This window comes from Kogia breviceps, chromosome 18 (assembly GCF_026419965.1).
Source record: "Kogia breviceps isolate mKogBre1 chromosome 18, mKogBre1 haplotype 1, whole genome shotgun sequence".
Classification (NCBI taxonomy): domain Eukaryota; kingdom Metazoa; phylum Chordata; class Mammalia; order Artiodactyla; family Physeteridae; genus Kogia; species Kogia breviceps.
Genome location: NC_081327.1, coordinates 8,123,343 through 8,262,131, shown reverse-complemented (window position 1 = coordinate 8,262,131; position 138,789 = coordinate 8,123,343). Strand labels below are relative to the sequence as shown.

Here is a 138,789-nt window from a genome sequence, read left to right as displayed (position 1 = left end):
CGGAGCACAGGCTCCGGACGCGCAGGCTCAGCGGCCATGGCTCACGGGCTTAGTTGCTCCGCGGCATGTGGGATCTTCCCGGACCGGGGCGCGAACCCGTGTCTCCTGCATCGGCAGGCGGATTCTCAGCCACTGCGCCACCAGGGAAGCCCTGTGGCATATTTTAAGAAGGAATAATAACGCATTGATATTGTTAATACATGCATACAGATATATTTGTTTCAGGAAGGTACAGGTACTTTTTAAAGTAGTGATTGCCCTTAGAGTGAGGGATGGGGTAGAGGGCAGGTGGAAGGGGTGCAAGGGGGGGGGACCTTCAGGGTTTATTTTGGTTTCCTGTGCTTTGTCAGTTTCTAACCATACAATCATATTGAGTGTCTTTTTTTCTTTCTTTTTTGGCCGCTCTGTGGCACGCGGGATCTTAGTTCCCTGACCAGGGTTCAAACCTGTGCACCCTGCAGTGGAAACGCAGGAGTCTTTAACCACTGCACCGCCAGGGAAGTCCCGTATTAGGTGTTTTTTTTTCAGTAGTCAATATTCAGCCATAAAATGGCATGAAGTGCTGATACATGCTACATGTGGCTGAACCTCGAAAACATTAAGCTGAGTGAAAGAAGCCAGGCACAAAAGGCCACACGTTGTATGATCTGTATGTATGAAATGTCCAGAATTGGGAAATCCGTAGAGACAGAAAGTGGATTAGTGGTCGTCAGGGGATGGGGGAGGGTGAATGGGCTTCGACTGCTTAGTGAGTACAGGTTTCTTTTTGGGGTGATGAAAAGGTCTTGGGTCTAGATAGAGATGGTGGTTCCACTACATTGTGATCTACTAAATGCCACTGAATTGTGCATTTTAAAATGGCTAATTTTATGTCATGTGAATTTCAATGCAATGTTTTTAAGTAGTAAAAAAAATCTGGCATCTGGATCCTGGACCTTTTTTGAGGGGGGTACGGTAGAGGTTCTTCTTTAGACTTTATCTTGAATTTAAAAAGCCACAAAGCCAAACGCCTGTGTTGGCTCTGGCTGCTGGGGAAAGTAGCTCTGCTGCAGATCTCGGAAGAAAGCTTTTGCTGTCCTCTTTAGATGTGTATTTGAGTTTTTTCAATCAACATGTTTTTGGTTGGAAAATTGTTGTTGTTGTTTTGTCGTACGCGGGCCTCTCACTGCTGTGGCCTCTCCCGTTGCGGAGCACAGGCTCCGGACGCGCAGGCGCAGCGGCCACGGCTCACGGGCCCAGCCGCTCTGCGGCACGTGGGATCTTCCCGGACCGGGGCACGAACCCGTGTCCCCTGCATCGGCAGGCGGATGGTTGGAAAGTTTTTAGCGTTCCAAGGGTCAGTTTTTAAAATTCCAGACTGGGCTCTTCCATTCTCGCAAAACTGGAAAAGCAAGAGGGCTTGCAGAGAGTACAAGTGTGGTCATGCTCAAGTAAAGCGAAGCCACGTGGCCCCCTGCCTCAGTCGGAACGTTCTGAAACAAGCGTGAATGTGTAGCTAATGTCAACGATTACAGCCCACTTTCATGCTCCAGGCGTGTTCCGGGCATTTCCCCCTATGACTTTCACACTTCGATAAGAAATGCGAGCATTTACAGAACGTTCAAGGGCAAAGCGCTGACGTAACAATTCCCTCCCGCTTCTGCTTTTCCGTGATCCTGTATGCACTTAACTGAAGCATTTCCTATGAGGGCAGGCTGAGCTGTCTTAAAAACTGTCAGCATGTAGGAATAGGGAGGGAAACATCCGAAATATACAACCGGAAAACAGAGAGATGGGTCAGTCACGCAAGGGGATTGGCTCGGATAAATATGAAACTGTATGATGCGCCTGCAATAATTAAAACAGTCCAGTACAGACGGAAGACAGGGAGAAACAGAGCAGCTTAAATCTACGAAGAGTGTCTACAAATATAGGTGGGGTTTCAAATCGGCACGGGAACGGCGAATTGTTCAAAGAGTGGTCTTGGGAAAACAAGCTAACAGGGGAAAAACAGCCCACTCCTTACATCAAAATTAATTCCAAACGGATCCAAGTGTATAAAACGAAATTGTAAGAGTTGCAGAGGGAAAGATGGGTGGATGGTTGATCATCTGGGAGGGGAGGAAGCTTGTCTCTCTTTTATTTTTAATTCTTTTAAATTGAAGTGTAGTTGATTTGCAAAGTTGTGTTAATTTCTGCTGTACAAAGTGATGGAGTTTTATATATAGAGACACATATATAAAAATATATACATTCTTTTTAAAATATTCTTTTCATTGTGGATAATCATAGGATACTGAATATAGTTCTCTGTGCTGTACAGTAGGACCTTGTTTATCCATCCAATCTCTAAGAGTTTGCACCTGCTAACCCCAGACTCCCACTGCATCCCTCCCCCAGGCCCCTCCCCCTTGGCAACCACAAGTCTATTCTCTAAGGTCCCTGATTCTGTTTCATAGATAGGCTTTTTTGTGTCATACTTTAGATTACACATATGAGTGATATCATATGGTATTCGTCTTTCTCTTACTTACTTCATTTAGTATGCTAAGCTCTAGTTGCATCCATGTTGCTGCAAATGGCATTATTCTGTTCTTTTTTATGCCTGAGTAGTATTCCGTCATGTATATGGACCATATCTTTATCCATTCATTTGTCAGTGGACACGTAGGTGGTTTCCATGTCTTGGCTATTGTAAATAGTGTTGCTATGAACATAGGAGTGCGTGTATCTTTTTGAATTATAGTTCTGTCTGGATATATACCCAGGAGTGGGATTGCTGGATCTCACGGCAACTCCGTTTTTAGTTTTTTGAGGCACCTTCACACTGTTCTCCATAGTGGCTTCACCAGTTTACATTCCCACCAGCAGTGTAGGAGGATTCCCTTTTCTCCACATCTTCTGGAGGGGAGGAAGCTTTTCAAAGCTCAGTGGACCCGCAGAGTTCAAAGATCTTAACGCAAATGTAGGCACAGCCGGGACCCAGCGAGGGGTTCCAGTCTCATGTAACCTGAAACCATCAAAGAAAACCGGCTTCTTAGCCACTGTGATTAACAGAAAAGTTAAAATTTTTATACAAGAAAAAAATAACAAAATCAAAAAGTAGTGACAAACTGGGGAAAAATAGAGGTTTCATGCCTCCCTTTACAAAAAACTCACGTAAATGATCAAGAGAAAGAGGAACAGCTGAGAAAAATGGGCAAGAGGGCTTCCCTGGTGGCGCAGTGGTTGAGAGTCCGCCTGCCGATGCGGGGGACGTGGGTTCGTGCCCCGGTCCGGGAGGATCCCACACACCGCGGAGTGGCTGGGCCCATGAGCCATGGCCGCTGAGCCTGCGCGTCCGGAGCCTGTGCTCCGCAACCGGAGAGACCACAGCAGTGTGAGGCCCGCGTACAGCAAAAAAAAAAAAAAAGGCAAGAGACACGGATTGGAAGCTTACCGAAAAACAAGCGTCCACAGCTAGTAAACACATAAAAAGATGCTCAGCGTCACACTTAAAGAAAAGCAGAGCAGAAACAGTCACAAGATAAGGATGGACTTAGAGATCAGGGGAATGGAGCCGAGAGCCTAGAAAACAACCAGGAGATACCATTGTCCACGTATGTGATTGGCAAAAGTTCTAAAAGTTGTGTGATAGCCAGTGTTCACCAGGATGTGATGAAACAGTGTCACTCATTATTATTGGGAGTGTGAACTGGTCCAAAGGCCATTTGGCAATAGCTGTCAATTTTTCAAAAGACTTTTGTTTTGGGTCCCAGGGAACCTGCTGCTAGCAGTTTTTTCTCCTGCCACATAGTCTCAAATATATGCCATAGCTCTCAAGAGCTATTAAAGGGGAGGGTTTGTAAGAGTGGAAAATGAAAGTGATCCAAGGGTCCATCGGTATGGAACTGATTAAATGAACTGGGGTACAACCCTGGGAGGATGGGACACTCTATAGACATTAAAAAGAAATGCTTAGGACTTCCCTGGCGGCGCAGTGCTTAAGAATCCACCTGCCAATTCAGGGGACACGGGTTCGATCCCTGGTCCCGGAAGATCCCACGTGGCGCGGAGCAACTAAGCCCGTGAGCCATCAACTACTGAGCTTGCGCTCTAGAGCCTGTGAGCCACAACTACTGAGCCCGCGCGCCACAACTACTGAAGCCTGTGTGCCTACAGCCCGTGCTCCGCAACAAGAGAAGCCACCGCAACGAGAAGCCCACACCCCGCAAGGAAGACTAGCCCCCGCTCGCCGCAACTAAAGAAAGCCGGCGCACAGCAACAAAGACCCAATGCCTCCAAAAATAAATAAACTTTTTTAAAAAAAGAAATGCTTAGATGTCTATCACTGATGTATTATAGAACTTGGTAAATATTTTTTTAATTAATTAATTTTATTTATTTATTTATGGCAGCATTGGGTCTTTGTTGCTGCGCGCGGGCTTTCTCTAGTTGTGGCAAGCGGGGGCTACTCTTTGTTGCAGTGTGCGGGCTTCTCATTGCGGTGGCTTCTCTTGTTGCGGAGCACGGGCTGTAGGCACACAGGCTTCAGTAGTTGTGGCATGCGGGCTCAGTAGTTGTGGCTCGCAGACTCTAGAGCGCAAGCTCAGTAGTATTTGAAAGCATTATTTTTTAGAATGCCGACATGGCGAGATAGTAAGACGTTTTTCATTTTCTCTGTATCTCTTTGCATTAAAAAATGACACTGTACTTTAAAAAAAAAAAAATGAAATTACCCGCACATTCACAGATATTGCTAAGTTACCCAGATTTTTCAGCTCTTCTCGGCAGTGTTTCCTGTCGTTTCTGTACAAATATGTGCTTCTTATAAAGTATCTTTGTCTTGGAAGGTGTATCCCTTTGGACGCTGGTTAGTTTTTAAACATTTTTGGTCTGGGCAGGTCCGTGCCTGAAAAACTCCACCAAAGCAAAGCACATGCCTTGTCACACTCAAAGTAATGACAAGTAAACCTTGGGCACTGCTGTCGTGGAGAAAGTTCCAATCCCTGAGTAATAGTTCTATAAAAGCCAGTGAATGTGTAACAACTGGGGCGTGATCACATGCTGTGGGGGACACGGGTTGGGTGCCTCCCCGTGACTTTGACATTCAGGCTAAGAAGTGCGAACAGCTGAGATTCTGATTAACTTAACTCTAAAATGAAAATCCCCCGCTACCTGTTTGTCTACCTCCTGGAAACTGACATATGCTTGCAGGGTAAGCTGCTGAAAAATTATTACCATATGTGAATAATGGAGAAACTTTGCAGGTAGGGGCAAGAGAAAGCCCTATCAGACAGCAAAATGCATCCTGTTTGGTGCCCCCAGGTACAAGATTTTTGGTTTGTTTTTTTTTTTTTTTTTTTCTGCGGTACGCGGGCCTCTCACTGTTGTGGCCTCTCCCGTTGCGGAGCACAGGCTCCGGACGCGCAGGCTCAGCCGCTCCGCGGCATGTGGGATCTTCCCAGACCGGGGCATGAACTCGCGTCCCCTGCATCGGCAGGCGGACTCTCAACCACTGCGCCACCAGGGAAGCCCAAGATTTTTGGTTTTGATGAAGGCAGAGTGCTGCTATTCAGCAGACAAGATGAGGAGCAAGCAGTCAAACCTTTCTTTGGAGAGTGAGGGGACAAAAGCTGGATTTCTATGTTCCTTTCACTGAAATCCAGATGGATCCGAAAGTTAAATGCAAACCATGAAGCCATCAAGCACTCCAAAAAAAAAAACTGGTGAATTAATATATGCACTTAGAAGTGGGGGAAATATTTTTCTAAGTGGAAAAACAGAACTCAGAAGCTATGAGCAGCAAGCTTGATACATTTGAATTTGAAAGCTTGTATGCGATCAAAGAATTGTAAAGTCTAAAAAACCGACAAACTGAATGCCTGTATTTGAAACCTATTCCATTGATGTTTTCTTTTTTTTTCTCCATTTCCAAAACCTTTTAACTGATGTTTTTTGGTTTTTGTTTTTTACCATTTTAATGGTTGTTAAATGAGCTGTTCTCAACTTTCTTTTCAGCAATGTCCCAGCTCTGGTAACAATTTTTAAACAGCTGTCAGTTCTAATCTTGGTTACACAAATCCAAAAGGATTCCAAGTGGTGCAATGAGGAAGTTGTGGGTTTTTTAAAAAAATTTTTGATCAAATTGTGAAATTCTTGTAATTTCTAATCTTGGTTATGCAGGTCCAGAAGGAATCAAAGTGGTGCAGTGGGGGAATTTTTTTTTTTTTCATATCTGAATGGAATTGCGAAACTCTTTGTCATTTCTTACCACGAATGAGAAAGTCACAAGGGAAATACCCTGATTTGGCCAGCATGAAGCCATCTAGAATAGCAAACCCTTGTATTCAAACTTGTTACACAGTCATTTGTTATAAAGCTGTTATGTCACAAGGCTGAATAAATCCTCAGCAGATGCTCTTGTCATTTTTTGGAGCCTGAGGAATGTGAGGGGTGGCAACTGCTGGCTTAAACCATCTCACTGGTGAGGACGTGCCAGGGCCGGACTATTCAGATGCGGCTGTAAGTGTTTTATTCAGTGACAGATTTACAAGAGCAATCAGAGCTGCAGAAAAAGGAAGGGGGAAGAAAAAGAAAGAAAGAAAAAAGAATCACTGTGGTTGCTGCCAATAATGTGGTCTTGGCTTCCAACAGATTTTATTTTTAGGTTGTGGTGGCTTGGTTTTTATTTAATGAGGACCCATATAAAGAAGAAAACAAGAAGTGACCCGTTAACCTACTGCCAAAATAGCCCCTGCGGACATTTAAAAATACGGTATGCACAGTGTTAGACATTGAGGCAGTGCAAGACTGAAAATAGAAAGCACCAAAGGAAAAAAAAAGAAAGAAAGCGCCATCCCATTTCTCCTCTGCCTCCCCTAAAGCCAATGGCCATAGCACGTTCACATTTTTCCTTCTAAAAGAGAAACAATGTTTATGTATATACTGGCGCACATCTCTCTATGTGTGTGTGTATGCATGTATTTGTGTGTATATGTGTCTTGTGTACATGTGTGTAAACGTATGTATATGTTTGTATGTGTATATAGACGCATATGTATTTATATCTGTATACAAGGTTGGATATGTACACACGTATATGTGTGCATGTGTGTGTATAAATGTATGCATATATGTTGGTGTGTATGTATGTATGTATGTAATTTTGTATATGTGTCTGTGATAACAGCAGAAGTAGTCGCTTATATATCACACAGGATCTATTTTTTTAATTAATTAATTAATTTTTAAATTTTTACATTTTTGGCTGCATTGGGTCTTCGTTGCTGCATGCGGGCCTTTCTCTAGTTGCAGCGAGTGGGGGCTACTCTTACGTTGTGGTTCGTGGGCTTATTGCTGTGACTTCTCTTGTTGCAGAGCATGGGCTTTAGGTGCGCGGGCTTCAGTAGCTGTGGCTCGCGGGCTCTAGAGCGCAGGCTCAGTAGTTGTGGCGCACAGGCTTAGTTGCTCCGCAGCCTGTGGGATCTTCCCGGACCAGGGCTCGAACCGTGTCTCCTGCATTGGCAGCAGGCGGATTCTTAAACCACTGCGCCACCAGGGAAGCCCCACACAGGATCATTAAGGAATATCATCAGCTCTCCTTTCCGGATGGACCCGGAATCCATCCACTTTTTACCCTGGATTGGTCTCCATCTCCTCCCACCTCCCTGCCTGCTGCCAGGGTTACCATATAAGCCCAATGAAATTAGATTTCAGATAAACGATTTTGTTTGGTATAAGTATATCCCAAATATTGTATAGGACATGCTTATAACTAAAATAATATTCATTGTTTCTCTGAAATTAAAATTTCACTGGACAACCTACCTTTTAATTTATTATATCCAGCAACCTCTAGCCCCTTTATATAAGATTCCTCACACGCAGCCAGAGGGCTCCTGTTAGCCCCTACGTCAGATCATGTCCCTCTCTGCTCAGAACCCTGGCTCCTATATCCCTCAGAGTCAAAGCCCAAGATCTCATCATGGCCCTACTAACTTTACCTTCTACTTACTTCTTTGCCTTCATCTCCCTCCACTCTCTCCCTTGTTTACTCTGCTCCAGCTGAGACAGGCTGGGACCTGGGACCCTTTGCTGCAGTGCAAAGAACATACCTCTCCTCCAGCAACAGAATACAAGGAAACTGTACGGGACTAAAAATAACTGCGTGCATGTGCACTTGGGGCAAATTCTGGACAAAAGATACAAAGAAACCAAAAAATCCAACTGCCACTTTTGAAGAGCCTGGAGCAAAAGGGGGGGGGGGGCGGAATGGGAGGGGATCGGGTGGGGGTGGGGTCAGGAGCAAAAACAGGGTACTGCGCTCGCCCCCTGCACACAACACCACCTAAGGGGTGGGCAAACCACCTAAGCCACGCTCCAGCCATAGCCCTGGACACACCCCTACCCTCACCCCATGTAAGGAACAAGCTCGCCCCCCAACCCCCTGGCCCCAGGGAGCGAGCCAGCAAGGGAGGCTGTTCTTTGTTCTCGCTCCCCGCCTGCTGCCGCAGGGGCCCCAATAAAGCCTTGCCTGAATTTCTTGTCTGGCCTCTGATCAATTTCTATTGATTAAGGAGTCCAAGAACCCTGGTCGGTAACACAGCTACCCTGCTCTTCCTTGATCACAATACACATAGTCCTGCCTCAGGGCCTTTGCACTGGCTGTTCTGTCTGCCTGAACTGCTGTTGCTCCAGATAGTTCCATGACTTACTCTCTCATTTCCTTTAAGTCTTTGTTCAAATGGCAACTTTTCAATGACACACGCTCTGACCACTCTACCAAAAAATGCCTCCCTCCTCCCCACCTTTCCTAGCTTTAGAGCTTATCACTTCCTCATTACTGTTTTATTTATTTATTTACCTATTATTTGTCTCCACCTACTAGAATATAATCTCCATGAGGGCAGGAATTTTCTTTTTTTTCTTTCTTTCTTTTTGGCTGCGTTGGGTCTTCGTTGCTGCGCACGGGCTTTCTCTAGTTGCAGCAAGCGAGGGCTACTCTTCATTGCGGTGCGTGGGCTTCTCATTGCAGTGGCTTCTCTTGTTGCGGAGCACAGGCTCTAGGCGCACGGGCTCAGTAGTTGTGGCACATGGGCTTAGTTGCTCCGCGGCACGTGGGATCTTCCCGGACTGGGGCACGAACCCGCGTCCCCTGCATCGGCAGGCGGACTCTCAACCACTGCGCCACCAGGGAAGCCGTATTTTTTTTTTATTTATTTATTTATGGCTGTGTTGGGTCTTCGTTGCTGTGTGCGGGCTTTCTCTAGTTGTGGCAAGCGGGGGCCACTCTTCATCGCGGTGCGCGGGCGTCTCACTATCGCGGCCTCTCTCGTTGTGGAGCACAGGCTCCAGACGCACAGGCTCAGTAGTTGTGGCTCACGGGCCCAGTTGCTCCACGGCATGTGGGATCTTCCCAGGCCAGGGCTCGAACCCGTGTCCCCTGCATCAGCAGGCAGACTCTCAACCACTGAGCCACCAGGGAAGCCCTGGGGGACATTATTTATCAGAAAATAACCACAGCGCTGAAATTCAAACTCGCACCTGGCTGGCTGCAGAGCCCCCGGTCTATCCTACTCACCATGACTGCGGGAGGAGACCCGTCACAGCCCCCACCTTTCTCTGGGGTACAAAGAGAAGCTTCCCGTGCCGTCTTGGAGGCCCTCCAAACTCTGGGCGCTGCGTTCCCTCCTTCCCCCCAGCTCCCCAGCCCCTGCCACTGGGCTCCTGCTCCTGGAATGCAACTTGTTTCCTTTGGACTTTGGCCTGTGAACAACCTTCCAGGCCCTTCCCTCCCCCTCAGGCGGGTTGGAAGGACCGAGGGTCCAGCTGGCGCCAGATTCTGGGCCCGGAGCACAGGGAGGATTTGCAGATGGGCTGGGGAAGGGGCCCCACTTTTCGTGCAAGAACCATGCCCTGCCACGATGCAGGGAAGACTCAAACATCCAGCCTCCTGGATTTCACAGAAAACCCAGAACCACAAACCTCAAATGCGTAACCCTCCTGTTTTTCTAGTAAGTTTTCCTCACCAAGCCTGTGGCTGGTGATTCTCCTCTCTCCTCAAACCTCCAAGTGCCCCCACCCTTCCTGCATCCCTAACTGCTGATCGCGCATCTTCCTTTATTAAGAACAGAGGCGAGACAGGCAGAGCTATTATGGGATAGAATTTGAGTGTGGATTCTGCAGCCCAACTGCCCAACTTCACAAAGACTTGCCTCTTACCAGCTGTGTGACCCTGGGGAAGGCCCTTCCCCTCTGTGGGCCTCAGTGTTCTCATCTGTAAGATGGGGATGAAATCGTAACAGTACCTACCTCTGAGGATTTTGCAAAGTGCTTAGAACAGGGTCTGGTATGTAAGTACTATATAAGTTTTTGTTAAAAAAGAAAATTAAATTAAAATTTGCCTCTTTAGCTTCCCACGGTGAAATCCACCTTTGCCAACATACGCTTGCTTTTCTCTTCCGTCCTTGGAGGAAATGGCCATGCTCCCACCAAAAGCCAGTCTCTTCTCTGCACTGGGGTCTCACCTTCCTTACTGGGGGAAGGCTTCATCTCTCTCTCTAACCTGTTTCACAGTCTCTCTTGCATCATTTCTTGGTTTTTAGAAGCCCTCTTTGACCCCATCTCCAGCTACCACCCCCTTTCCTCTTTATAGCAAAACACTTTGAAAGAACTGCTACCCTTGGGTTTCGACGAACACACCTTCCGTTCACTCTTCCAACCCCCTGTGCTTTGATTTTGGTTCCCACCTCTCAAAAAGTACAGGGGCCTCCGTTTTGTAAAGCCAACCATACAGCCGCTTCTCTGCCCTCATCTGACTGCAACCCCTTCCCTGAAGCCCTCTCCTCTCTGCGCTGTTAAATTCTTATTTTGAAATAATTTCAAACTTACGGCTGAGTTGCAAACTAGGACCAAGAACTCCTGCATCTCTGTAACATTCTGGCAGGTATGTGTCATCAGTCCATCTCTCTCTCTGTTTCTCCCCAGCCCTCCCCCTTTCTCCCTCTGTTATGAGCTGTGTCCCTCCCCCCAAAATGATATGTTGAAGTCTTAACCCCCAGTAGCTCAGAATGTGACCTTATTTGGAAAGAGAGTGGTTGCAGACGTAATCAATAAAGATGAGGTCCTACTAGAGTAGAATGGGCTCTGAATCCCATGTGACTGGTGTCCAGTAAGAAGACAGCCACGTGAGTGAAGACAGAGGCACAGAGACGTGACACGTGACAGAGGCAGAAATGAGAGTTGCGCAGCTGTAAGCCGAGGAGAGCCAAGGCTTGGCACCAAACCACCGGAAGCTAGGAAGAGACAAGGATGGATTCCCCTGGACATTGCAGAAGAAGCCTGACCCTATTGATTTCAGACTTCCGGCCTCAGAACAGTGAGTGAATAAATTTCTGTTGTTTGAAGCCACCCTGATTGTGGCATTTTGATATGGCAGCCCTAGGAAAGTGATACACCCCATCCACCACTCTCTCTCTCTATATGCATATTTTTTTTCCTGAACCTTTTGAGAGTAAGTTGCACACATCATGCTTCTTTACCTCTAAATATGTCAGCGTTCACTTCCTAAAAATTAGAAGGACCTTCTCTCACACAACCACGGTAGTTACCAAAATTAGGAAATTCAGCACTGACACCACACATTTATTCACCCCGAAGTCCATATTCAATTGCATCAATCAGCTCAATCACGTCTTTTTCAGCAGATGTATTTTTCAGCCCGGGATGTAATGTGAGATCAGAAGTTGCATTCCGTTTTCTCCTTCTCATCTCCTTCACTCTGGAGCCGTTTCCCATTTTTCCTTGACTTTTGTGACCCTGACACTTTGAAGAGTACAGGCCAGTTATTTTGCAGAATGCCCCTTGGTGTGGGCTTGTCTGGTGTCTCCTGGAGGTTGGATTCAGGGATGCACTTTTGGCGGGAACTCCCCAGAAGGGATGCTGTGTCCTCCTCGGTATATTATAGCGGGGGCGCCTGATTTCAGTATGTCCCACCACGGGGGATGTTTGCTTTGATCACTTAATTATTAAGTGGAGTCTGCCAGGCTGCTCTGGCATGAATCACTACCTTTCCCTTTGTAACTCCTCTTTTTGCTTTAAACACACACACACACACACACACACACACACACACACACACACACACACACACACACACCTCCCTTCATTTTGTAAGCAATACCTCTTGAGGATTTCAGTTTCCTAGAAAGGGAATCCTTTGATACCTGCACAGAGAGAACGCCCTCCTGCTTTTCTTTTACGTGTGCAATTGTCCCATTATATGGATGCACCATGATTTGCTAAACCGCGCTCTATAAACCGATACTTGGGCCAATTCCAATATCTTGCTATTCTTCTTTGCTCTCCAAGCACACGCTCTGGGGGTTCTCTGCCCCACCCACTCCTGCGCACTCCGTTTTCTTTATTCTTCCTCTTCTTCCCGACGTTGATCCACCCCAGGGCCATTTTCTCTCCTTTCTCCACACCCTCTCTCTAGGTGATCTCATCCTGCCTCTCAGCTTAAAATACCTCCATGTGCCAATGTCTTCTATATTTATATATCCACCCCGTCTCTCCCCAGAACTCCAGGCGCGTATGTCTAACTCTGTTTGGATGTCTGATAGGCATATCACATTTAAGACCTCCCCAAAAGGAATTCCTGATCTCCCAGCTCATTTCTCCCTAATGGTGCCCCATCATGGTGAATAGACCCACCATCATTCTAAACATCCGAGCCAAAAATGGAGTCATTAAAATTTTTTAACTGAGGTGCAATTCATGTAATATAAAATTAGGGCTTCCCTGGTGGCGCAGTGGTTGGGAGTCCTCCTGCCGATGCAGGGGGCGCGGGTTCGTGCCCCGGTCCGGGAAGATCCCACGTGCCGCGGAGCGGCTGGGCCCGTGAGCCATGGCCGCTGAGCCTGCGCGTCCGGAGCCTGTGCTCCGCAACGGGAGGGGCCACAACAGTGAGAGGCCTGCGTACCACAAAAAAAAAAAAAAAAAAAAAAAAAAAAAATTAACCATTTTAAAGTGTACACAAGTGGCATTTAGCGCCTTCACAATGTTGTGCGATCATCACCTCTATCTAGTCCAGGAATTTTCATCACCCCCCAAAGGAAATCCGATACTCATTAAGCAGTCACCCCGCATGCCCCCCTCCCTCAATACCTGGCAACCACTAATTTTATATCCCTGCGGCTTCACCTATTTGGGAGATTTTATATACGTGGAGTCGTACAGTATGTGGTGTTTTGTGTCTGACTTCTTTGACTTAACATGATGTTTGCAAGCCTCATGGATGTTGTAGCATGTATCAGAATTTCACTCCTTTCTGTGGCTGAATCTGTTCCTTGGTATGGCTACACCACACTTTGTTTACCCACGCATCCATCCATCAATGGATGGATCCAGGTCTGTATGAAGGTACGTGGATCGAGGTAGGACGCTACAACATCCTTTCTTTAACAGCGTATCAGTTTGATTTATAACACTTAAATAGTTAACTATATACAACTTAACAACAAAAACAACACAAAGCAATTCAAAATGGGGAAAGGACTTGAATAGACGTTTCTCCAAAGAAGATATACAAATGGCAACAAGCATATAAAAAGACGCTGGACATCATTAGTCATTAGGGACATGCAAATCAAAACCACGGCGAGATACCCCTTAACGTCCACGAGGATGGTTATTATTTTAAAAAGAAAAACAACGTGACACTGTTGGCAAGGATGTGGAGACACGGGAACACTTGTGCGTTGCCGGTGGGAATGTAAAATGGTGCAGCAGCTGTGGAAAACAGTATGGTGGTTTCTCAGAAAAATTAAATGCAGAATTGCCATATGATCCAACAATTCCACTCTTAGGTATATACTCAAGATAATTGAAAGCAGAGACTCAGAGAGTCCATGTACACCAATGTTCACAGCAACATTAACAGTAGTCAAAAGATTAGAACAACCCAAGTGTCCATCAACAGATGAATGGACAAAATGTGGAATATCCATACCTGGAATATCACTCAGTCATAAAAAGGAATACGGCACTGGCTCATGCTACGACATGGATGGACCTTGGAAACTTTATCCTAAATGAAAAAAGCCAGACACAAAAACCATACAAATACCGTGTGACTCCCCTTGTATGAGGAGACAAATGCATAGAAACAAAGTAGAATAAAAGTTACCAGGAGCTGGGGTAGGGAGAGAATGGGGAGGTTTTGTTCAACAGGTATAGTTTGTTTGGGATGATGAGAAAGTTCTGGAAATAGTTGTGATGGGTACGTAACATTGTGAACGTAGTTAATGTCACTGAATTGTATTTTTTTAATGGTTAAAGTAGTAAATGTTGTGTTATGTATATTTTACCACAAATTTTTTAAAAGCCACAAAAGAGGGAACTATAAAAATATACATTCATCTATTTAGTAAATGGGCCAACATGTGTACTCATGGCCCAGCCCCGCAAATGCTCAAGACACACCATTTCCTCTATGCCCCTTCTGTAGCTGCCAGCCAGAGAAAAAGTCCCAAGTCCCCATCCTCAAAGTCCTGCCATCACCTCCCCTCTCCTGCCACCTGCTTTTTCTTCAATTTTCTCCTTAATTCTCCCTTGTTCTCTCTGCCCCAGTCACACTGGTGTCTTTGCTATTTCTCAAACACACCAGGCAGGCTCCAGCCTCAGGGCCTTTGCACTGGCTGCTCTTTCTGCTTGGAACAATATTCTCTCAAATATTCACATGGTCACTCCTTCATCCCTTCAGGTCTTGGCTCAAATGTAACCTCAGCACATTGTAAAAAATTACAGCGTCCCCCCATACATGTGTGTTACACATGCACACACTTTTTCTCTTTGTCCCTCTCTCCTGCTTTATTTTTTCCCAAAACCACTCATTATCACCCTGTGACATATTCTATATCTTTCTTATTTATTTTGTCTCTGCTCTGTCTGCCCAACAGAGTGCCAGCTCTCAAAGGGCAGGGAATTTTGTCTGTCTTGTTCACTGCTCTATCCCCACTGTCTAGAATCCAACTCATACGTGGTGCAAATGATATACTATTTTCCTTTATTTGTAAAGCTTTCCTAATCCTCAGCAAAAAAAAAAAAAAAAAAAAAAAAAAGAACCTCAATTTTTTTTGTGTGTGTGTGGTACGCGGGCCTCTCACTGTTGTGGCCTCTCCCCCATTGCGGAGCACAGGCTCCGGATGCACAGACCCAGTGGCCATGGCTTACGGGCCCAGCCACTCCGCGGCATGTGGGGTCCCCCCGGACCAAGGCACAAACCCGTGTCCCCCGCATCAGCAGGCGGACTCTCAACCACTGCGCCACCAGGGAAGCCCTCAAATATTTTTTTAAAAGAGTAAAGATATGAACAGAAAATTTAGAAAAAAATTAAATTAAAAATTAAAAAATTAATTAGCTGTGTGGCCCTAGGTAAGTGATTTACCCTCTCTGATCCTTTCCCTGACTATAAAATACAGGAGCTGCTAAATAAATACTTGTTGAATAAATGAGCAACTAAATTAGTAACACAATATATAACTCATAAACTGTCGTAAAAATTAAATGACTTACTGAAAAAGAATATATATATATAGAAAAAGAATACGTATGTGTATATGTATATAATCAAATCACTTTGCTGTACACCTAACACAACATTGTAAATCAACTATACTTCAATTTTTTTAAATGGTTTAAAAAAATTAAATGACTTAGTACAGATGCAGGGCTTATAATGTTGTCTGGCACACAGCATGCCCTATGTAAGTGATAGTGATGACTCCTTTTAAAACTAGTATTATTGTTGTGGTTATTATATGCATCCTTCAAGATCCCTTCCAGTGTCACCTCCTCCAGGAAGCCTTCCCAGATGAGACCAGACAGGATCAGCTGCTCAGGGTCCCCAAAGCACTTTATGTAGTTTTCTCTTTAAACTTCAGCAAGACACGTCCCAATTAGTATACTCTGTATTCTATGCCCCGCACCAAGGATCAGAACACATTTTCGTGATAATTATAGGGCTTTTCTCCCTGGCTGTAAACAGGCCTGCCTGGCCTGTCATAACCAGTGGACTCTAAGCTCCTAAAAGTAGAGCTTATTTCATTCACTCAAGTATGCCTAACACGTCGCCCAGACCCTGGAACAAGGAAACTTCTCAAGCAATCTTGGTGGATCCAATAAATGCACCATTCTGTCGCCTGCCTCTCAATATGTAATGTGCATAAACCCATATGCAGTGGTGCCCCAAGGATTCATAAATCCATGGAAAATTTTTTTTTTGCCAGGAGCTTGTTAGAAACATCTCTATTACAAGTCTTCTTTCCCTAGTTTTATTGAAAAATAATTGACATACATCACTGAATAAATTTAAGGCATATGGTATCATGGTTTGATTTACCTATATTGTGAAATGATTACCACAGTAAGTTCAGCCAATATCCACCTTCTCATAGAAATACAATAAAAAGATAAGAAAGAAGGAAAGGAAGAAGGAAAAATTTTTTCTCCTTGTGTTGAGAACTCTTAGTACTCTTTTTTTTTCTTTTTTACACTCTCATATTTATTTATCAGGTGAACAATATGTTTAAAAATCATCATTGCCAAGAACTCTTGGTATTCTTTTTTTAAAAAAATTAATTACTTTATTTAGTCTGCGTTGGGTTTTCATTGCTGGGTGCGGGCTTTCTCTAGTTGAGGTGAGCCGGGGCTACTCTTTGTTGCGGTGCATGGGCTTCTCATTGCTGTGACTTCTCTTGTTGCGGAGCACAGGCTCTAGGTGCGCAGGTTTCAGTAGTTGTGACACGTGGGCTTCAGTAGTTGTGGCTCGCGGGCTCTAGGGCACAGGCTCAGTAGTTGTGACGTGTGGGCTTAGTTGTTCTGCGGCATGTGGGATCTTCCCGGACCAGGACTCGAACCTGTGTCCCCTGCGTTGGCAGGCAGATTTTTAACCACTGCGCCACCGGGGAAGTCCCTCTTGGTATTCTTTTAACAACTTTCCCATATCTTGTGCAGCAGTGTTAACTAAATTCCTCATGTTGTACATTACATCCTTATTATTTATTTTATTACTCAAAGTTTGTACCTTTTGACCACCTTCACCCATTTTTTTCCACGCTTGACCCCCTGTCTCTGGCCACCACCAATCTGTTTGCTGTATATATGAGTTTGGGTTTGTGGGTTTTTTTAAAGATTCCACATATATTTGAGATGATATGGTATTTGTCTTTCTGTATCTGACTTATTTCACTTAGCTTTATATCCTCAAGGTCCATCCATGTTGTCATAAATAGCAGGTTTTCCTTCTTTTTAGTGGCTGAACGGTGTTCTTGTGTGTGTGTGTGTGACATTTTCTTTATCCATTCATTCATTGATGGGCACTTACGTTGTTTCTATATCTTGGCTATTATAAATAATGCTTCCGTGAACATGGGTGTGCAGATATCTTTTAGTGTTTTCCTTTCCTTCATATAAATACCCAGAAGTGGAAATGTTGGATCATGTGGTTGATGTGTTTTTCATTTTCTGAGGAACCTCCCTACTGTTTTTCATAGCAGCTGCACCAAGTTACATTCCCCATTGCAAATATTTATGACCTTCCCACCATAATAGCTATTGCTTCACTTCCGTTATCTAAATCTCATGCAAATTTCCTTTTAGACAACTCTAACCCAGAGCCTCCAGGGGAAAGGTGTTCTAAGATACATAGGCCCAACTTAGCTAAGTTGGACAGAACTAAATTGCCACACAGCCCAGAGAGGGAGAGCAGCCTACCCAAGGTCACACAGCAACTGTATGATGGACCAGGAACCAAGCCAGGTGACACAATAGGGCACTTTCTTCTCAGGGAACAGCATAGTGTTATATGAGGTTAAATGTTTAGGCCCAGGAGTCAGGGTGCCCGAGGAAGGAAGTCTAGCTTTGTCATTCATTAGCTATGTGGCCTTAGGTAACTGAATCAACCTCTCTGATCCTCAGTTTTCTTGCCTATAAAATTGGGGACATTAATAATACCCCTTCATAGGGTGATTGTAAAATGAAATGTGTGTGCAGAGTTTAGCATGGTGCCGGGCACATTATGAGAGCTTGTGGCAGGCGTGACTGTGTACACTGTTATTTCCAATTCCCCTGCACTTCTAGGTGCATGGGTGACTGTACTTCCCCACCTCCCGGAAGTTAGGTGTGGTCATGTGACTTGCTTTGGCCAATGAAATATGAGCAGAAGTCACATGTAGCTTCCTGGCAGAAGTATTCAAATGCTGGGGCATGACTCCCTCTGCTCTCTATTCCCTTGCTGTGGTAGTCATGGGAGCACACAACGACTTGGAAATAAAAAAGCAGCCTGCATCACTGAACCACAGCATGAAGGGGGTTGCCCTGAGAGGTCTCTGTGATTCTCTCAGCTCTACCTTCCTCTGGATGTAGAATTCATCCTCAAGATGCATTCTCTTGTGTTTCCCAGATGGCTTCCTGCAGCTCCCGTATTTATTCTTTCACATCTAGGGGGAAAGAGAGGGTATTCTTCCCCACAACTAGTCACAAAACTCCTGAGCGTCTTTCTAATTGGACTAAGTCCACGTATCCAGCCCTTAACCAATCTCCATGACCAGGGAGATAGAATGCACTGATTGGCTTAGGCCTGGCTTACCTGGGTGACCACTTCTGGACCAATCACTGTGGCAAGGGGGTGGGATTATGCTGATTAGTTCAAACCCTTCAGTGCCCATCCCTGGAGTTGGGAGTTTGGAGGGTGTCAGTCTGATTCAAACTTATGGCTTTTATTACTGGGGTGGTAAGAGGAGAAATGGCCATTGTGAAGGTGAACACGTGTGCAGGACATTTCTTTTTCCTTTTAAAAAATATATTTGAGGGCTTCCCTGGTGGCGCAGTGGTTGAGAGTCCGCCTGCCGATGCAGGGGACACAGGTTCGTGCCCCGGTCCGGGAAGATCCCACGTGCCGCAGAGCGGCTGGGCCTGTGAGCCATGGCCGCTGAGCCTGCGCGTCCGGAGCCTGCGCTCCACAACGGGAGAGGCCACAACAGTGAGAGGCCCGCGTACCACACACACACAAATATATATATATATATATATATATATATATATATATATATATATATATATGAAACAGTCACAAACTTATAGGAAAGTTGCATGTATGGTACAAAGAACTTCCCCCCACCAACGGTTTTGAGAGTAAATTGCAAATCTGGTGCCCTATCATCCCTGAATATTGTAGCGGGTGTGTCCTACAAACAAGGACATTCCACGGTAAAGATATTTTTGTTCCCTTTGATTCATACATTTTATACGAGACAACATAACAGCCCACATTCCTGCACCAAACTTTCCATTTATCCGTTTACTTATATCCACATAGATTCATGGATTTCTTGTTTTATTTAAGGGGTTGTGATCTGTTGCGCTCATTTTTAATGTTGAGCTCAAAGTGTCCCGCATTTGGCCAGTGGGAGCCCTTCAAGCTGGCTCTGTGCCCTTCCACCTGTTCTCATCATTCTTTGAGCATTTCCTTACTTTCTGACCCCCAAAATGTTCCAGGCTCCTCTTGTATCTTCCCTGTCCCCCGACCCCTAGAATCAGCCATTTTCTCGAGGGAGAAGGGAGGGTACTTCTGAAGGCGGGTGGCTGACCCCTCACCCCTGAATGACTCCCCTCGGACTCCGATTTAAATGCGGCCGGGCCGGGCCAATGGCAGAGGCAATGCTCTAGCAGTTGCCATGGAGACCGCTGAGCTGCAGAGCGGAAGGAGACGGTGATGTCATTGTGGGAGCAAGTGCAACGGCCACATCCTTGTCTTAGCCAGGCCACAGGGCAGTGAGGGTAGCCTCTGGGCCAGCGGCAAGGAACGAGCCGCCCTGCCTGATAGGCACCCTCGCAGGACACCCCGGTGGCAGCAGCCCCAGGTCGATCAGCCGTCCCAGATCTGCTGAGACTGACAGGGCCTGCGAGACCTTTGAGGACCACCGCCAGAAAGAGGGACCAGCATCTTCATACTCTCTCTGGGGCGGCCTTGCCTGGGACTCAGGATCCACGAGCTAGCCAGCAGACACCCACCCCTGCTCCACACTCTGTAAGTCCCTAGGAATTCCCAAGAGCCCCCTGGGAGGAAGGTGACGGAAAGGTGGACACTGTGCCGCCCTGTGGGCAGGGCCTGGGGCATCTTCGGCTGAGGTGGACCAACTAGGCCCCGTGAGGCCTCTCTCTTTGCCTTGGGAAGGGGTCGTGGCATCCTGGGTAACTTTTTGGCTTCCCGGGGCAGCTCAGGTGTGTACCATCGGGCATACTGCTGCCTCAGAGAGCTGGGCAAGATGCTTTTCGGTGTCAAGGACACATGGGTGCAAGGCTCTTGGGGTGGATAGTTACAAATCTCTGATGATCCTGGGTATCCCGGAAAACTGTAACCATGAGGAATTCGAAGAGATCGAACAGGCCTCCCTAAAACCTCTGGGTAAGTTCGAAGTGGCTGGGAAGGCCTTTGTGGAAGAAGAGAGATCCAAGGCCGCCATCATTAGTCTGGCAGAGGACATCAATTATGCCGTGATCCCCAGGGAGATCAAGGGCAAGGGCGGCACGTGGGGAGTGGTCTACATGCCCCGGAAGCAGGATATTGAAGTCCTGACCAAGCTGAACCTCTTCCTGTAGAGCCAGGGCAGGATGGCGGAAGATGTGGCCCGGGGTCCTAAGGCAGGAACTGTGCCCGATGGTGACGGGCCCCAGAGAGCTTCCTGCCAGAAACTGCTATGAGCCCGGGCCAGGGGAGAAACCGGGGCCTGGGGCCACTGCTGCGGTGGACGGGGTGCCACCTCTGGACTCCACGAAGGACAGCAAGGCGGGAGATGGCTAGAAAGGCAAGCGGAAGCACAAGCAAAACCGTCGACGACACCATGCATCCGACAGGAAGCTGTGAGGTGACCTGGGGCGGGCATGGGTGCGGCTGAATGAGGGTGGGCGTCAGCTGAGTGGGTGTGGGTGGCGACTTGGCAAGGCTGGTGCCCTCTGAGTAAGTTCGGGGGATGAGAGTGAATGTGGATAAATGCGAGTGAGGATGAGTTACCCAGTCACGGGAGTGGGTAACTTTCCAGTAAGAATGGGTAACATCTGACTAGTGTGAGCGAAGGTGGGTATTTTTATCTGAGTTAACTTGCCGGTGACATCTGAGTGGGTGTGGTTAAGACTTAGTTGAGTGTGAGTCACTCATCCATTCATTCATTCATTCATTCTACAGATGTGCATTGCACACCTACTATGTCCCAGGCACTGTTCTAGGAGCTGGGGATACAGAATGGAGCAAATCCAACGCAACTTTCTGCCTTCACGGCACTCACAGTGAGGGGGTAGCTTTTGAGTTACTTGGGTACATCTGAGTGCGAGTAGGTACCATTTGAGCAGAGTGGATAATATCTGGTTGAGTATGGATCGTTCATTCATTCAACAAATATTTCCTGGGCACCTGCAGTGTACCAGACACTATTCCAGGCACTGGGAATACAGCAGGGAACAAAACGGACCCAAACCTTGCCCTCGCGGCGCTCATATTAAATATCTGAGTAGGTGCGGGTAACATCTCAGTTGTGTTTTGAATACTTCAATACATATGAGTGAGCGTGGGTACCATTTGATATGTGGGTAGCATGACGTCACTTGAGTATATAAGCTCAAGTGGGTAATATTTGAGTAGCTGTGCGCAACACTTAAGAGTGTGGGAGTGACACCTGAGTATGCGTGTGGGTATTATTTGAGTGGGTGAGGGTAACTTCTGAATGAGGAAGAGTTTCAAAGATCGGCATACGAAGTCTAACAAGCCGGAGGCGCCGCGGGACCAGCTGCGCAGTCGCAGTCGGAGCCGAGCAGCGAGTCAGATTGTTGCCATGGAGACCGCGGGCCGCTTGCGGCGACTGCGTCAACACGAGTTTGCGGGAAATGGAAAAGGAGAAATGGGGCTCGGAATTTCAAGGTTTTGCAGAAGGTCTCTTACCAGAGTTGAGGAACAGCCAAGCAGGAAGAACATGTCAGGGAGATCTGTTCTGTGCTCGGGAGAGGCCACTATCCCCTTCGCCATGCCCGGCGGCCTGATGTCGGGGACGAACCCTCTTGCTGGGTGTGTATTGCGGGGATGAGGCCCAGACCCCTCCAGCTTTGGGCTCTGCTGGAAATCCTGTCATCGCAAAGTTTAGACCTGTTTTTGTCTTTTATAAGGATGTATCTCGAATGTGCCTCTGGCATAAACGTGTCCGGCGTGGGCTACTCTTTTGCACGAGGCAAGCAGAAACCATGACTGAGAAAGTGAGCTGTCTCCGCGCCACGTCTGAGGACCTCACTGCTTTTGTGTGTGACTCTGAAAAAAAGCTGTCACTGTCCTCTACATGCTGGGTCTCCCTTACAGGAATGGTCAGACATGGGACATTTCTGCTCTGATTGGTTGGTGCCTGGGGTGAGGGTATGAGTCTCCCCGAATTAAATCTCAGAAGCTCTAACTTGTGCTCAACTCTCTAAAGAACAGAAGGCAAGACTTCCAGGGAATGGTCAAAAGGAGGTAATAATTAAGAGGTCACCTTCAACAATGATCAATGTACAACACTAACGTATAGTCCCCAAGTCTGTAAGCTGAGTCCCCCAGAATGGTGAGGAAAAACCACAACAAAAAAACAATCAAGTAAAATCCAAGTGTCTGTGGGTACACAGAACACCTGCTCAGGATGTCTGACCTGTGAGTTTGCAAACTTCCATTAGTTCAGGGATTTGCAAAGGTTTGAGCTGAACTTCTTATTTATTTATTTATCTTTTAAAATTATTTATTTATGGCTGCATTGGGTCTTTGTTGCTGTGCACGGGCTTTCTCTAGTTGCGGCGAGCGGGGGTTTCTCTTTGTTGCGGTGCACGGGCTTCTCATTGCAGTGGCTTCTCGTTGCGGAGCCTGGGCTCCAGGTGCACGGGCCTCAGCATTCGTGGCTCGCAGGCTTAGTTGTGGCTCACGGGCTCTCGAGCGCAGGCTCAGTAGTTGTGGCACACGGGCTTAGCTGCTCCGCGGCACGTGGGATCTTCCGGACCAGGGCTCGAACCCATGTCCCGTGCATTGGCAGGCAGATTCTTAATCACTGCGCCACCAGGGAAGCCCTGAACTTCTTTTTTAAAATGCAACTTACACACAGAGAGACAGGCTCAGATTCTACAGATCCCAAGGAAAGGGGACATGTCACACCACGGTTGGGGGGGAGGGCACACGAGGAGGCTCCGGGATTGGTCAGGAGGCAGAGGGAGAGGGAGAGGGGGAACCGTGGACAAGAACTTTATGATGGTTTCTTCAGGGAAGGAATGGGTGAGGCAGGGAAGGCAGGCTCAGGATTGGCTAGTCTCAATAACTTCAGCAGGCTCTGGGGTAAAGGGGCTGTCCCTGGGTGTCTGGGACCTGGCCCTGGAGTGAATAGGGCAGGTGGCTGGTGGCCCAGAGTGTGAGGGCTTAATAAAGAAGGTAGTTGGGGGCATGGGCTCTGGATTGGTCGGTTGGTTTGCATTTGAAGAACACGTTCAAGGACAAGCATTGTTCCCTTTCTCTAGGAATTGCCTAACCCCGGGAAGGGCAGTCCCTCAAGGGTCAGCAAGACCCCAGATGTCAAAGCGTCAAGAGTACAGAAAATAAAAGACATGGTTAACACAGTGATAAACATACAACATAGATAACTATCTCTGTAAGTTCATAGTGGAACTAAATTCCTCTAATCAGCTTGCTCATTAGGCAACCTGCCAGTTAAGGCAGCAGAAGCCTCCGTCTGGTGTTTGGAGGTTGGAGGCAAGGAGTCGTGTTGGACGGACGGCCTGGGCACGAGTCCGGGCTCCTCCACTTCCCAGAGCGTGAGCCTGGGCAAGCGTCTTAACCCCCTGTGCCTTGGGTTGCTTATCTGTAAAATGGGGCTAGTAGTAACCTATCTCACCAGGTTTGGGGGAGGGGTAAATCTGTTCAGACATATAAAGGACTTAGCCCAGTGGCTGAGAGGGGGAAGCTGTTAAATGTTGGCTATTGGGACCTGGATCCAGTGACAGTTGCGTTTTGCGTTGACAAGGAACACATCAGTCCGGTTTTAGAGCTCAGATTCCCGAACTTGATAAAAGTGTACCCAGCTCCCACAGCAGACTGTGTGTTCTCTGCGTGCTGACAAAAGGCTGCTTCAGAATGGGATGCCGAAAGGCAGACTGGTGAATCCACCAAGGTCATGACCTTCGGAAGACAGTACCCACTGTTCCCTGGCATCAACGGGGCACACAATGGAAGGAGTGTCAAAGGATTTGGAGCTACAGAGGCCTGGGTTCAATTCTTGACTCTGCTACCTGTTTAGCCATGTGTCTTCAGGGAGCCGACTTCACCTCACCGGGCCTTAGTTTCTTTATCTGTAAAGTGGGGCGAATGCTACCCATGCTGCAGATTCTTTGCAACAGAGAGGGTATACAGCTTGCAGTGAAAAACATAGGCTCTGAAATATTCATAGGAGCTTTAGTCGTAAAGCTGCTAGAACCCAGATCTCCACTGAGAAGTGAATGGATAAATCGTGGAGTATTCACTCAATGAATGATTACACAGCAACTAAAAGGAATGAACTACAGATACAGCAACACAGATGAATCCCTAAATCATGATGCTGAGTGAAAGAAGCCAAACAAAAAGGACACATTGTATGATTCTTTTGATATAAAACTCTTAAAAAAGGCAACACTTCTAGGACAGAAATCAGATCAGTGGTTGGGGGTAGGCAGAGGTGACTGCCATACATGGTACAAGGGGAGTTTGGGGGCTGATGGAAGGGTCCTATATCTTGATGGTGGTGATGGTGATTCTAAAACTTACCACAATGAACATTTAAAAAGGGTACAACAAAAAAAACAATCAAGTAAAATCCAAGTGTCTGTGGGTTGTATAAGATATAAGGTATACTTTCAATAAAACTGACTCAATGAAATAAAGAGTGGGGCCGTCTGGAGGTGGGCTGCCTGGGTAAAGTACTTCATTTTCGTGCCTCAATTTCCTCATCTGTGAAATGGGTTGATAGTAAGCGTACCTATTGCTGAGGGTGATCATGAAGACTCGAAAAGATGCTATCTGAAGATCAAGTGCTCAGTAAGGGGGAGGCGATTTTACAGGAAAGTTCAGCGTGAGATATGTGAATGCCCAAAGCTTCATGGACGCCTAAGAGAAGGGAGGTCTAACCATTGGATCGCCCTCGTGTGAGGCTGGCGACGAGGGGCAGGCAGCTGACAGAAGCTCGCTCCGCAGGCTGGGGCGAGGGGCATTTTAAAACATTTCCAAGGTTCCCATCAGCCAAGACTGACTCCAGGGGATCAGGACACCGCACAAGAATTCTTTCACCTCAGGAACAATTATCCTCGAGAGACAAGGTCAAGGACTAAAACTCGAATGCTTTAATTTGGAGGTTTCTTCAGTCCTGCCAGAGAGCAGTCCAACATCAAGGTGCCGGCAAGGCTGAGCTCCTTAGGGAAGAAGACTTCCTTGCCTCTTCTGATGCCTCTAGGTGTTCGTGGGCTCGAGGCGCCATCACTCCGGTCTCCGTCGTCACCATCTTCATTCACATGGCCTCCTCCGATTCTGTACCTCTTTTCTGTGTCTCTGTCATCTGCTTCCTCTGCTTCTCTCTTATAAGGACATTCCTGATGGCAGTTTTTGGGTCCACCCAGAGAATCCATGGCAATCTCATCTCAAATCTTCACTTACATCTGCAACGACCCTTTTTCCAGACAAAGCACCATTTTCCAATTCCAGGGATGAGGACCTGAAATCTTTGCGTAGATATTATTCGACCCGAGAGCCCCCCACGCCCTTTAAAGGGCTCCTCTATGTTGCTAACGTTAGACAAACTGTAATTTCCCATCTGGCTCTTCGCTGGTGTTGTGGTACTTCCAGCTGGTGAAGCTCCTCTGGGGACATTCAGTTCCTCACCTACTTCTGTCCATTCTTACCAGCTATCACCTCTGTCAGAGCCATTTGGGAAGATTTGTGTGTGTGTGTGTGTGTGTGTGTGTGTGTGTGTGTGTGATATGCGGGCCTCTCACTGTTGTGGCCTCTCCCGTTGCGGAGCGCAGGCTCCGGACGCGCAGGCGCAGCGGCCACGGCTCACGGGTCCAGCCGCTCCGCGGCACGTGGGATCTTCCCGGACCGGGGCACGAACCCGTGTCCCCTGCATCGGCAGGCGGACTCTCAACCGCTGCGCCACCAGGGAAGCCCTGGGAAGATTTTTAAATGCAGTACCCCACCCCCACCCTAAGAGATTCTGATCCAGCAGGTTGGACTCAGGAAACTGGGATTTCTGAAACTCTTCCCAGTGATTCTAACGTGCGACCAGATTTGAGAATCACTACTTTAGAGAAATGTGCCACATGAATAAATGAATGAATGAATGATTCTTTAAATATATGGCTGCTCTAGCTGCCAGCTTGGCTTCCATACTCACCAAAAGCCTTCAGATTTAGGATTGGGGAGGGTGGGAGGGGAGAGCCACCCAGTTATGTGATTGGAGTGTGGGCCTCAAGGCTGCTTCCTGCTGTGTGTGTTGCGGACCCACTATGTGCTGTCACTTAACCCAGTAATATCTGGTTCAAAAGTGTGGATCATTTATATCCTGTTCATTCTAGATAGGGATCCGATTTGGGGACATTTAGGACAAATCTGGTGACTGTGCCAGAGTTACAAATGTCACCCGGGGAGGAGTCTTTGGGGACTGCCCGCCAACCTTGTTCCCTACCCACAACCACCACAGGCAACAGGGCAAATAAAGGAGGCTTAAGAGAATGGGGCTAGAGGGACTTCCCTGGCGGTCCAGTGGTTAAGATTCTGCACTCCCACTGCAGGGGGCACAGGTTCGACCCCTGGTCAGGGAACTAAGATCCCACACTATTTAAAAAGAGTATGGGGTGGGACTTCCTTGGTGGTCCAGTGGTTAAGCCTTCCCCTTCCAAGGCAGGGGGTGTGGATTCGATCCCTGGTGGGGGAGCTGAGATCCCACATGCCTGCAACCAAGGAACCGAAACATAAAACAGAAGCAATATTGTAACAATTTCGATAAAGACTTAAAGAAAGTAGGAGGCTGGAATCTAAGAATCCTGAGTGAGTCAAAGTTCTGCCACTTCTTAGCTGTGTGGCTGCCTTTGGCCTCAGTTTTTCTCATCTGAAAAATGGGAATAATACTTGTTTAGGAGGGGTTGTGGGATTTAAAGAGAAAATGCACTGGATTGGGGGTAAAATAGGGGCTCAAGAAAAATGAACTATTATCAGTATCATTACATTCCAAGCTTAAGGGCTTCTGCAGAGATGAAAGCTGTTGAGAAAAAAGAAAACTGAGATTGATCTGCTTGTACTGATACGGAAAGACTTCAAGACATGCTATGAAGTTAAAAAAGCAAGTTTTATAGCACTCGATCTAGGCCAATCCCCTCATTCATTCATTCAACAAATATTTTGAGCTCCGATCAGCACTGTTCTGGATTCTGCAAATTCAGCAGCGAACGAACCAAATATCCCTACTCTCATGGGGCTAGTATTCTAATAGGGTGAGACAATAAATAAATAAGAAAATACGAGGGAAAAAAAAAAAGAAAATACGGGGAAGTGGTAAATGATGTGATGAAAATAATTCAGGATGATGTTAAAAATCCTCATGGGTTAAATTCTAAAATTACCCATGCAAGCATTTTTAAGAAAAAAAAGTACAGAGGCATTTAACTGTGGTTACTTTGGGGGGAAAGGCTGGAGGCTTGGGACTGGGGGAGGGAGACTTGTTTTTCATTTTAGCCTTTCTGTAACTTCAGCATTTTCTTAAGTGTGTGTGTCACTTTCATAAATTTTTTTAAAAGTGGCAACCAAGTGTAGCTGGGTAGAGAGAGTTGAGCCATGTTTTGTTTTCTTCCTCCATTCTTTTTGGATTTTTCATTTCTTTTAAACAAGTATAGAAGTGGGAGCTATAATTATCGTTTTTTTCTGGGGCGGCTGGAGAATCTCGCCTGCCAGAGAGCTGGGTAATCTACATCACCCACAGCGGAACTGCTCAGGGGTTGGCAATTTTTGTAACAATGTTGAACATTTGAGGGTTTTATTTCTAGGATAATCCTCCACCCCCCTCCAAACACAATTGTTACCGGTTACAAAACCCAATGCCTCATCTGCGAGGCCATTCCCACGTGGAAGCCTTGACTTATCAGAGTTGGATTCTTAAGCCAACATTCCTCAACCAGAGGTGTCGTAGAAATTTTTCGTTTCGGACCTCTACAAAGCAGCTTCTCAGGGAAGCTGATTTGTGGGATCGGGCCGAGGGAAGTAATAAGAGGCTTGAGAGGAGGGGTTGCCCTGCTCCACCCTCCGCCTCCGCCCACCCTCTCAGAGCGGACCATCTGGAAGGAGTGCATCTCCTCGTTGCCATGGAGAACGCTGGGAGGCGGGGAGAGAAATTGTGCAAAAGGGAGGGGCGCAGTGGTGGGAGGCCCGGTGAAGGGGTGACCCCGGCGGCTGGGATGGAGCTTGTGAGAAGGAGGAGGAGAAAATCCAGCGAAGCCTAACGACCCGGCTCTGCAAAAGCAAAAACAACCCGAATGAGCCAATAACTGTGAAAAGGTCTCAGCGAGACCTTAACCATCCCCCGCCCCTCAAGCATCTTTCTTCCTTCCTTCTTTCCCTAAACTTCTGCCTGGTTCCTTCAAGAGTGAAGTAAAATCACACGTGCAGGGTTAAAGTTACACATGTTCATTTTTATACTTTATATTAAAGTCATTAGTTGACAGGTTTTGTTGTTGCGATTTTTTCTTCTAACAGTTCTAGTTCGTTATAATTGGGCTCCTTTGTAATCCCATGGATGCAATTCCATGCATTGAAAAACTATCCTGAAAAGGGTCTATGGCACAGAAAGGGTTAAGGATTCCTGGACTCGGGGGCCCAGAAGAGGGTAGAGGCCAACTAGTAGTTTGAGGGTGGCGGGCAGTATGACCTTTCTAAAATGATGACCTTTGAGCTGTAGGAGATTGCCAAGAGGAGGTGGGAGCAGAACATTTTGGGTGTTGGGAACAGCAAGTGCAAAGGCCCTGAGGTGGCAGTAAGCCTGTGTGTTGGATGAACTGTAAGGAGGCAGGTGTGGCAGGAGTGGAGTGAGGCAGAGAGGAAGAGAGAGGGAAGTGGGGAGATTTAACAGGGCTTCGTGGGCCTCAGAGTTACCTGGGAAGCTTTGCAAATCCTGGTCAACACATCCCGGGGATCCTGACACACTATGTCTGTGGCCGAGTCTGAGGACCTTCGATTTAATTTAACTTACTTTAATGAACATTTCTTTTCTTTTTTGGCCCCGCCACAGGGTTTGTGGGATCTTAATTCCCCGACCAGGGATTGAACCCGGGCCCTTGGCAGTGAAAGCGCGGACTCCCAACCACTGGACCTCCACGGAATTCCCTTAATGAACATTTTCGATTGCTAAAAATCTAAGGAATCCCAAAGGATATAGAGGGGAAAGTACATGTCTCTGCCACCTCTGGGGGTCCCTAGTCCCCCTCCCTAGACACAGCCATTTGGGGCAGTACTTATATATGTGATGAGTAAACATACACACCTAGACCCTTTGGCCTTCGCATGCGCACCCGCTCTCTCTCTCTCTCTCACACACACACACACACACACACACACACACACACACACGTCAGACTCTTTCAGATTCAAATCCAGGTTCCAATACTTCCTGGCCTTGTGACCTTGAGCAAGTGATTTTATTTCCTCAGCTAGAAAATGGGAATGATCATCATATTACCTGTCTCATAATGTTTTGGTGAGTTAATTTCATGAGTTAATTCGTAGAGAGCACTTAGAATGATGCCCAGTACGTAGGAAGTGCTCTATAAAAGGTGACTATCTCAGTCACTTTTTTTTTCATAGCTTCCTAGTAGGTCACTATAAGGACAGAGCTGTACGGTTTAGTCCATTCCTACCAATGAACAATTGGGTTCACTTGAGACAGGCTGGGACCTGGGACCCTTTGCTGCGGTGCTACCACGCTTGCACCTGGACACACGTCTCCTCCAGCAACAGAATACAAGGAAACTATATGGGACTAAAAATAACGGCATGCATGCGCAGTTGGGGCAAATGCTGGACAAAAGATACCAAAAAATCCAATTGCCACTTTCGAAGGGCCCAGAACAAAAGCAGGGGGTCGGGAGCAAAAGCAGGGTACCGCGCTCGCCCCCTGCACACAACATCACCTAAGGGGTGGGCAAACCACCTAAGCCGCCGCTCCAGCCGTAGCCCTGGACACACCCCTACCCTCCCCCCACCCCGCCACCGCCCCCGGCCCCACGGAGCTAGCCAGCAAGGGAGGCTGTTGTTCGTTCTCGCTCCCCGCCTGCTGCCGCAGGGGCCCCCATAAAGCCTTGCCTGAATTTCTTGTCTGGCCTCTGATCAATTTCTGTTGATTAAGGAGGTCAAGAACCCTGGTCAGTGACACATTCATTCACTCAAAGATACTTCTTGGGCACCTACTGTGTGCCAAGCCCCACGGTGCGGTTGGTGCAGAAAGACCCTGGTACCAAGGTCTCCACCCACGCCACCCACACATCTCGGTATATAGGTAGGAGTTGCTGGTACCACAAATAACGCGATTTTGAAACGGTAGTATACAGTGCCAGTGGCTTTCAAAGGGACTGTCCCATTAGCACGCCCACCTTCCGGGCTTGGCTGGAACCCGCACGTTTAGGATGGCAGGTTTGGGAACTGCTGCCTTTCCGGGGGGAAAGGTGCTGACGTGGGCTTGGGCTTTGGCGCGGGCGTTCAGCTTGAAGATGGGGCCCCTGAGAGGCCCGGGGCGCGGCCACACCCCTGTGGGGGAGGGGAGCGAAGGCGTCCCGAAGGGAGTGGACGGCCCCCTTGTCAGTCTTCCCGAGTCCCGGAGTGTAAGATGAGAAGGGGGAAGGTGGGCCTCATCCTGGGGGAAGGCGAGGAGGAGCTTCCTGCGCGCGCGCGCTTCTCGGCATTGAGCGCTCGGGCTGGGAGGCGGGAGGTACGTCAAGGTCAGCCCGGACCGAGGTGGCAGCCTGCCTAGGGGCGGGAGACCCTCCTGGGGAGCTGGGCTGCGGCCTCCACGCGCCTCGGCCATATTGAATAGCCACGGCTGAGCCTTCTTTGTCTGCGAAGTTCTCTCCCAAGTTCCAGGCACGTCCCTGGAACAGGAAGAGCCACCGGGCAGCCCCTGTATCGCAGCTGCAGCCGGGACACCCGTTTGCAGTTTGCGGTGGGCTTGGAGCCTCAGGACTGACCTCATCCCGCCTCACGTAAGCATCCTGGAAATTGATTCCCACCGGTCCTTGAGGGGAGCGGGACTTGATCAAGACCAGAATCGTTGCAGGCAGAGAAATTGGGAGGTGAGACTCTCCCGGCGGCGGTGCGGAGCCCCCACCCTCACCCCCAAGACTCGGGGCTGCGAGTAGTTTGGGCTCATTGCCCCCACCCCAGATTTCACCCTGGAGATTTTAAAGACCCTCGAGAAAAGCCATGTGGGGGGCTGGTTCCCCTGGGGCTTCCTCCCATCCCCCGACTGCCTGATCCTCTGGAGCGTCCCCGACGTCTGCAAAGATGTCGATCTGGACGTCCTCGTGGAAGCCTTGAAGCCTGTGGGGACCTTTAAGAAGATCGGCAAGGTGTTCCGCCGGGAGGAGGACTCCACAGTGGGGATGCTGCAGATCGGGGAGGACGTCGACTATCTGCTCATCCCCCGCGAAGTCAGGCTGGCGGGGGGCGTCTGGAGGGTCATCTCCAAGCCCGCCACCAAGGAGGCGGAATTTCGGGAGCGGCTGATACAGTTTCTGGAGGAAGAAGGCCGCACCCTGGAGGATGTGGCCCGCATCATCGAGAAGAGCACTCCGCATCCACCCCAACCCCCCAAAAAACCCAAGGGGCCCCGGATGAGGAGGGTCCAGCAGATGGTGACCCCACCTCCCCGGCTGGTCGTGGGCACTTACGACAGCAGCAACGCCAGTGACAGCGAGTTCAGCGACTTCGAGACCTCCAGAGACAAGGGTGACAAGGGCCACAGGGGCACGGGGCGTGGCAGGAAGGTGCGCAAAATGCCTGTCAGTTACCTGGGCAGCAAGTTCCTCGGGAGCGACGTGGAGAGCGAGGATGATGAGGAGCTGGTGGAGGCCTTCCTCCGGCGAGGGGAGAAGCAGCCCAGCGTGCCGCCAGCCCGCCGCCGCCTGAACCTGCCAGTGCCCGTGTTTGAGGACCCCCCAGTGCCCCCGCTGTCCAAAGCGGACAGGTGGCGGGAGTACGTCAGCCAGGTGTCCTGGGGGAAGCTGAAGCGGAGGGTGAAGGGCTGGGCACCGAGGTCCAGCCCAGGGGCGGGCGAAGCCTGGCAGGCCTCTACCAGCTTGGAGAGGGATGGCGCGTCAGTGCCACGCAGCGCCAGCCTGGGGGATAATGCGGGCAATGCAGGGGATGGGCAGGTGCCTGAGGGCCCCCCGAGACGGTGGAGGCCTAAGATCAACTGGGCCTCATTCCGGCGTCGCAGGACAGAGGAAGCAGCAGCCAGAGCTCAGGGGGCAGAGGCTGTAGATGAGCAGAGAGTGGAGGCTGTAGATAATCAAAGAGCAGGGGCCATAGCTGTCCAGAGGGCAGAGGCCATGGCCGTCCAGGGGGCAGAGGCTCTGGATAATCAGAGGGCAGAGGCCCCAGCTGTCCAGAGGGTAGAGGCACCAGATGTCCAGGGAGCAGAGGCTGTATCTGATGGGGCAGAGGCCGTATCTGACCAGAGGGCAGAAGCTGCAAATAATCAGAGGGCAGAGACCCCAGCTGTCCAGGGAGTTGAATCCTCAGCTGCTGGGAGGGCGCCAGGGGTCACCCCAGGATCTAGGACCCGGAAACAGGTCAAGACAGTGAGGTTCCAGACCCCTGGACGCTTTTCATGGTTTCGAAAGCGCCGGAGAGCCTTCTGGCACACTCCCCGGTTGCCTACCCTGCCCAAGAGAGTCCCCAGGGCAGGCGGGGCTAGGAGCCTAAGGGTCCTGAGGGCTGAGGCCAGAGCAGAGGCAGGGCTCGGAGAGCAGGAAGACCAGCTGTGAGGAGAGGGCAGGGGGGCCACGGAGGACCTCGCCACCTGCCACAGTATGGGCCACTCAGGGTGTGTCCCTAACTCCGACACTTGGACAGAGATGCTATCTCCACACTTGAAAATGGAGGTACAGCAAGGGCCTGGCAGTGCCCCGCACATCTCCATCTAATATCCCTCTTTCTTTTCTTGTTAAAATTGTGTCTCTCATGCATTGATTTCATTTTTTTTCACGTGGCTTGTGGGAGCTTAATTCCTGGACCAGGGATTGAACCTGGGCCCGGCAGTGAAAGTGCCAAATCCTAACCACTGGACCACCAGGGAATTCCCCATGCATTGATTTTTAAAATATAGACTCTTTATAGTAACCCCAGGAAAGTAAATAAAGAAACCCATACAACGGGTTCGCATCACCCATGATTTTAACTTCTTCATATGCAATTCTAGGTGCTCTGCTTGAAAGAGGGAGACAGGTGGGGGAGAAATTGCTTCCTCTTCGTTTTCTTCACCCTTTTGCCTGCACACGTAAACTCACTGCCTCTTGGAACTTAAAAAGAGAGCGCAGGTCAACATGCAAATAAAAGTGTTTACAAACTTATTTCTTGGCTGTGGACTCGGCAACTGAAGAATGCTCCAGGGTGATTTTGTCAGACCCTCGTGTCCCCTCCCCTCCCACCCTCCATGCTGGCGACTTGTGTTTAAGTCACTTTGCGTGCCCTGCCCACACTCCTGGGTTCTGAAGGCTTGGTGGGTCCAGGGCCTGCAGTTTACATGCTTCGTCACATCTTGGCTACCAAGTACAGAATCATCATCTGGGAAACGTTGCCAAAACGCGGGTTCTGGAGCCCTCTGTGCCAGAGCTGTGAATTGCTGGTGCAGGCCGTGCGGCCCAGAAATCCGTTTTGATCAAGCCCCACAAACATCTCCTGGGGCAGCTTGGCTCCTGGACACGTTGAAAAAAGTTCGTTGTGATAGGAACAGGGCAAAAGGTGGGTTGCGGTGTGGTAGTAAGCGGTATACTGTGACTGACCCTTATAATCGAGAGACATCAGGTTGCTACATGCTGTGGGAGCTGGGGGACATTTCTCTGTGTTCTTTTGTGTCCCCTCACCCAACCTGACTGGGGGAAAAACACAGCAAATGACCCTGCCCCAACCTCGACACAGGCAGGAGAAAAGGGAATTCTTGGAGGGAGGTCAGAAGGTCACCTGGGTCCTCCTGAGGCTGCAGTCCTGGCCTGAGCTTCTTAGACCTGACTCAGTAGGGCTGGAGTGGGGTGGGGCAGGGGGCGAGGATATGCATTCCTCAGAAGTTCCCAGGAGACGTGGATGCAAGCTGGTTTCAGGACCTTATTTTGAGAACTGCTGGCTTCCAGGAAAGTCGGCTTTAGGCAGCCGGGCTCAAAGTTCAAACAACAGGCGGAGCTTTGAAGTTTCAAGGCAGTGGACCAGTGAGCCCGTACCTTTAGTGCTCAAGGAGGGCCGTCGTCCCCTTGATTTTAACCATCTGTCCCGGAGCGCCTCCTGTTTGGGACCGTGGGCGCGCCCTGAGAGCCACCACGGCGCGATTTTAACCATCGGTCTTGGAGCGCCACCTGGTGGATAAACGGGCCACGGCAACTCGGCTGAGTTAACGCTACCTCCTCGGGCCTAGTAGTAGCGGGGCGGAGCGTCCTGTCTTGGGGCGGGGCCTGCAATGAGGAAGGCGGGGCCTCGTGGGCAACAGGCTTTGAGGAACCGAATAGAGGGAAAGGCTTGTTGGCTTCTGTTTCTGGAGCCCTGGCTTCTCCCTCCAGGCCGTTCTAGGACCAGGTCACATCCCCGGGAGTCTCAGGGGGCCCCTGTCTCCGTTTGAGCAGACCGAGGGGTGGGACAGCTTCCTCCTAGAGGTCCCAGGAAGGGGAGGGGGCCACGCTCCGGGCCTGTCTGTCCACCCGACCCCAGGGACCTCTGCACGCTCACAATCGAAACTCCAGTTACGTGGAATCCAAATAGCCACCCCCTCGTGAAGGCAGGTGGCCTGTTTTGGAGACACGGTCTCCCCTACGCTTAGCAGGGAATCCTGGCACCTGAGCGGTCAAGGGTTACACACGAATAAACAAACCCCAATCACCACAGCCCTGGCTCGGGGCTTTTGCTCGGGCTGTTCCTGCCTCCTGAGAGCTCTTCCTTCGGGTATCCTCCGGCCGTACCCCTCCCCTCCAGCGCTGAGGGGAGTCAGCCCACGGGAGGTGGGGTGCGAGACAGTTGGTGGGACGTCCAGGGAGAGCCACGGGCCCGTCGAAGGAGCACGGCCTGGTACTGCAGAGAAAATCCAACACTCTGTACATGAATTGTCCCAAACTGAAAATGTTGCAAATAATTCCCACTCTTTGAAAACACCGTGCAGGCTGAGTGACAGATTCAGTTTTGGGGCACCAGCAGGTGGTCTTAGCCTTGAGGAGCTGGTGTATTTCTACCAGCTACACTTCAGATGGGCAGGGCAGGTGTGGGTCTCTCTTCCTTCCCCCTCCTTCCTTGGTCCTGGTCACCAGAGCCCCGCCCCTCCCTTTCCCTCCCCCACCTCTTTTCCCCTCCCCCAGGAGCAACCCCTCTGCCTCTCAGGCTTCTCTTCCTGGAATCATCTCCTCCCCCAGCAGGGAGGTTCAGCCTTCCTGCCTGAAGGCTCAGCTACCTCCTGACACCCCCGCGCGGCTGGGTGGCCGAGCCTCCATCACAGAGCCCGGCCCCCATCAGAGTGGGGTGGAGGACAGGGGCACAGAGGCGCCGGCCGGAAGCATGAGTCTGCAAGGGATCGGGGCTCTACGAACAGCCAGAAAGAACTCACTGGCACTGCTGGCCTCCCCCGGTGCCCCGTGTCCACGGACACGCTCACCCCTGTGCTAACGCGGGAGGCCCTGAGACAATCCCGCTGGGGGCCCTGAGACCCCGTCCCATCACCTAGCGCTGCTGCCTCCGCGGGCTCCCGTTACACTCTTCCTTCTTCCACGGGGCTCGCTCGGGCCACCTGCAAAGGAGGGACTGAAAGGACCGGGGAGCGAGCGGTGGGCGGGCGCGCACTTTAGAGCTCAGAGCCCACGGTTCAGCGGTTGCCGCCTCCGCGGCGGGGAGGGCCGAGGAGCGGAGCCGGGGCCCCACCGGCAGCTGCAGCCTCGCCGTGGCCTTAGCGGCACTTGGGGGGCAGCCTCTTGCCCCGACCAGCCTTCTTCCCACGCGCGGACTTGGAGCCGGCGGGCGGCCGAGCCCTGGGCTGGCCGCCCTTGGCCTGCGCCCCAGCGGCCGCGCGCCCCTTCCAACTCTTGCTTCCCGCCGCCTCGTCCTGGGCTTCCGTCTCGGGAAGGATGCCCAGCCCACCGGGGCCGCCGCCTCCCCCTCGGGTTTTGCGGGTCCCCGACGGGGCGGGAGCCGCCGCCCAGCCCGCCCGATCCGGGGCCCTGCACGCGGTGCGGGCCCGCTTGGCCCGGGGCTTCCTGGACGCGCGGTCCTCCGGCTCCGACTCCCTGTTCCCGCGGGCCGCCAGCAGCGCCAAGACCTCCCCCAGGTTGCCTTTGGCGCATTGGACTCTCCCGCCCTGCCAGGCCTTTTCCTTTTCTTCCTATCACCTCAGCCACGTCCTGGGCATCCAGGAGCGCCACTAGATCCAGGAGGCCGCCCTCATCTTCCTCGTCCTCGCGCCCCAGCCCGCCAGCGGGCCACCGGGAGCCTTCTTCCCTTTGGAGGGGGTCTGAGGCTGAGCCACGGTGGAGATGCATCCCAGCAAGTGACCGCCGTCTTTGGCCTTCCTCAGGACCACGGCGTCCACCTGGAGGCCCGCCTCCTCCACCTTCACTCGGGTTCCGGAAGTGTCCTTGGCCATCACGGACAAGACCTCGGGCAGGGCGGCTTTCTTGTCGCTCCAGCCCAGCAACTCGATCAATGAAGCGATTTTCAAACATCTCGTCGCGGGCGGAGTGGTCTGCGGGGTCTGTACAAGCCACAATGGCCACAAACTCGGGAATGTCCACACCCTCTCTTTCTTTCTTTCTTTTTTTTTTTTTGGTACGCGGGCCTCTCACTGTTGTGGCCTCTCCCGTTGCGGCTCCGGGCGCGCAGGCTCAGCGGCCATGGCTCAAGGGCCCAGCCGCTCCGCGGCACGTGGGATCTTCCCGGACCGGGGCACGAACCCGTGTCCCCTGCATCGGCAGGCGGACTCTCAACCACTGCGCCACCAGGGAAGCCCCCCTTCTCTTTCTTGATCCCCGTTTTCCTGAGACTCGCTTTGGGACGCGTCGCTGCCCATGGTCTCATTGTCCGACGCGTCTCTCCCTGCGAGTAGGGCCACTAAGTCTGGAATTTCGCTCCGGTCTTCTTTGATGTTCAGGCTGATCGACTCAGCCCCAGGAGGATCTTTCTCCCTCTTCCTCTTCTTGGCTTTGTCCGTCACCGTTGCCAGGGCCAAGAACCCGCCGGGACCGTTCCATCATCTCCTTCCCTCTGGAGGGCCCACTTCCTATCAAGCTCCTTCGCGGTGCGCTGGAGGGTGGCGTACAGCGCGCTCTGTTCAACATCCCCGCTCAAGTCCTCCTCCTTGTCCATCTTCTCAATCATGATACCCAGACTCTAGTCGGAAGAGTCTTGGGACTCCCGCTCCCCGACGTGGATGGCCGCCCTCCACGCCCCACTTCTTGCTCTTCTGGTCAACCTGCTGCCTCTGGTTCTGTTTCTGCGACCCCGACGGCCCCTCCTAGCATCTTTGGCTGCACCAGGAGGGGGGCCAGTCTCCCTGACCGCCGGCTCCGACCCCAGAGCCAGGGTCTCCGAAGCGGGAGTGGTGGGCGTGTCCCCGGGGGCCCTGGCCACTGCGGCCTGTGGGGGCCTTTTATCCAGCAGCAAGCGTTTCATCTGCCTCAGGACTCTCGTGCTCTCCGCGCTGTCCTTGCACAGAACCCTCCAGACGCCGCCCTTGCCCGGGATCTCCTTGGGGATGGCACCGTGATTAATGCCCTTCACAGACTCCATCAGGGAGGCAGGCCTTGGCCTTCTCGTCCCTCATGGCCCGCGTGTTCCACAGCCTGAACTTGCCCAGGGGCAGCAAGGCCGGCTTCAGGACGGCTTCGATGGCTGTCTGCTCCAGGTCCTCCGGGATGCCGGTGACCAGCAGGGCCCTGTGCACGTCCACGGCCAGCCCCCTGCACCAGTCCCCCAAAAGGCTCAGCCGCCGCTGGCGCTGATTGCGGAGCAGGAGGGAGCCCGAGGCGGACGTGGGCTGCGGTCCCCTGTGCAAATGCCACTCTGGAACAGCGCCACAGGGCTTGGAGTTCAGGTTCACGTGAATGCGGCAAAGCTCGGGCTCCAGCTGCCCCTGGGCGGCTGACGCAGCGTCCTTTCCCGAGGCCCCTCCCCACAGGGGTCCTAGCATCCGCAGAAAGCTTACGAGTCAAACCCACAGGTGCCACCGGCCCGGCCCCTCCGCCCTTTGTTCCTGACAGAGGCTGAGTGACACCGCGGCGCCCGGGACAGGTGCTGGGGAGGGCGGCGCCGTGGGCACCCGGAGCGGCGCGGGGAGGGGCGCCACGCTCGCCTGCCTGTGGCCGGGTCTGGCCTTGCACCCTCTGCTCAATCTCAGAAGTTCCGGGAGACGGGTCTGCTCCGCCCTGCGCCTGTGCACACGGGCTAGCCCCGCCTCCCAGCTGCACCCTGTCTCCATGGCAACACTGCGGCTGGAGCAGGGGTCGGAGTTGGTGGGGTCTGAGGAGCTGGCTCTGGACGAGCCTGAGGGGGTGGGAATCACCATTAGTGATGAGCCCCAAAAGGCCATATTCACAGGGGGTGAGACAGCAGTCAGGGGGACCAGAGCTCCTTCAGGGGATAGAGGCCTCCCTTCGGTAGAGGACCGGCTTCCTGCAGGGTTGTAATTACCCTCCACAGTGTAGGTGGAGTTCAGGATACAGAGCCGTAAATCAAGAGCTATGGGGGAAAAAAAGTGGTGGGGGGGAATTCCCTGGCGGTCCAGTGCTTAGGACTTCTCGCTTCCACAGCACGCGACACGGGTTCGATCCCTGGTCTGGGAACTAAGATCCCGCAAGCAGAGCAGCATGGACAAACAAAAAAAGCCTATGGCCTCCCACGGTGGAACCAGGCCTCACTCAGTGGGGATGGGCTTCAGGAAGGGCACACAGGCCTCAGCTGTGAGGGGCGGGCATCCTTTGGGGTCCACAGGCCTCACTGATGGGGTACGGGCCTCGTTCAATGAGGCCTCGCTCTTGCAGGTGTTTCTGTAGCCATAGCGATGCACGTACAATTCACCGTGTGTTTTTGTACACAGTTTCTGTACGTGTATGCTCCTCAGTGAGATCAGACGTGAATTCTGCAAGAAGGCATTTCCGCCGACTGGGTCCACTGGCTGGGACAGGTGAATATCATTGCCACTCTAAATACACATCTGCATCACCATCCTTTGTAAACCTCCCCCACCCGCAACTCTATGTAAATCAGGCGCTGTGGCCCAGCTATTGAGTTACTACTGCTGCTTGCTGCCCTCGCAGTGACTCTGGGAAGGTCCCTGGGCTTCTCTGCGCCTCGGTTTGCTCCTCTGTGAAATGGCGATAACCATTAACCCTACCTCATAGGATCCTTAGGGGGATTAAAGGTGATGATCCGTGAAAGCCCTTGGAACAGAGGTTGGCTCAGAGTTGATGCTCCGTGAAAGATGGCTGTGGGACTTCTTTCTTGAGAACTTGTCATGATATAATCATTTAACATAAATATATTAATTTAATTGTTAAATAAATAAGTATATAAATAAAGAAGGAACCCAAACACTTCCTTTTTTTTTAACGTAGGAAGAGTTTATTGCAAGGTTACCATGGCAACTGGGCCTAGGGCAAACCAAACGGCACACTCACTCTCCTACCCACGCCCTTGCAGCTCTTATTTTCCCTGCTTTCTTCTTTTCCTTTCGCCCTCCTGGTCCCCAAATGGATGTTATCCTTCTCTCTAGAGCAGCGTTGCCCGACAGAAATATAATGCAAGCCCCCAAGGCAAGCCACATGCAAAATGTTAAGTTTGCTAACGTCCACCTTCAATAAATAAAAAACAGGTGAAATGAATGTTAAGAATAGATTTCATTTTTTATATAAATTTGTTTATTTATTTTTGGCCGTGTTGGGTCTTCGTTGCTGTGTGCGGGCTTTCTCTAGTTGCGGCGCCACAGGCTTAGCTGCTCTGCGGTACGTGGGATCTTCCCAGACCAGGGTTTGAACCTGTGTCCGCTGCATTGGAAGGCAGATTCTTAACCACTGCGCCACCAGGGAAGTCCTGGCTACAAGTTCTTTGACCGCCATCTGGAAGCGGCGTCCACATACCCCTTTCTTGAATCGGAACCTGGACATGCTGTGACTGCCTCGAAAAGTAGGGCAAAAGTGATGCTGTGTGTCTTCCAAGGCCAGTTAGAAAAGCCTTTTGCCCACTTCTCTTGGACTATTTGCTCTCGAGACCTCCCTCCCAGGACATTCCTGCTTGAAACTTAACCTCCATGCTGTGAGGAAGCCCATCTCACATTGAGAGACCAATGGAGGTGCTCAAGTCAACATCTCCAGCTAAGCCCAGTGGTTTTTTTTTGTTTTGCTTTTGCTTTTGTTTTTTGTTTTTTTGCGGTACGCGGGCCTCTTACTGTTGTGGCCTCTCCCGTTGCGGAGCACAGGCTCCGGACGCGCAGGCTCAGCGGCCATGGCCCACGGGCCCAGCCTCTCTGCGGCATGTGGGATCTTCCCAGATTGGAGCACGAACCCATGTCCCCTGCATCGGCAGGCGGACTCTCAACCACTGCGCCACCAGGGAAGCCCTAAGCCCAGTTTTCAAGTCATCTCAGACCAGGCACCAGACATGACTGACGAAGCTTCCAAATGATTCCAGACCTTAGCCATTGGAGTCACCCCAGCTAAGGCACCAGACGTTGTGGAACTGAAAAAAAAGCCATTCCCCATTATTCCCTTTCATTATGCTGACCTACAGACTCCATAAACATAATAAAACATTTTTGTTTTATGCCAGTGAGTTTAGGCTGGTTGTTATGCAGCAAAAATAACCAGCACACACCCATCCCATCCTTACTGCTTTGGACAGGTAACTAACCTCTCCGTGCCTCCATTTACATCCCTGAAAATGGGGATCACGTTCTCTTAGCGTCGTCAGGAAGATAGGAGAGGTTGTGGCGTGCTCGCGCCCAGCGAACCCCCGCAGCACTGAGCAAGTCCTATTGAGGTTATGAAACAGCGGCCAGTGGTTTCCAGATCACGCACAGCTGACCATGACCCCAATGGGGGCAGCTTGCGTACAGACCACTGCGAGCCCCAAGACCGTGTACCGCCCCCATCCCGGTGCCTCAGGCCCCTAATGACCTGCCCCAGCTCACCCCGGCCTCTCCCCGTCCCTCGCTCCTCCACACCCAGTTTTCCTCTCCCTTCCCCTCCCCCCAGAGTTTGCGGAGACGGCAAGGAAAGGGTCCGCTCACAGACCCTGGAGTCACACGGACGTGACTTGAGTCAAGCCAGATCGCCTGGGTTCAGACTCCAGCTCTGTGTGACTCTGACAAGTCATCTGACGTCTGTGAATTTGTAAAATGTGCACAGTAAGAGCACCTAAACTTGCGTTTAAATCATCAGAGCGCACGTATTAAGAGATATATAATATATATATACTATAATAGCTATTGTTGTTCTTGCTGTTAGTGTTGAACCCCAGCACCCCACTTCAGAGCTGAATCAACTTAAGCAAATTATTTCGCCCGCGCACTTGAGCGCTGGGGAAGCGCCTTCGCAGGTGCGTCTTTAAGTAGCGGCCCTGGAGCGCCGCCTGGTGGTCAATGCGGGCGCCGCAGAACTTCATCTACTGCGCGCGGAGCCCCCCATTATTCCCTCCCCGCGGTTCTGGGACCTGGTACATCCCTGAGATGGGGGAGAGTGTTGAGGGAGGGGGTCCCAGGTTCGGGCATCGAATCTATCTCCCCGCCCCGCCCCCCCCATACTGAAGGGGCTGGTGTTGGAGGTTTGCTAGATTCAAGGTGTGGCATCAGGCTCGTGTCAGCCCGTACCACAATCACACTAACACACACAAAACACACACTGGCTCACACACACTCGCCTGCATTCACACAAAGTGACACTGACACACACTTGGGCGGAGCTACTCTATTCCCTCCTACAAACGTACACACACACAATTTGCACACACCCAGTGACATACACAGAAACCCATTCACTGACACCCCGAGACTCGCCCCACCTACATCCACGGACAGACACACACAGCCCTAACAAATGAAACGCACAGATACACTACACATGCCTCAGCCCGAAACAGAAACACCCACATCCTCATCTACGACACGTGAACAAAACCTCCAACTGCACAAGGAGGCCGCCAGAGAGCGTGCAGGGACCAAGCGACGCCTCACCCCTCGCCCACCCTCGCCCCGCTGTCGGAGCCGGGAAGGTTGCTCCTGCCTATGAAGGGGCAGACCCCGCCCGGAGGGACCCGCCGGATTCTCCTTCAGGCTCGCCAAGGCCAACCGAACCTGCCCTGGGGCGCACGGAGCTTGGACCTGCGCGCTGACGGGGCGCCACCGCCCCCCGGAGCTCTGTGTGTGGACACTGGCCTGGAGACTTGGGCCAGGTCCGTGGGTGTGTGTCGGGGAGCCGCCATCAGACTGCCAGGCTGGGGAAGACTCCGAGGGAGGGCGAGAGTCTGATCCAGCCCCCTCCCGCCCTTCCCATTCGTCCTCCACGTGACGTCACAAACTTGACCCCGTCTGTCCTCTCCTCTAAACCTCTCTATGGCTCCCCAGTGCGCCGGGAGAAAGCACAGGCTCCCCGCCTTGGCCTGTGAGGCCCTGCATACTGCGGTCCCGCCCTCCTCCCGGCTCTCTTTCCAGCCCAAAGTATCCGGCTTCCGTGTTAAGCTCTACTCAGGAGGGTCCTATATGACCGGCACCCCTCCGCACCCCCACACACTAGGCTGTGAATCCCGGGAGGGCAGGGCCTGGGCTGTCGCAGTCACCGCTGGGTCTCCAGATAGGCGGAAGCAGGTCCTGGGGGGATGTGTGTGGGAGGAAGGAAAGACGACAGGGAGAACGGAACGGAGGGAGAGAGGGAAGAAAGGTCTTTAAAATTTAAACCTTTGGTCCATCTTTCTTCTCTGAGCCACGTCTTCCTGTGCCCACTAGAGGACGCTCTGACCCAGCAAATTCCCTAAAGCAGCGACTCAGCCCGCTCTTCGTACACAAAGGAATTACGATACTGAAGAGGATTAGTACCAATAACCGCTACCGGAAGCCCTACTGCACCCCAGGACGTGTGGTAAACCCTCCACGTGCCTAAGCCAACACAGCAGCTCAAAGTATCTTGCAAAGGAGGAAAGTGAGGCTCAGAGATGTTGTTTAACTCTCCCAGTGTCACACAGCACCTAAACTGGAGAGAAGCTTCCCGCTCTGGCGTTGGAGACCCAACCGCCCTTTGCTCCTTAGCCACATCCCTGGTGTAACCAACTCACAATTCCCCGTGGACCTGGCCTTGCCTTTTCCCCCACTCGGCCACACCTCAGTCCCCTCAGCTCTTCAGGTCTCCTGTCCTCCATCCAGCCACTGGGGTCTTCATACACCAACCCCCTTGAAAACACTTCTTCCCTTTCCCTACTTCACAGAGGGTCACCTCCTCCCTTCAGACTCAGCTCAGTGTCACCTGTTTCGGGAGGCTGGCCCCAATCCAGAATCAGCTCCAGCTCTTCTGACCCCTCTCCCCTGAGAATGCAGGCGTTTCCCTCCTAGCACCCGCTAGGAGAAGAGAGAACCAGAGAGGTAGCAGCATGAGAAGGACATGGCCTGATGTTCCTGGCTTTGAGGATAGAAGAAGGGGCCGCAAGCCAAGGAAAGCACGTGGTTTCTAGAAACTGGAAAAGGCAAGGAAAGAGATAACAGATTCTCTACTAAAGCCCCGCCACCACAAAAGGAATACAGACCTGCTGACACCTTGATTTTAGCTCATTAAGACCCATTTTGGACGTCTGACCTTTCGAACCGTCAGAGAATAAATGTGTGTTGTTTCAAGCCAGTAAATTTGCGATCATCTGTCACAGAAGCCATAGGAAACCAATACAGGCCCCAAATGTCAATAGATTTGGTGTCAAGAGAGTCTAGCCTTGAACAGCACCTGGCATGCAGTAGCTGCTCAAAAGATACTTCTTGGGGCTTCCCTGGTGGCGCAGTGGTTGAGAGTCCGCCTGCCGATGCAGGGGACACGGGTTCGTGCCCCGGTCCGGGAAGATCCCACGTGCCGCGGAGCGGCTGGGCCCGTGAGCCATGGCCGCTGAGCCTGCGCGTCCGGAGCCTGTGCTCCGCAACGGAAGAGACCACAGCAGTGAGAGGCCCGCGTACAGCAAAAAAAAAAAAAAAAAAAAAAAAATGTTGCTTTTTGCCTGTCATGTCAACCAAGGAGATTCATTCAGAATCAGCTCCTTAAAATGCAAGTTCTCAACTATTAGCCAATGCAGTTTGAAAAAGTGATTTTAACTTTTTAATAAAAATAACGTAAAAAAGAGGGACTTCTCTGGCGGTCCAGTGGTTAAGACTCTGCGCTTTCAATGCAGGGGGTGCGGGTTCGATCCCTGGTCAAGGAACTATGATCACAAACATGCCGCGTGGCAAAAAAAAAAAAAAAGTAAAAGAGGTGAAGATGTTCTCTCTTCCCTGCAGCTACACACAGAGATACTGTTTTGCATAATAAAGCCCATCTAAAGAATCTGCCCCATAAGGAAACAAACTGAGAACACCCATCTGCTTTTCCTGTGCAATCTGGAGGCTTGAGTTCCTGTCGCCAACCTGTTCTGTTCATTTAAGACTGTCTTTGAAGGATAATTTGAACAAAAGAGTCTCTGAGAATCTCCTTGAAACTGTTGCCATATCTTGAGAAAAATAACCTCCGAGAGAAATCTGCAATTCTGATTGGTTTTCTTCCTTGATCATTTGTTGCCATAGTGATAACATCATCTCTATGTTAAAAGGAATAAATGTCGGTTTTCTCTCTCTCTCAATCTGAAGAGGATCGTTGGCACTTTTCTCCCACAGACATAATGGAAATAAAAGCCTGTGATTCTGCTAGATTTCTTACTTTTAAGGAAGGCATTGAGAATCCTGACTCATTTATGTAAACCGAAGCGCTCAGCCCCTATGTGCACAAATGGCGGTAACTATGGTTACCGCGATGGCGGTGAGTTGCAATCCTAACTTCACCAGAGCGCCCGCTGGTGGGAGATGAGAGAACAACAGGTCTGGCCCTGCTAGGAGACCCCCCTCCCCTCCTTTCCTCTTTGGAGCGCTCACCACCACCAGCCACCGGGTCAGGCTCTCGGTGGAGGACAGAGCGAGGACAGAGATCCCTGCAGATTCTGCAGAGGATGGAGGAATAGCTTCTCCCTCTCTCAGCACACGCTATGGATACCTACTGTGTGCCAGGCATTGTGTTATGCCTTGCACACTATCCAACCGCATTGCAACCCCTTAAGGAGGAAATATGACCCTCCCGCTTTCTGCAGATGAGGACTCCAAAAACAGAGAGGTTAAGTCTCTTGACCAAGGTCACACAGCCAGAAACTGGAGGAGCCATGACTTATTTAAACCCAGGTCTCTCTGACTCTAGGCAGAGAAATTCAGCACAGAGGAAGTGTGGTGAGATCCAGAAGGCTCCCAATCTACCTTCAAGAGAGATTATCCAGCAAAGGGGCTTTCAACACCCAACCATATAATTGTCCTGGTAAATCGTGGCTAACGGTTATTGAGCACTTGTTATGTGCTATGTTCTTGGCTAAGCACTTGAGATACATAATCTCACTAAATCCTCCTGATAGATTTAGGGAGAAAAATTATTGTGCCTATTTCATAGAAGAGGAGACTGAGGTTCAGAGAGGCCCATTAAATTGCCCAAGATTACACAACTGGGAAGTATTGGGATCAGGATTATGAACGCATGTCTGCCTGGCTCTGAGGCGTCTGCTCTTCTGGACTACACTATTTAGGAAGAGAGACAGGATTTGGATTTGAGTGTGGCCCTGACTCAGTGCAAAAAGTGCTTTCTGGAGGCGACAACTGTGACATTTTCTGATTATAGTCCTTCTGTATCCAGGGGTTCCCCATCCACGGAATCAACTAACCTCGGATCACAAATATTTGAAAAAAAATTCCAGATAGTTCCAAAAAGCAAAACTTGAATTTGTTATCCTCCAGCAACTATTTACATAGCAAATACACTGTATTAGGTATTATGAGTAATCTAGAGATGGTTTAAAGTACACGCGAGGATGTGCGTACGTTATATGCACGTACTATGCCATGTTATGTAAGGGACTTGAGCATCTCAGGATTTTGGTACCCATGGCAGTGTGTGTGTTTGCGGGGGGGGGGGTTATGGAACCAATCCCCTGTGGAGACTGAGAGACAACTGGTAGTGGCTTAGTTTTATTGTCTCGGTTATCTATTGCTGTATAACAAATCACCCCCAAAACCTGGTGGCTTAAAAAAACAATTATTTATTTTGCTCACAAACCTGCAATTTGGAGAAGGCAGTGACGGTACTCTGCTCCCCATGGTATCACCTGGAGAGCATCAGAATCTGCTTTCAAAATGGCACACTCATGTGAGCTGTCTTCTGGGAGCTCAGCTGGAACTGAGGGCTTGAGGCCTCATTTCCTCTCCACATTTCTTCCTCGGGCTGCTTGAGCTTCCTTACAGTATGGCAGCTGGATTTCAAGAGCAAGCATCCCAAGAGAACAACTCAGAAGTGTGTAGCATTTTAACAAGCTAGCTTTGCAATTACATAACATCACTTCCTCTTTATTGGTCAAGGCCCACTCGGATTCCAGGCAAGGAGACACAGACTCCACTTTTGATGCAGGAATGGCAAGGTTCTAGAGGAGCATGTGGGATGTGAGACATTTTTGTAGCCATCTCCAGAAAATAAAATCTGCCACACTCCTGAAGGCAGCATAAGGTAGAGGGAAATCTCCCACTTGACCTCACTTTGCCCACTCTCTGGGAGGAGGGGGTGTTTTACTGGGGGAAGATGGGAGGCTGAAGGCCCTGCCTTGGTCTTGGAACCCTAAGAATCCAAGACTTGTTTTGAGGACATACGGTGTCGTTTGGGGAGAAGGTATCTCTTTGCGGGGATATTTAAGGCTCCATGGGCTGGACCTGCCTGTTATTGAATGGCTTACCAAAGACCTCCAGATATAACTCAGTGGGTAATTCTAGAAACACCAAGGTCAAGATCCCAGTCTTTGCGGCCAGACAGGCCAGTGTCCAAACCCCCGCTTTGCCACCATCTGTGTATATCTGGTCCATTGCAACCTCACTTTCCTAACTTCCTAATCAAAAGAATATCCAGTGGGGGGGGGGGTCCAAGGAAGACTGAGGTGCAAGGTGTATGGATCAGAGCAGGGTCTGGAGCAAGAAGCAGTATTGGTGTTGCTGGCAGGTGCGTCAGGCCCACCGCGGCTAACGTCTATTGCCATCGGTGCCACAGCTGCTTCCTGCCCCTGCAGGGGCACAAGCTGCTACAATTGGGTCACCCAGGTTCACAGTCCCTGTCCCCATCAGAACTGCACATAAGCTGGGATGTGCGCCATATGAATGGAATAAACTACATCCGTTTAACCCACAACGACAGATGCCCCAAGGTGAAACATGCAATGAGCTTCCAGAGGACAAAGTCACCCCCTCCAGAAATTTAATGTCTGTGACGCTTTTTCCAGGGAAGGAAAGAGGGTGGCAGAAATCTGTGCAAATGGTCCCATGCACTGCCGTTTAATGGTCACAGACATGAATGAGAACCCCTGGGAGCATTTTTTGCTGAATATGGTCCTTACCATTTCTGTACTGGGAGAGGGTTAAGGAAGGGATTGAGATTAGGCTGTCCTACATTTCTGGGGTGAAAAAGATATGATGAGGGTTTACAATTTATATAAAGACAGAGAAGCACTAATTATAGGAGTTCTGTACATCATTTGGGGACCCCATCGTTTAGACTGGATGGTTCTTTTTTTTTTTTTTGGCTGCTTTGGGTCTTCGCTGCTGTGCGCAGGTTTTCACTAGATGTGCTGAGCAGGGGCTACTCTTCGTTGCGGTGCGCGGGCTTCTCATCGTGGTGGCTTCTCTTGTTGCGGAGCACGGGCTCTAGGCGCACGAGCTTCAGTAGTTGTGGCACGCAGGCTCAGTAGTTGAGGCTTGCAGGCTCTAGAGTGCAGGCTCAGTAGTTGTGGTGCACAGGCTAAGTTGGCCTCAGCATGTGGGATCTTCCCAGACCAGGGCTTAAACCCGTGTCCCCTGAATTGGCAGGCGGATTCTCAACCACTGCATCACCAGGGAAGTCCAAAACTGGATGGTTCTTGGATAACAATCTGTGGGAAAAAAATTAAGTAATCTAAAGCAAGCAGGGGAGGTCTGACAAGCACTAATATTTATGAAGCGTTGGAGTATCTCCCTGCAGATTACTTATTAATTACAAAAGGAAAAAGAGTAACTTTACAGCTAGAAACATCACCTTGCCAGTAATGGGACAAAATGCATCATCTGCCTCCAGATAAGATGCACTGAGGACACAGAATGATTTCTATGACAGTCTTTCCTTTTAAAAAATATATAACCTGAATCTGGTCATGAAAAAACATCAGACCAACCCAAATAGACATTCTACAAAATAACTGACATGAAATTTCAAAACTGTCAATATCATAAAACACAAAGAAAGACGGAGGAACTGTTCCAAACTAAAGCAGTATGATAGTTAATGGAATATGTCATCCTGGCTGGGTAAAATAAAGGAAAAAAAAACTTTTTTTTTTTTTTTGCTATAAAGGTCATAATTGGAACAATTGACAAACTTTGATAAAGCTCCATAGATAGATAATTGTATCATCGCTGAATTTCCTGATTTTGATTGTTGTAACTGTAGTTTCATAGGCAAATGTCTCTGTTCTTAGGAAATTCACATTTGAGCATTTGGAGATAATGTGGCATGAAGTCTGCAACTTATTCTCAAATGATTCAGCAAATATATAGCGGCTGGGCCCGTGAGCCGTGGCCGCTGAGCCTGCACGTCTGGAGCCTGTGCTCCGCAACGGGAGAGACCACAACAGTGAGAGGCCTGCATACCACAAAAAAAAAGAACCTTATTCCATTCCATCCTGACTTTGGTTACTGCCTTGGGAAGTAACGTCTGGAGCTGTGGCAGCCACCTTGCCACCATAAAGCTATGAGCCTAAAGACAGAAAATATTGACGATACCATAGCAGAAGGAGAAAAAAAGTCTGGGTCCTTGGTTGCATCATTGAGCCACCGAACCAGTCCTGATTTGACCCTGCCTCCAGACTATTAGGTAAGATAATTTTTTAAAAGAAAACTTAGTGAGGTAAAAAATCACAGATAGGTGACCAATTTAAGGATACTTGGAGCAATCACTATAAAAATGCAGAGAGGTAGAGTTAAAAAAAGCAATCTTCAATAGCAACAAGGACACTCAGAGCCCAGATCTTAGTTTCTAACCTAATTCTCCAATAAAAGGAGCCAGGGCTCCTTAGAGAAATGGCTGATTGTAGGATTGGAGCAAGAAATATACAAGATGAGTCTGGAACATCCTAGAAAGTAGTAGCCAGAAAGTAAGGAAGTACTAAAACACACACACACACATGATGAGGCTGGTGGAATCAGTAGGTCACAATGAGCATCATTTCAGAAACACGAAATGGAATAGGAAAGAAAATATCAGAATGCCTTGTTTATAGTAAGACTAAGTTCTGCTTCTGAAATTTTTGTTTCAGACTAAATATATAGTTTCTGAAAAAATATATATATGAAATATGGCTGGGTTATTATGTAAAATGTGGTTCTTGCTGTGAAGCTCATTCAAAATAATTTGAAAGCCACTTATCAAGGATATAGTTAAGAGTAGAACTGCTAGATTTTAGCAAATGTACATGTTCAACTTAACAGATATGGTCAAATGTCTCTCTGTGACCAAGACCATGGTATGGTTACCAAATTCTGTTTCCTGTTTCCTCTTCTGGGGCACGGGAGAAAATACACTTCTCCATCCCTTAGCAGTGACATGGGTCCATGTGGCTGGTTCTGGACAATGAAATGTGAGCTGAAGTGACAGATGTCACTTCTACTAAGACAATGAAAACTCCCTGGGACATTCTCCAATCTCTCTTCCCCTGCTGTGGCAACATAGAGACCTTCAGGAGAGATAAAAGAGCCTGGGACACTGAGTCACCACATGGAGGACATCTGTCCTGCAGAGAGGCCAAGACCCTTGGTGGATTTTATGTGAGTGAGAAAGAAACTTTAACCGTGTTAACTGAGATTTTTGCAGCTGTTACTGTACTATAACCTAGCCTATGCTAAATGGGACACTCACTAGAATCTTTGTATCAATATATTCTCCCACCAGCACTGTAGGAGAATTTCCATCTCCCCATATTTATCTAGTTATTTTAAAAAATATTTATTGAGCACCTATTATATTCCTGGCTCTGCTTTTGGCACTGAAGATACAACAGTGAACACAATAGAAAGATCAGACCTCATGGAACTTATATTCCAGCAGCCCGACAAGGGCTGCTCTACTAGCAGGCAAGAGGAGAAGAAGGAGGGCATGTCCTCCCCTTTAACGGTATACCCAGAAGTTTCATATATCACTATTCTTTTTGGCCAGAATTCAATCAAATGACCACTCATAACTGCAAGGAAGGTTGGGAAATGTAGTTTTTATTCAGGATTGCAATGTGCCCAGCTAAACTTCTATTATGCTGGAAGACAGGGAAAATGGATAATAGAAGACAAATATGATCTCCCCTACTGGTAGTGTAATGGTGTTTAAGAGTGAGGGGCTTTCAGGCAAACTGCTGGGGATCAAATCCTGACTCTACCTCCTACTGTGTGACCATGGGCAAGCTACTTCACTTCTCTGCTTTTGGTCAAGCTTTCGTACCTCTCTGGTCTCATCTAATTCCAGTGGCAATAAAGCAGTTTCATCAGGTGGAAAATGGAAGTAACAAACCCATAGGGATGTTGTAAGAACTAAATAAACTAATGGATGCAAAGCGAGTGGAATGGTGCATGGAACAGAGTAAGTGCTTAAACATGTTAATAGTAGTATATGTATTATTTCATAGGCCTAAGTAATTCAGAAGTTAAGGTCTGCCTGGCAGAAATCAAGACTCAGAGACAGGGAGGAGAGAGAAAGGGGAAGGGAGCATAAGTCTGATTTCATTTTGCTTATTTGTTCAGCAAACGTTGACCGGGTCCTTGGCCTTCTCTGTTTCAGGGCCAATGCTGATGACAAAGACAGAGTTTAGCCCAGCTCACATCCATCAGAAAATCTTTGGGTGTAAGTGACAGAAATTCAACTCAAACCAGTTTGAGATAAATGGGAAAATCTAATAGCTCATATAAGCAAAATCCTGGCATGATGGTTGTGCATCTGGCCTCAAGAGTACTGGAACCAGGGAAGTGAATGGCAACAGGACTCTCTCACTCCATCTCTTCTTTGCTTCTCCCTGGTATCACTTTTGTTCTCCCCTCCAGGGTGGGAAAATGGCCACAGACAGTGCCAGACCTATTTATTCACAGCCTCACCATGCAAAAGGAAAAGGCTTCCTGTCCCCAAACTCTAGATCCAAAAACCCAGGGAAGGACTCTCATTAGCCTACATCCTGTTCCAGGTGGGACATAATGATTGGCTCACTCGCCATTCCTCAGCCAATCACCGAGAGGGGTACGGGACATGTACTCGAATAGCAGCTCCCATTCTAAACAAGAGAAGGGGAGCGTTTCTGAGCTCCAGTAAAGTCTCAGCTAACCTTCGCACTCTTTTTCCTCCTATGGCTGGAACCTTAGAACAAGGAGTGCAAGAGTCAAGTGGTCTACAAGACAACACCACAGTGGTTGGGAGGTTTGGTATCCCCAGCCCAGCCAATCACGGGTCCCAACCTTACACCAGGCACCCAATTCAGTCTTTTTTAATGAATGACTGAATTAACGCCCTGTTCCCAGAGGCTGTCCTGCGACGGCCCCACTTTCACAGACCCTCAGCCAATCAGGAGTGAAGTGGGGATAGGAGTTCCGGACACCTGTGGAGGGTGTCTCAGGGTGCACACACCTGTCCCAACGGGAAGTACCTTTAGGGGAAGAGAGGAACCTTGAAGACCCCGCCACAACGTAGGGCCCAGTTGGGGGCGGGGCTTGCAGGCCAGCATTTTGGATTGCACCATCTTCCATCTGTCAGAGGTGAGAGCCGAGAAAGTGCTTCTGCATCTTCCGCCACCCCTTTACCACTCCCTGACCACGAAGATGATGTATTTGCTTCTCTCACAGTCACACAATTTTCCCCTTCGCCTCGTTACGCCTTACAGCTCCACGCAGCCACACATTTCAGGCTGCCCACCACCACCACGCAGTGGCTCGCCCCAGTTTGACGCATTGCAGGGAAGGCCGGACCAATCGGCACCGCGCTCTCATTTCCGCCGTCGCCCGGGCCCAATAGCGGCGCGGTTCACACAAGAACGCGTCACGCGCCGCCGAGCAGTGCCCCTCCGCCGAGGAGAAAAGTAGAGTGGGCACAGGGGGCGGGGCGCGCGGCGACGGAAAGTAGTCCCGCGGCGGGTGCGCGCGCGCGCGCGCGCGCGGCGGACCACAAACCCAGCCCCGAGAGGTGGAGGGAGCGAGAGATCCGCGGGCCCGGCAGTGCGGAGAAAAGCGCGGAGGGATCCGTGGGAGCCGCAGTGCGGCGGCGCGCGGGCCGGGCGGGGCGGGGCGCGGCGCGCGCGGCGGCCGTTGAGGGACCGTTGGGGCGGGCAGCGGCGGCGGCGGCGGCGGCAGCGGCGGCGGCGGCGCGCGCTGCGGGCAGTGAGTGTGGAGGCGCGGACGCGCGGCGGAGCTCAAGCTGCTGCAGCTGCTGCCGCCGCCGGAGGAACCTTGATCCCCCACGCTCCGGACACCCCGGGCCTCGCCATGGTGAGTGAGGCTGAAGGGCCGCCGAGGCTCGGGGCTCTGAGGCGGGCACGGCGGAGCAGGACCCCCGAGAGCGCGAGTGGACCCAGAATGGGGGGCGTTTGGGCCCCGGAGAGCGCCTCTGGATCCCTCTGTGCCCCCTTATCGAGGTCATTCGAACCCAGAGCTGGACGTTTGGATCCGAAAAGGGGGTTGGGGGCTTCCAAAAGCGACTTTTAGCACCAGATGGGTTCTCTAGCCCCCAGAACGGGCACCTGAGCCCTCCAAGGGGGTGTTTGAACCCAGGATAGAGCATCTGGACCTTCAGAGGGGAAGGGCTCTTGGACCCAGGATGGGGCGTTTGGTCGCTAAGGTGAGGTGTTTGGATTCCAGGGGGGCGAGGTAAGAAACATTGGCTAGGGAAGGGGGTGATTTATGCCCTGATAAAGGCTTTGGGTCCTGAGAGGATGCAGGGAAGGGGGTTCGGAGGGAAGCCGGGGTGCTGGGCAGCTCCCCGAGAGGGGGCCGTGGGTAGCTGGGCCTGGACGGAGGAAGTGCTCCTGGGGGGGCGGGGGGTCCCTTCTACAGGTCAGTTCCTTGAGGAGAGAGAAGGGGGTTCTCTAAAGACCGACAGTGCAGAGGAAGGAGGAGGAGGGTGAGGTGCAAGCTTGGGGAAGAAGAGCCTGGGGTGGGTGGCAGCCGAGGTTAGGAGATGCTCTGGAAACCTGCAGGGACTGAAGAGGATTGGGGTCGGGGAAGTGGTTAAAAGGGGATGGCGAGCTTGCCAGTGCTGGGGGGACAGGGGACCTCGTGGTTGATGTGGGGGGCAGCCAGAGAAGGTTCTGCGGTTACTGGTGGGTTAAGGCTATTGAACTAGGAAGGGAGGTTGGGTTTGGAAGTGCGGAGTGTTGCGTTTGGGTCCATGAGGAGGTGGCTTTCCGAGGTGAGGGGTGGGAGAGGACTTTGGCTTGGGTGGTGGGAGGTGAGGTGGAAGGAGATCTGGGGACGTGTTGGAGAAAATGAATGGCAGCTGAGGTGGGCCTCGGGTTGGAGGTGGATGTGGGTAGCTCCCTGGAAGTTTCCAGGGCAAAGCTGGGACAAAGACTGTTCAGTCTGGATGGGGAGTGGGCTGCAGAGGCCGGAGGGAGTGGCTCTCGGGTCCCCTTCCCAGAAAGAATGGAGCTGGGCAGCCGGCACTGGCAGCAGCGGAGCAGGTGGGCGGAGTTGTTGGGGCCCCTGTGGCGCACTGACGCCGCACGAAATGGGGGTGGGAGATGAAAGTTTGGGATGCATCAAATGAGCCAGCTTTTTCAGCCTTGAACCTCACCCGCTCACTGTCCCTTTCAGACCAAGAGAGCTGTTCTTTCCAAACAGGAATGCTGGTTTTCTCATGGTCTCCAGCTCCACGCACCGCTCTGCATCTCCTCACTTGTGCCAAATGACAGTGCAGTGCAGTGTGGCGTCAGTGACAATCGGATGCCTGTTCCTGTGGCCTCGGGGTGGGGACTGCAGAGCTTGACTAGAGGAGACCTCCAGAAGGACCCCTTCATCAGCCCGAGGGCCGCTTGTTCTGTTCGGGGCCCTCACTGAGTGCTTCTGTTAATTCACACAGCTCGGGCTTTGAGAGAAAACCAGCAGACTAGTTCTTTCCTGGTCCCTGCTACCCTCCAGGCTCAGCCTCGGGACCGTGCGCAGCCATCCTCCCTGGCAAGGCTGGGGAGGAACAGGCCGCCACTGCTGTGTATCAGATCTCATACTTGCTGACACAGGCCCGATGGCTCCTCTCGCCTCTACCCCATTTTCCCCCAGCAGAACCTTGCTGAACGGGCGCCGAATCACTGGCAGGTGCCAGGAGACCCCCCGCCTCCCAAATAGGACCCAAGCTTTGGCCCACTAGTTTCTCTTTCCGTTTGTAATGGGCAAGGTATGGATGGGTGGGACAAGTCACTGCTAACTGGCCCTGGACTTTGGCTGGCCTGAGCTCTGCGGCTCCTCCTTGGCCCGGGTGAGGGGCCCTGGCCTTGGTTTCTGATCTCATCTAACACTGCTCTCTGGCACTGGCTGGGGGCTGGGGCAAGGCAGAGAAATAATACCCTCTTCCCTCCCCCACCCCAGGATTATTATTTTTTTCCTTGTCCAGCTCCTTGCTGGAGCCTAAGATGAGGGACATGGAAGCAGAAGAACAATTGGGTTATTTTGGAGACAGTTGTTAGTGAAAGCTGAAAATCTTCCGCTGTGGAAAGGGAAGAAGTCCTGAGAAGGGCTCCCCAGCGGTCATCAGTTCCCTGGGCAGCAGCCGTGCTTTGAGGTCTCTAGCTCGGAGCTGAGGCCTTTCCTTCCCCAAGCAGGGGAGAGGGTCTCCTGACAGGGAGGGAGAGAGTGTGCGATGGGCCCTACAGTGAGAGCCACGCCTGTTTGCAGCGACCCTGTAAGAGTGTGGCCCCCTCTCTGCGCCTTGCAGCTTGGCGGTGGGGAGCGGCAGGCACCGGCCTTCAGGGCCGCTCTGGGCCGTTCTGCAGCCCGTGCCCACCGCCTTGCCCCCAGCCCCTGCCAGCGCTGCCCGAAGGTGGTGTGGGAGGGGCGTGGAGGTCCCCGATCGAACTAGCTTTTTCCATCCAGGCCAGGGGAGGAGGCTGAAAGCAGAGGGAATGGCGCCCTCCCTGCCCCCCAGACCGCCGCTCTCCCCTCCGCCTCTTCCCCTCCCTGGCATCACCGGGCCTTGGTAACCAGAAGCCCATCTTCTGTTCTCACTTTCCCCCAGCAGCTTGCTCGGGTGTCAGGACCTAGGGGATCGGCTCGGGCTTCTTTGCCTGTAGAAGCCAGGGGAAGTGGAGGAGAGAGGGGCTTGTGGGCCTGGGGCTGCCAGGCTGGCATTCAGGAGACCGGCAGCCCTGGGTCTTTTTTGAAAACGATGCAGAAGTAGCTCCATTTGGCCTCCTAACCTTCCCTTTAGACTTTGGACTTTTCCAGAATGTGCATGTGTGGTGTTTTTCCTTCTCTACCTTCCTGCTTCCCCCTCCCTTAGCCATCTCCCCTCTGTCATCATCACTTTGATTTCACCTCCCATTCTGACTATTTGGGGCTTGGCCTAAGTTTCTCTTCCCTTAGATTAAAAAAGGAAAAGAAAAGAAAAGAAAAAGGACATTTGAGACCTGTTCTAACGTGATCGGTCTTCATATTTGGGACAGGGTTGGGGGGTTGTTGCTAGTTCTGGAACCTTTATGGAGAATAATGCACATACACACAGTGGCATGCGTCAGTTTGGGGGGCTCTCAGAGTCAACACGAGAAGCCTGGTGTAGACAAGCCTGGTGTAGACGTGGAGCCCCTTTCCCCTAATTGTGAAAAGAAATAAAGGAAGGGGATGGTGGTCTGGGGAGAGCGGTGCCTTTTTGGCAGCCTTCACCAAAACCAAGGAAAATTCCTTTTCTGATGCTAAATGTGAGGATTTTGTTCCCCGCATGGCTGCTCCCCCAGAGGATCCCCGTGCCTGGCTAGTTCCCAGCACACGGGTGGGGAACAAGCGAGCCTTTGCTTCTCCTCTGCCCCGCCCCCATGCCCCGCATGCAGTACGGGCTGCCTGCCACCGACCTAACGAAAGGAGTGGCCAGGGCCCGAGAGGGTTAAAAGCTGCAGCGCAGCAGGGGAAGCTGCTTGAGTCCTGCAGCCTCTGCCGCCACTGCCTGCTGCGTCCCCTCCCTGACACTCACCCTTCCTGCCCAAAAGAAACAGCGGAATGGTGCCCCATGCACGAGAGAGTGGGGGGCTGCTCCCCGCCCGAGCAGGATTCCGTTAGGCGCCCGGAGCTCCTCAGAGCCACCCGTTAGCAGAATTGTTGCCAGTTGGGTCCACTGTGCTTGGACCTCGTGCCTCCAAATCGGTGACATAGAAACGAGCAAAGAGGCCCCAGACATCTCCCCTGTGCCCTACCCAAGGACTGGCCTCTTTGGGTTTGGAGCCTTCTAGAGCTGCTTGATTAGGCCTCTAGGGCAACTGCGTCTTTCACTCGGCCTCTGGGGCTCCCATGCTGTGCTGGTGCAGGTGGGTGGGGTCTGGGGCAGCACTTCTTCCTGCCCACCGTGGCTCCAGAGCACTGGGTTGGATTGGAGACCCCGGAGTCTGGGCGGTGTGATCAGGCCCTGCGTCGGGCTGGCCTGGCTTTCCAGCCCACCTTAGTCCCCAGCTCCCCGCACCAGCAGACTTTATCCCAGGCCCTGGCTCTGGCATGACCTCCATTGCCCAGGTACGTGGATGCCGTGTGGAACCAGCCTCACCAGAGGGGGCCGGGCTGAGCCAGGAAGATGTGCCAGCCTGTGACTGACTTTCTCCTTCCTGCTTTTCCAGGCTGACCAGCTGACTGAGGAGCAGATCGCAGGTGCGCTTTTGCCTCCCTCCCCGCCCCCCCACCCCCCCAACCCCCCCACCCCCCGCCGCCGCGGGAAGGCCTCTGCGTCCCCAGCCAAATCTTACTCCGGCCTGGAGGGCCAGGAGGAGCGTCTGACAGATAAACTTAGTGTGTGTAAGAGCATACCACTGCCCCAGCAACACCAAACCTCAGAGTCCTGAGCCCGACCCTCACCAGACGGCAGGGCTGGTTCCTCCCCTGGCCATGGGTCATCGGGGTCTTTTAATCAGTGGCTGCAGGGTGAGCCCGACTCCTGCCGGTTAGGCTCAGAAGGTGAGCTCCCTGCCTTACTGTGGGGCTGCAGAGCTCCTGGCCCACTTGAGGAGCCGCCCAGGAGATGGCTCGACACTGCCACCTCCGCACTCGCCTTTGTACGCGCTTGCACCTGATCTCTCCTGGGCCAGGAGTGCCTTCCCCCAGCTGTTTGCACTGACGGGCAGCTCCTTCTCATCCTTTGGGTCTCGGCTCAAATGTCACCTTGGAAAGGACTTCCCTGACTCCCCTCTCAAATAGACAATTTTCCTTTACTCTCCATCAGGTCACTCTATTTCCTTCACAGCCTTTCTCTCTATCTGAAATTATTTTATGATGTCTTTACCTGCTGTATCTCCTGTCAGTAGATGAGTTCCTTATTTGGGGACTTTGTGTCAGTCTCTGATGTATCTTTGGTGCCTAAAACATAGTAGGTGCTCTGTAAATTTTTGTTGGCTAAATAACTAAAATGAATGAATAAAGGAATGATCACATATCTCCCAGTAAGCTAAAAGAAACCCTTGAATCACACCTAATTCATTTTGTAGCCCCACCGTCCCCCAAAGCCCAGAAAGTCACAGCTGCAGGAAGTACAGAGCAGGTTTCCCTGCTCCCCACCCCAAGACTGTGAGCTGCCTGAGGACAGAGACCAACTCTCAGTTAAGCTCCACAGCCGTGGGCCAGCACAAAGTAGCCCCTGGGCCCCAGCAGCTACCCAAACCCCAGCTTTGCTGTCAAGTTCAACAGGCTCCACGTAACTAGTACTGAAGGCCCAGCTTCTGAAGTGGGAGGGGACAGGGATGGACTTGCCTTCTCTCCTTTCCTCCCTGCCCCGCACCCCTCCTCCTCCCCCTACACTTTCTGCTTCTAAACTTTGGCCCCCGGTGGCTATGGAGACCCACCAAGGAAAGCCAGAGAACCCCCTTGTTGCTCAGTGACCAAGAGTGCAGGGTGCCCACATGACCCCATCCCCCAAAGAACAACAAGGCCTCAGCACAGGGCGGTGCCGGCATCCCCTGGGAGACTCTTACGCCTCTCCAGGGCCCAGGGGCTCGGAGGCAAAGCTTCTCAGCTGTACGTTTGGCTCCTGCCACGCTCAAGCCCCGCTCTGCCCTCCGGTAACACAAACACACGCCCCACGTCACCCCCCCACGCCGTCGCCATTAGCAAACTGTCCACCTCACCCCAGCCCACACCCTGTGGGAATAGGCTGCCAGGCATCTGTTCTCTGAGGGTTTGGGGGTAGGGAGCACCAGGTGCCGAAATGGGCCCAGCGGGAGGGCAGGAGCCACGTGCTTCTCTCCCCGCTCCTGATGCGTCCCCAGCTGCGGCCTTCCCACTCAGTGCCACCAGCGCCTCATCCTCCTGGCTTGGCAGCCATCCCCTCTCCTTTCCTCCCCGCACCTACCCCACGCACCGTCCATCAGCCGCACTCTGCTGCCGGCCACCCCCAGGCTCCACCATCCGCCGCGCTCGGCTCCTCTGCAAACCAGGGAACTGGGCGGGCGGTACCAGCCAAGAGGGACGCCGTGCCGCCCAGAGGCGTCCTGCACCTCTCCTTCCCTTCCTCTCCCAGCCAGTTGACCTTGGCTGGCGTACTTCAGATAGAGACTTCCCTCAGCTCTCATCCCCTCCATGACATTGGTCCGTTTCCTCATTTGAGGGAGAGGCTGAAGCCAGGGACCAAGAAGAAATGTAGAAAAGGTCTAAGGCCTCCGTCACCCATTTTCCCCTCTGTCCCCACTGAGCTAGGCTGACAGAACAGGCAGCTTTACCTGGCACAGGCCGGGTGCTCAGTAAGTGTTGACTGAAAGAAGGAAGGGTCCGGCCCTGAGTACAGAGGCGAGAGGCTTGGGCTGGAACTGAAGTCTTGTTCTGGTTTCTTTAGGTGGGCCTGACCCTTTAGGCCTGCCTCCCAAGGTCAGGACTTCCCTGTGTCCTCGGTCTCTGACTCTTTGTCTTTCTTCTCCCAGAATTCAAGGAGGCCTTCTCCCTCTTTGACAAGGATGGAGATGGCACCATCACCACCAAGGAGTTGGGGACAGTGATGAGATCCCTGGGACAGAACCCCACTGAAGCCGAGCTGCAGGACATGATCAATGAGGTGGACGCGGATGGTGAGCCCCGGGGAGCGGGTGGGCGGCGCCACTCCGGCCACGCGGAGCCTTCCTCCGGGGACGGATGAGCCGGGGTCTCCTCTGCCAGGGCTCCGGGCTCGTCGCCCAGGGCCCAGGCCCAGAGCATCTCTGCTCCATCCCCACCGTGCAGGGAACGGGACCATTGACTTCCCCGAGTTCCTGACCATGATGGCCAGAAAGATGAAGGATACAGACAGCGAGGAGGAGATCCGAGAGGCCTTCCGTGTCTTTGACAAGGTGAGCAGGCCTTTCCCAGAGCGGCTCTGGGACTCCGGCAGAGAGCGGAACAGGTGGCATCCCAGGAGGCCCTGTGTGACTGGGGTCAGCACTTCCGGAGGCCTGGGTCCCGGCGCCGTCCCCGCTGCCAGCTGGCTCTGCCACCTCAGGAAGGCCCCCTGCCCCTGCTGAGGGCGGGTGACTTGACAGTCCCTGCACTGTGGCCTCTTTGCCGCTGCCCCCAGGGGAGAGCCGGGCGAATGCTCGAGCTCAAAGCGTTTGTCTATCCCCCGACACCCAGGATGGCAATGGCTACATCAGCGCCGCAGAGCTGCGCCACGTCATGACGAACCTGGGTGAGAAGCTGACCGATGAGGAAGTGGATGAGATGATCAGAGAGGCTGACATCGACGGGGACGGCCAGGTCAATTACGAAGGTGAGCCGACCCGGCCCCTGTCTCTGGGCCAGCAGGAGCTTCTGGAACAAGCTCCCAGGTCGGGGCGGGGGGTGCGGGGTGCCTCGCTCGCTGGCTGACCTCCTCCCTGTCTGTTTCCCTCCACAGAGTTTGTACAGATGATGACTGCAAAGTGAAGGCCCCCGGGCAGCTGGCGATGCCCGTTCTCTTGATCTCTCTCTCCCCGCGCGCGCTCTCTCTTCAACACTCCCCTGCGTATCCCGGTTCTAGCAAACACCAGTTGATTGACTGAGAATCTGATAAAGCAACAAAAGATTTGTCCCAAGCTGCATGATCGCTCTTTCTTCCATGCTCCTGCCATCCCTTCCTTTCGCCCTTCCCCCTTCCATTCACATCTTCCAAGGCCTGATGCATTCATAAGATGAGTCCCCCAGTCCCCTTGCGGGGGGGCCCTGCCCTCCTTCTCCAGCCCGGGTGGCTCTCGTCCGTCTCGGTTTGTTTCTTTTCATATGTCCTCTTATATTTTGGGTGCCGGGTGGCTGCCAGCCCTGTCCCGGGACCTGCTGGGGCGGGGCCGAGGCCCTCCGGAGGGCCGGGCAGGAGAGCACGCCTTTGGCCATCGCCTTTGGCCGTCGCCGGCTCAGTTGCTGTTGCCGTTGCGTTGCATGCGACCAGCCCTGTGATTCCGTGCGCATTCCGGCAGCCTGTTGGGGCGGGGGTGCCGAGACGCTTTCCAGAAGGACCGAGGGCGGGGGGCGGGGGGTTCCGCAGTTGTGGTGGTGACTGGATGTAGCCCAGGAGGGGGTCAAGGGGCGAGGGAGGCCTGGAAGCCGGCATGCTTTGACCACTTGAGGAGGCCGGCTCATAGCAGGGGCCGGAGAGGGCGGACCAGGCTCAGAGCCCATTGGCTGCTCTTCTGAATCCATCGGATTGGCTTCCTGAGGTGGGGCTGAGCGGGGCTGCTCCCCGGGCCCTCCTGCGCATCGTCCAGCCCGCGCTCCTGACGCGATCTCGAGCTGCCCTGTAAATACCTGGTGCTAACGTCCCCTGCCGCTCCCTCGTGACGCCCCTGCCCACCCGCATCGAGCTCCCCTCGTCGGAATGGACGTGGGGGGGCCGCTTTGTAATATGCTGGTTATCCTTTTTTTTTTCTTTATGCCCCTTAAAGCTTTAATTTTGTCCAACACCATGCTGGGCTAGCTGAGGGGTGGAGAGAGGGAAGATGTGTCCTACCACACCGAAGAGAACATGCCTGCAATAAAACAGCCCCTTCGGCCAGCTGCCCTGGAGGACCAGCGGCCACGGGCAGCTCTGCTTCCTGCTCCGCCGGCCCCTCCCGCTCCCCTGTGGTGACTTGGCTGGCTCCCCGCCCTTTGTGCCGCCTCCGTGCCCGCCTCTCCCCTCGCCCACCTGCCTGCCCTCACGCTCCCCAGCGGAGAGCATGATCCGTGAGCTTGCTTCTGATTCTCGCCTCTGGGACAATTCCGTCAATGTGGGCACTTTGGTCATCCGGGTTTTTTCTTTTCTTCCCTGTTCATTTCATCTGCCCTCCACTCCCCCTCCCCAGCCCCAGGTTGATCAAATGGCTTTTCCTGGGACCTGCCCAGCTTTGAGAACCTCTTCTCACGCCCACCCTCGGGCACCCAACCTCCGGGGGAGGGAAGGGGAGGGATGGGGCACAGTGGGAGACCCAGCCGAGAGCTGAGGGTCAGGGCAGGTAAGCGTGAGGCTGTGGATGTTTTCGGAGTGTTTGGGTTTGTTTTTTTTAAAACCGGGCAATATTGTGTTCAGTTCAAGCTGTGAAGAAAAATATATATCAATGTTTTCCAATAAAATACAGTGACTACCTGACTCTGCTCTTCTACTCTTGTCTTGGTTTCTGGGCCTGCTGCCTGCACGGGCCTGAAGCCCTTCCCCGGAAGAGCCCGTCCTCCGTGCTCGCTCAGAAGGCTTGGCCTCAGCTCTGCACAGCCAGAGTTCAGATCCCAACCAGCCTGCCCGGTGGTTGAGGGCAGGACTCCATCCTGGCCGCGCAGCGCGTCGGGTCTGAGCGCTCGCCATTGGACCTCTTGGGACCTGCACACGTGTGCGAGAGAGACCGAGCCCGCCTTGGTGGGGGCCCGTATCGGTCACACGAATGGCTGCAAGGTGAGGCCTGAGAAGGCCTGAGGCAGGTCCACTGCGTCACAAGAACATCCCAGTTTGGGGGTTGATGGCGGCGGGCAGCATCAAGCTGAAAGGTGAGTGGTCACCTGGCTGTGCGGGGGGAGGGAAAGGCGTCATCTCGGAGAACAAGAAGGCAGGGTCAGGCCCTGGGCGCCTAGGCCGGGGCGGGGGGAGCCTCGACAGGGTGCTCCGGCCAAGAGGTGACCAGTGTCACGCAGGCAGCCTAAGTGCCAAGTTCGAACACGCGGTGGGGAGAAGAGGCGTCGTCCTGGGCTCACAGCTTCAGTCAGCTCCTGGAGAGGGCACACGACGAAGATTTGAAAGAAAAAGCCCCAAACAACTGCAAACCATAGAAAGCTCCTCAGCTTCCCTGAGGTAAGTGGGGATATGAAAAAGAAAGGGGGGGGAGGCCCCGCCCCCAACTACCAAACACTGGTCAATAGACATCATCTAACATCTGAGCTCAACCAGGGGCTGGGCAGGAGGCGAGCAGAGACAGCTCAGTGGAGTAGAACGACTTCTGCTCGCCTTTACCCGGACCTGGGAGGGCCGAGAAGCCTGGCAGCGTTCAAACTCAGGGCCCTTCCTGTGGCGGAAAGGGGACACATTTTTCCAAAGCCCCAGTTTCTCTGCCCCCTTTTTCTGCCATCTGGGTATGGCTCAAAACTGGTGCAGTAAAGATGGTAGGGTGTTGTGGGTAAGAGCTCGGGGTCCGGGGCACTTAACTGCATGCGTGGCCTTGGGTAGGCGGCTCTCTGCCCCTGTCTGGACAGTGGGGCTGTGATAGCGCTGACCTCGGGACTTCCCTGGCGGTCCAGCGGTTCAGACTCCACGCTTCCACTGCAAGGGGCGTGGGTTCGATCCCTGGTCAGGGAACTAAATCCCGCATACCACGTGATGTGGCCAGAAAAACTCACTGACCGGGGCCAGCCGAGGATTGGTGAGCCCGCAGGAGCCAGGCCTGGGGTACAGTGAGTGTCCAGGGGGCATGAGCTGCTCTCCGTTGGGTGCTTCCTACTCCACGGGCTGTCTTCTAAGCTCTGCCTCCGTGATCTCGTTGAAGCCCTCAAGCAACCATTTGGGCTGTGTGCTGTTAGTCCCCATTTTGCAGACTAGGAAACTGAGGCCCAGAGAAGTGAGGGAACTAGTCCAGGGTGACTAAGCAGAAAGTGACAGAGCTGGAATCTGAACCAGATGTGACCTGAGCAGTCCATGCTCTCAGCTGCCTGGCTTTAGAGTCAATGGTCATTTTTTTTTTTTTTTTTAAGATGATTTCAGGTAGGCCAGAGACAGCCAGTGGGAAGGCTAGGCTGAGGCTGGAGTCTGCGATGGGAGCTGCCTTCTTAGCAGCCAGGATACCTGTGGGAAATTCTGGTCTTATAGCTCTGAAGAAGATAGGTTTTGGTGACTCACAGAATTGGGCTCCAACCCAGCATGACCACTGCAGTGTCTGTATACTCACTAAGCCTCAGGTCCCACCTCTGTCACTTCCTACCTGATAACCTTGGAGCAGTGACTGCGCTTCTCTGAGCCTCAGTTTACCAGTCTGCAAAATGGAGAATAGTAATGGTCTCTCAAAGGAGGATCAGAAAATATTGCACCACTTTTTAGACATCGTCTCATTTACTTCTCACCCAGGCCAGGTTGAGTCCTAGTAAAATTTAGTAGGCGTTTGTGACATGCATCCACGCCAGTGGGCATATGAGCACAAGATAAGTTATCATCAAGAGCTGACGGGAGGGGGCTTCCCTGGCGGCCCAGTGGTTAAGACTCTGCACCTCCACTGCAGGGGCACGGGTTCAATCCCTGGTTGGGAAGTTCTGCGCTGCAAAGTGTGGCCAAAAAAAAAAAAAAAAAAAAAAAAGACCTGAAAGGAACGGAGGCGGGGGCTTTTTGGAAGTGGGTGAGCTGAGACTTGAACCCCAGATTATTTGCATCCCAAATACCCACGATTTTAACCACCGCATTGCTTTGCCTGCACTTCTCTACTGCCCCGTCGTTTATTTTCCCCCTTGGGCCCTGTGTTTTGACTTTTACTCCCATATGGCCTGCATTATTAAAAAGTCATGACTTCCCTTTCCCATTCTTTATTACTCACAGACACAGAGATGGCACTATGTGCTGCTAATGACGTGGGCAGGCAGGGAGAGGCAAGCCTCAGCTGATGCTTGCTGTGGAAGTCATTTCCAGCTCAGGCTCACAGATCCTCCGGGCCAGCTCAAAACCTGTCCTGAGAAAGTGACCACACAGGGGGACACATCGGGAGGTGCCCAACTGGGGCCCACAGGAGGGAAATCCAGGTTCCCCCCTCACCTCCCAGACGGGAGCTCCAATGCAGTGGCTCTGGAACCACTTCGAAGTGTCATTCCCAGTGTGGCCAGCAGGTGGGGCAGTGACCACAGAAGGCCCAAGAGCAGCAACTCCCGGGGACTGGCCAGGGTGTATATGTGTGTGCACGCGTTAAGTTCCATCTGTGCTCGAAAGTCAGAAATGAATCAAGAAATGAAGTTAAAACTGCATAAAGTCTCCTTGAGGGAGACAGACCTGTTCCCAGCGTGTCACTTCTTGACCCCAACGCCAGACCAAGAGCGGGCGCCTCCCTTTCACTGTGTTCTCGGTACATTCCACAGCTCGTAAATTTGTATTTTTGTGGCTTATTGTAATACATATTTCTGTGATTATTAAATTCTTACCACCACTGAATTGTGAGCGAGGTAGGGCCAAGGCGGTGTCAGTCACTGCTATTTCCCCAGCAGGCACAGAGCAGCCGTGGGTCCGGAGCAGGCTTAAGGGAATGTGTGTTGAATGAATGAATGAGACGAAAGAAAGGAGGCATCGGAAGCCAGAGTCAGAACTGTGAGTGCAACAGAAACACTCTTCTTTATTTGGTTCGCTTTCTTCCAGTCCTCAGGTCCTGGGTCAGCCATCTTCTCCTCCAAGAAGCCCCCCCTCCCAACCTCCAAACCTCCAGCCCCGCCCACTCTGAACTGTGAGGTCCAGGAGAGCAGGGCTGAGGCTGTCTGTTCCTGCCATGTCCCCAGCATCATAGGGACAAAACCTGACACAGTAAACCCTCCATCAGAGCCTGCTGCATGAATGAACAAACGTCTGTGCTACAACAGGCTGCAGTGAGGACCATTGCGGAGCCTCAGATGCACTGAGAGCGCCTGAGAGGAGTGACTGAGTCTTCAAGGAGGGGGAATAGCCTACGCAGGAACTTGAAGGTCAAGGGAGCTTTTGACGGATGGAGAAGGGGAAACACGTCTCATGGGAAGGGTGAGCTCAGTGAGCTAAGAGGTGGAGACCCCAAAGGTCATGGGCTCTTTGGGGAAACCTCGGTTGTCTGCTGTGGCCAAGCAGAGAGCATGGGAGTTGGCCTCCAGGCAGTGGAAACCCTTGGAGCTCGGCAGGCAGGGGCGGAGCCATTCAGACAGGACCATGGCAGCCAGAGGAGAGGCTACCCGGGCAGTCAGGGTTCAGGAACCAGGCAAGAGAGGAGCTTCCAAATCATCCTGGAGGGGCCGAGGGAGTTGTTTGAAAACCCGCGCCCTGGCAGACAGTGTAGACATCCGGGCCAGAGCTGGTGGGGGTGTAAGATAAACAGGGGGCAGATTTCTGAGATGTTAGGCCTGGTGGGTAAAAGCCAGCAGAAAACCAACGTCAACACTTAATCCTCTCCTCCCCTTAATCCACATCCGGAAAATAGGACTGATAATGACACCCACCTTGGGTGAGGAATGCTGTGGGTTCAAAAGCCCAGCCCTGCGCCGCCATTCAGCGAATGCTGAGGCCAGAACTGACCCACCTTCCAGGGGCGGCACACAAGAGAGGAGGGAAGCGTGCCCCCCACCCCCGGGGGCTCGCCTGGACAGGCAGCCCTGCCCCACCTCGACTCCTGCCTGAAACGCGGCCCCTCCATCCCACCCCTTCTGCACGGTCCTCCAGGGGCACCTTTGGGCTGCTTCCCATTGAGGCCGGGCCAGGATTGGTAACAAAGGCCGGACCCCACCTGATGTTTCTTGAACTGTTTTCTGGTTTGCTTTGGTACGTCAAATTTTTACTATTAAATTCAAGCAACAGGACTTCCCTGGTGGCGCAGTGGTTGAGAACCCGCCTGCCGATGTGGGGGACACTGGTTCAATCCCTAGTCTGGGAAGATCCCACATGCTGCAGAGCAACTAAGCCCGTGAGCCACAACTACTGAGCCCGCATGCCACAACTACTGAAGCCCGCGCGCCTAGAGCCGTGCTCCGCAACAATAGAAGCCACCAAGTGAGAAGCCCGCACGCCGCAACGAAGAGTAGCCCCCACTCGCCGCAACTAGAGGAAGCCCACGTGCAGCAACGAAGACCCAATGCAGCCAAAAATAAATAAATAAAATAAAATATTTTAAAAATAAATGAAAAATAAATTCAAGCGATACGATATTACTCTGGCAAGACTGCTATAAAAGTTTCTAAACTTCCTCAATTTTTTTTTCAGTATTACATTTTTTTTTATTGTGGTAAAATACCCATAACACAACATGTACCATTTTGACCATCGTAAAAAGTACAATTCAGTGACATTTAGTACATTCACGATGTTGTACAACCACCACCGCTATCTAGTTCCAGGACATTTTCATCACCCCAAAAGAAAACCCCATACCCACTAAGCAGTCGTTTGACCTATTTTCAACTCTCGCAGACACCCCTTCAAATGAAACATAATGTCTGGTGGGAAGAAGTCAAAACAATGGAGAAAAGTGTTGTTTTCAAACCGCATTTGCCCAGATGCCAAAGACCAGTACAATAGCCACAACAATAACAACGGCAGTAACAGTAACACGTATTGTAGGCTTTACTCCAGGCCCTGTGCTAAACTGCTTTTCAGGGGGATCATTTAATCCTCAGCACAGCCTTGTAAGCTAAGTATTCAATTATGATCACCATTCCACGCAAAAGGAAACCAAAGCAAACTCATCAGCCCAACGGTGATCTGAGCTAAGAAGATAAAAAGATAGACCAGGGACTTCCCTGGCGGTCCAGTGGTTAGGACTCTGGGCTTCCAATGCAGGGGGCACGGGTTCCATGGCTGGTCAGGGAACTAAGATCCTGCAAGCAGCGAGGCATAGCCAAAAAAAAAAAAAAAAAAAAAAACCACCTTGGAACCCTCACAAACTCAGCTCCACCTGCAGGCTGAGCTTTCTCCTGGGGCTGGCCCTCTCCGGACCTCGATTCCAGCCTGTGTAAAAGGGCTCTAAGGCCGGAGGGTGCAATTCACGAGGAGGAGGACTCACTTTAGCCGCCGCTATTGTCTTTATAGGAAGCTCATGCCATCTACTCCTCCCAGGGGCAGATTTATTGTTTTAACCCTGAAGCCAAGTGAGAAAGGGGAACCCAGGTCTGGGGGTGAGTCTCGGGGCTTTCCCATCCAACTCCTCCCACCACCAGAAGCGCCACTTCCTTTCATGTTCACTCCTGGAAAACCCTTGAATTCTGTACCTGAGGGCGGGGAGGGGTGGATGGCTGTACGTCACCCCAGCAATCAGAAGGGGAACTGAAGGCTGGAAATCACCCCCGAGGAGTCCAGGGTGGGGCCGAGACTGCTCTGTGTCCCCAGCACCTGGTAGAGTCAGAGCCCACTATTTGTTGAAAGAATGAATGAATGACATTTTTGTGGCAGTTCCCAGGACACAGGCGGTGAAAGTGAGGCTCTGCGAGGGGGCATAAGGACAGGCAGAGGACTTAGGTCTGAGTTCTGGGGCCGTCCCTGGGTTCCGTACCTCCCACCGCTTCATTCTCCAGCTTCTCCCCCAGCCCAGGGCCTCACCATCCACGTCTTGCAACTCACCAAGCCATGCAGTTTCCAGGCACCTGTCCGGAGGTGTCGCTCACAATGCAACAGTCTCTCCCCTTCTTCACCTCCCCTGCGGGGACCAGGCCTCCCAAGTCTGATGGGGAATCAGAAGTAAAGGGAAGCAGGGAGCCTGTCGGAGAAGCCTGGGCTCCCATGAGGCAGAGAGAGGGTGGCTCTTGGAGTAGACTGGGAGAGGGCAGGGCTGTCTGCTGGGGGTTTGGGGTGGGCGTCCAGGGCACCCTGAATGAGTGAGGATCAGAGCCAGAACCCTAACCAGAGCAGACCTGAGTGCACAGAAGCTGCTGGGAACTTCTCTGCCTTCTAAATATTTAGAGAGTGAGATGGATGGGCAAAGCAAGGGCCAGACCAGGCCACGCAGGCCACCGGATATTTTGAGAGAACTGTTCTTTTTATGCTCCAGGATAATTGTTTCCTCTCCCTCTTTCCCTCCTCCCACAGCCCATCGTGGCCGCCCGAAGGAGGAGAAATAGCAGCTGATCACCCCCTGAATCCAGGGGGTCAACATTCTGGCCGGCTGGGCTCCAGGGTCCATCTCTGGGCTTTTCCACCCGCAGCCTTCGGTCACGTCCCTGAGTTTCTGGCTCCTGCTCCCAGGAGGCAGGGCAGGAGATCACGGGGCAGATGTCAGCAGAGGGAACAGGCTGTCTCGGACCCCACTTTGGACGGTGTTCCCACGGTGCTGCTGGATGGCTGTGGGACAGGCAGGGGTGCCCCCTGCCCCTCGCCCCAGGCTGACAAGTGCACCCGGCTCCCTTCCTTCCCCGCGAGAGCAGTGGGGGCCCTTGAGCCCTTCCTCCCCGAGGCCGGCTGGGAGACGGACGTCTGCAAGTCGCCCTGGCCAGGCCTCAGGCACAAGCAACAGAACCAGAGCTTGAGCCGCTGCAGGACGGCCTTGCGGAAAAGGATGAAGACCCAGGGGTCCAGGATGGGGTTGAAGGCATTGAAACGGAAAGCGAGGAGGTCTCCCATCTCATTGCTGTCCGGGGCGATGGCCTGGGTGAAGCCGCGGATCTGAGGGCAGAGTGAGGGTGTCAAGGAGCACCCACGCGTCCTCTGCCCCCACCCCCACCCCACCCTCGATCCCCTCCCCCCACTAGCTCACTGGCAGAAACGAGGGCTGGGTGGCTGGCGCGTCGGAAGGGGGAGGAAATAAGATAAGACGGAAACTAACAAACAACAGCATCCGGGGAGCAGAGGGAGAGAAAGCCCCAGGAGACAGCCCGCAAAGCCCTGGAGGGAGAGAGATGGGGCGGTGGGGCTGGGTCCCAGGGCTGTGTCTGTGTGTGTCCAGTCTCTGAGTCCTCTGTGACCCCCCCAAAGGTTTGACGACCCTCAGATCTAGCCCAGCCCTTGACTTTTACAGAAAGAGAAACCGAGGCCCAGGGTATAGACAGGATGACTGGGTGCCACGGGACCAGGGTTGGCCCTGATGCACTTCGGGAGGGGCAGGGCAGGAGTTCCCGCAGGAAAGGGGCGAGGCCAGGAGATGCCAAGGGCAGACCCATGGGTGGGGCTGGGGAGATCAGACTCTGGCGTCAGAGGAGCCCAGGGTGCAGACCTGCCTCTGTGTGATCATGGGCAAAAGACATCATCAGCCCTCCTCTGTAAAAATGGTGGCAGGGCAGAGACTTCGGCACATGTCTTGCTAAATGCTTGTGGAATCGATGCATAAGATCATTTTGGAGATGATCGTAGAAAGGATTTCTAAACCACTGAGCACAGGGTGGACAGAGAGCAATGAATGGTGGATCTTACTATCATTGCGGGGGCGGGAGAAGGTGGGTGGGGGGTGGACTTGGGAGGGTCGGGGGGGCTAGAGATGTGGAAGGGGGGGGAGACGAGGGTCAGAAGGAGTCAAATGGGGCAGAAGCAAATGGGGAGACTTCTCCAGCAAGTCGGGAGTTGTTTGACCCTGGACAAGGCCTCTCAGCTCTTCGGGTCTCAGTTTTCCCATCTGTGAAATGGGTACAAACGATGGAGGGGGGGGGGCGCTGGGCTCGGCCTTCCTCCCCACCGCCCCGCGCGATCTGCCGGGGGGGAACTCACCGTGAGAGGCAGGGAGCACACGGCCATGATGCCCGTCATGAGGGCCAGCAGAACCAGGTGGTCAACCTCGTCTTCGCCCGCCCGGGGGCCGGGGGCCAGCGAGCCGTGGTGGCGCCTCTGCTGGCGGTACATGCGGCAGAGGCTGAGGGTGACCGAGCCGTTGCACAGGACGATGGCGGCCACCAGCAGGGCCACGAGGCTGGCGTAGGCCAGCGAGAACGCGCGGCCGCCCAGCTCGGCCGAACGCATACGAATGAAGCACCAGCTGCCCGGGCAGTACTGCTGGTGTTGGCCCAGGCCCAGCAGGGGCAGCGAGCAGAAGACGGTGACGAAGGCGTAGATGGCGGGCAGCGCCAGGCGGGCGCGGCGCGGCCCGTCCAGCTGGGCGTAGAGGTAGGGGTGGCTGAGCGCCAAGCAGCGCTCCACGGCCATGGCGAAGAGGATGAGCGTGGAGGCCAGGCCGAAGAAGGTCATGGCGAAGGCGAAGGCGTCGCACAGCGCGGGGCGGCCCCGGGCCAGGCCCAGCAGCGAGCTGTTGCGGGCGTAGGCCGCGAACACCGCCGGACTCAGGAAGCACGTGCCCAGCAGGTCGGTGGCCGCCAGCCCGGTGACCAGCACCGCGAAGGCCGAGGGGCGCGATCGCCGCCGCGCCCCCAGGATGCCCAACGCCAGCCCGTTGCCCAGCGCGCCCGCCACGAACATCAGGGCGCTGGTGGCCGGGCCCACCGAGTCCCGCACGTACGTGAGGTTCCGGCACGAATCCGCCATCCCCGGCCTCCGGCGGCCGCCCCGGGCCGGACGGGTCCCCCGGGGTGGGAGGTGGCGACGGAGGGGAGCCGGGTCCGGCCCCGCGACGCCCACCACCGCGCTCCCCTCCCCGGGGTCCTCGCTGCAGTTGGAGGTCGGGGGCAGCGAGGGTCCCGGTCCACTCACCGCAATTCCCGTTGTGCTACTGCCTGGCTATTTCTATTTCTCTCCCCTCTGTCTTGCCCAGGCTCCCGTACTCTCTCTCTCTCTCTCTCTCCCCGCCCCCCGACATCTGTCTCTCTGTCTAGACTTTTCCTCCTCAAGCCCCTAGTTCTTTCCTTCTCTGTCTCGGCCTCTCGCTGTGTCTCTGTCCCCTCCCTGGTCCACCGCCTCTGCCTCCCTCCCTCCCTTCCGTCTAGTCCCTTCTCTGCATTTCTGCCTTCCCAGCCCCTCCCCACTGCACCTCCGCGGTCTCTCGCAGCTCCTCCTCCGTCCCCTCGCTCCTTCTCCGGGGTCGTGCTCGCCGGGTCCGTCTCCGAGTGTCAGCTTCTCCCTACTTCCCTCCCACCTCTCTCCCTTCCTACTCATCTTTCCTGCTCACCCGGCTTTTTCATTTCCTCCCTCTGCCGGCACGCTCCCCCACCCTGCTTTCTCCAGAGGGCCCTGGCCTCCGTCCCGCCTTCCCTGGCGCGCTCCCTCCATCCCCTCTCCCCAGGACATCCCTCTCCCGCCTCCCCTCCCCCTCCCTGCGTCCTCTCCCGGCCCCCATCGCCCGAGCCACCTGCCACCTCGAGCACTCAGGACTCTGCTAGCTTCCTTCCCTTCCCAGCGTCGGCCCGGGTGGGGATCACCTGAAGAATCATCACCCCGGAGTTGGGAACTTGCCAGCAGGGACCCGGGCGGGACCTGAAGGGCACAGCTGACCAAGGCTGTCTGGGGTGGCTTCTGGCATCGATTCTGGGCTCCGGCCCCCTGGGGTTAGAGCATTGCCCAAGGATTAAGAAATGACCAGGAAATTCCTGCCTGATGTAGTGTTTTGCAGGCACAACTGAGCTTTCTTTCCCCCCTCCCCGACACAGTTCACTCATTCCATGAGCCTTGGGGAGTGGGTGTGGGGGGAGGAGAGACTTGGCATCCGCTGCTAGGGGACCGCTCACCCCCCCGCCAGGATTTCCACTGTTCAGTATAAAAGGGGAGCATCCTCCTGACCCCTTGCCTCTCCCCCGAGCGCTCCCAGGCCTCAGGCCAAGCTCGGGTGACCTTGACTTCAAGGAATAATATTTTAGCCACAGACAGCCGTCCAGGGCTCCAGCACTGCTGTTCCTTAATTTCTCCCACTCCTCCACAAACACATCACCAGCCGCAGAGCCGCCACCCTCCAGCCAGTGTGACCAGCCTGTGTGTCCCAGACGCCAGCACAGCGGTCACCAGTCCCTGTTGCCGCCGAGCCCATGGCTTCCCATGCAGCCTCCCAACCCATAAGGGCCAGGTGGGACCTCAGAGACCTTCTCAGACACCTCTTAGTTTCCAGGAAGTCAGTTTAAGTGCAGAGATGACAAGTTCAAGATCTCACTGCATTTGACTGGAGTTCCTGTCCCAATTCGACCACCTCCTTTGCTATGGGATAGTCCCAGGCCAGGATGGGAAGCCAGTGGACCTCAGTTTCCTAATCTGTACAATGGGCTTCGTGGGCCTGGTGGCCGACCATGGCCAGTGGCCCATCCCAGACCCCTCTTTGTAACAAGGAGAGAGAGAGCCTGTGCACATACTGTATCCCACCCAAGGCCAGGAGAGGTGCTCCTGACGCCAAGTACTGGACGTCGGGCAGCTATAGACTTCCCCTCTCCGTCGCCATGCCACCCCCGCCGCCTCCGTGACCGCAATCCCCTCCCCCTCCCCCTCCTCCATCTCCCTATCACCCATGCCCAGCTGGCACCCCCAGCTTCCGCCAGGATGGATACCCCAGCTCCAGCCACACCAGGGGCTCCGAGAATGACCACCACCCAGACCCACTCTGAGGGAGCCTGTGTGTGTGTGTGTGTGTGTCTCAGGCCTCCTGGCCACGTGGTACCGCCCTCACTCTCTGCGATCCCAGGCGGAGCAGAGGGAACTCAGGAAGTTCTATCATATTAATGAAGGAGGATGCTTCCTGGCAGACTTGCGTCCTGTCTCTGCCTCAGGGACGTTGCAGGGCTGCCTGCCGGGGGAGTGGAGCTCTGGTTCCTGGAACTTCCCTCCCACTGGCTTCCTGCCCCCAGCAGGCACTGCTGAGCGTTCAGGAAGTCCACGCTGCTCCATACCCATCGGGGCCTCAGACAGGCGCCCCCGCCCCCAGGCCTCGGTTTCCCCACCTTTGCCTCTGGGGGCCGGGAGCCCTTGGCGACCCTGGCATCAGTTCTGGGCTCCAGAGCAGGCGGGAGAGGTGACAACTGGAGCTCGTTCCTAAGGAGAGGACCGAGGGTCCCTGGGGTCCATGCCAGTGCTGGCCACGCTCCCCCCACGACAAGGGCACAAAGCGTTCCCCTTCCACCCGGGTGCCCTGGGGTGAGAGGTCACCCCAGCTGGGCTGGGCTGGGGGTGGGGCGACTTCCGGGGGCAGGAAGAGCTGTGGGAAGGAACTGCTCTGGATGGGTGAGTCAGCGGGCCCCCCCCTGCCATGAGTCAGACTTCCCCAGAGGGCCCCTGGGGCAGCGCCACAGAAGAGAGAGGACAGCCCGGAGACAACTGGCAATGGACACACAGCAGCGGGAGGGGGAGAAGAACGGGTGTCTGGGAAGGAGCGCGCCGGGGGCTGTGGATGTGTGAACTGCATGTGTGGGTTTGTGCGACCTAAGCGAGCATCGTATCAGAATAGTGAGTGTGATGTGTGTGTGTGTGTGTGTGTGTGTGTGTGTGAGTGGAGGGCATTCTTTCCTCTAAGGTCTCTCTGTGCATCTGTGTCTACTGGTGCGTCCAGGCGTGTCTGCTTACTGGGGCCCACCTGTTTCTTTTTTTTTTTTTTTTTTTTTTTTTTTTTGCGGTACGCGGGCCTCTCACTGCTGTGGCCTCTCCCGTTGCGGAGCACAGGCTCCGGACGCGCAGGCTCAGCGGCCATGGCTCACGGGCCCAGCCGCTCCGCGGCACGTGGGATCTTCCCGGACCGGGGCACGAACCCGTGTCCCCTGCATCGGCAGGCGGACTCTCAACCACTGCGCCACCAGGGAAGCCCCCACCTGTTTCTTTATGGCTGTGTTGGCCCGCGTGGGTGTCTAAGCCTCAAAGTTCATCAGGCGGCTGCCATGCCCTTGGGATGTTGTTGGAAGGTTAGGGGCGGAAGTCACCCTGCCTGCCTCTAGGAAGGCCTCAGACTGCTACCGTTGGTGTTGTTATTCATTCAGCGAACCCTAACCCACTCACCGTGTGCCGAGGGCTGGGGGCGCCGAGGGGCTCAGAGGGCACCGGCCGAAGGGGGCGTGGTCCCAAGTGGCGTGCGGCAAGTAATGGGAGAGGAAGGTCATAGCTGGAGCCTGGGCAGGCCCTCCGCTGAGTCATTCCATCTGGATGGGTGTCCTCAAGAGGGCAGGCCAGGAAATGGGACCGGGATGAGCTCTTCCACACCTGCCGGCCAGCGCCTCTTGCTGCCTGCCCAGGCCTGCCTGACCTAAGACGCCAGCCCACCCTGCGCCCAACCCTCTCCTGGCTCCCTGGTTTCCATCCTTCTGGCCCTGCCCCGGGAGGAAGCTGGCCTCACCTCGTACCCCACACCCCCCCACACACACACACACGCCTGCCAGGCCCGCCTGTCGCCTGTGTCCGCTCACTGCTGTGAGAAGCCGCCGTGTGTCTATCCTGACCCATCCTTCCTTAGCAGGTCCCAGCTGCTCCAGCTAGAGGCCAATTTTCTCCGCCCACCGCCCTTTTCTCCACCACCTGTGGGCCCTTGCTTACCTACTGGCCGCTGGTCCCTCTCCGGCTCTTGGTGTCCTTGCTCTGTCTCTCCTTTCCCACCTTTGCCTGGGCTGTGCACCTCACCTGAGATCCCCTCATTCTGTCCTTCAAGGCCCCCTTTGAAGCCCTCCAGCCCCTCCTGAAGTCACCCATCGACTCCTCCAACTCCATCCTCAAGCCCCAACTGACCAGGTGACATCACTTCTCCATGCCTGTCTTCCATGTCTGTAAAATGGGGGTAAACAGCGTCTTTTGGGGCTACCGTGAGAATTAAGGGAGATGGGGCTTGTGAAACCGGACTCCCAATAAGTGATGGCCGTGATTCTGGCTCCTTCTGGCTCTGGGCGCTCCCACCCCCTACCCCCGGCCCCTCAGTGCCAAGCACATGGGTGGGGTGTGGAAGGAGGACAGCTGGGTGGGGCAGCCCCCAGCCCTGGGGTTTGGGGTGAAATGGGAGAGAGCTGCTGTGTGCAAGCTCTACCCCAGGCGTTCACCTCTCTGCCTCTTGGCCTGACCCCAGACTCCCGCCTGGGCCTGAACCCAGAGCTGGGGGTGGCAGGAAAGAGCAGCGGGTAACGAGAAGCAGGTGCTACGGAGTCGTACCCACTAATGAGGTTATCTGGTTTGCAGGCTGGTCACCCAGGACCTGCTCTGGCTTTTTCCCTTCTGGCTTCTCCTCCCTCCCAGCCTCAGTCTGGGTGCGGGCTCACCCAGCTGCCCTCCTTCTCCAGGCAGACATGTCCTCCCACCCCCTGCCCCCCAGCAGCTCAGCCAGCCCCACTTGCTTCTCCCCAGCTTCCATTCCCTGAGATCAGCTCCAAGATCCCAGGGTTCAACGGATCGAAATCCCAACAGTCCAGACTCAAGAAATCCTTACGCTACTGAAGTGCCGAGCTCTGGAATCCTTGCCCGACAAGGGGGCTGGACCCCAGCATCCTGGCCAAAAGACTGGCCAAAGACTCCAGAATTCCAGCCCTCCAAGTTCCTGGGAGTCTAGATTCCTTTGCATTTCAGGTTCTAAGCTTCAAGGGTGCTGGGTCTGTGAAATTCCAGAATCCTTCTGGCAACTTCCCTCCCAGCATCCCTCCTCCCCCCGCCTGCCGACCCTGAGCTCATCCTTGGCTCTCTCTGTCCCCCATCTCCCCCGGGGCTCCCACAGACATGATGCAACCAGACTGGAGCCGGCTGAGAGGTAGGAGACAGGAGGGAGATATAATTACAGCTTCCCATGCCTCAATTCAACAGGAAGCTCAGAGTCGGGACCCAGGGGACCCTAATCTAATGTGAATAATGGAGCACTTGCCAGACGCAGGCACAGTCCCTCTCCGGGGAGGGGAGGCCCAGTGAGCCATCTTCATCCAGATCCAGGGCGCAGTCTCAAGACAAGAGACAGTGAGGAGAGGGGAGAGGTTGCAAACTCCTTGGACCAACCAGGTGAAATAAGTAACCAAGCCCACAGGGCACCCAGTCTGCATTTCTTTTTTTTTTTTTTTTTTTTTTTTTTTGCGGTACGCGGGCCTCTCACTGCTGTGGCCTCTCCCATTGCGGAGCACAGGCTCGGGACACGCAGGCTCAGCGGCCATGGTTCAAGGGCCCAGCCGCTCCGCGGCATGTGGGATCTTCCCGGACCGGGGCACGAACCCGTGTCCCCTGCATCGGCAGGCAGATTCTCAACCACTGCGCCACCAGAGAAGCCCTGCATTTCTTTTTTTAAAAAATAATTTATTTATTGTTGGCTTCATTGGGTCTTTGTTGCTGCGCGCGGGCTTTTCTCTAGTTGCGGTGAGCGGAGGCTACTCTTCGTTGTGGTGCACGGGCTTCTCATTGCGGTGCTTCTTTTGTTGCGGAGCACGGGCTCTAGGCGCGCGGGCTTCAGTAGCTGTGGCTCGCGGGCTCAGTAGTTGTGTCTCGCAGGCTCTAGAGCGCAGGCTCGGTAGCTGTGGCGCACGGGCCTAGTTGCTGCTCCGCGGCACGTGGGATCTTCCTGGACCAGGGCTCGAACCCGTGTCCCCTGCATTGGCAGGCGGATTCTTAACCACTGTGCCACCAGGGAAGTCCAGTCTGCATTTCTTTATTTTCAAGAGAGACATGGGTTCAAGATATTTTACCTTTCTCTTCATTCCTCTGTAAGAAGCCCTCGGCACAGACTCTGTGATAAATAGTAACTGACTCTCAGCCTCCTTAACTGAGAGACAATAGGGTATGGTGGGGACTTGGGCAAACTAGAAGGCCCAGGGCCCAATCTCATAGACTCTGGTCACCCTGCAGGGTTGTGCAGGTCTGAGGTCACCAGCCCTTCCAAATGGAAGAAGCCAGAAATATGGACTTTTATGTGAAGTACTCCCATCTAACTGCAGGCTATATAGGTCCTGCAGGCCACCAATGTGTGAAATGGGAAACACAGGACAGGAACCAGGGCTGTCACAGGCACCTGTGTCCCCAGAACAAAGGAAATCGGGAGGAATGCATACACTAATTTGTCTCCCGTAGCCACACCTCTCTCTTCTCTGGGTCCCCAAGTTTTTGTGTTTGTTTTTTGGGGGGTTTTTTGGTCACACCCCGCGGCATGCGGGATCTTAGTTCCCCCACGACGAGGGATCGAACCCGTGACCCCTGCAGTGGAAGCAGAGTCCTAACCACAGGACTGCCAGGGAAGTTCCCTGGATCCCCAAGTTTTATTATCACCATGTCCCAGCTCAGATGTTCCCTCCTCCAGGAAGCCCTCCCTGACCTGCAAGCTGAGTCAGGCATTCCCTCTGAATTCCCCCATCCCAGGCTTGCCCACTCTGAATCATCACTATCTGGGGACAGGTCTGTCTCTCCCACTGGATTCTGAGCCCTAGGAGCCCAGGGCCAGGACTGTCTCAGTCATGGCCGTGTCCCCAGTTTCAACCAGCACAGGGCCAGGAGTGTTTGAAAGAATGAATAAATGAACAGAGAAAAGTTCAGTGCTTAAGGAGAGGGGGGCCTGTGTCAGGGACTAACTAGATGTGGAAAAACGGGGTGGAATCATTCAGGGGGTGAGAAAGGTGGACACTGGGGCTTCTAAGAACCCCCAACCCAGGAGGGAGGAGAGAAGAGAGGCCAGCTGAGAGGTTCAGGGAGCGCTGGAGTCCAGTCTTCACCCCATTATCTCCTAGCCACCTTTGGCTCAGTTTCCTCATCTGAAAAATGGGTGTCATACAAGTAGCCAGCTGCTTTCTGAGGCTGCTGGGTCGATTAAATAAATTCAGGATCGCGGAACACTGTGGAGGCCAGAGCCAGGAGCGCTCATTTCCTCCCCTGCCCCCTCCGCAGCCACAAACCCCGCATAACCTCACGCCCCGCCAGACACTCCACACACACTCAGAAGGGGTGAGACGGGACACCGGCTCCCCTACGGTGGCCCCAAGCTCTGCGCGTGCCTCAGTTTCCCCGAAAGCACAGGCACCACCAGAGTCACAACGTTTATTGGATTCATACTTTGCCAGGGGAGGGTAAGCTGTCGCGAGGGCTCAGAGCAGGACGCAAAAGAGGCGCTTGTCGCGGAAGGGGTTCTCTGCGGCGGGTACCGGCGTCACCAACGGGTCGTCTTTGGCGTGAGTCTCGCAGAAGGCCAGGAGCTCGGCCGCCGCCTGTGACACCTGCGGGCACCCGGGTGGAGAGGTTCACGCCCCGCCTCGCCCCGCCCTTTGCCCGGGCCCCTCCTCGGGTCAGGCCCGCCCCTTATCAGACCCCGCCCCCTTGTCCGGACCGCTCCCATTACCCGGGCCCGCCCTTGGGCCCCGCCTTACCTCTGGCCTCGTCCCTTATTGGGCTCCGCCCCCTTGTCTAGGCCCCCTCCCCGGGTTCTGTCCGGTTCCGCAGGGGAATCTCTCCACAGCTCCCGGCCCCTCTCCCAACACTGACCGGTCCAAACCCCAGCCCCGGAGCCCCCGCCTTCCTCCCCACCCCGACTCAGCACCTTCATGCGGTCGATGTTCACCTCCAGCTTCAGCTGTTCCACCGTCTTCCGGGCCTCCGCTATCTTGGCCATGTTGTTGGACATGGCTGCGGCGGGGACAGGGTTAAAAGCCGGCGGGAGTCGGGGCGGAGGGCCAGGCCAGGGCAAAGCTGGGTCCCCAGATAGGGATGGCGGTGGTGATGGGACCCAGTAGCAGGGGCGTGCGTGGAAGGGCGCACGAAAGGGGTGCCCAGAGGAAGGTGGAGGAAGGGACAGGAAAACAGAAGCAAAGGGGAGACATGAAGATCTGCGCAGCTGGGGGACCAAGAAGCCGGCCGAAAGAGGGACAGAGGAACAGAGAGGAGAGGGGCAAGTGGAGGGGTGGAGGGGTGCACGGATGGGGCACCTAGAGTCAGGTGGAGGGGGGAACACAGAGAGGAGAGGGAAGCCGGGAGGGAAGCGCAGACGGCAGGCTGAGAGGCGGGTGGAGGGAGGGACAGAAGGACAGGGCCACAGGTGTGGGATCAGGACCCAGGGATCCAGGTGTCTTTGCCTCCCGGGGATAGAGCATGAACCAGGAGGGGGCCCGCCCCAGGCCAATTAGCGGCGGCTCCAGGGAGAAGGAGGAATTAAGATCACAGCGGGAGGGGCCCAGAGGGGGCCTCATTAGGGCCTTCGCAGCAGCTGCCCCCTCCGCCCCCCTCGGGGAGGCCCACCCCCCACCCCAGGTCTGGCCACCTCAAAGGCTCGTCTTGCTCATTAGCAGCCGGAGAGAGGGCTGGAGAGGGGGGCAACCCATCCATGACTGGGAGAGGGGCAGAGGAAGAAACAAAATGACAGAGGCAGAGACTGAGGCACCGGGGGAATAAAGAGCCTGAGGAGGGATAGAAAGATGGAGAGACGGGGAGGGACGGAGTGATGGAGGGAGCAGCGAGAGAGGGAGACAGATAGATGGAGGGGTAAAGAAAGGGACAGAGTGATACAGGGGGAGGGGAGCACAGAGGGGACGAAGGGACAGAGAGAGGACAGAGAAGGGGAGATGGAAGGGTTGGGGAGGGATGGAGTGATGGAGTGGGAGAGGACAGAGGGACAGCGGAGATAAAGGGAGGGACAGAGGAGAGAAGGGCCAGGGGGACAGAGAGAAGGAAGTGGGAGGGCAGGAGGAGAGATGGCGTTACGAAGGGGGACAGAGGGGGGCACATGGAGGGACAGAGGGAGAGACGGGCTGATGGAGAGGCAGAAGTATAAAGTCATTCATTCCCTCACGCATCCATTCATTCCCAGGCAGAGGAGCTAGCTGTCGGGGCCAAGACCGGAGCCTCCTACCTGTTGCCGCTCGGGGCTGGGATGGCGGGCGGGTGGCAGAGGCTGGGAAGCAGCGTCTGGGTCCCCCGCTGAGCCCCGCCCCGCCCCCTCTCCTGGGGCTCAGTCCCTGAGGACCCGCCTCCTCCTGCCATCAGCATCCCCTTGGCCCTCGCTGCCTTGCCTCTGTCTCTCTGGGTCCTCTTGTTATGTCTGTCCGTCCCCCTCTTTGTCTTTGTGTTTCTGTGCCTCTCTCCCTCTATGTCTCTCGCAGTCTCCCCTCTCAATCTCTGTCTCTGTCTCTCTCTCTCTTTCACACACACGCACACGCACACGCACACACACACACACTCACAGGTAAAGACAGTCTGTCAAGATGTGCCCCATGCTCTGCTGCATTTATTCCACAGTCACACACATCTCTCCTGTGGGTCCCACACAGCCTCTCACTCCATTACATATGCTCTGCCACCCTGTCACATCCCCCGCCTCAGTGTCACCCCATCCCAGACGACCCCTCTCAGCAAGCCGACTCACACTCACGGCCCCTGGCAGAGATGCACAATATCTCGCTGCGCCACACGGCGCTGCACACACGGCGCTGCACACGCGGTCTCCTGCACCAGCTGTGCTCAGCACACAACCTCCCAGAGCGCCACAGTCACACAGCCTCGCGCAATGTCACACAGTCTCTCCGAGCCTGGCCCGTCCTCCCCGGTGACATCTCACACAGCTCGAGAGCGTCAAGTATACACACACAGCTCCGCACAGGATCGCACACAATCTCTCAAGAGGTCATGCCGAGCCTTACACGACGTGTCACACACAGCGGTCGCCCTCACGCCGCAGTTTCCTGGTGTCACACACGTACACTCGCACACACGAGGTTTCTCTCGTACACCCATCTGAGTGCCCAGGAAGGTTGCACCCTCTCCAAGGCACTGTCATGACCCTGGGCCAGTCTCAGCGTCCCACACGGTCTGTGTCACCCACAGTCCCGCCCAGCTTCTCCTATGGCACCCGTGTGGCTGCCACATCCCGTCTCACACTCGCATGGTCCCTCTCTCACACCCAGCTGCCCCGCCCCCGGGGGCCTCTCGCACTACTTCTCGCATCATTGCTTGGTGGGTCACACGCATTCATTCTCGCCCTCTCTCACACATCATCTGCGCGTGTGACACACGGCTCTCCCGTCCTCACCACGTTGCACACTGTCACACATGATCTCTTGCTCACATAGGGTTTCTCGATGTCGCAAACATCCCCCAAATAGTGTCTCAGGGGACACCCAACCTCACGGTGTCACACGCCGTCACCTATAGGTCATCTCGGTCACCTCACATACGCTGTCACACACAACGTCTCGGCGTAACACGATTTCACAGTCACACCCTGTTTCTGGTTGTCACAGAAACTCTCACAAGGTCACACAGCCACACACAACCTCTGGCGTCGCGCGCGATCTCAAGGGGTGCGCACTCACACCGTGAGTCTCTTGGCGCCACGCGCTACCTCCCGGTGTCACCCACGGGCGGCCGCAGTGTTCTGCACCAGGCGCACCCGTGCGGGCGCGCACACGCAGCCGGCTGTCCTCTCCTTACAGCCCCCCGCGGGCCACACGGGGGCGCCCGCGGCCCGCCGAGCTGCCCACCCTGCCGGCGCCAGCGCCGTACGAGGCCGTGGAAACCCTGAGGGCAGGGCGCCCCGCTGTCCCGCTAGGCGTGCAGACTTGGGAAAGAGACGCAGAAAGGTGCAGGGAGCCAGAGGGAGATCATTGAAGATGGCCTGGGACACAGAAATTCAGAGAGGGAGACGGAGACGCGGGGAGAGACAGAGGCAGAGAGAGAGAGGGACAGAGACGGAAATTTGGAGAGATAGAGACCTAGGGACTAAGAGAGACAGAGACAGGCACAGGGTTGCAGAGAGAGACAGACACAGAGGACAGACGTACGGGGTACAGGAGAGACACACAGAAAAGTACAGAGACAGAAATAGTGACCGAGAAACACAGACACCCAGAGACGCAAAACAGAGCGGGGTAGAGAGACAGACAACTCAGACCGCGCCCTCCGCAGGGGACCTGAAGGCGGAGGCGCGTCCGAGGGACCTGACCTCGGGGCCTGACCTCCGGGCAGCCGAAGGGGCGTGGTGGTTCGGGGCGGGGTTTATAAGGGGAGTGTTCGGGGGACGGGCCGGTGGGGGCGTGGCCTGGGTGCTGCGTGTCGCCCGAGTGGGCTGCGGGAGGGGCTGAGGCAGAGCCCGGGGAAGAGGTGGAGGTGGGGGAGAGCCTCGCCGCTACTGCACTCAGCCCATCCCAATTCGGTTTTTACCACTTGAACAGGGAAACGAGACCTGCCGGGAGGGGATAACGGGCCGGGGTCCCTGGTAGCGATTTGACAGGGGGGTATCGGACTCTAGCTCCCCTCCCTCCTACCCCGCGGGAGCAACGGGGCCAGGTGGGGGAGGGGAGCCAGGCTCACATCTGGAAAGCATCAGGCGCGCCGGACGTGCCAGGGCCCCGGGCCCGGCTGCGGAAGAGCGGAGGGGAGTTAGGGCGCCCCCGTTCCCCTCCCTTAGCGGGGTCGGCCGGCGCCGGGGAGGGGCCTGGGCGTACGCCGAACCTCGGCGCCTTCCGCAGCTGGTTTCCATCAGCAGTTTTGGCCCGGGCAGCCCCAGAGGAGGAAACGCAGCTTAGAGCGGGGAAAGACAGGGTGACAACCCAGTCTCCTCTCCCTCTCTCCGACGGCAGCCGGAGGCTGGGGGCGGGGGAGACGGACAGGGAGACACTGACTGAATGGAGCGTAACCTCCATTTCTCTTCCCAGTTGCGGACCTTTCCACCCTACGCATAACCTCAGTTTCCAGATGTGCAGTCCTGCCCTGCGTTGCACAGGAATTTCCCAGCCTCATGACAATGGTATTACTGGCCCCATTTTCTGGAGGGAGAAGCTGAGACCCTGGATTCAGATTCAGTTCTGACTTTAATTATTAAAGAAACAGGCAGTGGGACTTCCCTGGCCGTCCAGTGGTTAAGACCCAGCGCTTCCAACGCAAGGGGCACGGGTTCGATCCCTGGTCGGGGAACTAGGATCCCACACACTGCCTGGCACTGCCCAAAAAATATATTAAAAAGAAAAGAAAAGAAAAGAAAGAAACGTGCAGTGAACGCCAACTCTAATTCTAGTATCGAATACCCAATCCCTATTGAACACTGTCACCCGGATGTCTAGAGTATCTCAAATTCAGTGGTCCAAAACTGAGCTCCTAATTCCACCCGCCAAACTCCTACCCCAGTCTTACCCATCTCAGTTGATAGTAAATCTTTGGGGTCAATCTTGATTCCCCTCCTCTTCTCACAACCCACAACTGATTTAGCAACAGATCCAATTAACTCCACCTTCAAAGTCTGTCCACAATCCAGTCACTTCTCACCTCCTCTGCTGCCCCCACTCTGGTCCAGGCACCATGCCCTCCAGCTTGGACTATTATAGTCGCTGCTCACTGGGTTTCCAGCTTCTAACTCTGCCTCCCTCAGCCTGTTCCTCACAGAGCAGCCAGAGGGACTCTAACAAAGTCCCCAGATAATAATAGCAAGGGTTAGCGAGAATGGCGAAACTGGAACCTTCATACATTGCTGGTGGGAATGTAAAATGATGCTGCCATTTTAGAAAACAGTCTGGAAGTTCCTCAAAAGATTACAGAGTTACCAGATGACCCAGCAATTCCATTCTTAGGTATCTACCTAAGAGAAATGAAAGCATATGTTCACACACAAACTTGTACATGAATGTTCATAGCAGCATTATTCACAATAGCCCCAAAGTGGAAACAACCCAAATATCCATCAACTGATGAATGGATAAACTAAATGTGGTACATTCAAACAGTGGACTATCATTTGACAATAAAAAGAAATGAAGTACTGACACATGCTACAACATGCATGAACTTTGAAAACATTATGCTAAGTGAAAGACGCAGTTACAAAAGACCACATATTGCAGGATTCCATTTAAATGTCCAGAACAGGCAACTCTACAGAGACAAAAGTAGATTAGTGGTTGCCAGGGGCTGGGGAGACTGGAGGATGACAGGTAAGGGGTGCAGAATTTCCACCTGGGATGATGGAACTTTTCTGAAATTTACTGTGGTGATAGTATAGTCACAGCACAACTCTGTGACTAGAATAAAAGACATTGATAAGACATTGATAAAAGACATTGAAGAAGACATAAATAAATGGAAAGATATCCCGTGTTCATGGATTGGAAGAATTAATATTGTTAAAATGTCCATACTACCCAAAGCAATCTACAGATTCAATGCAATCTCTATCAAATTTCCAATGGCATTTTTCACAGAAATAGAACAAACAATTCTAAAATGTATATGAAATCAGAAAAGACCCTGAATAGCCAAAGCAATCTTGAGAAAGAAATACAAAGCTGGAGGCATCATGTACCCTAGTTTCAAACTATATTACAAAGGTATAGTAATTAAAACAATATGGACCCAGCAATCCCACTACTGGGCATATACCCAGAGAAAACCATAATTCAAAAAGACTCATGCACCCCAATGTTCATTGCAGCACTATTTACAATAGCCAGGACATGGAAACAACCTAAATGTTCATCAACAGAACCATGGATAAAGAAGATGTGGTACATATATACAATGGAATATTACTCAGCCATAAAAAGGAACAAAATTGGGTCATTTGTAGAGATATGGATGGACCTAGAGACTGTCATACAGAGTGAAGTAAGTCAGAAAGAGAAAAACAAATACCGTATATTAACGCATATATGTGGAATCTGAAAAAAAATTGGTATAGACGATCTTATTTACAAAGCAGAAATAGAGACACAGACGTAGAGAACAAATGTATGGATACCAAGGGGGAAAAGGGGGGATGGGATGAATTGGGAGATTGGGATTGACATATATACAATATTGATACCATCTATAAAATAGATAACTAATGAGAACCTACTGTATAGCACAGGGAACTCTACTCGATGCTCTGTGGTGACCTAAATGGGAAGAAAATCCAAAAAAGAGGGGATATATGTATATGTATAGCTGCTTCACTTTGCTGTACAGTAGAAACTAACACAACATTGTAAAGCAACTATACGCCAATAAAAATTTTTTAAAAACTCAAACCAATATGGTACTGGTACAAAAACAGACACATAGATCAACAGACCAGAATAGAAAGCCCAGAAATAAACCCATGCATACACGGGCAATTAATTTACAACAAAGGAGCCAAGAATATACAATAGAGAAAAGACAGTCTCTTCAATAAATGGTGTTCTGAAAACTGAACAGCTACATGTAAAAGAATACACAAAAAGTAACTCAAATGGATTAAATACTTGAAACTAAGACCTGAAACCACAAAAGTGCTAGAAGAAAACATAGGCGGTAAGCTCCTTGACATCAGTCTTGGAGATGATTTTTTGGATCTGACACTAAAAGCAAAGACAACAAAAGCAAAAATAAACAAGTGGGACTACATCAAATTAAAAGCTTCTGCACAGCAAAGGAAATCATCAACAAAATGAAAGGGCAATCTACAGAAAGGGAGAAAATATTTGCAAACCATGCACAGGATAAGGGATTAATATCCAAAATATATAAAGAACTCATACAACTCAACAGCAAAAAAAAAAAAAAAAAAAAATCTGATTTTAAAACGGGCAGAGGATCTGAATAGACATTTTCCCAAAGAAGACATACAGATGGCCAACAGGTACATGAAAAGCTGCTCAACATCACTAATCACCGGGGAAATGCAAATCAAAGCCACAATGAGATATCACCTCACCCCTATCAGAATGGCCATCATCGAACAGACAAGCCATAACAAATGTTTTCGAGGATGCGGAGAAAAAGGAACCCTCGTGCACTATTGTTAGAAATGTAAATTGGTGCAGCCACTGTGGAAATCAGTATGGAGTTTCCTCAGAAAATTAAAAATAGAACTACCGTATGATCCAGCAATTCCACTTCTGAGTATTTATCTGAAGAAAATGAAAACACGAATTTGAAAGGACATATGCACCCCTGTGTTCATTGCAGCATTTCTTACAATAGCCAGGATTATAGAAGCGACCTAAGCGTTCATCGATGGGTGCCTGAATAAAGAAAATGTGAATATAATGCAATATTATTCAGGCACAAAAAAGAAGGAAATCCTGTCATTGGCGACAATATGGATGGACAACAAGTGACGTAAGTCAGATAGAGGAAGACATGTATCACGTGGTCTCACTTATATATGGGATCTAAAAACAAAAACAGGCACAACATTGTAAATCAACTATACTTCAATAAAAGCTAAAATTAAAAATTATTAAATAAAATACAGTCCTTCAGCAAAATAAATAAATAAACAAAAACAGGTTCTTAGGTACAGAGAACAGACTGGTAGCTGTCAGAGGGGTGGGGGGGATGAGCAAAATGGGTGAAGGAGATCAAAAGCAAACTGCCAGTTGTAAAATAAATGTCATGGGATGTAATGTACAACATGGTGGCTGTAGTTGATAATCCTGTATTGAACATTTGAACGTTGCTAGGAGTCAATCTGAAAGGCTCTCATCGCAAGGAAAGGAAAATAAAGAAACAAAAGCCATTGAGCTCTATATTTTATATGGGTGAATTTTATGGTAGTGAATTATGTTTCCATAGAACTGTTAACCCCCTCTTCCCCTCCAAACACCTAAGTCCCTCTTCTGCTCTGAGTTCTCCCATGGCTCCCATCTCCGGAGGAGTAAAAACCAAATTCCTCACCATGGCCCACGAGACCCCACGGGATGCAGTGGTCCCAGTCATTCTTTGCCCTCGCCTCCCCCTCTTCTCCCCCCCTCCCCCACTCACTGCTCCAGACGTGCCCGATTCCTGGCGATTTTGCCAACATACTAGGCACTGTTTGGGCTTCAGCTATGGCTGACCCCTCTGCCTGGGAGGTTCTTCCCCAAGAGATCCACAAGCCTAACTTCCCCACCTCTTTCAGGTCTCTGTTCAAATGCCACCCTCTCAATTAGACCACCTCTGATCACTCTGCTTAAAATTACAAACTCCTCTCCTCCCCCATCCCTCCCAATTCCGTCGTATCTCTGCTCAGTTTCCCCCCACAGTCCTTATCACCTTTAAAAATTATAGAGTTTATATGTTTATTACATCAACATCCCCTCCTGCCCCCACCCCAGCCCCTATCCCTGTGAGCAGTTCCTTGTGTATCCGTCTAGAGATGATCCGTATAGAAATAGGCTTATAGGGCAATGGCTAACAGCATGGACTCTTGGGCCGTGCCTCGGTTTCTCCATCTGTAAAATGGGCATAATAATCATATCTACCTCCATGAAATTGTGAGGATTAAATGAGTCACTGAGAACAGAGTCTGGCATATTAAAAAAGTGCTCATTGAGTGTCAGCTGTTGCTTTTTATGATGAAGCACTAAAATCTTAAAAAGGAAGAAAGGTCAGCCATCCGTACTTCAACTGTCTTGACCACTGTGTGGCCTGTGTATCCTTAGACAAGTCCCTTCCCCTTTTGGCTTTAGTTGCCCCTTTTATGAAACAGAGATGGAGCAAATACTCCCAAGGGCTTGAGAAGCAATTACTTTTCCCACAAACTTTAAAAAATGACTTTGGGAGTTCCTTGGCAGTCCAGTGGTTAGGACACAGTACTAACCATTGAACCGGTGGCCCTAGTTCAATCCCCGGTCGGAGAACTAAGATCCTGCAAGCCGCAACTAAGAGGCTGCATGCTGCAACTAAGAAGCCCCCATGTCTCAGCTAAGAAGACTGCATGCCTCAACTAAGAAGCCCGCATGTTACAACTGAGACACAGCACAGCCCCCCAAAATAAATAAATAGATATTTTTAGAAAAAGAAAGTAGGGAGACATGCTAATTAAAACAGAACACCATTCCGCTCCCCCCCCCGCCAGATTGGCAAAATGAAAATGATTAATAGCATCTCTTGTTTGGTGAAGGAGTGGAAAAACGGGCATCTCAGAAATTGCTGTGGGAAATGTCAGCTGAGGGCAGTCTCAGTGGAAGGAAGTGTGACCATGTCAATTAAAAATGTTTAAATGATGGTACTGTAATGACCAAGCAAGTCAATTTCTAGGAGTGGATCCTACAGAAATACATATATGTAAAAAAGAGGCATGTGCAAGGACATAACTGCAGTAAGGTCCAAAATAGCAAAGGAACCGAGGAGCTGACAACAGGGTTAGATTATGGGTACCCCCACCCCCATGGAATCGTATGCAGCTACTACAGTGATAGGAAAATATGTCATCTAAATTTAGGTGAAATGAACAAATCCCTAGAATACAACTTAGTAAAACTGACATAAGAAGAAATAGAAAAGCATAAACAAGTAAAATAAAATAAATAGAAAAGCTAAATAGTACTAAACCCTCAGAGATTCAATTAATTAAAATCCTTCCCATACAGAAATCTCCAGGCACAGGTAACAACAAAAAAAATTGATAAACAATGCATACATATGGCTCAGTTTATGTAAATATATAGTTTTTCCTACATAGAGTATAACTATATGTATATGCATATATATAGTTACATGTATTTATATAGCTATGAGATTCATATATGTATGCAAACACATAAAGGAAAACATACAAGGATGCACATCAAACTGATTATGATGACTTCTGAGAGAAGGCATTTGGGGCTGTCCCTTTACCTATATTATTTCCATTCAAAAATGTTTTGTTTCTTCTTTCTTTACTATTTCCATTTTTGTGAAACCATATTTATGACCAAACAAAACTCAACCAACGGTCAAAGTCATTGAAGTAAAATATTCAATGGTCAGAAAATGCTATTGAGACCTACCCTGGGATCTGCCATCTGGTTCTGGACACTACCATACCCAAAGCAAACAGTAGTTGCTCAATAAATATTAGTCCAAAGGAAAAGCCCATTTAGCCACAGAAGGAGAGTCCACCACCACGTATGTAACACTGTGCATTTATTTACAAAGAGGTTAGAGAAACACACAGATTCTGGCCCCCCTGTGCACTGGGGAGTCACCATCGTCATAATAAATACAGTAAGTTTAAAAACAGAAAAAAAAATACTGGATTGGAACAACTGAGGGTCATCCTGGTCTCCCCCCACTCCCTCTCACAGAGGGTGCCACGAGATAGAAGCCATCTTCCTTCCCCTCTTCTACCCCCCAATCCTCCATATCTGTCCAGAGAGGGAGGTGAAAGAGTCTTTCTTTCCAGGTGTTACCAACTCCTACTTGACCCTCAAAACCCCAAAGTCAGTGCTCCTTCCCTTCCCAGGGCACTCTGCAGGCACCGTCTGGGTCAGACACAGAGTCTCTGACCAGGGTGCTAAGGGGGTATCCTAAGGGTCCAGGGACATGGAGGGGGGCACTTTGTGAATGAGGGGGGGCATATCTGGGCATGGAAAGGAGGAATAAGAAGGCTCAGTGAGAGAAATGAAGGGGAAGAAACGGACTAAGTGTCTAAACTAAAATGGGGAAATTCAAACTGAATTACCCCTGCTGCATACCATAGTACACCCATAGTACAGATGAGGAAAGTGAGGCCCACAGAAAGGGAACTTTCTTGCCCAAGGGCTGCAGAGCCAGCAGCTGAACTGGGTTAAACAGGGCTCCTCCCCCATTCCTCCCTGTGGTGAAGGGGGAGCCTTTTCAACCAAGACTGCAGTGTATGGGGCAGTGAGGAAGGGTCTTTGGAAGCAGAGAAAATGGTGGTCTTTGGAAGGGAGGTGTAGAAGGGTCAGTGATTGGGGGTGTGGTGGTGCAGAGGCCATGAAGGGGGAGCCCAAGCAAACCTCTAAACTCACACTGTAGTCATGACCTTGAGAGAACCCGAACGGAAACGCAATATCTTCTTCTTGAGCGCGTGGGAAGCCTTGATCTTCACAAAGACTTTGGCGGGGCCCGCGGGCGCCCCTCCACCTGCACCAGCCCCTGGCCCGGAGGCCGCGGTGGCTGCCACCAACTGCTGCGGCCACACGAGGCCACCGCTGCCATCGGAGTCGCTGGATGCGGAGCTGAAGGCAGGCGACTCCCCCTCGCTGGCGCTAGATTCACTCTCCCCATAGCCGACGCCGACGCCGCCTGTCGGGCCCCGGCGTCCGAGGGGCCCCAGGCGCCCGGCCGAGCACTCCGAGTCGCTGCCCGCGCAGCCATAGAGCAAACGGCGCTGAGGAGCTGACGGGGATGGGCCAGGACCCGGGCCTCGGGCGGCGGGACCGCGGGGCCGGCCTCGGCGCCCATCGGCAGCGTCGATCTCGGCCGTGGAGCGCCAGCGGCGGCAGGACCCCGCGGCCTGAGCCGCGAGAGTGGGCGCTGGACCACGGCGGGGCCGTGGCGGCCGAGGCTCTTCTCTTTCGACTGTAGGGTACTTGGGGGGGCCCGGAGGAACCGCGGCGGCGCGGCCCAAAAGGCTGGTCTCGGACTGGGAGCGAGCGGCCTTGCGAGCCCTGGGCGAGCCCCGGCGGCCCGAAGCCTCGGTCATGCGTCCGCGGCGGCCCGCGGCCCGGGGACGCTCCCGGGGTGGGGACTGCTCCACGCTGCGGCCGCGGGTCAGTGGGGGCGCTTTGCGGCGCGCCGCGCGGCCGGGGAGGCCGCGGGTGGCGGCCTGCGCACCTGGGATGTACTGTGCCTTCACCAGGCGGCCCTCGGCCGGGCTGTCGGGGGGCGAGGGAGCGGCGGGCGGTGCGGCGGGCTCGGGGGCCGCCTCCGACTCCCATGGCGAAGCCCAGCCGCGGCCCAAGGGGGCCGGGCTGGCGGGACGGCCCACCGCGCGCTCCACCGGGGGCTCCGGCGCGGACCGCGCGCCTCCGGGGGGCGGGGACGCGTCGGGCGGCCGCTGGCGCACGCTGTTCTGGCGCCGCGGGCCCCCGTCCGCGCCCCCGGGACTGGTCCGGGGCTGGCCCGCCCCCCGGCGGCGGCGCCTGCGCAAGAGCGCCGAGATGTAGCCGTCCAGGGGCCGCCCGGAGCCCGCGGCGTCTGGCGAGTCAGGGGGAGGACGGCTGCACGGCCGCGGGCTGCGCAGCGCCACGGCGTGCAGGGGGCTGGGCGTCAGGAAGGGCCCCGCGCGGGCTCGTCGCTCCGCGGAGGAGCAGGCCTCTGGGACCGCAGCCGTCGGGTAGGGCGCAGAGAAGGACCGGGGCACGGCTGCCCGAGCGCCCACCGCCTCGTGTGAACTGGGACTGGCGTCTCCTAGGGGAGGGAGGCAAAAAAGGAAGAGAGGCTCTCAAAGCCCTTTCCCAGTGAGCCTAGGAGGGGCAAATTGCCCACCGCCTCTCCTACTCTCCCACTCCCATTAAAAACAAAACAAACACACACGCACAACCTGCTCTCACCCCTTCTCGCACACGAGGTTGATAACAAAATCTCCACAGTGGCCTGTAAGACCTTGAATGGTCTGTCCTGCATCTGTGACTCTGACCTCCAACTCCTCTACATTTATATGTTTTCAGCTACACTGGCCTGGATGAACGGGCCAGTCACGCTCCAGCCTCGGGGCCTTTGTACTTGCTGTTCCTGCTGCCTGAACTACTCCTCCCTCAGGGTATCTGCTTGGCCCACTCCCTCACTTACTTTAGGGCGCCACTCAAATGTCACAGTCTCAGTGACATCCTCTCCGGCCATATTTTCTAAAATTGGAGTTCCCTCCCCAACTCCAAGGGACACGCTGTTGTCCCCTTCCCTAATTTTCTTTTCATGGTACATGTCAATATCTAATATCCCAGATATTTTACTTATTTATCTTGTATATTATCTGTTTCTCCCACTAGAATGTCAGCTTCACGAAGACAGTGATTATACTGCTGTATCCCTCATCCCTAGGATATGTGCTAGGAAGGCACATAGTAGGGACTCAGAAACTTACGTGAATAAATGAACAGCAATTTTTGTTTACCTAATGGCTACCAGGTGCCAAGTTCAATGTCTTAGGGCAGAGGCTCACTGAATAGTCAGAACTTCCCTATGAAGTAGGTGCTGTCATTAATCCCATTTTAACAGATGGAGAAACAGAGGGCCAGAAAGAAGCAACATGCTCAAAATCACACAAAAAGGGACTGTCACAGCCAGAATTCGAATCCAGGTTGGTCTGACTCAGACGCTTGTGTTTAAAAGCATCCTCTTATTGTCCATTCCCTGGCTCTCGGGGGCCCAACCCCACCCACCTTACCTAGGGACTTGGGCCTCTCGCTGGCATAGATGCCCCGGGGTTCAGAGGGACCCAGGCGTCCATAGGAGCCAGATCCGGAGAAGCCACTGTCCCCACAGAAGGTCGAGGGTGGTGAGTCTGGACCTCCTGTGGAGCTGGGGTCTTCATAGAAGCCTGGATTCCAAAAAGAAGGGGAGAAACAATCAGGGGGCCCTGAAAGGGGAAACCAGGGGTGGGGAGGAAAGGAGGAGATCAAGAGGCATAGAGTGGGGAGCCTGAGAAACAGGAGACAGCGGGGTGGGGTGTCCCAGGCAGACCCCACTGCCTCTAGCCATGCTTACCCGAGCTGCGCCCACTGTCCTGTTCCAGGCCCCCAGACTCCAGGCTCAGGTCTCCCAGCTGCTGGCCCAGGTCCCAGATGAGCCCGGGCAAGGCCTCCTGAGGAGGTGGGGAAAGCAAGATGGTCAGAAGTACCCCTGAGTCCTCTGCCAGCTGGTCCCCTATTCTAGGAACTCATGGGCAGAGTTTCACTTTGACAGGGAGGCTGTGATTTCAAAAAGGTAAAAGAGTACCCAAGTTACAGGATCCCCCTCAAGATCTCTGTCCCTTCATCCCATTAGAAAGTCCTCTGGCTGTCTAACTCTAGTCCCTCGTGCCGCAGTCACCTCGTTCCCTCTTAAGTGTGAGTGATAAGTCTTCAGAAGTCCCCATCCCTGGTCCCCTCCCCATCAGCTCTTCCCTCTATCTGGTGCTCATGGCCCCTTAACCCTTATTAGAATGTCCCTCTTTGAGTGTAACTTCAGGCCTTCTTGATGCAAGCGCAGTTCACCACTAAAAGTTGGTGTTGAGGACCCAGCAGATCTCTCTTAGCCATCCATTCGTCTGCCTTCTCCCAGACTTTGACTCTCCTTTCTCCGATGCTCCTGTCTTCCCCCACTGCTCCTTATCACCAATGGAAGGTTCTTCTGCAAGTCTTCCTTAAGTCCTTCCTGCTGCAGATTTTTTAAAAAGTAAATTTATTTATTTTTGGCTGAGTTGGGTCTTTGTTGTTTTGCACGGGTCTTCTCTAGTTGTGGTGAGTGGGGTCTTCTCATTGCAGAGCACGGGCTCTAGGCGCACGGGCTTCAGCAGTTGTGGCACGCGAGCTCTAGAGCGCAGGCTCAGTAGTTGTGGCGCAGGGGGCTTAGTTGCTCCGCGGCATGTGGGATCTTCCTGGACCAGGGCTCGAACCCGTGTCCCCTGCATTGGCAGGCGGCTCCTTAACCACTGCGCCACCAGGGAAGGGAATTCCCCTGCTGCAGACTGACTCTTTCCCTCATTTGGATGACATAGGCTGACCATGACTCATAAATCTTTGCTCCTCCTCTCAGAAAGAATCCCCCCCGTGTCTGCTGGAAAGTCCTTCTGTGAATCTAGCTTTAGTGGTATTGTACTACAGCGGTGAACCCCAGCGGGTTCCTTTGCCCCCAGCGGGGACCACATCCTCCTCCTGCCCTGGCTCCAATCCCACCCAGAAGCCCCCATTGTCTGCGGCAGCTCCGCATCCCCATGGGAAATTTCGATGGAGTCTACCCTGGATCCTTGCTGCAGGAAAAGACCATTTCCTATCAGATGTGGATAAATGAAGGTGAAAACCCTTTAAGAGGGAAGTGACTCTGACCCGGTAGGGGTAGAGGCTGAAGCAACACAGATGGGGTCCCCAAGACACTAGGACTTAACCCCACTTTGGAAAACAGGGCCAGAGCCAGCAAGAGTCTCCCGCGGATCTGGGGGAGGCCAGAGGTGGTGGCAGCCTCAGGCAGACGGTTGACCCTCAGACAAAAGCGGCTTGTCTGGACGGCAGGCGGCAGGAGGGAGGGAAGGAGGGAGGAGGGGCTGAGAGGGCAGACGCCCAGCCTTGCCTATTTAGGGCAGAAAGACTGGCCGGCTCCCCCGCAGACAACGCCCCCCCCCCTCCGCCGCCGCCCCGCAGCTTCCTACTCCTTTGGCTGCTCTCCTGGGCCCCAGTCCCCACCCCTCCCCCCTAGAACAGAAGCCCCCATCTGGGCTTGTTTATGGGAGGAAAGTCAACTAATCGGTCCACTTTGGGCTCCTGCCCTGGGTGTACAGAGATGCTCAGGGGGGTGTCATCTTTGAGCAGGAGCCAGGAATGCAGCCGAATTGTGCAGCCTCAGGGGTGGCTAAAAAACATCAAGGACCGCCCCTATACCCCATAGCCTGTCGCCCACTAATCATGCCCTTGGCTCACTCTGCTGGAGCCACACTGGCCTCCTCGCTGTTCCCTGAACATATCACACATGCTCCTACCTCGGTGGGATGTGTTTCCGCAGCTTACCCTCCTGGCTCTCTCCCTCGCTTCGTTCAGATTGTTACATGCTCCCTTCTCTGACCACTCTTTCCAAAATAGCTCCTGATCGTTCTGTACCTGGGTTGCCCTGCCTTTATTCCAACATAGCAATAATGACCTCCCGACTGAAAGTGACATAGCAGGCTATTTGTTTATTGTCTTTCTCACTAGATTGTCAGCCCCAGCCCCAGGAGGGCAGAGATTTTTTGTCTGTTTTGTATACTGCTGTGCCTTCCCTCCCACCGCCTCCACACGCACTCCCCAACCAGCCCCAGTGCCTAGAACAGCTCCTGGCACAAAGTAGGTGCTCAGGAAATGTTTGGGGAAGGAATGAATGACTACTGCAGAATACTATACAGCTGTTAAAATGGAATGAGGCAATTTCTATATAGAACCATCTCCAAGACCTATCATGGAGTGGAAAAAGAAAAATGCAGAATGTATAGTATAAGGGTGAGTCAGAACTACCTGGGGGTCGTGTTAAAACCTAAATTACTGGGTCCGACCTCCAGAGCTTCTGATTCCAGGCAGAAGCCTGAGAATTTGCATTTCTAACAAGTTCCCCAGTTATGCTGCTAGTGGTCCAGCGGGCCACACTTTGAGAACCACTGCCCATAGTCTCTGACACCTCACCCAAGAAACTGGATTTGAAAAAATGCAAAGCGAACTCTCTGTTTCTTGGTATGCAAGCTGTTTCTGCTCATAGATGCAGAACTCACACCAGGGTGACAATGGTGGTGATCACAGGGGAGAGGGTGCATTTAGGGGGTCAAGGGAGGGATGAAGGGACTGGATGGTAGGATGAAGTGTTTATGGAGGCATGGCTGGGAGCCAGATTGCCAGGGTTCAAATTCACCTTTGCCACTTCCCAGCTGTGTGACCTTAAGCAGGTTACTTCACCTCTCTGGGCCTTAGTTTCCTCATCTGTAACATGGGCATCATTCGACTCCCTCTCCTATGAGGTTGTTGTGAGGATTAAATGAGTTTAAACAGCAGTTCCTTTTAGGCACTTAATAAATGCTGGCTTTTATTATTACATGAAAGCTATGAATTTCTAACAAAAAATATAAAATCATGTTTTACTTGTGTAATTAGAAATAAGTGAAAAAAGATTTTTTTTTTTTTTTCGGTAAGTTCTGCAGGTCTAAGTTCAGTTCTTCCACTGCAGGGAAGAGTAGGAGTTTGGAAGATAAACAGCAGAGGCCTCCTCCTCCCCTGTGCCTGGACCCCCCAGCACACCCCTAGTCTACACCCACCCCCATTTGTAAGTCTGACCTCATTTCTTCCAGTTGCAAAGGGATGAATCTTTAAAAGACCAGAAGTTCCTTGGCCTGAATCTGGCTCCCTGCCTACCCACAATGCCCCTCATCCTTTTTTTGCAAGCCCTTCAACAAGTGGGCCTGAGGCTCTCCAGCTCTGGCAGGTTTAACATGAATGTGGTTTGGACCCCTGGAGACCCCTTTGCCCAAACTTTCCCAGACCTTGGCTGCCCCCACTCACATGCCCCTAATCTGTGTCCAATTCCCTTTATCTCTGTTAGGAAGTCCTTCTGCACGTCTAACTTTAATCCTTCTTGCTGGAAGGGGAGCATTTTCCTTGGTGGGAGAGAACAGGGCTCCTGCCCCCATTCAGGATTCTTGCCTCTTTTCTCTGAGACACCCCTTATCTTTCCCTTCGTCCCCATCATTCCTATTAGAAACGAATCAACTCTGGCTTCTGTCTTCCTTGCTTCAAAGGGAGTGTATTCCTGGGAGGGAGGTGGAGGAGGGGGAGGGGTAAGCATCACACAACAGAGACTGAGGGATTAGAGGAGGCTCCCACCCCCTCTTTGGAAGGACCCAGGAACCCCCAACACCAGAGGAGTTTATATTTAGCGCTTCTCTGCTCCTCCCTCAGTGGCGCTGTCTCCTTCCCGTTGCTTGCCACCGCCTCCTCCCTGACGCTGGGACGGAGCTTTGCCTGGAGACTGTGGGGGGAAGAGGCCCCTCCACTACCACCTCGTGGGGGAGATACTGAGGGCTGGTGGGTAGACAGAGGGGCAGAGAAGGGGGAGACTGAGGCAGAGAGAGGCAGAGGATGAGGGACAGGAAGGCAGGACACAGCTGGCCCATCCGCATGCCTTCTCCCTCTCCTTGGAGGGGTGGGAGGTGCCTTCCCAAGCCCAGCCAGCTCGGGGTGGGGTGAGCTGCTGAAGGCCCCTACAACGCATCTCTAACTTTGGGAGGGGGTGAGGCCTCCCACAGCTGTTTCTGTTTCCAGAGAAGAATGTGCAGGGTCCCTCTCCCCGCCGGGGGTGGGGGGGCTGGGGGGGAGGGACTGGGCTTGCAGCCCCAGAGTCTGGCTTCAGTCTTCCTCCCCATTCTCCATCTGGGGAGGGGGCAGTCGAGGTCAGTAGCAGGGAGAGCCCCCTCCCCCCACTACCTCGGCTCAGGTTTCCCCAAACGGGAAGCCCTGACCACACACAGGCTTGGGGATGGGATCAGCAAGTGAAGCCCGGGTCTGGGGCCTGGCGGGCTGGGGGGAGGGGAAGAGAGAGAGGGACAAGGATGTGGGGCAGGAAGAGAGAGAGGTGCAGAAATGCGAGAAGGCAAGGCCAGGGAGACAGAGATAGAGAGACAGAGGATTGAGAAAGATGGAGAAATAGACACAAAGTCACAGAGATGTGGCAGTTGGGAAAAGAGTGCAAGAAACACAGGAAGAGGTCAGGAGAATTAAGAAATGGCATAGAGAGGGAAAGAGGGGTGATGCTCCTTAAGTCATTCTGGAGACCTCTGCCTCATCTTCCACCATCAGAGCACCCAAGGAATCTAGAAGTCAGACACCCATGCTGCCCCAATCTGCCACCTCTTGGCTTAACCAGGGCTGTGGCCAGGTAGGAAAGGAGGGAAAGTGTCACAGAGGGTCAAGATCACCGTGGGATCCTAAGGGACTGTGAACTTCCTCTCAGCAGCAATCCCTCCCTCAGGAGGCCCGAGGATCCCCTCCCCCCTCCCCGCCCCCTCCGGAGATCTCCAAGCACACCAGGACTTGGGGAAGTCGGGGCCCCGGTATGGAGGCCGGGAGAGAGGCATGTTTGGATCCTGCCGTGTGACCTTGGGTGAGTCGTTTGCCTTCTCTGAGACTCAGGGTTTTTTTCTCTATGAAGTGGGAACTATCACCCCCGTCCCCCAAGCTGCAAGAAGACAACGCCTGCCAAATACTCAGCCTGGGCTTGACACCTACTTGGTGCCCAGATGGATTTTCTTTGGGGAAGGGGTGTAGGGAATGGGCCTGAGGGTCCAGCGGAGGCAATGCAGCCCCCTTCCCCAGTTTGGGGTTGGGGAGGCCTGATCCCGCCCGCCGCCCCGACCCTCCAGCCCCACCCCCCTCTCCTTTCCCCCTCCTCCCTCCCCCACCCGGACGGGTTTCTGAGCATCCAGCCGAGACAGGCGGACAGACAGACACAGACGGGGGCAGAGGGACGAACGGACAGGCGGCCCCTCACCAGCTGCTCTTCAAGGGCCGCTGCGGCCCGGCGCGCCGCCGCCGCATCTTCGTCCTCGTCGGCGTCCTCCTCGTCCTCGGCCTCGGCGCCCCCCATTCCGGGCTGGGCCAGCCGCAGCGCCTGCTGCACGCGGTACTCCTGCCTCTCCCGGAGCCAGTGTAACTCGCAGAGCCCGGCCAGGCTGCCCTCCAGCCAGCCCCGCAGCCGACCCCTCTCGGGGCTCACCGGGAAGGAGAAGGCCCGGATCATGGCTGCGGCCCCCCGCCCCAGCCCGGCCGGGCCCCGCGGCCACCCCTCTCCCGGTCCCACCTCCCCGCCCCAAGAGCCCGCCTGCCCGCCCGCCCGCTGGCCCGGCTGTCACCGTCTCATCTGCATAGGCGCCCGCCCATTGGGCCGCCCACCCGCGCCTTATCTGCATGGCCACGCCCCCGGCGACAGAGCAACCATCGCTTATTGGCTGGTACCCTTCCTTACGAAGATGCTCGGCTGTGCACCCGCACCCCCCAACGCGACGCATGCTCGCAGCTGCCTACTCGCTCTGCTTACTGGCCTCTTCGCCACGCCCCCCTTCTCACCTCCCTTTGGGCCCTGGTCATGTCCCCACGCGTCACAATGAAACAAGTCTGCCCTTGCCCCGACGTCATTGGTCCTTGTCTCCCCCGCAACTGGTTCCGCCCCCTTGCAGGAGAGGTCTGGCTACCATTGGACTGTCCCGCGAGAGGGGCAGGGGTGATTTATAAATAGAGAATCTGTCCCCGTGACATTTTGGCAGCTGCTCCTCTCCCCCCACCCCTCATAACCTTCAGCTTCTGAGGCTGAGCGGAGGGGGGCGGAAAGGGTTTGAGAGTCGAGTGCTGATTTTGCCTGCTCTTCCAGGAAGCCTTCCCAGACATTCAACTGTAAAACTAGAGGGCCAGACCACTAAAAATTGGTAATCCTCCCATAAAATTGTGCTTCTAAGCGAGGCCGGCTTCACGGGCATACGACCGGCTTAGAAGGGCCCGGAGCTTGGTTTAATATTCTGCCGTTACTGTCTTGAAATTCTTATGTTTTTGAAAAGGGACCTCGCATTTTCATTTTGCACTGGGCCTTTCAAATTCGGTAGCCAGTCTTACGTCTAAGAGTTTAAGATCGGTCATGTCCCAAATTCTGGAATTATAAGACCCTGGCTGTAAGATTCTATGATTCCACCCGAACAGAATCTAAGCGTCTTTTGTCTCCCAGATGCTGTGAGGCTTTGCGCTCACCATTCTACGATTCCAGGGGCCTTTGTTCTACGTTCTAAGAGGCTTTGTTCTCAGCCTTCTAAGATGCTCTGTTCTCAACGTTCTGTGGTTCATAAGAGTCTGAGCCTGACGTTCGTTTCCAAGGTTCCCTCCTCCCTATCCTGGCTCCGCGAGCGGGGCTGGCGCCCCCCCAGGCGGCCAGCCAGTGTCACTACGCCGAGTGTGTGTCCCTACAACCTTCAAGATTTAGCTTCAGAATTCATACCCATTTCTCAGACAGACCTTGACTCCCTAAAAGCCAGGGCCCAGAAGATCATGTAAGACCCTCCCTCTTTTATGATCCCTGGTTACCTTCTGGTCCTGAACTGGAGAGACAATGTTGGTGACCGAGAGCAAAGACTCCAGAACCAGACTGCCTGGGGTGAGCCCTAGCTCTGCCACTTTCTAACTGTGTGACCTTGGGAAACATGCTAAACCTCTCTGTGCCTCAATTTCCTTAGCTGTATAATTGGAGTTATAATACTGTCTACCTCCTAGAGTTGTTATGAGGATTAAGGGAGATGTTTATCAAGTGCTTGGAGCAGTGCCTTCCATGTATAAAGAGCCACAGAAGGGTCTGATAAATAAGTTAAAAATAATCTAGTGAGTCCCAAGGAGAAAAAAATGAGTCTGGGTTTTAGTAGAGATAAACTTTATTTACTCCCCCTCTTGTTTTATTATTATTTATTATTATTATTGACCTATTTATTTTGGCTGCCCCGGGTCTTAGTTGCCACACGTGGGATCTTAGTCGTGGCAGGCATGTGGGATCTAGTTCCCTGACCAGGGATCGAACCCGGGCCCCCTGCATTGGGAGCATGGAGTCTTACCCACTGGACCACCAGGGAAGTCCCCCCTGCCTCTTGTTTAAGACAGATGTAGACTGTCCTTACATTACCTTAATTTACCAACAATGGGGAGATGATCAGGCTGATGAAAGGGGATATGGGAAACTCTCTCAAACAAGATTTTCTTAGTAATAAATAAGTATCTGGGGGTGATGTCAGGGTTGGTTTTCAGCTCTGCTGTTTGTGCAAGACCAGGTGAACAATTTGCTGTGTAAAATGTTGGATCTGGAGCTGACTTAGGGTTCTGGCCATTTGAAGATAGGTATTCCTAGGAAGACAAATAAAAAGAGAATTATTCATGGTTGAATAAGGGAGTAAAACCAAGATTTGAGGCCATTTGAGAGGGTTCCAAGAAGGAGGTGAAGAGAGATCCTTGGTTGGTGGAGTCAGAACAGCGGTAGCAATTTTGTGGATTTCCTTGTTGGCCTTTAGATGTTGCTGACGATGCTGTCTGCAGAATTCCTGGGGATGAACCTGGAACTTCCTGCTTCCAGGAAGTTCCTGGGGTTACTTCCAGCTGCAGCACACAAGTCCCTTCCCTGGAAACCCCTGAAGAGTTAGTTGTCCAAACATGGTCAGAGGCCAGATGAAATTCTTGGAGTTTACTCCCAAGCATTTGGTTTCTTATCCCAAGGTTTCTTTGGGTCCTGATGAAAAAGGAGATTACAGACATCCTGGATCTTGTGTCTGCAAGATTGTCAGCCCCCACAGGACTTGGCGGATCTCTCACGTTTGTGAGGAGTTGGGGGTTTGACAGGAGAAAGAGTGAATTCTGAGGTATTGATAGAAGGAAGGGAAATTGAAACGCTGATAAGGGCTGCGAAGTCGCCACGTGTAAATTACGAATCACTGGGGGGCAATCCAAGACTGGTGGAAATAATTGACTTATTTATTTGAGTGGTCAGAAAACAAATGTTGATTAAAGGTGGAAAACCAAGGAGAAGATGCAGGGACAGGACCGGGACCATGAGATGAGTCACAAGAGACATTGTCAGTGACATCAGTTGACTCAGGATTAGTAATATTGTGATAGCTGGAAAACCCAGGTGAGTTCAGTGAGGAGGTGGTTCCCGCCATTATGGTTGTTATGGCATCATTTAAAGTTCAGTGATTACAGAAACTGAGTCCCAGGAAGGGGCCATTAGGGAAGTTGTATTGAATAAAAGGGGCACATGAATCCTGATTCATAGACGGTGGGGGCAGGAGAACTTCCCGTAACAATCGAGCACTGAGTTGGGAGGCGTCTTGGAACGGAGTATGTGGGACAATGCTCAATCCATCTGCAACGATCCTATTTTTCAAATCAGGTCACATTCTCAGATACTGGGGGGTAAGACTTTCACATATATTTGGGGGGACACAGTTCAACCCGTAACAGACCCAGAAACCACTGGAGTTGCATTTCAGTCTTGGGTGAAGATGAAATTAATGATGGGATAAATGCGTTCTGTGGATAAGCTTTTACCTTCAGGTGCAAGGTCATGTACGAAATAGTGTACTTGTGGCTTACATAGTTGTAATTTGTCCCCAGATATCTTGCATCCCTATGGGCAAGGGCACGGGGTAGATATTGAGTGGCAGTGAGTGAGCTGTTGAAATGAACAGAACAGACGAGAAGATGACCCACGTTTTGGATTAGAGAGGAACTGCAAAGGAGAACCAAATCCTTCCAATTTACACTCAGCGTCTGAGAAAAGTAAGTAGGAACTTCAGTGAGTCCTTGAGACATACCTGTCCGTGTATATTGTTGACGTTCCCAGGTGACAACAAAGAGAGACTGTGAATTGGGGGGTGTTGGAAGGAATAGAGGCTGCCCAGGAAGGTGTGTGGATCGGGAGCTCTCGGGAACCAAGGTTTGACTATTTTATTTACGGCCTAGAGGTCTTGGACTAGCCAGTGTCCCAATGGAAACATTGGGGTTCTTCTTGGTTCCCTGACCAGGGATTGAACCCAGGCCCTCGGCAGTAAAAGCGCAGAGTCCTAACCACTGGACCGCCAGGGAATTTCCAACATTGGGGTTCTTGACAGTCAAGATGGGAGTGTTGCAGGGGCTGGTGGTGGTTATGAGGAGGACTTGAACAATGGGTTGAGTGTGTCAGAGCGTGTGAAGGTGGTTTCAGGAAGGATATGAAAAAAAAAAAATCGATTTCCACTTTAAGAGGCTCAGCCTCTGAGATGCACCCTATGTTTGCTGAGTTGGAGGCGCAAAGAGAATCATGGGCTGGGGTCAGCATATCTTGACTCTGTGGGCCTCAGGGAGAGGTTGATGGGTTTTTTTTTTGGGGGGGGGAGGGAGATTAGTGATCTAAGATGGACAGTGGCAGTCAGGGACTGGGAAAAATAGGCTCTCTTGTGAACATGAAATGTTAATGTTCCCAACTGATAAAATATCCCTTCCTGAAAGACTTATTGGAATAATGTGAGTAAGAAACTGTGCTGGGGAGTAAGGGGCCTAACGAGATGGACAAAGAGTGGCTTAGACAATGGTGTGGCAAATTGTGGCATCTCATGGCAATCACTGCTGGGCAGGGGGCTTCTCTGGTGGCACAGTGGTTGAGACTCGGCCTGCCAATGCAGGGGACACGGGTTCGAGCCCTGGTCCAGGAAGATCCCACGTGCCACGGAGCAACTAAACCCGTGCGCCACAACTACTGAAGCCCGCGCGCCTAGAGCCCGTGCTCCGCAACAAGAGAAGCCACTGCAGTGAGAAGCCCGCGCACCGCAAGGGAGAGTAGCCCGCAGGAAGCAAGCCACTAAGAAGCAACGAAGACCCAACGCAGCCATGAATAAATATATCAAATAAATAAATTTAAAAATCATTGCTGGGCACCGAGGGAGGGTAAGGGGTGGGGGGGGGACTATGAGATACTTAAGGGGGTGGGGTGGCCCCTGTATCTACAAAGCCGGGGCTAGCACATCCATTAATGAGAATGGTCATTTCCCTCTGTGGGTTGAAGGATGTTTATGGACACAGAGGAAAAACTCTGCTGGGAGTCCCTGAGGAGACTGAATCCAATTCCGTTTTGTGTTTTAAAGCTGGACAGTCTCAAATCCAATGTCCCTTTTCTTTACAGTACCTATAGCTGTCTCTGTCAAGATTTGGTTTAGTGTTTTGTGATGGCCCTGATAGGATGGACCTTTTTTTTTTTTTCTCCCATTGTTTAAGTAGCAGGGTCTTAAACTGGATTGTGTGGATTTTTTTTTTTTTTTTTTCCTGCATCCTCATGTTGGGCTCTCTTGGAGTTCTGGAATCAAGGCATTTCTCCAGGTAAGATGGTGTTTTTCATCACGTCTCTAATTTTTGGTCTCGGAATGTGGCCACGATAGAAGCTGTGTGATTGTCAAGGACCAGGCCTTTTATTGCAGATGGATTTGGGTCTCTGTTGTCTACACTCCTGGATTTTAGACCAGTCAGTTTCAGGAGAAGCATTCAGGATGGAGTCTAAGAGACATTCCCCCATAGTATTGGCTTGTATTATGCCTCGGAGGTGTTCTGGCTCCTTTGGAGACCCTCGTTTAGCTTTTTCAAACTAAAGAGGTGCAACTCCGGAACCGACCACTAGATGGACGAAGTGATATGAATTGGGAAGACGGAGCGTAAGCTCTGGGCACTAGCCTAAATTGGCTGCTCAATACCACCCTGTTTTTATGGGACTCATGAAAATCTCTAACTATGGCATGTAGCTCCAAGCGTGACCAAGGCATAAAGAGAATTTGTCTAAGTGCATGCTCTGACTGCTTGCCTTCAGCTGTAGGGCCCAAAATCTGAGTGACGGGGGGACCTAGGGAGGTGAAGGGCAGGGGTCAAAGGAGGAGAGAGGTTCCCTCTGTCTACAGCCTCAGGGCCAAGGTGAACCTGAAGAAGTCAGCTCAGGGACTTCCCTGGTGGTGCAGTGGGTAAGAAGACTCCGCGCTCCCAATGCAGGGGGCACAGGTTCCATAACTGGTCAGGGAACTAGATCCCGCATGCGGCAACTAAAGATCCGCATGCATGCCGTAACGAAGATCGCGCATAACGCAACTAACACCTGCTGCAGCCAAAATAAATCAATAAATATTTTTTAAAAAATGTCAGCTCAGAAGAGCTGCCCCACAGACCCCCGGGCTCCCTCTAGGCTGCCCCACCCTCTTGGGCTCTCCCATTCCAGCCCTCTCCACTCTGGGTCATCACTCACAGGGAACAGGTCTGTCTCCCCCACTGGATGGTGAACCCCCCTGAAGGCAGGACCTGGGCTGTCTCAGTCACCACCGTGTCCCCAGCATCATCCAGCACAGTGTGACAAATGGATGAACCGACGAAGGAGCACATTCAGTGTGTAGACAAGTCATCGCATCAATTTAAAAGAAAATACCAACTATTGTGTATCAGCTTTCTACCATGGATCAGACTTGTGCTAACTGCATTGTTATTAATAGTTGTGATGAGTAGCAAGAACACCAAATAAAAACCGTTAAGCCATGAGATTACTTGCTTTTCTATAACTCCTTCCCCCCTCCAACCATATTCCTTCCATCTCTCCTCCATCACTCTTCCCTCTCCTCTATGCTCCTCCATACTGTTCCTCCTTCTAGTCTACCCTCCTGGCAGTGCTCCCTCTCTCTCTCTCTCTCTCTCTCTCTCTCTCTCTATATATATATATATATATATATATATATATATATAAATTTATTTATTTTTGGCTGTGTTGGGTCTTCGTTGCTGCGCGCGGGATTTCTCTAGCTGTGGAGCACGGGCTCAAGGCGCGCGGGCTTCAGAAGTTGTGGCACGTGGGCTCTAGAGCGCAGGCTCAGTAGTTGTGGCGCAAGGGCTCAGCTGCTCCGCAGCATGTGGGATCTTCCCGGACCAGGCCTTGAACCCGTGACCCCCGCATTGGCAGGCGGATTCTCAACCACTGCGCCACCAGGGAAGCCCCCTCTGTATACTTTTTTTTTTTTTTTTTTGGTTTTTGTGGTACGCGGGCCTCTCACTGTTGTGGCCTCTCCCGTTGCGGAGCACAGGCTCAGCGGCCATGGCTCACGGGCCCAGCCGCTCCGCGGCATGTGGGATCTTCCCGGACCGGGGCACGAACCCGTGTTCCCTGCATCGGCAGGCGGATTCCCAACCACCGCGCCACCAGGGAAGCCCCCCTCTGTATATTTTTTTACCCCAGTTAGTCCTCCTTCCAAAACTCCTCTCCCTTCAGTGCTCCTCCCCATCCCTCCTCCATCCCGTCTTCTTTCCAGGTGAACTCCATCCGGGTGAACAACAAACTAATGACAGGAAAGTGCGGTGTGACCAAAGATCAAGGCCACTGGGCCAGGGATGAGTCCGTTTTAATTGCTGGGGAATTAGCTTTGTAAATAACCCCGGTCCCTGCCCCCAGCCCCGCCATGCCCCGCCCCCGGGGCGTGTCCAGTTTGGGCTGGAAGCTGCTTCCCCTAGAACAACAGTTCATCGCTGGGAAGGCGTGGAGGGCGCCTCTCCGAAGACAGGAGGAGAGCATCTAGAGGCAGCCAGGGCGGGAGCACGAGGCCTCAGAGGACGCTGATGCGCTCGGCCAGCCGCTGCATCTCGTGGTCCCGGGCTGGGAGGCTCCCCCCGAGCTCCCCGCCGGCTGGCAGCCCCGGCCCGGGCAGTGGGTGCTCTGCCACGAACTGCTCCCAGCGTGCATCATCGCTCTCATGCGTGATGTACCGTTCGCCCATCTTCCCCTCCAGCTCTCGGAGGTCCAGCCACGTCTGGTACTCCTGGGCGGAGGAGAACAGGGGTTAGTTTGGGTGCTGCACCAAGGGCAGGCAATAGCGGCCACAGCTTCGCCCCCCGTATGATCTGCCCTGCCAGTGAGAAGCCGGTACGAGGGAAGGTGAAGGCACACCCTTCACAACCTACCCAGCCAATTAGCTCCACCCCCTTCTACAGCCCAGCCAATGGGAGGTTCAGCCACGTTCCACATCCATGAAAAATGTACCTACCTCCTTTACTACCTTAGCAGCCAATAAGAGATATGGCTCCACCCCTTCCTCTAACCCAGCCAATGGGTCAGCCCCTCCCACTTCGCTCTCAGCCCCACCCCTGCATCACCTGTAACCAGGGGTGGCTGAGAGACTTGTCCACGCTGTAGCGCTTGCGCATCTTCACCTGCAGCAGGTTGTTGATGAGGTCGATGGCTGCACCGGAAGGAGAGAGACAGCTCAAGCCCTGAGGGGTGAGGGGCCGTCCCTCCTCCAACAGGCATCCCAGCCTACTAGCCTGTCATCCAGGCCTTCCTTCTGCACTGGCATGCAGAAGCCTCACCTGCACTAATCACTCACCCACCCATTTCCTCATTAAATTACACATTTATCCCCACCCCTCACGAGGCACACACACTAGATTCTACATCTCTTCTCCAAGTCTCTACCTCGGTCTCCCCATTCCTATGGCACCTTCATAAGTTTTGTCATACACAAGTACATACAGGATCTTGGCTTGCAGGATCTCAGTTCCCGACCAGGGATTGAGCCTGGGCCACAGCAGTGAAAGCACCGACTCCTAACCTCTAGACCACCAGGGAACTCCCAAATGATTGTCTTCCTAACTAACCTCCCTCCCACACTTGCCCTGTTTTCCTGAGTTTCTGGCTTCAGGACCTGTCGCTTGTTCTAACGTATTTAAGGCTTCTTGATGCACCCCAGTATCTCAGCCCTGCCCTTGGCTCACCCTCATACTTGGCTTTGCTCGAAAGCCACAGCCTCGGGACTTAATTTTCCCAGGCCCATCTTGAAGTCGGCAAGGCCCATCGCACTACCAGGTCACAACGCCACAGCCCCCCTACATGCAGAGATCCCAAGATCTGCCTCCATCCTGGCCCCCAACCTCTGCTGCCACATGCTTCTCTGACCTCCACCTGCTCCCAGGTTCCAGGTGTGACTTTGGTCTCAGGGCCGGTCAGTCCTTCTCCTGGACAGCTTCAGAAACCCTCCACGGCCCTGCCCCTCCTCTAGCCATGCCCCTAAACCAGCTCCCTCCATCACTGGATCCAACACCATGGCCCCAGGCCCATCTCCATCCCAGTCCCAGACCCAGTACCCAGCAAATTAGCCAGGCCCGTGTTCCTCAACCCTGCCCCATGGTTCCACCGCTTCTGCAGGACTAACCTTTTTTGGGGTCATAACCCCAAAGACTCCAGGCCCCAGCCAGTGCCTTGGGAGGGTCTGTTCCTTCTCTTGGCCACCCCAGCCCTTTGGCTTTCTCAGGTCTAGTCCCTCTCCTGGTCCCACCCTAGACAAGCCAAGTCTTAGCCCCCAAGGCGGCAAGTGTCTGTCTTAGCGCTGCTAGGGCACTTCCTTTCCAAATCACATGACCTAATCTAGGCCTGAGTCTAGGGACCCTGGTTCCATACACCCTCTTGAGTCCCTACCCCAAAGTCCCAGGTCCTGGTGCCTCCCTGTTTAAAAGACGGCCCACCCCACGCCCTTGCCCCGTCACTAGGCTCCACCCTCACGGACACCAGGCTCTTTTAGGGCCCAACCCTCCTGCGGCCCCGCCCATTCTTCCCATGATGCCCCCCCCACCAGGGGGCCTCGCCCCTCGCCTCCGCCCAGGGGTCACGTGAGTCCCGCACCTCCTGCTGAGATGCAGCTCCACGGGCAGGCTGGGTACATGAAGGCAGCGTTCTGAATCTGGTCTTTGATGTCCTCGTCCTCGTTGAAGGGAAACGTGCCACTGAGGCTGACGTACATGATCACGCCCACTGACCACATGTCCAGCGAGCGGTTGTAGCCCTGGTTGAGCAGCACCTCGGGTGCCAGGTAGGCCGGCGTGCCCACCACCGAGCGCCGGAACGACTTCTCGCCGATGATGCGCGCGAAGCCGAAGTCACACAGCTTCACCTGCGGAGGCGAAGGGTAGAGGGTCTGAGGGCGTGTGGAGGTCGCGCTTCCCGCCCCTCCTCAAGTGTACCGCACCACCGGTATTGCAGACAAAGTCGAACGCTGGTTCGAATCCAGGTTCCTCTGTTCGCTAGCTGGGTGACCCTGGGCAAGTGACTTCCTCTCTCCGTGCCTCAGTTTCCCCATCTGTACGAGGAGGAGGAGGAGGAGGAGGAGGAGGAGGAGGAGGAGGAGGAGGAGGAGGAGGAGGAGGAGGAGGAGCGTACCAACGCCTATATCAAAGGGCTGTCGTGAGGATTACATGTGTTCATCCATCTAAAGCTTCACAGGACAATAAATGCCCGGCATGCAGTGAGGGGTCCATAAAGGCTCCCTGCCACTATACCTCTGTCACATCGAGCAGGTCTCAACCTCCTCGTGCCTCTGTTTCCTCTTGTGCACAGTGGAGATGCTAACAGTTCCTACTTAAAGGGTAGGGTGTATGAACTGAAATATATGGAAAGTGTTAGGAGCAGCTGCAGGCATAGGGCGAGCCTCGGTGATCTCAGCGGAGGGACCTAACTTCTCCCAGCCCGGGTTTTGTCTTCTGGATTGGGAATGTTAAAAGCAGCTGCTGCTCAGGCTTCCCTGGGGATTAAATGGGACCGAACATGTAAATCGCTGACGATGGTATCCAGACGGTAACAGGTGAGAACTTACCTTGCCCTTGTTGGGGGCAGTCCAGGGTCATGGACAGGCTTTAGAGCCAGCAATGTCTGGGTTCAAGGTCCTGTCTGCTGCTTACCAGTCCATGGGCAGCTGCTACCTCTATTCACATACTGTCCCTCCCCTACACAAAACCCTTCTCTGGCTGACTATTGCCCTGAGCCTCTGTTGCCTTCAAAAACAGCCACACCCCAACCCCTGACCCAAATCTCAATGTGACAGCTATACCACCCTTTCCGAAGATCCTTTGCCCTTTTGACAGGCCTTATAATCTTTTCCTTTTCTAAGATCCACCCTTTTCTTCCTCTCTTACAATGGAATATTATATGGCCATAAAAAGAAGTGAAGTACTGACACATGCTACAACATAAATGAACTTTGAAAACAGTAACTAAGTGAAAGAAGCCAGTCACAAAGACCACATATTATATTACTGTATATTCCATATATTTAATTCCATTTATATGCAATGCCCAGAACAGACAAATCCATGGAGAGCAGATTAGTGGTTGTGGGTTGGGGGGATGGTGGGACTGGAGGATGTTGGCTAAGAGGTATGAGGTTTCTTTTGTGGTGGTGAAAATCTTCCAAAATTGATCGTGGTGATGGTTGCACAACTCTGAATACATTAAAAGCCACTGAATTGTATACTTTATTTATTTATTTATTTATTTATTTATTTATTTATTTTTTTGCGGTATGCGGGCCTCTCACTGTTGTGGCCTCTCCCGTTGCGGAGCACAGGCTCCGGACGCACAGGCCCAGCGGCCATGGCTCACGGGCTTAGTTGCTCCGCGGCATGTGGGATCTTCCCGGACCAGGGCACGAACCCGTGTCTCCTGCATCAGCAGGCGGATCCTCAACCACTGCGCCACCAGGGAAGCCCTGAATTGTATACTTTAAATTGGTGAATTGTATAGTATATGCATTATATCTCAATAAAGCTGTTAAAAAAACAAAAGTACAGCTCTTTCCACCACAGGGCCTTTGCACAGGTTGTTCCAGCTGCCTAGAACACTTGTCCCCCAAAAAAACTACTCCTTCTTCAGATAGGTTTTCTCTGACTCTCCACTGGGCTATACAGTTATGTGAGCTCATAGAACTGTGTCACGGAACTCATCACAGATATAATTACATTTTTGTGACAGTTTGATCAATATTTGCTCTTCCCTCTATGATCTTTGCTGTCCAGTATGGTGGCCACTGGCCACATGTGGCTGCTGAGCCCTTGAATGTGGCAAGTGCAACTAACTGAGGAACTACTTTCTATTTAATTGTAATTAATTTATATTTAAAAAGGGATCCTAAGGACTTCCCTGGTGGTCCAGTGGTTAAGAATCTGCACTTCCACTGCAGGGGGCATGGGTCTGATCCCTGGCTGGGGAACTAAGATCCCACGTGCCGTGCGGTATGATCAAAAATAAAAAATAAAATAAAAATAAAAAGGGATTCTAGATTTTGTTATCAGAAAACTTTTAAATATGCTTGGAACAACTTGGGTGTGTCAATCTACTTTCCCAACAGTTAATTTTATGAAATCTAAGTAGAAAACTGAGTATTTCTGATCGAAATTTAATATCTGAGTTGAGATGTGCTGTAAGTGTAAAGTACACACCGGATTTGGAAGACAGTGTGAAAAGAAAGAATATTTCATTAATAATGTTTATGCTGGGACTTCCCTGGTGGTCCAGTGGCTAAGACTCCATGCACCCAGTGCAGGGGGCGTAGGTTCGATCCCTGGTCAGGGAACTAGATCCCACATGCTGCAGCTGAGAGTTCACATGCCGCAACTAAAGATACCACATGCCGCAACTAAGATCCGGCGCAGCCAAACAAACCAATAAATAAATAAGTAAATATTTTTAAATTTAAAAAAAATTCAACAATGTTTATGCTGATTGCATGTTGAAATTGTCATATTTAGATATACTAGAATAATTATTAAAGTTAATTTCACCAGTTTCTTTTCACTGTTTAAAATGTGGCTACTAGAAAATGTAAAATTACACATATGGTTCACATTATAGTTCTAGTGGATATTACTGCTCGAAGTTAGAGTTTCTCATTCACTTCACTATTGACATTAGGGAAAGAGAATCCTTTGTTATGGGGCTGTCCTGTGCACTGTAGGGTGTTTAGACACCAGCAGCAACTGCCCCCCCCAAACAGTTGTGACAACCAAAAATGTCTCCAACATTGTCAAATGTCCCCCGGGGGGGCAAAATCACCCCTGACCCCGCTGTAAACCAGTGGGCATCGAGATGAGGATGTCTCTACTTACCACAGTTCCTAATGGCCCAGCATGGAGCCTGGCACAAAGTAGGCACACAGTAATTTTTAGTTGGTGACCCAAATGAACTTTTAAAATGAAGTGAAATAATCACAAAACATAGATAATAAAGCAAAAACTTCACAGGGATGTGGAAGGGCTAAACGAGAACCTGTGACTAAAGGCCCTTAAACACAGTAGGCACACAATCAACTGCAGCTGTTATAATCATCACTCTTGCTTAATCTGGTTCTGCCCCAAGGGGGTTCTCATCGACTAGTCAGAGGCTCATCAAAACTGTTTTCCTAAGAGACCCACAGAAGAAATTACCAGTGGCCCACCCTCTGATATCTGTCCTCTGCTTCTCCCCTTAATAAAAATCCTGAATTTTTAATGAGCCACATGGCCACCCAGAATGAAAACTACATTTCCCAGCTCCCTTTGCAGCCAGCCATGACCACGTGATAAAGTTCCAGTCAATGGGATGTGAGAAGTGCCCCATGCAACTTCAAAGTATTGCCTTAGGGAAGGTAAGGGGTGTATCCATTTCTTCTATCCTGTTTCTTTCCTCCCTTCCTCCCACCCCCCATTATCTTTTTACAATTGGGGGCGTGGCAGCAGCACAACCTGGACCATGACGACCCGGCAACACCTTAGAGAGGCCAGAACAAGACAGCAGGAGCTGTGGTCCCAGCACCGTGGAACTGCTTTGTCACACTCAGAATGCTTATGCTGGACCCTACACGAGTGAGAAACAAGCCTCTGTCTCATTTTAGGCCATTATCTTGGGTCTCTGTGTCTGATTAATTATCTTGATTAATACAATCCCCACCCACCACCAGTATTGGATGGACTTCCCCAAATCAGGAGGAGACATGTCTGACCTGAGGAAATGGGTCGGCTGACGCCAGCAACACATTTTCCGGTTTCAAGTCACAGTGGACGATATTCTTGAAGTGAAGGTGTCTCAAAGCCACCAGGATCTGAGGGGAGGCAATGGAGCCAGTAAGAAAGTTAGAAAGGTACCCTGCCCCAAGATTCTGCCCTCAGCAGCCAGCCCTCCAAACCCCATCCATGCCCCGCTCTGTACCCCTGAAGATGCCCCCCAGGACTAGGGGAGGCACTGGAGCACCAACGAAGAATTAATTTCAGAACCCCAGAACCATTTCCGTCAGAGACAGGAGTTGGACATATAATTCTAGGAAGGCTGAACTGAAGCAGAGATTTGGGAAGCTCCTGAGATACTTCGGCATGTGGATCATGGTGAAAAAGTGCTATGAATAAAGCAGTGGCTTTCAAGGAGGTACTATTGTGTGATTCCATTTTTAAAAAAAATATTTTTCAGCCATTAAAAAAATGGAAACAATACAAACAATACCAATATGACATGTTATAAATGAAACGTAACACCTTTAAGAGATGGCGGGATTGTAGAGCCAGCCTACTAAGGTAGCAAACCTGGCTCCACACTTACTAGCCTGTTGCCTAGGGCAAGTCTCTTAACTTCTCTGGGTCTCAGTTTTCTCACCTGTAAAATGGGGGTAATAGCAGTACCCATCCTCATGGGTTGCTGTGAGCTTTAAGTGAGTTGAGGCATATAGAGCGCTTAGGGCAGTGTCTGGCACAGAGCAAGCACTCCATGTGAGCTATTATTATTGTTGCTGTTTTTAGTTATTATTCTTGTGGTGGTCTGTTAGCAGACATATTTCTGTGAGTGTTTCAAATAAAACTTTTCCTGATGTATCTATTAATTCAAGAGTATTCTATGATGGCAAGGTGAGCTGACTTAAAAAAAACAACAACAGGGCTTCCCTGGTGGCACAGTGGTTGAGAGTCCGCCTGCCGATGCAGGGGACGCGGGTTCGTGCCCTGGTCCGGGAAGATCCCACGTGCCGCGGAGCGGCTGGGCCCGTGAGCCATGGCCGCTGAGCCTGCGCGTCCGGAGCCTGCGCTCCGCAACGGGAGAGGCCACAACAGTGAGAGGCCCGCGTACCGCAAAAACAAACAAACAAACAAAAACGAAAAAACCGTTACCATCTGTTACTACTAATCTATGGGAGCCATGATTTTCCTTGATTCTAGGTATCCCAAACAAAATGCCAAATACACCGGAAGTGCAGAGTGATATACGCATGAAGTTGTAATCTATATCTTAGAACTGAAGTATTTGTACTTTCTCATTGTTTTTGCTGGATGATTTTCGAGTACAGAAATGCTATTTGAAAGCTACTGCTGAGGTCCAAGCTCCTCATTCTACAGACAGGGAGGCTGAGATCCAAAGATATATATGGACATCCTCTTCTACAGATCTTCAGTTTTTTTTATTTTTCCAACCCCTAGTAAATGTGGTGAACAAAAAGGGCAGATTGGAAGCTAGACAGACCCAGGTTCAAACCTTGGCCAGATTGCTACCTAGCGATGTGACCTTGTAGCTGTGTGACCCTCGGCAAGGCCTAGGAAACTCCCTCCACCTCAGTTTCCTCATCTGTAAGATGTGGATTATAGTAATACCTACCTCAAAGGTGGTTGTGAAGCCTATAAGTTCATGAGGTATAGGGCTTAGCACAGGACTTGGGGTGGGGCAGGCAAGAGGCAAAAAGCAGAAATCTGCAAAGGGAAAGAGAAAGAGAAAAGAGCACAGGCAAAAAGAGAGGAAGAGATGAAAGACCAGAAAGAGAAACTGCCTCAGTTGCTGAAGGCAGGCAGTTTCCTCTCCCCACTTGAAGTCTGGATGAGCCTGCCTCACTGGGTTTCTATCCCCACCCTGCAAGCCAGCCTGACAAAGGCACACAGCTTGGGAGGGCAAGGGTACTGGGCCTGGAGAAAGGAAGCCAGCACAGGGAACTTTGCAACCAACAGAGAACATGTCCCAGAATCAGGTGTGGAAACAGCCAGGTGGGAAAATCTTTCTAGGAAGGCTGTGAAACCCAGAAAACGAAAGTAAACACCATGAACAAAATAAAGAGGAAAAGAAATACTGGGATTAGAGATGGGTACAACACAAGCAGCAAAGATCCAGGGTCCTTCATATACAAAGAGCTCTTATAATTCAATAAGAATAATCCAATTGAAAAATGAGCAAAGAGTGCATAAAGCACAGGCCAATAAACATGTGAAAATATGCTCAAATTCACCCATAATTTTTAAACCAGCAAACGAAGCCACATGAAATATTATTTTTCCACCTTTAAAACTGGTGATTGGGCTTCCCTGGTGACACAGTGGTTATGAGTCTGCCTGCCAATGCAGGGGACATGGGTTCGAGCCCTGGTCCAGGAAGATCCCACATGCTGCAGAGCAACTAAGCCAGTGCACCACAACTACTGGGCCTGCGCTCTAGAGCCCACATGCCACAGCTACTGAGCTCATGTGCCACAAAAACTGACGCCTGCATACCTAGAGCCCATGCTCAGCAACAAGAGAAGCCACTGCAATGATAAGCCCACGTATCGCCAGGAAGAGTAGCCCCCACTCGCCACAACTAGAGAAAGCCCACCCGTGGCAATGAATACCCAATGCAGCCAAAATTAATAAATAAAATTTTTTTTTAAAAAAAAGACTGGTGATTATATTGGGAATTCTCTGGCTGTCCAGTGGTTAGGACTCAGTGTTTTTACTGCTGTGGCCTGGGTTCAATCCCTGGTTGGGGAACCAAGATCCTGCAAGCCATGCAGCATGGCAAACAAACAAACAAACAAAAAACCTGGTGATTATATTATCCAGAGTTAGTAAGGAGTGAGAAAACAGACACCCTCAAACTTTGTTGGTGAGAACAAAGATTGAAGGAGGTTTTAGAGGACTTCCCTGGTGGCACAGTGATTAAGAATCTGCCTGCCAATGCAGGGGACATGGGTTTGATCCCTGGTCCAGGAAGATCCTACATGCCACGGTGCAACTAAGCCCATGTGCCACAACTACTGAAGCCTGTGCACCTAGAGCCAGAGCTCCGCAGCAAGAGAAGCCGCCGCAATGAGAAGCCTGCGCGCAGCAATGAAGACCCAACACAGCCAAAAATAATTTTTTTTTTTTTAAAAAAGAGGTTTTAGAAAATAACCGGGCAACATCTTTTTTAAAAATTTAAAGCATATTTCCCTGGGCTCGGGAGTCTACTCTTCGAAATGTATTCTATTGAAATTCTGCCACCAGAACCTGTCGATGTTTGTAGACAAATGTTCACAGGATGTTGTTTGCAGTAGTGGAATAGTGAAACCAACTACACGCTCAGCAACTGGGGAATTTGGTGATAACCGCCATGGGGTGCAATTAAGAAAAAGAGGCAGTTCTGCTAACTACACACTGAAATAGAACAGTCTTCCAGAAGCACTGTTAAGGTGAAGAAAGTAAGAAGCAGAACAACGTAGCGTTATATACGTGAAATCAATTAAAATGCATGCACTTATGCACGTGCGCACACACACAAATAACACAAATTAGTTTGACTTTACTCAGTAAAAGCACAGCTCCTAGGTTTCAATCCCACCAGCTGTGTGACCCTGGGCAAGTTACTTATAAAGTCTCTGAGCCTCAGTAAAATGGGAGTAATAATAACTACTACCACGTAGGTTGCTATGAAGATTAAATGAACTAAAACAGTGCCTGGCATAGAGTAAGTGCTTAATAAAGTTTCGTGACCACATTATTTATCATATCCTCATTATCAGCATCCCCCGCCCCAGCCCTGCCCACTCTGGGTGATTCCTGTCCAGGGCTGGGGCTATTTTGGTCACCGCTGTGTCCCCACACTGCCCAGTATGGCCAGGCCCAGGGGTTCAGGCAGTGTTTGTTGAACCATTTAATAAATGAATGAATGAATGCCCTCCTCAGAGAAAGGCCTCTCTCCCCTTCCTTTTTTCTTCATGAATAAAGTCAGGCCCAGTGAACCTGACTCATTATATAAAGTAATAAAAAATATAAAATGATAATCATTTATTACTTTTCTATAATAATAGTTATTATTATCACTACTCTATTATTTTCTACTTATTATCCTATTATGTTTCTATTGTTATTACTCTATTATTATTATTCTATTAACCGTTCTATTATAATCTATTATAATTTAAAAATGATCACTCTAATACTTTTGCTGTGATTGTTACTATTACTCTATTATTACGCTTTCTATTACTCACTATTATGACTCCCACCCAAGGTCTGCCTGCCCTTCGGGGGCACACGGCACATGTGCATCTTGCAGGGCAGGTGGGCAGCCTGGGCGGGGAGGCTGGCGTTGGGCGGGGCAGTGGGCGGGGCAGGCGTACCTGGGTGATGAGGAACTTGGTGAGGCGCTCAGGCAGCCGGCCCTTCTCGCTGGAGAGGATCATCTCCAGCATGTCCCCGTGCAGCTTCTCCATCACCACAAATACCTTCTCCGGGGTCTCGAACATACACTCCAGGTTGACAATCCCCGGGTGCCGCAGACTCTGGGGTGGGTGGGGTGGGGGGCGGGGCGGGGGTCAGAACCCAGGTCACTCGCAAACTTGGGACCCCAGAGGGCAAGCCATAGGAGCAGGCAGACGACAAACAAGACAGATATCCCCGGAGGGTCGGCTGTTCCTTCCCTGGGGGTGCCATTGGGGGAGGGGAAAGGGCTTCCACAGCCCCAGACAGAACAACCCCTCCAGCGCCACCAAGTGTCCAGGAGGATCTTTACATCATGAAATTCTGGTGAAGGTCCAGGGTTGCGGGAACAAGAGAAGGGGAGCGTGGAGAAATGGGAAGGAGCTTTGTACATCTGTGTCTTTTAAATCCCTGCCCTCCTTCCCTTCCCCAGCCCTTGCCTAGTTGAACCCCATCTCTCCCACCCAGGTCCCCACCCAGCCTCCTCCCTGGGGTCCAGGTTCCAGCCCCACACCCTTTCCCCCTACCCTCCAGTAGCAGCCAGAAGGATCTTTCGAAAGTTCACATCTGACCCTGTCCCTTCCTTGCTCAAAATCCTTCCATGGCTCCCCAGCACCCTCAGGAGAAAGCCCATAGGGTGTGGCCCCCCAGCCTCCCCACTAGCCTCCCCACCCACCACCTTTCTTCACATAAACCATCGAGTAACCTTGAACTCCTTCAAGTTCCTAGAAGACTTCGTGTTCCCTCTCACCTCTGGACCTTTGCACGGGTTGGCCCCTCTGCTCAGCATACCTTCTCTACCCCTTCAGCCTCAACATGCATGGTGCCTCCGCTAGGAAGCCTTCCCTGACTATCCCCAGACTGGAGGAAGTGGGAAGGGGGCAAAGGAGGAAGTGGGAAGGGAAGGCCCTTTCTGGGTGCGGAGGGGGGCAGAGCTGGATCATCGATCTCAGGGGTCACCTGCAGAATGGCCACTTCGTTGCGGAGTTGGCTCTCCTGCTTGGTGGGGAAACGCAGTTTGTCGATGACCTTTACGGCCACGTCCCGGCCTGTCTTCCGGTGCTTTCCTGGGCAGGGGGGAGGGGAGATGGGGAATGAGGGGAGCAGGACCTTCCAGTCCTGGCAAGAGGAAGCCCCCACCAGAGAGACACAGCCAGAGTTGGGCAGAGGTGGATGAAAGGCTATCATGGGGGATCTGAGGGGTCCGCGGGAGAGATGCGAGGAGTGGGGGGCCCTGGGAATAAAGGTGGAAAGTAAAGACAGAGCTCTGAGGAGGGGAATCTGTAACATGGGAAACTAGATTTATAACCAATCAGAATCTAGCATCTAGCTCTGTGGCCAATCAGCGTAGAATTTACCTTCCCTATTAATAACGGGAGAAAGTCATTGGCCTTTCCCAGTGAGAAAAGGCGAGCCTGCAACCCTCTGCCCCCAGGATCTAGCTTTCTAATCAACGAGAAAAAGTGGTGAGCATGCAGGCAATCAAAGGGAAGGTCTGGGCTCAAGACCCCTTTCTGGGTCAGCTCTTGAAGCATCCTTACCACCGTAGACCACTCCAAACTGGCCCGAGCCCAGCACCTCATCCGGGAAGATCTGGTAGACAGTGGCAATGTCCTGCAGGGTGGGGACAGGGAGGGTCAGGGGTGCAAATGGAGATGGGGAGGTCAAGGAGACTAGGAGGGTGGGAGAACTGGGAGGCTATTCGGGAGGGGGAGGGGGGACACATCCTTGGGGCTGGGGGATGTGGGCAGGGTCTCACCACATTCTCTTGGATCTGGCTGTTAGACACAGAGATGCTCAGAGAAGCTTGTCCTGGGGAGAGGGGGAGGCGGAGGTGAGGGGAGCCCAGGCTCAAGATCACGTTCACCCATAACTCCACCCTCTGGAGCCAGAAGTCAGGCTACTGACTGACTTGTCCACTAAGAACCTCAGTTTCCTCCTCTGGAAGAATGGAAACAATCAAAAGACCTCTCTCCTAGGGCCAGTGAGAGGAGGAAATGAGACAGGAGCTAAAAAAGTGATGCCGTGAATGAGTTCACGGAGCATTTCGCTCTGGGATCTCAGCACGAAGTGATGATCCCATTTTACAGAGGAGGAAACTGAGGCTCAGGGGGAAACTCCAAACTGACCCCGGCATCTTCCCCTGCATTTGCCCCACTACTAATCCAACCAAGGTCAGACATTTCCAAAGTCTTGATCCTTCTGCCATTTGAACATCTGTCCCCTCCCTGAAGAACACCCGGCCCTCCCCCCTCAGCCTCCTCCCTGGTCTCCCTGCCCCGTTCCGCCCTCCCCTATTCGCCCTCCATAAGGAAGCCAGAGGGATCTTGCTGAAGCACAAACCTGACTCCATCCTTCCCCTGCCATGGCCCCCCAGTGCCCTGAGGAGGAAGGCCAAGGCCCTTAAATGGCCTAACAAGCAGAGTTTGGTCCCTTTGCCTCTTTGACTTCATCCCCTCCCTTCCTATTGTGTGTATTCCTGACATGCTGGTCTCCTTGCTGGGCCTCCGATACAGCAAGTTCTCTCCTATCTCTGGGCCTTTGCATTTGCTGTTTCCTCTGCCAGGAATGCTCTTTCCCTCATTATGGACTTAGTTAAATCCTCCTCATCTCTCAGTCTCAGCTCAAATGTTACTCCTGGGGCCATGTCAGATTCCTTTAGCACATGTTCTACATCCCACTTGTCTTTCATCCAGGATGATCTGATGAATGTCTGTTACTCACTCTGGGTTATGAGCTCCATAAGGCGGGAACCTGGGACTCCCTGATCATCCTTTGGCTCTGCGTGAAAGGATTTCCCACTTCCTTTCCCTTCATTTCACCCCTCTTCAACTTCCAGGTCTTAGCTCAGATGCTGCCTCCTTCAGGAAGCCCTCCGGGACACCCAGGCTGGGTTAGTCACCCCGTCTGAGCTCCCACAGCCCTCTGGCTCCCCTTATCCCAGCCCTGCCCACTCTGAGTCATCACTGTCTGGGAACAGGTCTGTCTTCCTTACTGGACTATGAACTCCAGGAAGGCAGGTCCTGGGCTGTCTTGGTCATAGCGGTGCCCCCAGCATTATCCAGCACAGGCCAGGCACAAAGGAGCATGAATGAAAAAGTCTGAACTCACAGTTTGGAGGAGTTGGCACCCCTGGGAAAAGACTCAGGAAGGGAAAGTAACATGCCCAAGACTGTACGTTAGGTCTAGGGCTTAATGATTTAGACCCAGGCCTGCTGAGTCCAGAAGCCACATTCTCCACTCTGACATTCCCTGGCTCTTCCCTTCTCCAGGATCCCACCCAAGCCCTCCAAGACCCATCCTCCCAGGGACCCAGGGTGAGGGACTTACTGTGGGGCGTGTGGCCTGGGGCACTGGGTGCATCCTGGAGGATGACAGGCATCAGGGCCTGGCGGATGGCTGTTTCCCAGCCCCGGGCAGTCTCGGCCCCCTGCCCGCTGGGCCCCCCTGGGGCCCCGCCAGGGGTTTCGCCCACAAAGTAGGTGGTGTTGGCAGTGACAATCTCAAAGCAGTGTGGGTTGGTGCCTGGTGGCACAAGGCTGAAGTTCTGGGCAGGCTCCACGGCGAGGATTTCAGACAGTGGAATTTCCTGGCAGGACAAAGAGCCAGCACCTGTGAGGGCTCCAGGCTGACCCTGGGGCTCTCCACTTACTCAGATGAGCACACAGAAACCAGTGTCATTGCAGAAGGGGCTGGTTTGCATGGAGTGGTCAGGAAAGGCCTCCTGGTGGAAGTTACATTGAAGCAGAGATCAGAAAGGTAAGAAGAGGCCGGCTGGTGGAGGAGTGGGGTGGGGGAGGGGGTGGAGCATGTGCAAAGGCCCCGAGGTAGAAAAGGTTTGGTTCAAGGAACATGCCATATCCCCATTACATGGATGGTGCCTGGCACACAGTAGGCATGCCACGTTTGATGAATTAATGAAGCATAAAAGGAAAACTAAATAAATAAATGAAATCAGGCTAGGATCAGGCTTGCAGGGCCTCATGGGCCACAGGGAGGAGCCTGAGCTTTGTCTCCAGGGACTTGGGGAGCCACAGAGGGGTTTAGTGCAAGGCAGGGAACAGTTCTCTCTGGCTGTGCGTGGAGGGTGGATGGGAGATGATGGGACTGACATAGGAGACCAGGAAGGAGGCAGAGAGGGCCCTGGGAGGAGAGACGGTACAGGGTCTATGGGGAGGAAAAAGAGTGTGCTTTGAAAAGCGTTGAAAGACAAAGGAAGGGAGGAAGAAAAGAAGGAAAGAGTGAGAAAGAGAGACAGACTTATGTAGCCAATAAAACCAGGAGACAGGGCTTCCCTGGTGGCGCAATGGTTGAGAGTCCGCCTGCCGATGCGGGGGACACGGGTTCGTGCCCCGGTCCGGGGGGATCCGCGGCTGGGCCCATGAGCCATGGCCGCTGAGCCTGCGCATCCGGAGCCTGTGCTCCTCAACGGGAGAGGCCATGACAGTGAGAGGCCCGCGTACCGCAACAAAACAAAACAGGAGACAGCGACGACGTTGTGGTGGGGATGGTATTTTAGATAGCGTGGCTTAAGGAAGACGGGAAGGATAAGAAGGAAGTAGCCATGAGAGGGGTAAGGAAGATGTTCCAGAGCAGGTAAACAGCGAGGTGTCTGGGTTTTATTCCAAGGGCAGTGGGAGCCACTGGAAGCTTGCGATGGTTTTAATGGAATCCTCTGGCTGCTGCGTGGGAAAAGACTGAGGACAAGGGCAGAAGAAGGACCGGGGAGGAGACTGGCTGGAATGCAGCACTGGCATGGGAGGTGGTGATGAATGAATACAAAGAAAGAATTCAATAAATTAATTATAAAGTTATAATGATAACACACTTATAGTTACTGGGACTTTAACAGAGCTTAACATACGCCTGGCCCTAAACTAATTGCTCCACATAGATTATCTCTTTGAATTCTGGCATCAGCCCTGAGGCGAGGACCGTTCTTTGAGGCCTTTTACAGGTGAGACACGTGGGGTGCAGAGAGGTGAGGTAACTTGCCTGGATCCCCTAGCAGGAAAGTGATGGAGCTGAGATCAAACACGGGGAAGGGCGTCCAGGTGGGCGACACTTGCTGATGGGATGGAAGAAGGCAAGCAGGGGGTGGGCAGAGAGTGTGATTCGCAGGTGTTTGCCTGAAGCAACTGGGAGAGGAGGGGAGAAGATAGCGGACAAAGAAGAGAGGTCTGGGGGATCTGGGAGCCAGAAGGCCCACCTTGTAGTATCTGTTGGTCGTGTTGTTCTGGAAGAGCGTGATGCACTTGCAATCCAGGCGCCAATAGTGCCGCTTCCTCTGTTGGGAGAGGTGCTTGAGAGACCGAGGTGGTCTGCCACCCCATGCTGTTAGGGCTCTGACTCTAATCCCAGCCAACTCCCGCCCCTAATTCTAGCCCCGCCCCGCCCCGACTTTGCCTTAGTCCCGCCCCTCCCCTAAATCCTGTCCCTCCCCCTTCATCCCTACAGCCACCCCTCTAATTCTACCTCAGCCTTCAGCATGACCCCGCCCACTCCAAACCCCAACCAGCTCCGCCCCCTCAACCCCCCCCTCTCCCCAACTCTAGCCCCACCCACCTGGCCCCGCCCCACCAACTCACCAGCGTGTCCTTGTTGCTGTAATGAACCACCCAACCCTCACGAAGCGTCGTGCTGGATTTCCGTGTTGTGTGTCGCACTGACTGCACCACCCTCATTAGGGGGATATACCCCAGGGAGCTGAGGGTGGGGGAGAGGAAGGGGTGAGAGGTTACAAGCAGAGAATAGCAGTAGTGCCTGGGGCCGCGGCAGGTGGTGGTACGGGCCTGTGTGGGCGCGGGGGCGGGGCGGGGGGGGTGCATCTCTGGGCAGCCAGGGGGTTTTTTGGCCACACTTTTTTCCTTTGTGGTTTCCAGATTTCCCATCATGAGGAAGGGGACTCTTGAGAGGACCACATTAAGAGGCTGCGTCCTGAAGCCAGGCTGCCTGGCAAATTATCTAACCACTTCGTGTCTCAGTGTCTCCACCCAAAGGGTTTGCTGTGAGAAGTGAAGCCTTTCTTAGGAGCTTAGCACAGTACTTGGCACACAGTGGGCCTCCAATAAGTGCTAATTAGTACTGAGCCCATTGATTGTGGAGCCAGCTGTGTGACATTGGGCAAGTGACTCAACCTCTCTGTGCCTCATTTCTCTCATCTGTGCACGTGCTATTATGACAGTGAGGAAATGAAGGCTGAGAGAAATTAAGTGACTTGCTCAACTTCAGAACCAACAACCTCTTGATCCTTGTGCTAGACCTGGACTTGAGAGGCCTTGGCCACTTCTCTTTGCCTCTCTGAGACTCGGTTTCCTCATCTGTGAAATAGGCTGCCTCTCCCAACAGCCCTCCCCTCCCAAGTCCTTCAAGGTCCAACTCTGATAGCCTATGATTCTGTTACTAAACACTCCCAGGAAAGGCCTGGGAGAAAGGGATTCTGAGGTTCCAGGTGGCTAGGGTTGGGTGGCACTAGTAAGAAACTCTCGGTGGCCACTGTGACCTGAATACCCGTCCTCCCTCTGGCCTCACTTCCCATCCTCTTCCCATCACTCTCCCTGCTTCAGCCATCCCAGGTTCCTTGCTACTCCTGCAACATTCTTGGTTCTACCTCAGGACCTTTGCACTTGCTGTTCCCTCTGCTTGGTAGCCTCTTCCCCCAGATATCTTCCACATCACTCCTTCCCTCCCCTCCCTCAGATCTCTTTAAAGCTACAATATTTCCTCCCAGGGGTCTCCTTTAACGACCCTAAGTAAGATAGCATGTCCCCATTTTCTATCCCCTCTCATTTCCTTTTTAATTTAATTTAATTTTTTTTTTATTTTTGCGGTATGCAGGCCTGTCACTGTTGTGGCCTCTCCCGTTGTGGAGCACAGGCTCCGGACACGCAGGCTCAGCGGCCATGGCTCACGGGCCCAGCCGCTCCGCAGCATGTGGGATCTTCCCGGACCGGGGCACGAACCCGCGTCCCCTGCATTGGCAGGCGGACTCTCAACCACTGCGCCACCAGGGAAGCCCTAATTTTATTTTTGATAGCAGTTATCTGTATCTCATAATAACCTAAAGTGGAAAAGAATCTGAAAAAGAATACATATATTCTTCTCTCTCTCTCCCTCTCTCTCTCTCTCTCTCTCTCTCCCCATATATATATATATATATATATATATATATACTGAATCACTTTGCTGTACACTTGAAACTAACACAACACTGTAAATCAACCATACTTCAATTAAAAAAATTTTTTTTCTAAGACATATGAAAAAAAGTGAAAAGGTTCAAAGTATGATATTAAAAATAGATAAATGGAAATGCAAATATTTTCTTCTCATACCTCCAAATGGATAATCTCTCACCCTTCCCACTTTAGAGATTCAAGATTCAAATACTAGGGAGAACTCCTTTTCCATTTTCTGAGCCCTTATAACCTGGCAAGCACTTTCCCTGCATGATCAAATAGAATTTGCACACTCTGTAAGGCACGTCCTCAGTCCCCAGGAAGAAACCGAGGCAGGCAGAGAAAGGACCAGCACTTTAAGTGATGGAGCTGGGATCCATCTCTCAGTCTCCAGTGCCCTGTGCTTTTAGCCCTGCTGCTTTCCTGCCACCTCGATAAAGTCATCCATGGAGGAAGCCAGGCCTTGTCCTAGGCACTTGGGAGACGCATAAATATCCTTGCCCTCGGGCTTCCCTGGTGGCGCAGTGGTTGAGACTCTGCCTGCCAATGCAGGGGATACGGGTTCGAGCCCCGGTCTGGGAAGATCCCTACATGCCGCGGAGCAACTGGGCCCGTGAGCCACAACTACTGAGCCTGCGCGTCTGGAGCCTGTTGCTCCGCAACAAAGAGAGGCCACGATGGTGAGAGGCCCGCGCACCGCGATGAAGGGTGGGCCCCGCTCTCTGCAACTAGAGAAAGTCCTCGCACAGAAACGAAGAGCCAACACAGCCAAAAATAAATAATAAAATAAAATTTTTAAAAAAGGAAAAAAAAATCCTTGCCCTCGAGCACTCGAACTCACATTCTAGTGAAGCTGAAGATTAATTCCATTTCTAATTTAAAATGTGTAATTAAGTAAAAGTTATTATTATTTTTCAGAGCTTCCATGCCAGAAGAAAGCCACTGCCTGTCAGTTCGTGGGGATATTTTCCTTTCCCCATTTTACAGACGGGGAGAAGGAGGCACCAAAAGGAGGAGGGACTTGTTTAAGGCCATACAAGTCAATCCAAGGTCAAAATGGTTGAAAGAAAATGGATATTTTCCCTTCCTTTTTAAGATTTAGGGCTCTGGGATAAGAGTTAAACTAACACTTACTGTATACCAGGTACTGTTTTACATACTTGATTTACATTAATTCATTTCATTCTCACAACAACCCTATATGGTTTTTTTTTTTTTTTTTTTTTTTTAACTGATGAGAAAACTGAGGCCCAGAGAGGTTAATCTCTTGCCTAAGGCCATACAGCAGTCTGGTTCCAGAGTCCATATTCTCACTCACGCTTTGTACTGTCACTTTGCCATATGGACGTTTCTGGAAGGACCCGCCAGAGCCTAATCCCACTGGCATCCTCTGGGGGTGGGGCTGCGCAGCTGAGAGGCAGGGAAGTGGGAGGGGTTAACTATTTACGTCTTGAATGACTGTATTACCAGTTCCAATAAAAGAAAAACAATATAAGTTAAAATAGGCTTCCATTAAAACTTGTTAAAAATGGAAATCAGGAAAAAAGGTTAGGTTAAAAAAAATAAAGTTTGGATGCTTGAAAAAGTTCGCCTCAGGGACCTGGGAAATTTATGAGAACGGGGTGATGTCAACCCATTGTAGGGACGGAGAAGGGCCTTCGCTGGAGAGGGCCCTGTGTACCTCTGGGCCTTGCCTCCCTCGCCTTCCTCCTCCTCGCTGGCATGGAGAGCATTTTCTGAGTGGGAACCCGGGACGAACCCCGAGTCATCTGACTCATCCATGAGGGAGCTCTTGTCAGCCTCGCTGAAATCAGCGGCCTCCTCCATCGGTACATCTGGGAGGACAGGGGCATCAGAGGGGCCCCCACCCGGTCTGCTGCCCTTTCCCGCTCAGCCCCCAGCCTCTTACCTCCGTTGATGAGTGCCTCCCCCAAACAGTCATTAGGGACTCGGGTGGCGCAGCGTTTGTGACAGTTGAACTTGCAATCTGGCGGGAGGACAGGGAACATGGAGATGGGTGGGAGGGGGAAGAGAGGTCACCTCTAAGGGTTGACCCTTGACCCCTAGCCCCCAGTCTCAAAAGAGTTTGCTATTGCTTTTTGGGGCAGGAAAGCTAAATGAGCCTTTCCTGGTCATCCCTCCTTTAAGCCACAGTCCCCATCTATGGAGAGGCTTGATTAAATAGAGGAGGGCCAGCGGAAGTGTCTGTGGCTTCATAGCCCTAGTATACTCTAAGGGTCTAAAGTTCCAACAGTGTAAATATCCGTCACCCTAGATTTCTACAATTATAGAGTGTAATCGCATGTAACATTCTATGATGCTAGACTTCAGGCTTTTGAGGGCGGGGTTTCTCAACCTTCAGCACTATGAACATCTTGGGCTGGAAAATTCCTTGTTGTGGCGGCTGTTCTGAACGTGATAGGGTTTTTAGCAGCATCCCTGATCTCTACCCACCTGAGGCCAGTAGCACCAGCCCCATATGACAAACAAAAATGTTTCCAGGGCTTCCCTGGTGGCGCAGTGGTTGAGAGTCCGCCTGCCGATGCAGGGGACACGGGTTCGTGCCCCGGTCCGGGAAGATCCCACATGCTGTGGAGCGGCTGGGCCCGTGAGCCGTGGCCGCTGAGCCTGCGCGTCCGGAGCCTGTGCTCTGCGACGGGAGAGGCCACAGCGGTGAGAGGCCCGCGTACCAAAAACACCAAAAAAAAAAACCAAAAAAACCCCAAAAAACTGTCCTTGGTTGAGAACCATTGCTTGGTTGAGAAGTTTGAAGACTCTGAGGTTCTGGGCTGCTATACATCAAAGATCCTGGAGTTGTATGAAAACTTATTTTGCTAAGGTCCTTATGATTCTAGATTTCTAAGACTGCAGAGTTTGATGTCCAAGTTTCTAGAACTCTACACATCTATGCTTCTACAGTTCTAGACTGCTAAGATTCTTTGATGTCTGAGGTTTTAAGGTTTTATGTATCTAAACTCTAGAATTTGGTGACTCTACCAAGTTCTATGAGACTTCTAAGTTCTATGAGACTTCTAGGCCTCTAGAATCTGATAGTTCCAAAGTTCTTGGGTTCTGTACCCCCAGGAATCTAGAACTTAATGTTTCTATGGTTCTTTAGCTCTAGACATCTAAGATTCTAGAATTTGATTGTGCTGATGAACTCTAGAATTGAATGGCTCTAATTTTTTATGGATCTAGACTTCTGGTATTTCAGAATTTGATCATTCAAAGTTCCGGGAACTTAGATTTCTAGGACTCCAGAATTTGATGGTTCCAAGGCTATATGATTCTAGATTTCTAAGACTCAAATGTTTTGCTTCTAGGTTTCTATTCTTCTCGATTCCTATGGTTTTAAAGTTCTAACATTCTGAGAATCTATAATATGATAGTTCTAACATTTATGAGTCTAAAGTTCTATGATTCTTTTTGCTGAATCCTATGATCTAGAATTCTTGAAACTTATGTTTCTAAGGTTCTCTGATTCAAGAATTCTCAAGTTCTACGGTTTTAGAATTCCATGCTAAGTATCATATGAATCTAGGTTTCTTAGGTGCTAGGATTCCAAGTTTCTAATGACTGAGGTTCTAGGATTCCAGAATATTCCAAAGGTTCTAGAACTTTAGGATTCAGGGCACTCCCTTTCCAAGGCCCTGTGCTTCTAGGGATCGGAACTTTCCTGCCACAAGCCCAGCTGAGATCCTAAGCCTATGGGTGCGTCTGTGTGATGGGGGGTGTTCTGACTCTGTCCCTCGCTACCCCCCAACGTGGGGGGGCCCCCGCTGACCTTTGCACTGCAGGCCCTGGCGAAAGAGGCCCTTGAGCAGTTTCTTGCAAGCCTGGCAGACGGTGGGCCGTGTGTAGCTGTGGATGAGGAAGGTGTGTGGAACCTTGACCTTGGACAGCAGCATCTTGTCCAGCTCAATCGGGCGACCGGTGTAGGATGAGGCGGAAGACGAGGAGGACGAGGACGGGGGGCGGCGAGGGATGAGCTCGGTGGTGCTACGGCTCTATCAGATGGCAGGGTGGAAAGGGACACCTCAGTGCGTGGTCCCTGCACCTGGGCCTCATCCACCCCCCACCTCCACCCCTCCCCACCCCTCCCCACCCCCTCCCCACTCCCCCAGCCGCTCACCAGCTCATCAGCCATGCCGAGCAGGGACTCAGAGGTGCCGAGGCGCACCGAATGGCCGCTGGCCAGAGACGTGGACGACAGGCGTCGCTTGCGGGCCCCACTGCAGTTGTTGGGGATGCTGAAGGCGCAGCGTTTGTGGTAGTTCAGTCCGCAGCCTGTGTGGGGCGCCCGACGGTCAGAGACATAGCCTCTAAAGCTAAAGCTCAGCTCCCTCCCCCGCCCCCGCCCCCACCTTCTCCTTTTCTGAAGATCTGGAACACAGGAAGCAGGTCCCGCAGGATGCGTCTTCCTAGTGTAATGAACGTCAGCAGAAAACTACAAAACCCAAATCAGGCAGAACTGCTAATGGCTGAGCGCCTCCAGGAATAAAGGTTTGGAGAACTCCCTGGCGGTCCAGTGGTTAGGACTCCGCGCTTTCACTGCCTAGGGCGCGGGTTCAATCTCTGGTCGGGGAACTGAGATCCCACAAGCCACTCGGTGAGGCCAAAAAAAAAAAAAAAAAAAAAAGTTGGGGGCCACCCCAACAGACAAAACACCATGAGCAGGTGCCGGCTGAGGACAAAGGGAATACGGACTAGGCAGTGGAGAAGGAAGAGAAGGAAGCCACAGCCACGTGACCAGTCGCAGCCGTGAGGACAGTCATAGTTATTTCTTCCTTACTTTGTTATGAATATGTGCATACAGCAAATATTTTTATTTTCTTCCCTCTTCTACCCCCTTATCATCTAACATAAGATATTAATAATAATTAACTTTATACCGTGGTATTGGTTACGGGATATCAAAGGAGAAGAGAGAATATCACACAAGGACATCGTCTTATGGGCAAAGAGAGCACTTTCAGTTGTACTCGGGATGGTTGTATCATATCATGTGGAAGTGTGACTTTTTTCTTTCTTTTCTTTTCTATTTTTTTTTTTTTTTTTTTTTTTTTTTTTGCGATACGCGGGCCTCTCACTGTTGTGGCCTCTCCCGTTGCGGAGCACAGGCTCCGGACGCGCAGGCTCAGCGGCCATGGCTCACGGGCCCAGCCGCTCCGCGGCACGCGGGATCCTCCCGGACCGGGGCACGAACCCGTGTCCGCTGCATCGGCAGGCGGACTCTCAACCACTGCACCACCAGGGAAGCCCTCTTTTCTATTTTTAATCCTTGACCATGAAAGAGTCAGGCTCAGCTTGTCATTTCCTACTGGACTTCCTGAACGCTTCTCCATACATCTCTGGTGATTCCAAATGATCCCAGGATCTCTTTCTGGAGTAAAGAATGTTCCTCCAGCCTTTGGAAGCTTCCTTCGGACATTTTACGAAGACTCTCTTCTGGCAGCCGGCCTGTTATAGACTTTCCTGCGCAGTAATTCCTCATCATAGGCCCTGTCTCCAATGTACAATGTCACGCTGCAGAGGCAAGCTTGGGGATTGCTGTTGGTGCTACGAGGAGAGTTTCAGGATGGCAAACTGCACACAGGAGCCATGTCCCAGTTTTGGCCTTTCATCACTCACATGCTTCACGGAATTTCAGAATCTCATCTATGGTTCCTGTTATAAGTATCAAGGTAGAATCAAACTCCCGTAGGAAGGCGTCGATGGCAAAAAGTACAGCAGCTGGGCCTCTTTTGGAACCCTATGAACCTGGACCATCATCTGTGATGCTGGGCCGATGAAGTCCATTCGGAGAATGGCCATTAGAACTTGGTGATACCAGGGCTGCTCCATGACAACGATTACATAAACCAAGACTTCAAGAGTTGGATATGGTATGTGGACGACGGCAATATTGATAGCAGCTTCGAACGCAGTAAACTGGTGTTTTGCAGGCCTGATACAGCTATTATCCCTAGAGTCCTTAAATAATGCCACAGGGATATTTAACTTTTTTATTTTCCCATGCCGTGCTGCCTGCGGGGATCTTAGTTCCCTGACCAGGGATCGAACCCACGCCCCCTGCAGTGGAAGCACAAAGTCTTAACCACTGGACCGCCAGGGAAGTCCTCCACAAGTATATTTAGGGCTGCATGGTAACCATCCTAGTCGATGCTGTGGGTCATCTGGAACACAGGGTATCAGGGACTCCGGATTTCTATAGGAGCATGACAGCCACAAAGCCGGAGATCCTTAGGCAATGGAACATCTGAGAATACGCCTCTAAGAGTGGGGCACACGGAACAACAATGGAGATGCAGGTCGTCATCATATAATGGATGGTCTTCATCCGCTGTGTGTAGAGCGGAGCCAAGGCGGGTGTGCGGCCTTCCTCTGCAGGAGAGGCGTGATCTCAGCGTTCCCCCTCAGAAGCCTCAAAGACGGGAACAGTGAACCTGCGGATCCTGGCACTTGGGCTTAACCTTGAGACATCTTGTCTCAAAGGAACACACTGTGTTCCTTTATTTTCTTTAAGTATGATTTAGGGAGACGTGTATGGGTGCCTGTTATGGACTGAATGTTTGTACTCCCCCCAAATTCATATGTTGAAGCCCTAATCCTCAAGGTGACTGTATTTGGAGATGGGGCCTTTAAGGAGGTAATTAAGGTTAAATGAGGCCATAAGGATGGGGCCCCGATCAGTGGGATTGGGGTCCTTATAAACGGAAGAGACATGAAAAATCGCTCTCTCTCCACGTGCTAAGTGAGCACAGGAGGAGATGGTGGCCATCTGCAAGCTAGGAAGAGAGCCCTCACCAGGAACCATATCTTATCAGAACCCAGATCTTGTTTACACCACCCAGCCCGTGATCTTTTGTTAGGACAGCCCTAGCAGACGGAAGTGCCAAGTTGCCAGGAGGTGGACTCTGATAGCTTTATGTGTCACATCCGCAGTTATTCAAACGATAATCATCTGCGTGTTGCTGCGGTATCTGGAGATGTGATTCAAGTCCACAATCAGTTGACTTTAATTGACTGAGATCATCCTAGTTAATCTGGGTGGGCCTGTTTCAATCAGTTGAAAGATTAAAGAGCTGAGCTGAGATTTCCCAGTTGGAGAGCAGCTTCATCTCCGGCCTGCTCTCCCTGACGACCCGCCCTGCGGATTTCAGAGTGGCCAGCGCCCACAATCCGGTAAGCCAATTCCTTCCAAAAATCCCTTAATATATGCCTCCCTACGGGCTCCGTTTATCCTGTTGATCCCTGACTGATATAGGCTCCGCCCTCTTCCCCATCACCCTTGTTCTGCCCCAAAGCTCTGCCCCTTACCACTCCCTCGGAGCTCCACCTCCCAGTCCCCACCTCCAAACCGAGCCCCACCCAGACCCCGCCCTCCCCCAAGCCCCGCCTCCTGTTCCCACCTCCAGTTCCTCCCCCAAGCCCTGCCTCTGGGCGCTCACCTCTCCCTCCGAACCCCACCTCTTAGGCCCCACCTCCTGGCCCTGAGCTCCATCCCGGCCCCGCCCTCACGCCCACACCCTACCTCTTGGCCCCGCCTCCAGCCCCTCCGCCTCTCACCGTCACACTTGAGGCCCTGGCGCACTAGGCCGAAGAGCATCTCTCCGCAGTGGTCGCAGAAGGCAGGTGCTCGGTAGGAGTGCACCGTGAGGGCGTGCGGGCGGATCTGGAAGTCCTCGAAGGTGGCCGAAGCTGCAGGCAGCAGGGAGGGGAGGATGGTTGGGTCGGGAGCAGCGGTGGCCATTTCAGCCTCCGCATTCCCAGGTTTCACACAGTCCTCTCAACTGCAATGTTTGAGCTTTCCTTCAATCATTTACTCGCATCCTACATTTCATTCGACCTGGGTTCAAATCCCAGCTCCACCACTGGCCAAAACACCTATGTGCCTATGCCAGGGACCGGGGAGGGGTAATGGGGAATTGTTTAATGGGCACAGAGTTCCAGTTTTGCAAGATGAAACAGTTCTGGAGGTTGGTTACACAACATTGTGAATGTAATTAACACTACTGAACACGAGACTTAGAATATGGTTAAGATGGTAATTTTATGTTGCATATATTTCATCACAATTTTTAAAATTTTAATTAAAAAAACACAGATAGGGCTTCTCTGGTGGCACAGTGGTTAAGAATCCGCCTGCCGGGGCTTCCCTGGTGGCACAGTGGTTGAGAGTCCGCCTGCCGATGCAGGGGACACGGGTTCGTGCCCCGGTCCGGGAGGATCTCACATGCCGCGGAGCGGCTGGGCCCGTGAGCCATGGCCGCTGAGCCTGCGCGTCTGGAGCCTGCGCTCCGCAACGGGAGGGGCCCCCACAGTGAGAGGCCCGCGTACTGCAAAAAAAAAAAAAAAAAAAAAGACAAAAGACCTGAAAAAGGTAAGGGTCTTGACCATGCAGCTATCTAGGGAAGAACATGCCCAGTATCATAATAGTATCGCCTTCTAGTTCTTTTTTTAAAAATTTATTTTGATGAATGTTCTGCTTATACTTTTTTATTTCTATTTTTAAAAATTAATTAATTAATTAATTTTAATTTTTGGTTTCGTTGGGTCTTCATTGCTGCGCGCGGGCTTTCTCTAGTTGCGGCGAGCGGGGGCTACTCTTCGTTGCAGTGTGCTGGCTTCTCATTGCGGTGACTTCTCTTTTTGCGGAGCACGGGCTTTAGGCCTGCGGGCTCAATAGTTGTGGCTCGAGGGCTCAGTTGCTCTGCAGCATGTGGGATCTTCCCAGACCAGGGATTGAACCAGTGTCCCCTGAACTGGCAGGAGGATTCTTAACCACTGCGCCACCAGGGAAGTCCCATTAATCCAAACTTCTAATTGTCACCCATCCATCCATCCAACAAATTTTACGGAGCATTGCAGTACTCCGGGTGGGGGTGGGGGGCAGGGGAGGACATACAGCCATGAGTAAGGCAACTCCCACCCCCCTACCCCACCCTCCTGAAGGAACCAAGGGCTAAAGAGTCCTCTAAGTGCTGAGAGCTTGTCCATCCATCAAATGGGAATGGCCAGTGGGTGGACTAGATTTTGGCTGAAAATACAGGTACCCGGGTTTCATCTCACGCCTCAGAGTCTGATTTAATTTAGCATTTCATTGGGTGGAGGCACAGGCAGCAAAACATTTTTAACTTTACATCAAAGTGTAACGTAGGTCTAGGAACGGACATATCAGAAATGCACAGCTGAATGAATTGTCAAACTGTACACGCCCATGTCACCAGCATCCTGATGGATAAATGGAAGTTTAAACCACTGTGCCCCCCCCACCCAACTCCAGCTGCCAAAAAGGTACCCACTCTCTTGGCGTCTAACAAAATAGCGTAATTGTCTTTGTGCTTCGTAAATGGAATGATACAACATGTAGTCTCGGCCTCTCACCCGACAGTACCACCTCCACCAGGTCGCCCTCCTGGATGTCTCCGGCTGAGCGCACCAACTGCAGGAGGTTGGCCGACGTGGGGTCATGTTTGAAGAGCAGGATCTTGTCGTAAAGGCCATAGAAGCCACACTCGGGGAACTGAGGGGCGGGAGAGGGAGGTGGTGACGGAAAAGCTCAAAGCAGCGGTCTGGAACCCTCCCAGGGCAGGGCCGGCTGTTTCCCCCGGAAACTCAGAGACCCCGCAGCCCCTCGCTTCCTGCCCGCCCCCTCCCAAGCCCAGCTCGAGCTGAGCCGGGCAGGGTGCCAGGGCCCCAGGGCCCCAGGTGTGCTGGGAGAGAGAGCTGGCCAGAGTTTGGGAGGGTGGCTCTGGGAACGTGGGCACCTAGAACCTTCTGGAGATGGAGGGGGGTAGGGCTGAGTGAGCACCCCTTCCCTTATCTCCCCACCGCCTCCCGCTCCCCCTCACCCCCAGCTTCCTTCCTGGATCTGTTGTTGTCCCTGTTACCTGGCTCTAGGCCCAGCACTGGTGCTGGGCGATCTGGAAGGAGGGGATTTAGGACTCCTAGTTTGCGGGGGAGGGGGGTGCGGAAAGGCTAGGGCTCAAGGGAGCTGGAAACTGGCACGGTGTCCCCCACCCAATGCCTCAAGGACCCAGGTGTCCCGGTCCCCAGCTTGGGGAGGCGGGGCAGGAAATGAAACCTGGTAGAACAGAAAGTGAAACCACCCAGGTGGAGCCACCGGAAGGAAGGAAAGGGGCCCTACCACACCTGGACGGTGTGGCGGGGGTGGGGCAGAAAATAAAACTGCGGGTGAGGCCTGAGGGGGTAGGCTGAGGACTTGAGCATCGGATGAAGAATTTCACCCAGGGGACAATCTGCCCTCTCCCCAGCCTGTTTTCCCAAGGAGCAGGCTGAGTGTGCGAGCTGGGCCTGCTAGTTTTGGGGTTTGGGGTAGGTGGCAAAGGAAGCTCTATCTGTTCTTGTTGCTGGGAGAGGGTCCACAGGTGGCCAGGACTGCCAGGGTCCTGACTGCCTGGGAGGTCTTTCTCTAAGCTTTGGTTTCCTTGTCTGTAAAATGGGGGAGTTGGCCCAGTTCCTAATGTTTTGTCTGCAGCCCAAAGAATTCATTCCCAGGAATCTAAGAAGATTCTACAATTTGAGTATTTTGGGATTCCAGCATGCTCACATTATAGGATTATACATTCTAGATTCTAACAAATTATCATGATAAGTTTTAGGATTTTAATAACCTAGATTAGCAGTAGTCTAATATTTTAAAGTTCTAGGAATCTGCCAAACTAGGATTCTAATATTTGAATATCTCAGCATGAAAGGGTTTCAACGACCCAGCATTCCAGAATTCTAACATTTTTATGTTCTAGGAGTCTAACAACGATGGAAACAAATATTCCAACATTTTAATGTTTTAGTATTTCAACAACCTCGGGTTCTAATGTTTGAACACTTTAATATCAGAGGAGTTCAGTTACCTAGCAGTTGCATATTCCAACAATTTAGAATTCTAACATTTTAACACTTTCACAGTCCAAAATTCCAACAACAGAGTAGCCCACTATTCCAATTTTTTTTTTTATTCTAACTTTTAACATTCTAGAATCCAAGCATTGCATCCCACCTGATTTCCCCTTGCCGTGCTCTCCCAGGCCCCAACCTCAGTGACCCTGGTGTCCAAAGCAAAGAGTGGGGTGGGACTGGGGAAGGTTCGTTTTAACAGACTAGCATTAGAGCTGGGGGTAGGGACGACACCGATCAGGAGAGGGGACAGAGAGCTCAGAGCCTCTGGGATTGTGAAGAGGCGCGCCTGCCCCTCCACACACACTCAAGCCTGGGGGAGGGCAGAGATTGGACTCTGAGACCTCACTTGCCCCTGGCAGCTACTGCAGGCACCCGCACCCACACATGTCACTTGATCGCCATGGCCAGCCTGGCTTCAATTTCTACTGTTTCCACCAAATGGGAGGCCGGGGATAGGCCTGGACAGGGAAGTTCCCCGACATATGCTGCTCCCACCTGCCCCTTTCCTCTCGGCTCCTACACCTCACGGGTCCCTCCCTTCCTCCATGCTGTCTGCAGCAAACAACAACATGCAGGGACATGCAATTGGGGGAGGCCTCTGGGGCACCCCACCCCTGACCAGGCCTCTCTCAAAGGAGTGGTGGGGTGAGGAGGTAACTGGGGGCCAATGCCCCACCCCCATCCCTCAGTCGCCCAAGGCTTATCCCCCTTCTCTCCCTCTTCCTTATACGGGGCTGGAGATCGCCTCTGCCAGCGCCTCCCCCCTCTTCCAGACCTCTCCTCAAGCTAGATGGGGGGAACCCTGTGCTCTCACCTTCTGGTCAACGATGGAGCAAGCCAGCTGCTTCACGTGGGCCAGCTCGGAGGCTGTGGGCAACAGCACGAACTCGCGGGTCAGCCCGATCTGGATGTGGAAGGACACCCCCGAGCCCGGCGCCGGGACATGGGGCAGCAACGGTGGCGACGCCTGCAGCTCCAAGCTGCCAGAGGGCGGAGGAGACCCCGGCCCGGGGGAGCCCGGGAGCCCAGCGAGATGGGAGGGGGCGGCGGCCATAGGGCGAGGCCCAGGACCCGCCGCCCGGCGCCCACCCGGGATCCGGCTGCAGGAGCCTGAGCAGGGAGGCTCAGGTCCCTGGATCCGAGGTATCTTGTTAGCTGGTGGTAGGAGCGCGGGGATCCCGGGGATCCAAGAAGAGAATCCTGGCAGGTTGAGGGAACTCGAGGATGGTGGGACCCTGGGAAGTTAGAGAAAAGGAATCTAGTGGATCAGACGCCCGCCCGGGGATTAAGGGATCACAGACGATCAGAAAGGAGAAATCTAATGGTTTGGGGGGCCCAGCGATTGGGAGATTCCAAGAAATCAAAAAAGAAAATCTAGTAGGCCGGAGTCACAGGGATCAGAAGAGCCCAGGATCCAAAGGCTCCCTGGAGAAAGAAGGGATTGGAAAGGGAGCAGGTGGGGCCAAGAATCCAGTGGCTCTAAGAAGAGGATCCATATAAGAAGGGAGCTCGAGGGATTCACCAGATCTTGGGGTGGAGAGCAGGAGTCTCTGAGTCGGGGGTCGAATGGATCCCAGGGATCCGACGGAGGGCCTGGGAATGGGCAGAGGGATTCCGAGGGCTGGGGTGCTAAGGTGGGAATCCCACGGGTCTCGAAAGTGGGAGAAAAATTCGGTCGGGGGCCGCGGAGAAGGGGGTGTTACCGGCGGCAGTGGGGTGGCGGGGGGTGGGAGGGAAGGGAGGGTCGTCCGGCGCCCGGCGCCGGTGGCTCTTTTTCCCACTCCAAAGTTTAATTCGGCGGCTGCGGCCCAGGAGGAAGTGTCCGGAGTGACAGTTCAGTCGGCCAATCGGCGCCGGCCTCGGTGACGTCAGAGGGCGGAGCCTGACGAGGGCCTGCGGGCGGAAGAGGAGGGCGGGCTTAGCGCCCCCGGGTCTGGGGAGCTGGGGTGGGAGATGCGGGGAAGGGAGGCGAGACCAATTCCTTCCCACCTCACACCCAAGTCTGGAAAGATGACTTTTCCCTGAGGGAGGGGCAAGCCACCCTCACCCCCACCACAGGTCTCGAGGCCGGGGCTGAGGAGGCGTCTGGCCCTTTAAGGAAGGGGGCCGTCTCGCTTGGCCTGCATCCGGCGCCCACCGCTGGGGAAAGGGTGGGAGGCGGTGTCAGGTCTGGCCCGCTCTCGCGGCCGCGGCCGGGCCTGCCTCTTCCCAGGGTGTCACCACGCCCGCCCTCTCCCCCCACTCCCGAGCCCATTACACAGGTGGGAAGACCGAGACCTCCAGATGGGCAGAGGTCTGTCTCCAGCGACCTTGGCTAAAGTGCCAGGAGCAAACTGCAGGGGCCAGGGCTGCGTTACCTGTGCGCGGAGAGAGTCAGGCACAGGGCAGGTGGAGAAGGGGTGTAGTTTCCTTCCATCAGCTCCCCACTCCACCCCAGTGTTTAGGAGGGTGAAGAGCCAAAGATAAGCCTGGGGGTGCCTGAAAGGACCATAGCGACCAGGGAGGACCACACATCCACACCACTTCACAGATGGAGAGTACATAGTTCTCTCCTGGGGAAGTGTGCACGTGTCTGTCTCTGTGTCTTTAGGTTGGTGACCTCCCCCCTCTGAGCCTGTTTCTCTGTCTCTTAGGTGGGACAATAATAGGACTGACCCCAGAGGGTCTTTGTGGGGATTAATGAGATGGTTTAAGGGTGCCTACAACACAGCAGAAGCTCAGTAATGGTGACTGTGGCTATAATGAGCTGAGATAAAGGGGTGGGCATCTCAGGCACTCAGGTGTTTGTGGGTGGGTTTGTTCATTTAGTCAATCAGCAAGTATGGATTGAGGCCCTACTATGTGCCAGGCCTGTCATAAAACACCTCTTCCAGGACCAATTCAGACTTGATTTCTCCTCCCCAGCTAATAATGAGTGGCTACCATTTAGTTTACGTACAGGAAGCTGAACCCTCAGAGAGGCAAAGTGACTTGTCCAAGATTGCCAAGGGAGTAGCTACCACCCACTGGCTTCACTGAGGGGCCAAGGCCTGGCTGAGCCCCAGAGGCATCCCAGTAGAGGTGGGCCCCCGCCGCCTAGGCCCCCGACCAGCAGGGCTGGCTGGGGATGAGGAACTCATGATGAGCCCACATTCCTGGTAAAGGTCTGCTGGCGGTAGCTGAGGTCGGCACAGTAGCGAATCTGTCACCACATCCGGGGGCTGGCTGGGGCTGGGGAAGGAAGTCTGAGGCTGGAGCGAAACCCTAAACCACCACCTGGGGAAGCTGCGCAGAGCCCAGAGGGATGAGGGGGCAATGAGGCCACGTGGCACCCATAGCTGGGATCCTGTCAGCCTCACCTGATGGCCATCTGCCCACCTGTGCCCTTTGTCCAGACCGGCGGACGACCACCACAGTGAAATCCTAACATGAGTGTGTACTTCTCAGGCCTTCATCCTTCAAGTGTTCAGGGGGCCCTGACAGGAGCCAGGCCCTGTTCCGGGCACCGGGGTGCAGCCCTTGATAAGTCAGGAGGTGGGCATTACTGACAGGCTCACTTTACAGGGGAGGCTGAGGCCCAGGGAGGGGCCAGGACTTGCCCAATGACCCCCCGCTGGCAGGCAAAGAGGCCTCACAGCAAGCAGAGGGAGTCACAAGGGACTGGGTACAACTTCTGGCTTGTATCCTGCTGGGCCCTGAGCAAGCTCCTGGAGCCCCCGCCTCCGTCCCTCCTCCTCTGTAACTCGTGCGTAACGCCCCGCTCCCCACTCTCTGAGGTTGTGGGGAGCTGGTGAAATGGCACGTGAAGGGCTCTGAGGGCACAGCCGGCTACTGTGGTGATTCAGCCACCGCAGAGAAGGGAGAAGGGAATGGACTCCTCAGGGCGCCTGCAGTGAGGGGTCAGGCACTTGTGTCTCCTCCTCTGGCAGCTCCCAGCA

The 138,789-nt window shown here is 52.5% G+C and overlaps 8 protein-coding genes and 1 long non-coding RNA gene across 15 annotated transcripts; 4 read left to right on the top strand and 5 right to left on the bottom strand.

Moving 5' to 3' along the window:
- Nucleotides 1-20,288: 20,288 nt before the first annotated feature.
- Nucleotides 20,289-44,061, top strand: PNMA8C (PNMA family member 8C). The gene is given in 4 exon segments (XM_059045477.2): nt 20,289-20,308; nt 20,310-20,655; nt 20,657-20,888; nt 43,231-44,061. Coding segments are annotated over 3 exon segments (597 nt in total). The 3' UTR covers nt 20,888; nt 43,231-44,061.
- CCDC8 (coiled-coil domain containing 8) lies at nt 30,657-33,650 on the top strand. Its single transcript, XM_059045468.2, has one exon. It carries the CDS (start codon nt 31,681-31,683, stop codon nt 33,064-33,066), a length of 1,386 nt encoding a protein of 461 aa, XP_058901451.1. The 5' UTR covers nt 30,657-31,680; the 3' UTR covers nt 33,067-33,650.
- PNMA8B (PNMA family member 8B) lies at nt 36,216-38,450 on the bottom strand. Its single transcript, XM_059045631.1, is given in 7 exon segments — nt 36,216-36,648; nt 36,650-36,723; nt 36,726-36,983; nt 36,985-37,063; nt 37,261-37,508; nt 37,511-38,062; nt 38,064-38,450. Coding segments are annotated over 7 exon segments (2,031 nt in total).
- An 8,839-nt stretch (nt 44,062-52,900) lies between the features above and the next one.
- Nucleotides 52,901-62,340, top strand: CALM3 (calmodulin 3). The gene is made up of 6 exons (XM_059045480.2): nt 52,901-53,087; nt 57,407-57,437; nt 59,693-59,836; nt 59,988-60,094; nt 60,375-60,510; nt 60,637-62,340. The coding sequence occupies exons 1-6, from the start codon at nt 53,085-53,087 to the stop codon at nt 60,663-60,665; spliced, it is 450 nt and encodes a 149-aa protein (XP_058901463.1). The 5' UTR covers nt 52,901-53,084; the 3' UTR covers nt 60,666-62,340.
- Nucleotides 62,341-65,504: 3,164 nt separating this feature from the next.
- On the bottom strand, nt 65,505-71,978 carry PTGIR (prostaglandin I2 receptor). 4 transcript variants are annotated; one of them, XR_010837698.1, is made up of 3 exons: nt 70,564-71,978; nt 68,142-69,528; nt 65,505-66,235 (listed from the first exon to the last, which is right to left on the bottom strand). XR_010837698.1 is itself a non-coding variant. In XM_067018656.1 (2 exons), exons 1-2 carry the CDS (start codon nt 71,329-71,331, stop codon nt 69,142-69,144), a joined length of 1,155 nt encoding a protein of 384 aa, XP_066874757.1. In that variant the 5' UTR covers nt 71,332-71,978; the 3' UTR covers nt 67,133-69,141. The 4 variants fall into 4 exon arrangements, 1 of the variants encoding a protein (XP_066874757.1); XR_010837700.1 differs by having other exon boundaries at nt 65,643-66,235; nt 68,491-69,528; XR_010837699.1 differs by lacking the exon at nt 65,505-66,235 and adding an exon at nt 66,266-66,284.
- Nucleotides 71,979-78,670: 6,692 nt separating this feature from the next.
- Nucleotides 78,671-81,968, bottom strand: GNG8 (G protein subunit gamma 8). Of its 3 annotated transcripts, none has more exons than XM_067018401.1 (3): nt 81,947-81,968; nt 79,181-79,266; nt 78,671-78,860 (listed from the first exon to the last, which is right to left on the bottom strand). In XM_067018401.1, exons 2-3 carry the CDS (start codon nt 79,262-79,264, stop codon nt 78,732-78,734), a joined length of 213 nt encoding a protein of 70 aa, XP_066874502.1. In that variant the 5' UTR covers nt 79,265-79,266; nt 81,947-81,968; the 3' UTR covers nt 78,671-78,731. The 3 variants fall into 3 exon arrangements, with proteins under 3 accessions (XP_066874502.1, XP_066874501.1, XP_058901466.1); XM_067018400.1 differs by lacking the exon at nt 81,947-81,968 and adding an exon at nt 80,999-81,230; XM_059045483.2 differs by lacking the exon at nt 81,947-81,968 and adding an exon at nt 80,486-80,579.
- A 7,490-nt stretch (nt 81,969-89,458) lies between these two features.
- On the bottom strand, nt 89,459-98,849 carry DACT3 (dishevelled binding antagonist of beta catenin 3). The gene is made up of 4 exons (XM_059045456.2): nt 98,494-98,849; nt 93,004-93,100; nt 92,684-92,836; nt 89,459-91,707 (listed from the first exon to the last, which is right to left on the bottom strand). The coding sequence occupies exons 1-4, from the start codon at nt 98,740-98,742 to the stop codon at nt 90,320-90,322; spliced, it is 1,887 nt and encodes a 628-aa protein (XP_058901439.1). The 5' UTR covers nt 98,743-98,849; the 3' UTR covers nt 89,459-90,319.
- On the top strand, nt 96,960-101,590 carry LOC136793007 (uncharacterized). Its single transcript, XR_010837687.1, has 3 exons — nt 96,960-97,031; nt 97,960-98,106; nt 101,532-101,590. It is a non-coding gene; the product is annotated as an uncharacterized lncRNA (long non-coding RNA).
- Nucleotides 101,591-105,871: 4,281 nt separating this feature from the next.
- On the bottom strand, nt 105,872-136,703 carry PRKD2 (protein kinase D2). Of its 2 annotated transcripts, none has more exons than XM_059045449.2 (19): nt 136,576-136,703; nt 135,687-136,107; nt 133,337-133,475; nt 131,519-131,650; nt 128,082-128,236; nt 127,734-127,956; nt 125,859-125,936; nt 125,631-125,784; nt 122,360-122,477; nt 121,981-122,058; nt 120,102-120,360; nt 118,531-118,583; nt 118,313-118,385; nt 117,732-117,838; nt 116,693-116,854; nt 112,316-112,414; nt 108,190-108,457; nt 106,668-106,753; nt 105,872-106,333 (listed from the first exon to the last, which is right to left on the bottom strand). In XM_059045449.2, the coding sequence occupies exons 2-19, from the start codon at nt 135,924-135,926 to the stop codon at nt 106,121-106,123; spliced, it is 2,637 nt and encodes an 878-aa protein (XP_058901432.1). In that variant the 5' UTR covers nt 135,927-136,107; nt 136,576-136,703; the 3' UTR covers nt 105,872-106,120. The 2 variants fall into 2 exon arrangements, with proteins under 2 accessions (XP_058901432.1, XP_058901431.1); XM_059045448.2 differs by having other exon boundaries at nt 136,395-136,674.
- Between the last annotated feature and the right edge of the window lie 2,086 nt (nt 136,704-138,789).

What these genes read in the sequence shown, in the direction of transcription:
- PRKD2 (XM_059045449.2), bottom strand. Translation starts at nt 135,926, where the DNA reads ATGGCCGCCGCCCCCTCCCATCTCGCTGGGCTCCCGGGCTCCCCCGGG. An exon ending in ACAGCAACAAGGACACGCTG is followed by an intron (nt 122,059 to 122,359) that starts GTGAGTTGGTGG and finishes CTCTCCCAACAG; the next exon opens with AGGAAGCGGCACTATTGGCG. An exon ending in GAGCTGCATCTCAGCAGGAG is followed by an intron (nt 106,754 to 108,189) that starts GTGCGGGACTCA and finishes CTTCCGGTGCAG; the next exon opens with CCATCGACCTCATCAACAAC.
- CCDC8 (XM_059045468.2), top strand. Translation starts at nt 31,681, where the DNA reads ATGCTGCAGATCGGGGAGGACGTCGACTATCTGCTCATCCCCCGCGAA.
- GNG8 (XM_067018401.1), bottom strand. Translation starts at nt 79,264, where the DNA reads ATGTCCAACAACATGGCCAAGATAGCGGAGGCCCGGAAGACGGTGGAA. An exon ending in TGAACATCGACCGCATGAAG is followed by an intron (nt 78,861 to 79,180) that starts GTGCTGAGTCGG and finishes GGGTGCCCGCAG; the next exon opens with GTGTCACAGGCGGCGGCCGA.
- PTGIR (XM_067018656.1), bottom strand. Translation starts at nt 71,331, where the DNA reads ATGGCGGATTCGTGCCGGAACCTCACGTACGTGCGGGACTCGGTGGGC. An exon ending in TGTGCTCCCTGCCTCTCACG is followed by an intron (nt 69,529 to 70,563) that starts GTGAGTTCCCCC and finishes CTCTGCCCTCAG; the next exon opens with ATCCGCGGCTTCACCCAGGC.
- DACT3 (XM_059045456.2), bottom strand. Translation starts at nt 98,742, where the DNA reads ATGATCCGGGCCTTCTCCTTCCCGGTGAGCCCCGAGAGGGGTCGGCTG. An exon ending in CGGCCCTTGAAGAGCAGCTG is followed by an intron (nt 93,101 to 98,493) that starts GTGAGGGGCCGC and finishes CCACCTCCTCAG; the next exon opens with GAGGCCTTGCCCGGGCTCAT. An exon ending in CGAGAGGCCCAAGTCCCTAG is followed by an intron (nt 91,708 to 92,683) that starts GTAAGGTGGGTG and finishes TCCCTCCCCTAG; the next exon opens with GAGACGCCAGTCCCAGTTCA.
- CALM3 (XM_059045480.2), top strand. An exon ending in GACTGAGGAGCAGATCGCAG is followed by an intron (nt 57,438 to 59,692) that starts GTGCGCTTTTGC and finishes TTCTTCTCCCAG; the next exon opens with AATTCAAGGAGGCCTTCTCC. An exon ending in CAATGAGGTGGACGCGGATG is followed by an intron (nt 59,837 to 59,987) that starts GTGAGCCCCGGG and finishes CCCACCGTGCAG; the next exon opens with GGAACGGGACCATTGACTTC.